The 144,179-nt window shown below is 42.5% G+C and overlaps 1 pseudogene; it reads left to right on the top strand.

Annotated features, from left to right (window-relative positions):
* The first annotated feature begins 26,239 nt into the window (after nucleotides 1-26,239).
* On the top strand, nucleotides 26,240-131,447 carry LOC147732702 (G2/M phase-specific E3 ubiquitin-protein ligase-like; annotated as a pseudogene).
* The last annotated feature ends 12,732 nt before the right edge of the window (nucleotides 131,448-144,179 follow it).

Raw genomic sequence — 144,179 nt, 5'->3', positions numbered from 1 at the left:
CGTCTCAAGAGAAACTGTTCGGTACCTGAGGATGCAGAGAAAGTAATACAAGAGAGTAAATGCAGATTCAGAGCAAGAGGCTATGAAGAAAGAGTGTTGACAAAATGCAAAAGAAAAATTGATCTGAAAACACGGACTCAAACATTAATGGAACAGTCTAAAAAAACGGAAACTCACACACCTTCTAGATTTATAACAACTTTCAGCAAAGAGAGTGGAAATATTGCCCGCATAATGAAAAAATATTGGCATCTACTGTCAGGGGACCCTGACATTGGAACAACCCTCGGTGAAGCACCATCAATAACATACAAAAAGAACACTTCTCTCAAAGATTTGTTGGTCAAAAGCTATTTTCAAGAAAAACCGAAACTAAATTGGCTGCAAAATCAACGAAAAGGGTTTCAATCATGTAATTCTTGCAAAGCTTGTAAGATTGGCAAAAGAATGAAAGTGATTGAAGAACCTGATGGGAAATCAATGAGAATCGAGCAACAAATCTCATGCACTTCAAAAAACGTTGTATACATTATCGAATGCAAATGTGGAATGAAGTATGTGGGATGTACAACTTGTATGTTAAAAAAACGAATTTTGGAACATATCCGGGCGGTGAAAAATTCCAATATGCAATATGCCACCGCAAAACACATGAGTACATGCCAAAATGGAGATTGGAGACAAATGCATTTCTATGGGGCAAAAGTACTGGACAAAATGGAGAGAGGTGGAGATGTGGTTCGAAGACTGCGACAAATGGAGTCACGCATGATAATCAAACTCAGAACAAAACACCCGAAAGGGATGAATTTTGGAGAGGATCTGCATATCCATCTGGAATGAAATGTTCTCGAAATGACATTGGGTACTACACGCTTAATTTGAAAACATTTTTGAACTAATGAGGAACAATACTGAAAGATTTGGGTACTATACCCAGAATTTGTCTTTAATTTATCAAAAAGCCACAGTGAACTACTAGTCACCAATGTGCAGTAACTTAAAAGCACGCAATGTCTTTCTTTTCTTTTAATTAATTTTGTTTTTCACTGAAAGCAATGTAACTACAAATCCCATAATGCTTCTTAAATGGCTAACTATGGGATAGTACAAATAACAACACAATAGAGGGACTAACCAACCGTGAGCAAGGCCAGTTGTGGCTGACACGCGTTGGTGGGGTGAAGTCTTGATTCAAAAGGCTTAAGAAAATCCTGATTGTGCCGCCTCTTTTGTTTGATAATATATATATATATATATATATATATATATATATATATATATATATATATATATATATATATATTGGACTGTGAAGCATATGGAGGAAGGAGTGGGAATGTTGTTTTAATTAAAATAGTTACACCACATAAAACATAAAAATGTTTAAAAAAAATATTATAACAGATATTATTTCTTTCCCCTTATGTTGTTGTGTTATGTGGGGTGTGGTTAAAGACGGCTTTTTATTCTAATTCATGTTTGTATAGTGCTGAATCACTCATGAGGTTATCTCGGCGCTGGGGACGGCGGAACATCAGAACAGGAGGGAAGAAATTTAGAAGAGGTGGGTTTTTAACATCTTTCTAAATTGAATCAGATTGTTTCCTGAGTGTAACTGAGGAGGCAGGTTATTCCAGAATCGGGGGGCAAGATAAGAAAATGCCTTGCCACCACTGCGAGCCTTTTTGATTCTGGGAATGGTGAGCAAATGTTCGGTGCTAGACCTGAGAGTTCATGACGGGATATAGGAGGAGAGCTTGTTGGTGAGATACATGGGGCCCTTGCCATTACGGGCTTTGTGAATAATACAACCTATTTTGAACTTTACCCTTTTCTTTATGGGGAGCCAGTGAAGTTGATTGAGTAGGGGTCCAGAGGGTGTTCTAGATGGGGCATTGTTGGTGAGTTGGGCAGCAGTATTCTGCACTACCTGCAGTTTATTAATGGCACTTTCGTTGGCCGAAAACATGAGGGCATTACAATAGTCAAGCCTGCTCAATATAAGGGCCTGCATGAGTGTTTTTTTGTAGAGGAGGGTAAAAGTGGAAAAATCCTACCCAGAAGGCCAAGAACATAGTAGCAGGAACCTGCGGTGGTATTGGCATGTGCGTTATGTGTGAGTTTGTGATCAATCTTGACACCTAGGTTCTTAACCACTTCTTTGGGAGAGGGGGCGGTTCCCAGCTCTTCTGGCCACCAAGTAGGTGACCAGAGAGTGGTAGCTCCTCCAAACTACATGATCTCTGATTTGCCCCCGTTGAGTTGTAAAAAGTTGTTATGCATCCAGGCAGCGATAGATTTCATGCCTTCGGAAAACAATAGGTCAGTGTTAGGTGTATTTTTATCAAATGTTAGAAGGAGCTGGGTGTCATCTGCGTAAGAGATTGGAGTGAACCCCAAGGATCTCATGAGTCTGGCCAGGGGGGTGACAAATATATTGAAAAGGGTAGGGCTTAGGCAGGATCCCTGTGGGACCCTCTTGCTCACTTTGGTAGTGGCAGATGTAAAAGATCCCATGGTAACTGTTTGAGTTCTATATGTAAGAAAGTTGGTGATCCACCCAGGTCTAGCCCCTGAATGCCTATGTCTTGGATCCTTTCCAGAAGGATGTGATGTGAAATGGTGTCAAATGCTGCTAACAGGTCAAGCAGCACTAAAAGTGCTGCTTGACCGTTGTCAGTAGCCATGCGTATATTATCGGTAACCTCAATAAGGGCGGACTCTGTACTATGTTTAGCCCGAAACCCAGACTGAGAAATATCCAGTTGTTGGTGAGTGTCCAGATAATTAGACAGGTGTCTATTGATGTACTTTTCAATGAGTTTGGACTGAAAAGGTAAATGAGATATGGGTCGATAATTAGTGATTTTGGTGGTTGGGGCCTTGGGGTCTTTACGTATGGGTTTAATTTGCACATCTTTCCAGGCCGATGGAAGGCGGCCCTCCCTAAGTGAGCAATTCAGAATAGAGCAGATCGGGAGAGCTAGTTGTTTCGCAAATTTAGCATAAATCCTGGCTGGGATGGTATCCAAGGGTGAGCCAGATTTAATTTCTTCTATAAGGGATATCACTTCCTTCATATGAAGCAGGGGAAAGGTGTGGAGTTGGGCAGATGTGGTGTAAGTGTCAGAGGGCAGACCATAGGGGGAAGGGAAGAAGTGTTAGCAGCAATGATTTTTTGGTGAATGGCATAAATTTTTAGGATAAAATGCTCCATGACATCATTGCATATGGACTGTGGGAGGGATTCCACAGTGTCACATGTTGATTGGCTAGAGTAGGCTTTTACTATTTTAAATAGTTCCCTGGAATTGGATCCAGCCTTTTCCAATAGATGAGTAATGTGCATTTTGCGCGCTGTTTTAAAGTTATTATGATAAACTGCTAATGTGCATTTGTATTTAGTTCTATCTTGTTCTCGGTGTGTGAGTCGCCAGGTGCGCTCCAGTTTTTTACATTCACTCTTTTCAATACGTAGGGCCGGGGAGTACCATTCTGTAGTAGCAGTAGAGCTTTTGGTGGGGTGAGTGGCCGGCTTTAAAGGTGCTGCTTCATCCAGTACGCTGGAGATAGTGTTGTTAAAATGGTTTAGTTGTTGTTCGACATTGAAATTGCGGGTGTCAATGTCCCATGTCGAAAAAGAAGAGGCAAGGTGATGATCTTTGATTTTATGCCAGGGTCTGTACCACCTACCTGTAAGGGGTAGGGAAGAAGGTGAGATAGGGGGGCTTGTCAGATGGAAATTAACTACAGAGTGATCTGACCAAGTAAGCGGTAGAGTTGAGAGTTGGAAAGAATTATATCAAGGGTGTGTCCTGCTAGATGAGTGGGATCACTGTTGAGCTTGAGAAGCCCCTGGGAGGCCCAGTCGTCTAGACAAGTTTTGGCGTCTAAGTTGTTTAAGTCCTCACTATGAATGTTAAAATCTCCTAGAAGTAGGACATTTCGGGTAGCAGCAATTTGGGAGGCGATAAATTCTAAAAGGCGACCATTAAAGTCGTTTATTGGTCCAGGGGGCCTATACACCAGTGCTCCATTCCAACTCTGTTGGGGATGTAGTTCAGTTTTAAAAATAAGACATTCGAATAATTTCGAACAGAACTGGTCAAGTATGGTAACTGGTATATGTTTATTTATTTATTTCAATTTATATAGCGCATTATCACCAATAGGTCTCTAAGCGCTTGTACGTGGAAACACCGGACACTACAGAAACAGGCAGCCAGCTTACAACACGCCCCATGCATCTTGGAAAAGCACAGTTTTTAGCATCCGATGGAACGGCAGTAGGTTAGACTCCTTCCGAAGATGCAATGGCAGTTTGTTCCAGACTGCTGGGAGAATGGTCGAAAAGGCACGTCCGCCCAAGGTGGACAGGCGAAAGCGAGGGCTGACCAAAAGAGCATCCTCTGATGAACGCAATGTCCTCCCGGGAGTGTAACGGGACAGTCGGGCTGATGTAATTGGGCGCGTTGCCATATACTGCCTTATGTGAAATGCATAGACCTTTGAACATTGCTCTCTGCCTAATGGGGAGCCAATGTAATTGGCGCAAGAGGGGCAAAGCATGCGTACTCCTAGGTTTTTTAAAAATTAGTCTAGCGGCATCGTTCATAACGATTTGCAGTCTTGAAAGTTGTTGCTGGGGAAGCCCGACATAAAGGGCGTTGCCATAATCCAACCGTCCTAAGATCATTGCGGACACCACGCTCCTTAAGGTAGAAAAAGACAACAGTTGGGAGATTTTACGAAGTTGCCTAAGGAGGCCGACGCATGTGCCCACCACAGAAGACACTTGCTTCTTCATAGACAAATTACCATCAATGTGGATGCCCAAACTTTTCACCACGACTGCCGGTACTGGAGTCCTGCCCAACTCCTTGTTCTTTATGAATTATGGCTATACCTCCGCCCGCTCGTTCTTGCCTATCAAGTCTTTGAATGCAAAAGCTGGGTGCTAGAGCTAGAGCTATCGCACAAACCGCAGATGGTTTAATCCAGGTTTCCGTGAGAAATCCCAGATCTGGGTTAGTATCCTCTAAGAGATCCCAGATGGCGGTGGCATGTCGGGGGAGCGATCTAACGTTTGCTAGGAGGCCTATCCATATAGTATGGTGAGGTGATTCGGCGGGGGGTTCGTGTAGGGCCATGTCTCGGCGATAGAAGGTTGTCTGGTAGTGAAAGAATTAGCTATTGTATTTATATTCTGCAGGGGGCTGGGCTGTTACTTACACTTATAGCAAGAAAAAGGTCCTTCGGGCCATCCTCCAAGGGGACATAATTGGGGGGCTGGTCTAAGCTTCAACAGGAATGCTCTAGTATAGGCGAGGCTCGAGAGGAGCTATCAGGATTGTCAGGTTTAAAATCAGCAGGGGTCCTGGCTCCTGGCGACAGACAGGCGCGGACGGGCGCAGGCATCAACATTTAAAAAATGGGTTAATGTGATGAATGTTTAAATATCGGTTTTAATGTTTTTAATTTTTAATATAAGTAGGTTTTTTACATTTTACTTTGCTTGTATGAAATATTTTTTAATATTAGTGTGTTATATTTGAACTCCTCAGTGTATGCTCTTTCAGTAATATTTGTTAGACTGGAGTTAGAATATTATATATGACCCTCCCAGTATATGCACATTTCCCAATGTTTGTTAGATTTGAGTTACAGCAGTAAATCTAAATCCCTCAATGTATGGAAATACCACAATATATGTTAGAAAGAAGTATAAATAGTAAATCTGCCCACCCCAATATATTTACTTTCTCCAGTGTTTGTTAGATTGGAGTTAGAGTAGTAAATGTGATCCTCCTAATATGTGCATTTTTCAAATTTTTTTTAGATTGGAGTTAGAATAGTATATATAATGAACCCTCATGAATGCACTTTCTACAATGTTTTTTAGATTGAGGTTAGAATAGAAAAGTCTCACCTCCCAACGTATGTTCTTATCTCAATGTTTTGTTATATTGAATTTAGAATAGCAAATATGACCCACCCATTGTATGCACTTTCCCCAATATTTGGTAGACGGGATAAGAATAGTAAATATAGCATCCTCCCACCTGCCCCTTCAATGTGTCCCCTTTCTTCAATGTATTTTAGACTGGAGTTACAATAATTAAACTGACCACCCGAATGGGTGTACTTTTCCTTGCTTTTCTTATTTGTTATAAATATTATATGTCACCCTCCCAAGGTATGCTCTTTCCCCAATGCTTATGATTGTGAATTTATAAGAGTAAATATTAACCTCTCAATGCATGCCCTTTCCCCAATGTTTGTTAGACTGGAGTTAGAATAGTAAATTTCATCATCAATGTATGCACTTTATCGTATGTTTTTAGACTGACTTTAGAATGGTAAATATTACCACCCCCCATGCCTCATATGCACTCTCCCCATAGTTTGCTATATTTAACATAGAGTAGTAAAAACCTGCCCAATGTACACACTTCCCAAATGTTTGTCAGACTGGAGAAGGAATATTTATTCTGGCCCCTCTAATGTATGCATGTCCCCTATTATTTGTTACATTGGAGTTCTAGCATTAAATGTGCCCTTAGCCCATGTATTCCTTCTTCCCAATGTTTTTTTTTTATTAGTATAGTAAATATAAACCTCTTTATTTATGCGCTGTCCCAAATGTTTGTTAGACAGGATATAAATTGTTTAAGCTGACCCCTTCAGTGTATGCATTTTTCCCAATGTTTGTTAAACTGTGGTTAAAAAAGAAAATCTGACCCCTCCCACCAATATATCTAGTTTATCCAATGTTTGTTAGATTGGAGTTAGAATAGTGCATTTTAGTCCCTAATTTAAGAACTGTTGTATTATTATAGTTAGAACGGTGTATTAGAATTGTTTTCTAAAATGTATTTATTTATTTGAGGAGTATTATATAGAGCGAACATGACCCATGAGGGTATCAAAGCACTATACAAAAAAGCAAATAAGTCATACATGAAATAGAAAAATGTGTGCTATAAATCAAGCAAATAATCAAACACAAAAGGGAACAATACAAAGAAGAATAAATGGCAAACAAAACAGAGAGACCTGTTGTGTGTTTCGTGGTCTTACCGCTGCAGTGGTCCCAAGTACTCCATTGAGTAGTCGGTCTTTTGTCCTCTGTTTTTAGATGCATGCAGCCTGAACTTCCAACCGAGTCAATGGAGTGTATCCTGCCTGCGATGCCGTGGTCTGCAATGCTGGCAAATAGCACTCCATTACCGAAAAGGCTGTGGCTTCCCACCGAGTATATTAGGAAATCACAGTTGCATTGGCAGTCTCCTTGCGGCGGTTCCCTGACAGAGGACTCCACTGTGGTAGGCGCTCAACAAAGCATCATAACAGTGGCTATTGGATGGATGCAAATACAACTCACCTCATGACCACTGGCCAAGTGGAAACACCTGCATATCACACTTTAAAAAACACCCCGTTTTAGACCATGATCCTTTGCCATTCCGCCTCACCACGACATAGAGAACCAGAACGTTTGGTCAGAGAAGGCAGGATTCTTTTGTACTTTTCCACTCAGCACTCACTTTTTTCTCTTTATTTTAAATTACTGGGTGGCATTTATTTTGTTGTACTGTACTTTGCTTAATTTGGGAATATAGTGGTACAAAAGGAAGTGGTGATGGACGGAGCATCTGAACCAATCAAACACTCACACCCAGTCAACAGATCTGGGTTTAATCCATCACTGTTCTTTAGCCCACTCTGCCACCCCAGTTCAGACATGGCCATATGCAAATCAGTCTGACCCTGTGCCTCATGGGAACAGTCCAGTCCAAACTACCAAGCCATGCCTTCCCTGGACTGGACTCAAGCTTCCTAGGACCGGTTTCTGGCATTACAGCCATCTTCAGCCAGGCTTGCTTGAATCCAGTGTCAAAGTGAGCAAGGGACTCACGTCTGAGCATACCCTGCCAACTTATGGCGAACAAAGCGGTACAAAAGGGGGTGGTGATGGACGGAGCATCTGAACCAATCAAACACTCACACCCAGTCAACAGATCTGGGTTTGATCCATCACCGTTCTTTAGCCCACTCTGCCACCCCAGTTCAGACATGGCCATATGCAAATCAGTCTGACCCTGTGCCTCATGGGAACAGTCCAGCCCAAACTGCCAAGCCATGCCTTCCCTGGACTGGAATCAAGCTTCCTAGGACCGGTTTCTGGCATCACACCCGTCTTCAGCCAGGCTTGCTTGAATCCAGTGGCAAAGTGAGCAAGGGACTCACGTCTGAGCATACCCTGCCAACTTATGGTGAACAAAGCGGTACAAAAGGGGGTGGTGATGGACGGAGCATCTGAACCAATCAAACACTCACACCCAGTCAACAGATCTGGGTTTGATCCATCACCGTTCTTTAGCCCACTCTGCCACCCCAGTTCAGACATGGCCATATGCAAATCAGTCTGACCCTGTGCCTCATGGGAACAGTCCAGCCCAAACTGCCAAGCCATGCCTTCCCTGGACTGGACTCAAGCTTCCTAGGACCGGTTTCTGGCATCACACCCGTCTTCAGCCAGGCTTGCTTGAATCCAGTGGCAAAGTGAGCAAGGGACTCACGTCTGAGCATACCCTGCCAACTTATGGTGAACAAAGCGGTACAAAAGGGGGTGGTGATGGACTGAGCATCTGAACCAATCAAACACTCACACCCAGTCAACAGATCTGGGTTTAATCCATCACCGTTCTTTAGCCCACTCTGCCACCCCAGTTCAGACATGGCCATATGCAAATCAGTCTGACCCTGTGCCTCATGGGAACAGTCCAGCCCGAACTGCCAAGCCATGCCTTCCCTGGACCGGACTCAAGCTTCCTAGGACCGGTTTCTGGCATTACAGCCGTCTTCAGCCAGGCTTGCTTGAATCCAGTGGCAAAGTGAGCAAGGGACTCACGTCTGAGCATACCCTGCCAACTTATGGCGAACAAAGCGGTACAAAAGTGGGTGGTGATGGACGGAGCATATGAACCAATCACCAATCACCAATGTCTGAACAGGGGTGGCAGAGAGGGCTAAAGAATGGTGATGGATTAAACCCAGATCTGTTGACTGGGTGTGAGTGTTTGATTGGTTCAGATGCTCCGTCCATCACCACCCCCTTTTGTACCGCTAATTTGGGAACATGGCAAGAATCTAAAATTCATATTTCACAGAGAGGTTTGTCAGTCATGGCGGATTAAATCATTAAAGTAGAGTCACAATTGTTTGAAGCCCAAATCCAAAACACAACTATCAATCAAATAAGGCAAATTTGGGCCAGAATAGTTGACAGGGTGAGTGCTATAGCTATCAACTTGCGCACACAGTAGAAAAATAAGAACAGGGATAACAACCTGTGGGGGAGGGTGCATTCCTTGGCCTCCAAACATTACCTTTAGGCCCAGAGGACTGGTGGTGGTTCTCCCAACCCCCCATTACTTCTATAGCCCTGGGAGGACAACGTTTTGCAGATCCTACATACTGAAGGCTTGACAGGAATACCTGGTGGAGTGTAGTCTGATATGTTACTTCTCAATAACTTTCACTTGACCACCATCCCCTCTCTGTGTACAACTCAGCTGTTGTCACTGTGTAATACACACATAGTTTCTAGCATAGAACGCTCAAATGATCAGTTTCTGAGATTTAAGATTGCCTGTGAGAATGTTTTGTGTTGCATATAAGATAACAGATGTCAATCTCCATTAAATGGCAAATGATGGTATGCTGCATGTAAGTGTTACAACAACAACTTACACAGTGCTCATATGTGTGTGATATTGTAAATGTACGGCCCCTTTCTAGTGCATATTGTCAACAGGTATCTTCCTCTAACCATTTTGATAGTGTTGGCATATTTACCTTCAAATGACTACAGCTACCATGATGCCCTGTTTCTGTTACTCAAAACAAATTTGCTATGTGATTTTGCTCATTGTCTCTTGTCTGACATATTCCAACGGAATGTCACTACTCATGTACTGAGCAATATCTATCCAGTACTCTCCTCTGAGAAATATCCTACTTATTTCCTGTATGTTGTCCTGTTCTCCTCAACTGATTGAAATGATGGCTTGAGAAGTACGATAACAAGTGTGTTGAGCCAAATATTGTACGGTATTCATTTTACTCTGCTGATTAGAACTGGCAGCTGAAATATTGACTCTGCACTGCTCATATGATGACTAACTGTAAACATACAATCAAGTTGTGTCATTTTCTGTTTTATATTCACCTAGGCCTTGTAATGGTCAAATACACGTCACCTCTCCACTGCGTTGGGTTAAATGTTTGGGAGATGTCAGGTATACTTCATAATCAAAACGTTACCTCTCTGGACACCTTATGACTTGCTCGTTAGAGGTATATCTGTTTGAAATGCCAAAATGTCTGGTTAATATGTTAAATGCAAGTGAAGCCTATCACCATATTAATCCCTGCCTTTCTATTTCTTCTAGGTTACTACTTTCTTTTTTCTTAAAGATTTGGATGCGTATTCAACACTTTCACTGATAACAATGAGCTCTAGTATTTAACAGGTATTTCTGTCAGAGCACGTGGCCAGAGCTCTGGCACTAAAGGGACTGCCACTCCACTCAAAGAGCAAGCCTTCAGTGAGGGCAACACGCCTGGTGATCTGGTTGAATACGACTGTGCTGGTCCATCTGGTCAGCCTGGGCAGATGGTCACAGTGAGTCTCACTCGGTTCGCAATGACATCTCCCACCCCAGGTGGAACACCTCACCCTACAGAAGTCCCATGACCCTGCTTACTTAGCACAGTACACCTATTTTGTGCCTCCCAGTTCAGGACAATGTTGAGAGAACCAACACCAACAGCTACAGAACAGGCAGTACCCAGAGGGAGAATGCACTCTTGGCCAAGATAACTGTCTTGTGGGGGTAGGGCTCATGGGAGGTATTCTGTTGGCCAGTAGAGTGAGACCACTGTAGTCACTGACACCGAGTTCACATTCCACAGAGTTTTGGGGAGTTTATCAGGATTCCCAAGATGTGATGGGTCAGTTACTCATTGAAATCTGTGAAATACAGAAGTTGCAGAGGGACCTAAACCATCAGATGGAGAGCTATAATTCCAACATGGGCTCCCTTATTGGGGTGCTGCAGTTAATTTACAACCACCTGTGCAGGGCTTTCCCAGCACAATCTACCTCTTCCTGTGGCCCAACAAAGTCAGGCCCTAAATCTGCAACAGCCACAGGAAGGAAGGCTCTGCCAGAGGAAGACCCACCTGCAGTCACCCCAGAGCATGAAACTGTGGATCCCCCGGCAGGAAGGGGTGTCCAAGCAGTTTATCAGGAGTTGATGAAAGCAAGACCTCAACTGCCACCAGTAATAAGCGCCGCACCTAATTTCCTCCAGTGTGTGCCTACCATTCACTCAGTGGACTATTTATGGGCACATTTCTCTTTTGAATGCTAGTTATATTTTGGACTTTGGACTTCAAACAATTTTGCCTCTACTACTATGGTTATATTCACCATGACTGACTTCTTCACTTTTTGTTTTGCGTTTTCTTTTTCAGCCTGTTCAATTACTTCTCGTTTTATTCAATAAATTCACAACTCAAAGACTGCTAAACTCATGTTATGTATATCCCAACTCTATAAATGCATTTGTTTCACTCCATCATAACTTTACCATGAGACAAATCATATGAGGGTGTAAACATAGATAATTTGCAAGTAGGTAATGTTTTCCTTAAGTTCCCAACCATGACTCTCAAAAGATTAGACCATTCAATCATCTACTACTATGTTTATTTCATTTGACCAATAATTAACTATCACTATTTTCACTGACATAACATTAAATACATTACACTAATACCCATTGCCAGTTTTCACATTTCCAGTTTCAGACCTTGCCAACATGGAATAACAGGATATATAAAAAATAATCATATTGAATAGACAACATTTCATTGACTAGTGCCATCAGCTGAAGACAGATCTTCTGCCTCACATAAGGAACCCCACATCAATATTACCAATAGTCAAAAACATGGCAGTACTACAATTTTGTAGACACAGGAGCATTCCAATACACTGTTCCAGTATCTGGTGGAATGTGACAACCAAGTTTCAGTGGTGTGCCACAAGAAGAATGTCTTACAATGACGAGACACATCAACAGCTAAATACACGCCACACACAATGATCATTTAGCCACTGTGAAGGGAGAGTAGCATGATTTGGCACCACTACCACATGAGGTTTGAAGTCATGAGGGCACACATATTGCCTTAGTGCCAACACATGACAGAGAATAAGTCCATCGTAATCTTCAAACCTTGCATTTAATCACAGTGCAAGTGCCTTGGTACACGATATGCGCACCCAAAGTCTGTGTCTCTATTTCCCAGGATCCACCTTTTTTGTTATTGTACTTTGAAACAGCACCATATACCTGCAAATGTGTCAACTCTGAAATGTCCAAATGAAGATGATATGGTGAGGGAACCAAAAACAGATCAAAACATGAAGATTGCCAAGCATAATAGAAACATTACAAAGTCAACTTTTGGAGGACTCAGTTTCACCAAACAATCAGAATTAAAGAATGTAACTGATCACAGTGAAACTTAGTACAGATCATACATGCCAACAAGCCATGCCTTCTCCTTTAGAAGTTGAGACATCAGCAGGGGTATAGTGCTGTTCCGCAGTACAAATGAATCATGGGCTGATCCAGGTTACTGGGCGCTGACGTTTGAGATATACAAATCAGTTAAGCAGACAACTTGCACGTTGATAGAATGGAAGTTCTTCCTATTCCGGTAAACTTGTTCCCTGGTGTGTGATGGTACTAAGGCAACATGGATGCCATCAATTGCTCCAACCACATGTGGTATGTGTCCAAAATCCATAGAGACCCCTCTTTACATTGGCTAAATCCACACTTCATGGTAACTGGATGAAGGTGTCTATGTGTCTCATCATTAAAGAAAGCACTTCCTATACCACACCCCTGACACTTGGCTGTGTTATACCACTAGAAACTGCAACAGTGTATTGGAAGGAACCCGTGGCTACAACATTAAGTACTGCCATTAGTTTGACAATTGGTGGTATACTTGTGGCCTTAACTCTTCAGACCAGAGATCAAACTCTTGAACTGTAAAGTACATTCACAGCATTGAGAGGGCCCTTAGAAAGGCAGCAGGCACGCAATCATCTCTGGACATAAACCAACTTACTTCCCCAGCAACCTGACGCTTAATCTTCCTCCACTCGAAAACAGATTCAACTGGGGCTAGAACTAGCAAACACTCCAAACGTATACAGCTCAACTTGCACATGAGAGATTAGGTAGTGATCTGACCAATCACAGGGTGATATGGAATGCATGTGTTTGACATTGTCCTTGGTGATGATTAGGTCGAGGGTGGAGGCTACAGTGTGTTTAGAGCCAGCACATGACTGGATCAGGTTGTGGTCTGAAACAAAAGCCTTGAACATGTTCAGTAAGAGATCCATTAAATCATTCTAGTGAATGATGAAATGTCCAATTAAAATCTGACTGGGATGTTGGTCACAGTCAGCAGAGATGGGCTCCATGTATTGTTCAATTAATGGTAGGTTGTTTCCTGGGGTGTGGTAGATCATGTTGAGTTTGCCCAATATCTTGTCATTGTTCAATATTTCAGTACCTAGGTATTCACAAGAGGGTACTGGATCAGTTTGTGCCTGCTTCAAGATGAGCAAGGATCGGTATATGAATGCAATCCTTCCCCAGATCCTTTCAGATCTATCCAATCTGATAATGTCATAGTTAGGAGGAACAACGGTGTACAGAATAGGTGAGGACGTGCCATTAAACCAAGTTTCAGTTAAGATTAGGAGGTCAAGGTTTTCTGCAAGGATAAAATCAGCAATGGCAGCTGCATGTTTTACTGCTGGCCTGCAATTAAGAAGCATTGACTTGAAATGAGATTTGGTTACAAGTGTCTCTTGGTGTGTAGTGGGGACGTGTAATAGATTGCGCTTACTCATGGTTCTATACTTATTGCTAGGTTCTCTGAGTGGGTTGGGAAGAATAGTCTGGATAGGGACTGGTGAGGATGATGAGATCTTAAGTGTAAACTAATGTCATAACAGGAGGGAGTGAATGTCAACATCAGATAAGTGATCTGTAACCCTCTGAGGTCTAGTGGAGGAATTGAGATGGGGTTGAACTCTTCAATGCAGGTTAGTTGAACCAACCTTGAATGATGTCACATGCTTTGAGACATTCCACCTACCCATAAAGGACGGAATATACATTTTAGTATGAGGGGGAACTTTTACTCTGAGCTGTCCAGTTTAAACAATGCTTCTGGAGGTTCAAGGGAATGGGTATACGGATTTGTATATTGGCTTTAACTAGCTATAGGTCAGGGAGTTTACCCTTGTGGTGAGGAGGGTTAATAGTACAGATGGGAGTGTAGTGTAACCTAGGGATGGATACCGTATTAGGTCCCTCATGGGTGGGTGTAGTGGTTCGCAGACCAGAAGGGTCGTAGGTGGTGGGGGAAGTGGTTGGAAGATGAGCATGTCAGCTAGAGGAGATGAAAGGAGGTAGGGGGTAGGATGAGGCCTTCTAGATGCACCAGCTATGGTCCTCATGTATTGTCTGTTCACTATGACCGAGATGGGGATCGATGTGGTTGAGAGGGTAGCCCCATGGATTGCAGATGTGGTAGGAGAGGGTGTACCATTTATTGAAAGAGGGTGATCAGTAAACTTGGAATCTCTGGGTTAAGGCTGTTGACAATTCTCAGACAGTGAGTATTAGTGTCCAACCCACTATGCACTAAACGAAGGAGCAGGTGAGAGGATAATGGATGAAGGGCAAGTATTATCACAAGGAATGGATGGAGTGGGGCCACCAACAATGGATCCATTCTTATGAGGAGGCAGGGGAGATGTGGTAGAGGTAGGACTGGATGATGCCTGAATTTCAGTTGAGAGGGGAATGGTGCTGCAATGGTTTGTAGAGGTAGATAGGACATTGTTCTACACCATACTTTTGATCCAAATGACAATATCATCAAACCGCTCTAGATTCCACTCAGAAAATTGGATGAGAATGTTCCTGTTCTTGTATATGGAGATTGTTGCTTTGGCCATGAAAACTGGTGATGATATATGCGTACACCATGTGGTATTTTCCTAAATGTGTTAATCCATAGCAAAGAGGCTATTGCTCTCCTTCATCTACTGGTAAAGATTATGGACCTTATTAGGATTTCGGGAGGAAGGCCATCTGACAACTCGTCGGTGGAGGTCCATGCGACATCTGAGGCATCAGTCCAACTGCTGTATTATGATAACCAGGTCTGGTGGCTCAGTGGATTAATGCGTCCATTGCTGGGGTCTGTGTTTGACCTCATGGTCACAGTTTCAAATCCCAGTGGGTCCACTCAGCCTGTCATCCATCTGAGGTCAATAAAATGAGTACCATTGAGTTGGGTAACTATAAACATCTGTTATTCAGTGCCAAGACACCTACGGGTAATTGTGCGCTTTACAAATACACCTGTTATGTTATAAAGGTGGTCTGATCAATGCCAGCAGGGGAATCCACTCCAACTATGACAGTCTCAAGGAGCCCATCGGGGCGGAGGGATGATTGTAATCTCCAAAATGGAAGCATTGCCTGCTCAGGCACCGCTGTAGGGATTACAATGCATGTTTCCGACATCCTTTTCATGTTGTTTCTTCAACCATGAAAAGGTTGGTGGAAAGGGTCTTTTGTCCCAAGTGTCTACAGCTATGGGCCCTAAACATCCATGCATTGTGTGGCAGGCATCACATGGTGGCTGCCACACGGTGCATGGATGTTTAAAAAGTGCATTTCTCCTTTTGCGGCTTGTTCTGCAGCCCGCAGCACAAGCTGCAATAGGAAAAATACACTTTGCAACCACCATGAAGGCGGTTGCATCGTAATTTGGGAAGCAGGGCCACTGACTCCTTGACGAGCAGTCCAGTTTACGACATGATGCTGGTCAGATGGTAATGGGGCCCTATGTCATTAACCACAGCTCCTTTTTTTAACAGAAAAGTAGGCATCAGATATGAGTGTTTCAGAGTGCTGTTTGAGTAGTTTGTGTTTGAAGTTCTTGGCTGTATTCTTAGATACGTTAGGGGGATATTTAATCATGAGCGCATTGAGACCCAACGGGGACTGATGGTACAGTAATAAAATGGTATAAATTTAGCTAGCTGTTCGTCCTACTAAGAGCATACCTTCCTGCAAATAAATGAATAATGCACAGGGAGTAGAAAACATATGCACAAGCATAGTCTGAGGAGGAGTGTCAGCAGGGGGGGAGAAATGTAACTCAGACTCTGAAAACGTCTACTAATATAGAAAGCACTTCACAAGCAGAAATGAGACTCAGAACAAGAAATTCTTCTGAGAGATGGGAACGGGAAGAGCATGTGGAAAGGCGAAGAGATGGACTGTCCTAAAGGTCAGTTAACCAGTCACCTGTGGCCAAACGTTTAGCGATGTGTCAAATTCAGAAAGCTAGGAGCGGGGTGGTGTCATAGTGCTATGGTTTGCTGGCAAATAAACCTGGGGCAACCTGCCCCCTTAACACTATTGTACTCCCTGGGTTAACAAACAAACTGCTGCCAGATTTATATGGAATAGTGTAACATCCAACTCAATATGTGGGCAAATTCTGAATGTAGCAGCAGCAGATAATAATTTTTGGATTAGGATTAAATATTTATGCCAATGTTGTGGATTCCTCTAGTTTATACCAATTTAATAGGACTAGCAGAGCCCAACAGTTCCAATGAGGATAGTCTCAGTACCATTACAAGATGACCACCACTTAGACTTACCGTCCTAATTGCGAGTGTCAAAGTCCTTCTTTGTTGAAATAAACTTCACATGTTAAGGCCACCATTTTAACAAATTAGGCCTTCACAAGGGGAGAGGGGGGACCCCCGCAATGGAGGTCTAGCTAAGTCCAAATAATTGTGCAACTAATTCTGCAACTAACCAATTTGGCAAAATCAGGTTGGATGGCAAAAGAAAAGGGCTTAGTCCTATAAAGCCACAGCAAGAATAGACGCTCAAAGTGTGACCAGACGGGCTCCAGGGAGAGGCAGCAGCCCTGACGGAGAGCCACAAATTTGAGCTGACCTCAGGATTCCCTCAGTGTAGGAGAAACCTTGTGGACATCTGAAATGGTATAATTGTAGTAACCACTCCGAGAACAGAGCCGCTATATGCCATAAAAATACAGACAGCTTGCAAGGGAAATATTATTTCAACACAGGACGCACGGCAGGCAGCATGCCGGAGTCAGGTCATAGGTGGAATGTATGATCACAAATGGTTTCCCCTTATTACAAGAAAGCTGCCACCACAAAGGCAACTCTGGATCATAGGACATCAAGCACCACACCGGGGGCAAGTTGTGGGATCACCAAGAAGTGCAGCATCGGAAACTCATCCACTCGAGGAAGCCTCCACAATGGGGGCAAGTCAAAAAGAGCGTACACGTGGTCTGCTAACCTGGCAAAAACACAGCAATCACCAGGCCTCCTCCTTCATGTTGGAGAAAGCCGGCAACTGCTACTCAGTACCCATATAGGCGGTTGAAGGGAAGTAGGTGGTCTACAGCTGATCACACTCACCATGCTCTTCCAACACTCCCCAGTGGGTTCCGGGCATCACCCAGTAGACAACAAAGTTGCAGCGTCACGTCGATCTCCATACATGTGAGGACAGCAAAGCATAAGCAGATCCCGTCTTAAAATCCAGGCAGCGAGGAGCAAGACGGGCTGTCCGCCACCAAATGAACACCAGATGAACATGAAAAACAGTCAAAACAAGCATGTGAGTAGAATGAAATTTGATTCAAAATGTTTTAAGTGCTATTCTTATTGCAATGATTCATGTCAGACTGGTGGATGACAGGTCCAAAATGGGGATATTGACAGATTAATGATTCCAAAACCTAGGAGCTTCACTAGGGATCTCCAGTAGGTTACTACTTGTTACATTATCCTATAATCTTTTAAATGCATTTTGAGCATATTCAGCTTAAAGTTATATAATTATTCTATATTTCATTTTTTAAAATAACATTTGTACTGTGTTATGTTTTGAATGTATTTACTTTTTTTGTGTTTTAGCATTTTTTAGTTTTTATTTAATTTTACAAATGTTTAATATGTATATTTTGATATAAATTACATTCGTACATTACATTTATTATCTATTTTATTTAAGAATTATGTTATTTGCATACTAAATTGATTTTAAATTACAATTTAATGCTATATATTGTTTAGCTATTTTAATTTTATAAAATATAATGTAGTTTTTATTTTAAATTATAGTGACATTCATTTCAGTTAAATATGAATTCTTACCTTTGTAGAGTCAATATTTAGACTGCAATATTTATTACCAAACTATTTTTGTTTACTTTACATTTTGAAGTCAATATTTTTGTGGTCAATGTTTTACAAAGATTTTTTTGTACCACAGTAATTTTGTGGTGAATACATTGTCATAGAACCAGTTGTATATCCCATAAATCTGGAATGGTTTGGGCAGGTTTGAAGAGAGGCTAGGTGTCAGGCTCCGTCTTCCGTTTTCCCCAGGATTGTACCGATGCTATAAGGGGTTCCACCTCTCAACGGCCCAGGAGCCTGAAGTGATACACACAGGCTGCCCAGATAGTCCAGAGAGGGAACTGTAATGGTAATACCAAACACCCCCTGGAAATACTCGGGGTGTTTTGTGGTCTCCCCGCATCGGGACGGCGGACTGCCCGACCCGGCCAACTGGAGAGAGAAGAACAAAACCAAAATAGGCTACAACGCCTCAGGATATCCGAGAATATACCAGGACTCTCTAGGCACAGAGTTCCGAACTGGTATACCTTCCGGAAATAGAGCGGGAAACAAAGTACACAGGCTGTGTCCAATCCAAAGCGGGACACGATTCCAAGGGACCTTACAACATAGAACGGTCTTACCGATTTCCTCTGCGCTCCAACAACGCTCCCCAGTCTCTGGAATAATCGGCAGCGTTAGCTTTCCCCGGAAGGCTTTTGTTTCCGGGTAATGCGTGAGCGCGGTGCGTGATGACGTCACACGCCGCCCAAGCATGCCGGGAACTGTAGTTTTTCATTATCTGCATAGTAGGTTCCGTGGTGCGCCGAGCAGATAGCGCCTTCCCGGATCGGCACACATACGTGAATCGTGACAGTACATCCCCCTTCACAAGGGGCGCTGACCTGCAGCAGGCCGGTCTGGGTACAACCGATGGAACTTAGCCACCAAACGAGGAGCGTATACAGCACCAGCAGGCTCCCACGAGTCCTCCTCCGGACCAAAGCCCTTCCATGCCAAAAGATACTGCAACCTCCCCCTCACAAACCGGGAATCCAGCACCTTCCTCACCTCATACTCACGGTCCTGCTGGACCCAGACAGGCTTGGGAGCCCTTCTCACGTGGCAAAAAGAGGGTTTCAGGAGGGACACTTGGAACACTGGGTGGATCCTGAAGTGCGCGGGCAGGCGCACTTTCACGGCCACGGGATTAACGTGTTTCACCACACGATAAGGGCCTATAAACCGTGGGTTAAACACACTGTACCTCCGAAACCTAATGTACTTTGTAGACACCCATACGCGATCTCCCGTTTTGTACAGAGGACCGGGTCTACGGTGTTTGTCGGCCTGTTTCTTATACCTGGCCTTGGCCCGTGTCAGATTGCTCCGTGTAGCAAGAAGAATCTTGCGAACACGCAATAACCTCTCCTTAACCTCAGGCACCTTGACATTGGAACTAGGGAGTAACAGTGGAGTAAAATGAGGGTGATGCCCGTAAGAACAGAAGAAAGGTGAATGCAGCGTGGATGAATGTTGTGTGCTGTTATAAGCGATTTCCCCCACCCACAGCCAGTCCACCCATGACCCTGTGTTATCCTGAACATAGCAACGTAAGTACTGCTTCAGTGTTTGATTTAACCTTTCGGTTTGCCCGTCAATCTGAGGGTGGAAGCTAGTGGACAGGGACGATGCTATCTTTAACTCAGTGCACCCTGTCTTCCAAAAACGGGCTGTGAACTGTGCACCTCGGTCTGAGACTATCACCCTAGGTAGGCCGTGTAAATGCACTACGTTTACCATTAACATGTGTGCTAATTGCCCAGCCGTGGGGACCTGGTTACAAGCGATGACGTGACTCATTTTTGTAAGGTAGTCCACGACTACTACTATGGCTGTTTTCCCTTGGCCTTTCAGAAGGCCTACGATAAAGTCAACAGAAAACCTTTCCCACAGGTTTTCAGGCGTAGGTAGGGGCTGTAACAGTCCTTGTGGTTGTTGGTGGTCAGATTTTATCCTTGCACAGATGGCACATTCCTTTACCCATCTGATCATATTCGGTCGGATAGAAGGCCACCAAAACTGTCTTAGCGCTTTCTCCAATGTATTTGAGTATCCTGTGTGACCAGCACTAGGCGCGTCGTGACACCAGGAAAAAACGGTTTTCTGTAAGGTTTTGGTGGGTACCAAAACCTGTGACCCTTTTATTGGTATTCCTTGTTTCACTTTCCATTCCCTATGGTGTCGAAGCCAAGTTCTCCACACGCATGTCCCTGCACCTGCTCTTACTCCCATCATGAAGTCCCTGGTTTGAGTGGCAAATACGACCTTGGCAGGTTCGATGATTGCTCGCTCTGGTGTTGTGGTGTGCAGAGTGGGGTTCTCCTGACGTGTCAGTGCATCTGCTTTCCTATTGTCGACCCCTGGACGATAGGTAACAATGAACCGATATTCTTCGAAAAATGACATCCAACGCAACCTTCTTGGGGTGAGATGCAGGCTGCTTTCATAAACTGTAAGTTACGGTAATCAGTGAACACCGTCACTTTGTGTTTTGCTCCCAAAAGCCAATGCCTCCACTCCAAAAAGGCGTCCCTGATGGCCAAGAGCTCCTATTCAGCGATTGTATAATTGGCTTCAGCCTAACTCAGCTTTCTGGACATAAAGGCAATCGGGTGTAGGTGGCCGGTTTGTTTGTTTCTCTGGGATAATACGAGCGACCTCAGACGCGTCGGCCTCCACCAGGAAAGGGATTTCTGGGTTGGCATGCGTGAGCACAGAAGCTGTAGAAAAGGCGATTTTCAGGCGATCGAACGCTGTTTGAGCCACTGAATCCCAGCTAAACGGAACGCTCTTCCGAGTGAGTCGGGTCAACGGTGTTACCATAGCCGAGAATCCCTGGATGAAACGCCTGTAGAAATTGGCAAAACCCAGCAGACTTTGGACATCCTTAACAGTACGTGGTTGTGGCCAGTCCCTCACCGCTTTTACTTTTCTTTCGGCCATCACTTGGCCGGAGGGCGTGAGCATCACGCCTAAAAACTCCACCGTAGTGACGTGGAATTCACATTTGGTGATTTTGCAATAGAGGTTATTGTCCTGTAGGGCTTGTAGCACCCGACTCACGTGTACGACATGTTCTTCGGTGGTGGTGGAATATATCAGGATGTCATCGATATAGACCACCACGTAGATGTCTAGATGGTCCCGTAGTACCTTATTCAGAAAAAACAGAAACGCTGCCGGGGCGTTACAAAGCCCGAAGGGCATGACGAGATACTCGAAGAGCCCATACCGTGTCTTGAAGGCAGTCTTCCACTCGTCGCCCTGTCTTATCCGCACCAAATGGTAGGCCCCCCGCAGATCGAGCTTGGTATACATTTTGGCTGCTCGGACTTGTTCCAACAATACCGGAATCAGTGGCAGGGGGTACTGATTTTTTATGGTGATGGTGTTCAGAGCGCGATAGTCTATGCAGCAATATTTCTCGCCATTGGCCTTTGGAATGAAGAAGAGCGGAGACGCTGCAGGGGATCTTGAAGGGCGAATGAATCCCGAGGCGAGGTACTTGTCCAGGTAGGCGCGTAGAACTTTGTTCTCAGGTAGTGTGAGGGCATAAATCCTCCCTCTAGGAATGGCTGCTCCTGACAATAGGTCAATCCGGCAGTCATACTCCTGTGAGGCGGGAGGTTCTCGGCTTGGGCATCGCTGAATACAGCTGTGTGGGCTTTGTACAAGGTAGGCAGTTCTACTTCTTTTTCAGCTGCAGTAGCGACACATTGTACCATGGCTAATACTCGGGAAGGGCCACAGATTTCTTGATTGCAGTGGTCCCTGCAATACGCAGAAGAGAACAGTACAGTCCCCGATGTCCAGTATATACAAGGTTCATGCTTTTGCAGCCATGGAAGACCCAGAATGACTCCGTAATGTGGTGCGTTGATTATACCAAAGGACAGGCGCTCATGGTGAGCGCCATCGTAACTCAACACGTACTCAGAGGTGTGGTACCGGATGGGACCTCCTTCCAGTTCTTTACAATCCACCGCATATACCGTTTCCGGCATCTTCTTGGCAATGAGGATTGCTCCCAGCTGCTTGGCTATTCCTTGATCCATAAAGCAACCGGTGGCTCCGGAGTCTATCATGGCGGTAACGGGTTTCTCATCGGTGTCTATAATGATAACAAAGTGCAGGAACAGGTGGCCTTTTACTGGGATACATCCGGGAGTAATAGAAGGAATGACATTTGTGCTTGAGGGTTCCCCTTCAATCACCTTCAAGCGTTGGAGTTTTCCGGTCTCCTATCGGCGAGGCCTGCCACAGATTGTCCACCCCTATATCTCCCCGGTTTGGGTTTTACAGGGCAGTCCCTTAAGTAATGTCCTTTCTTACCGCAATAGAGGCATAGACCTTGCTTCCGGTGATGATCTTTCTCGCTAAGGGTTAGTGAGGCCCTCACTGCCCCTATATCCATGGCTTCAACTGGAGCGGTGGCTTTCTCCCCTTGTCTTTCTTACGGCGTCACTGGGCGATCTTTCTTTTTGTGGTCACCATTTCTGTCTTTCATACGATGGTCCAAACGCAGCGTAAGTTCTATGAGAGCAGTACAGGTGCTAGGTTGGGGATCAATAGTTGCCAGCACGTCTTTTAATTCGTCCGTAAGCCCCTGGTAAAAGACAGCGGACTGTTTGAACTCAGGCCAGTCGGTTTCAGCCACCAAACGACGAAAACTATTGCGGTATGTAACCAGATCTGTGTTGCCTTGCCTTAGCTCCAACAAATCTTGGTCCGCAGAAAAGGTCTCTGCCCTCCTGTCAAAGGTTTTCTCGAATTCCAGGCGGAACTCGGGCCAGTCATATAAGAGAGGGGCATCTCGTCGAACCACAGGAACTGCCCATTGTGCTGCTTCACCTCAGAGATACGAAATCAGGAATGCCACTCTTGCCTGATTAGTAGCGAACATCTTGGGTTTACACATGAAGTGCATAAGCACTTGGGTCATGAAAACTTGGACCTTTTTATTATCCCCATAGAACCTCTCTGGGGGAGCCAAGGGTATCCGTGCAGGCATTTCTACTACCACAGAGATGGTGGGAACAGGAATACTACTGGGATTTATAGGAGCTCCCTGTAAGGCGCCCACTCTAGTCTGCAACTGGGCTGTGATGGCCCTCGAAGCCGCTGCCTCCTGCCTAGATGTGGTTAGCTCCGTCTGCACTAATGCCAAAGCCGCCATTACGTCCTATATGGTCGCCATGACGTTCGGCACAATCGGGGGGAGAAAGTATTCGTGGGCCGATTATTCTGTCAGGCTCCGTCTTCCGTTTTCCCCAGGATTGTACCGATGCTATAAGGGGTTCCACCTCTCGACGGCCCAGGAGCCTGAAGTGATATACACAGGCTGCCGGGATAGTCCAGAGAGGGAAGGAAAGGATGGGGACAGCAGGGAGGGAGACCTGTAAGAACAATAAGCAATATTCAAGACAATAACATATCATACAGTGTTCTATGCATTCTGTTTTCCTTCTCCCTCCTTTATTGGATCTCCTAGAATCTCTCTCCCCTACCTGTAAAGAAAAATACGGTTGTTCCAATGTGGAGAGAGCAAGGGTGGAATGAGGGCTTTGGCTGACTAGGATAGAGAAACAAGAAGAGCGTGTTGGAGCATCATGTACAATACCAGAATGCTATTGTGTTTTCTCAGAGCACACACACATACCTCAACCAAAACTTCGTCAAGCGTCACCAAACCCACTGACAGTAACCCCTTGCGTCCCTCTCGTAAGCAAATAGAATAAACAAAAGTGTATTTATAACCACGGAGTCACAGCAGACGGTTATTGCTCCTTAACTGCGTCTGTTTTAGACAGCTTATGAAACACCAAGTTATTATCCAACTCAGATCCGTGGGAACTGTAAAGTTAATACCAAACACCCCCTGGAAATACTCGGGGTGTTTTGTGGTCTCCCCGCATCGGGACGGCGGACTGCCCGACCCAGCCAACTGGAGAGAGAAGAACAAAACCAAAATAGGCTACAACGCCTCAGGATATCCGAGAATATACCAGGACTCTCTAGGCACAGAGTTCCGAACTGGTACACCTTCCGGAAATAGAGCGGGAAACAAAGTACACAGGCTGTGTCTAATCCATAGCGGGACACGATTCCAAGGGACCTTACAACATAGAACGATCTTACCGATTTCCTCTGCTCTCCAACAACGCTCCACAGTCTCTGGAATAATCGGCAGCGTTAGCTTTCCCCGGCCGCCTTTTGTTTCTGGGTAATGCGTGAGTGCGGTGCGTGATGACGTCACACGCCGCCCAAGCATGCCGGGAACTGTAGTTTTTCATTATCTGCATAGTAGGGTCCGTGGTGCGCCGAGCAGGTAGCGCCTTCCCAGATCGGCACTAGGTTCTTACCATGGGATCTTTGATACTACATGAGCTTTTTATGCAAACGCTGGTTTCTCCATTCTCATAGTCTCATATTTCTTGCTGTTAAGACTTACAATTTTTTTTCTACAATTTTAACCATAGATACAGCAAGCATTGGCATAGCCAATAAGTCTCGCCTTTGGGACATTATAAGTGTTTAGCCAAGCAACACTTGATGTTGTTGCACCAAGGAAAGCTGAAAACACTACTGTTCGCCAAACCCTCCTAGTCCTAATCTCCCCTGTTCCGTCACATTTCTGCTTCAACTCAGCGCTTGGACGCCTGTGGGCAGCAACTGCGCTTAATAAATTTATTTTCATTCATTCATTTCATTTCATTTCATTTCATATTGTGCTGGATAACTAAACACTTTTAAGGTCCCAAAGGCGATACCTATTGGCTATGCCAATGGTTGTTTTTATTGGTTAGGTGCAAACAAGGCTTTTCAATTGCTAAATGATTAATGACTTCCATGTATCCGTTTGCAGTCAAAAACTTAAGGGCAGTTCCTGCAATCACAGCGTCCGAAATACAGATTTTCAGAGAGGTCCAAAGAGAGAGCTCACCATCAATCTTGGCAGAATATTGAGATCTAGTTTCTAAAAACAACAATTTAACATATATATGAACAAAGCACATGAAGGGTTCCAGAGACGTTTTTTAAGGCATGGGAAAAGTGGGTTCTGGCCTAGGGCCTCAGTCTTTCAGGGGTCCCCTGCTAAAGCCAGCTCTGCTGTGCAGAGTCTTGCCCTGATGACCTTTAACAATACTTGAATAAATTAAATATAATTTTCTTTAATGTATTTTGTACGTGGGTGATTTGTGAGAGTCTCGTGCAACATCCATAGTAAAAATTATTTTAGATCAAAACAGGACCTCGCATATGACAAATGAGAGGGTAACAGAAAATATTTGCAGTGATATTAATGAGTTGGTGCTGTGTTACAATATTGAAAACACACATCACTATCCCTGAATATTAGATGTGAACACATTTAGATTTTGGACGAGTGTGCTTGTGCACTGTCAGTAACCTGGCCAAAGAGGGCATGAAAGAGCAGAAATAGAATCATAAATTCAAAGATGTTCTGAGCAGGGGCCCCCAAAATACGTTTGGCCCTGGGCCCCCAAAATTCATAAGACGTCCCTGAGGGTTCAACTCCTCAATGTGACTTTAGTAACTCAGCACACACGCAATGAATGCAGCACTCCAAATCACAACCCTTAGCAGAGGGCAGCTACATCCAACCTAAAAAATAGCATCAGTCTATATCACAATGCATGCCATTTGACGCGTAGAAGCAGGAATGACATTGCCTTATGAAAGAATGGGAGGTGAGAGGGTGCTGAGATAATATTCCCTCAAGAAAAGCTTCTGTGCAACACCAGACTCGCAAGTCAATATTTCTTAGTTCTACGAATTGTTGTCGAGATGGAAGACACCACAATCAATTGTGCAAAAGTCACTAACCAACCAACTCATAGTAATTTTATCAATGAAGTGCCAAAAGTAAGTGGTTCTTCAGAATTAATGTCAAATTACTGCAATTACAGAACAGAGCTTTTAAAGGCTTTAAAAAACTACCAACTGAAAAAAATCCACAGAGTGTGAAAACGGGGTTAGTCATTTATTATCAGGTAAGCAAATTAGGTTAAAAGACACTGCAATAGAAAATTCCCTAAAAAACAACAGCATGTTATCTCAGCAGCTGGGATCAGCAGTGAAGCTCATAATCCGAGGAGTGACTTCACTGCTACAGTAAAGTCAAAACTGGAAGGTTTTTTCTCAACGCGATATGTGTGCTGTGGTCGACAAGTATCAAGTGTCACTATCAAAAATTAGTGGGAAATCACATACACTGTGCTCTATGAGGACAAGCAAATTGTATGAGGTCACTGAGGGGAATAGCCGCCTACAATGCCTGCGTGCAGAAACCCCAGCTCTCAATTATGCTCAGTCTCTTGTTCACCCCATCCTCCCGAAACAATGTTCCAGAAGTTAACTGAAAACATGCTCCAGCCGGAAAACACTGAGATTCTATTACTTACAGATCTTTAGTGTATTGCAGTTGGATCAATGACACAACATCGACAGTCAAAATATCGAGAGGACAAAATATCAAATCAAAAATATCGACTGCAAAAATATCAACTTCCTATCTTCAAACAGGTAAGTACAATAATATCAACCCCAAAATATCGAGTGTAAAAAATATAGTCTGTCAAAATATCGATTTTTTTAAATGTCTTAAAAGTAAATTAAAAGTAATATAATATTAAATTAAATTAATTTAAACATATTTAAAATACTTAAATAAAATTGAGAAATAATTATTGTAACCAAAAAAAGATGTATATTTTAAATACACACTTATATATATATATATCTATATATCTATATATATATATATCTATACATATTATTTACAAAACATATACAATATTTTTATCGTAGGATAGCGAAAAGGTTACATTTACTGTAACGACTCCTGTGAGTGCAACAGTAGGGAAAGCATTGGATAGCCTAGGGGTAAAAATGTACTATTCCCACACCAGCGAGTGCAACAGTAGGGAATGTGTTGGATAGCGTAGGGGTAAAAATTACTATTCCCACTCTAGAGACGGCAACTGTAGGGAAAGCGTTGGATAGCGTAGGGGTAAAAATTACTATTCCCACATCAGAGAGTGCAACAGTAGGGAAAACGTTGGATAGCGTAGGGGTAAAAATTACTATTCCCACTCCAGTGAGTGCAACAGTAGGGAGAGCGTTGGATGGCGTAGGGGTTTAAATTACTATTCCAACTCCAGTGAGTGTAACAGTAGGGTAAGCGTTGGATAGCGTAGGGATAAAAATTACTATTCCAACTCCAGAGAGTGCAACAGTAGGGAAAACATTGGATAGCGTAGGGGTAAAAATTACTATTACCACTCCATAGAGTGCAACAGTAGGGAAAGCGTTGGATAGCGTAGGGGTAATAATTACTATTACCACTCCAGAGAGTGCAACAGTAGGGAAAGCGTTGGATAGCGTAGGGGTAAAAATTACTATTACCACTCCAGCGAGTGCAACAGTAGGGAAAGCGTTGGATAGCGTAAGGGTAAAAATTACTATTCCAACTCCAGTGAGTGCAACAGTAGGGAAAGCGTTAGATAGTGTAGGGGTAAAAATTACTATTCCCACTCCAGTGAGTGTAACTGTAGGGAAAGCGTTGGATAGTGTAGGGGTTTAAATTACTATTCCCACTCCAGTGAGTGCAACAGTAGTAAAAGCGTTGGATAGCGGTGGGGTAAAAATTACTATTCCCACTCCAGTGAGTGCAACAGTAGGGAAAGCGTTGGATAGCGTAGGGGTAAAAATTACTATTCCCACACCAGCGAGTGCAACAGTAGGGAAAACATTAGATAGCGTAGGGGTAAAAATTACTATTACCACTCCATAGAGTGCAACAGTAGGGAAAGCGTTGGATAGCGTAGGGGTAATAATTACTATTACCACTCCAGAGAGTGCAACAGTAGGGAAAGCGTTGGATAGCGTAGGGGTAAAAATTACTATTACCACTCCAGCGAGTGCAACAGTAGGGAAAGCGTTGGATAGCGTAAGGGTAAAAATTACTATTCCAACTCCAGTGAGTGCAACAGTAGGGAAAGCGTTGGATAGTGTAGGGGTAAAAATTACTATTCCCACTCCAGTGAGTGTAACTGTAGGGAAAGCGTTGGATAGTGTAGGGGTTTAAATTACTATTCCCACTCCAGTGAGTGCAACAGTAGTAAAAGCGTTGGATAGCGTAGGGGTAAAATTTACTATTACCACTCCAGAGAGTTCAACAGTAGGGAAAGCTTTGGATAGCGTAGGGGTAAAATTACTATTCCAACTCCAGTGAGTGTAACAGTAGGGTAAGCGTTGGATAGCGTAGGGATAAAAATTACTATTCCAACTCCATAGAGTGCAACAGTAGGGAAAACATTGGATAGCGTAGGGGTAAAAATGACTATTACCACTCCAGAGAGTGCAACAGTGGGGAAAGCGTTGGATAGCGTAGGGGTAAAAATTACTATTCCCACACCAGCGAGTGCAACAGTAGGGAAAACATTGGATAGCGTAGGGGTAAAAATTACTATTACCACTCCATAGAGTGCAACAGTAGGGAAAGCGTTGGATAGCGTAGGGGTAAAAATTACTATTACCACTCCAGAGAGTGCAACAGTAGGGAAAGCGTTGGATAGCGTAGGGGTAAAAATTACTATTCCAACTCCAGTGAGTGTAACAGTAGGGTAAGCTTTGGATAGCGTAGGGATAAAAATTACTATTCCAACTCCAGAGAGTGCAACAGTAGAAAAAACATTGGATAGCGTAGGGGTAAAAATTACTATTAGTACTCCAGAGAGTGCAACAGTAGGGAAAGCGTTGGATAGCGTAGGGGTAAAAATTACTATTCCCACACCAGCGAGTGCAACAGTAGGGAAAACATTGGATAGCGTAGGGGTAAAAATTACTATTACCACTCCAGAGAGTGCAACAGTAGGGAAAGCATTGGATAGCATAGGGGTAATAATTACTATTACCACTCCAGAGAGTGCAACGGTAGGGAAAGCGTTGGATAGCGTAGGGATAAAAATTACTATTACCACTCCAGCGAGTGCAACAGTAGGGAAAGCGTTGGATAGCGTAGCGGTAAAAATTACTATTCCAACTCCAGTGAGTGCAATAGTAGTGCAAGTAAATACTTCTTATTTAAATATAAATAATATAAATAGTAACACCAATTATAAATTAACTAAAATATACAGTAGGGAAAGCATTGGATAGTGTAGGGGTAAAAATTACTATTCCCACTCCAGTGAGTGCAACAGTAGGGAATGCGTTGGATAGTGTAGGGGTTTAAATTACTATTCCCACTCCAGTGAGTGCAACAGTAGGGAAAGCGTTGAATAGCGTAGGGGTAAAAATTACTATTACCACTCCAGAGAGTGCAACAGTAGGGAAAGCGTTGGATAGTGTAGGGGTAAAAATTTCTATTACCACTCCAGCGAGTGCAACAGTGGGGAAAGCTTTGGACAGCGTAGGGGTAAAAATTACTATTCCAACTCCAGTGAGTGCAACAGTAGGGAAAGCGTTGGATAGTGTAGGGGTAAAAATTATTATTCCCACTCCAGTGAGTGCAACAGTAGGGAAAGCGTTGGATAGTGTAGGGGTTTATATTACTATTCCAACTCCAGTGAGTGTAACAGTAGGGACAGCGTTGGATAGTGTAGGGGTAAAAATTACTATTCCCACTCCAGTGAGTGCAACAGTAGGGAATGCGTTGGATAGTGTAGGGGTAAAAATTACTATTCCAACTCCAGTGAGTGCAACAATAGGGAAAGCATTGGATAGCGTAGGGGTTTAAATTACTATTCCAACTCCAGTGAGTGTAACAGTAGGGTAAGCGTTGGATAGCGTAGGGATAAAAATTACTATTCCAACTCCAGAGAGTGCAACAGTAGGGAAAACATTGGATAGCGTAGGGGTAAAAATTACTATTACCACTCCATAGAGTGCAACAGTAGGGAAAGCGTTGGATAGCGTAGGGGTAATAATTACTATTACCACTCCAGAGAGTGCAACAGTAGGGAAAGCGTTGGATAGCGTAGGGGTAAAAATTACTATTACCACTCCAGCGAGTGCAACAGTAGGGAAAGCGTTGGATAGCGTAAGGGTAAAAATTACTATTCCAACTCCAGTGAGTGCAACAGTAGGGAAAGCGTTGGATAGTGTAGGGGTAAAAATTACTATTCCCACTCCAGTGAGTGTAACTGTAGGGAAAGCATTGGATAGTGTAGGGGTTTAAATTACTATTCCCACTCCAGTGAGTGCAACAGTAGTAAAAGCGTTGGATAGCGTAGGGGTAAAAATTACTATTCCCACTCCAGTGAGTGCAACAGTAGGGAAAGCGTTGGATAGCGTAGGGGTAAAAATGACTATTCCCACACCAGCGAGTGCAACAGTAGGGAAAACATTAGATAGCGTAGGGGTAAAAATTACTATTACCACTCCATAGAGTGCAACAGTAGGGAAAGCGTTGGATAGCGTAGGGGTAATAATTACTATTACCACTCCAGAGAGTGCAACAGTAGGGAAAGCGTTGGATAGCGTAGGGGTAAACATTACTATTACCACTCCAGCGAGTGCAACAGTAGGGAAAGCGTTGGATAGCGTAAGGGTAAAAATTACTATTCCAACTCCAGTGAGTGCAACAGTAGGGAAAGCGTTGGATAGTGTAGGGGTAAAAATTACTATTCCCACTCCAGTGAGTGTAACTGTAGGGAAAGCGTTGGATAGTGTAGGGGTTTAAATTACTATTCCCACTCCAGTGAGTGCAACAGTAGTAAAAGCGTTGGATAGCGTAGGGGTAAAAATTACTATTACCACTCCAGAGAGTTCAACAGTAGGGAAAGCTTTGGATAGCGTAGGGGTAAAATTACTATTCCAACTCCAGTGAGTGTAACAGTAGGGTAAGCGTTGGATAGCGTAGGGATAAAAATTACTATTCCAACTCCAGAGAGTGCAACAGTAGGGATAACATTGGATAGCGTAGGGGTAAAAATGACTATTACCACTCCAGAGAGTGCAACAGTGGGGAAAGCGTTGGATAGCGTAGGGGTAAAATTTACTATTCCCACACCAGCGAGTGCAACAGTAGGGAAAACATTGGATAGCGTAGGGGTAAAAATTACTATTACCACTCCATAGAGTGCAACAGTAGGGAAAGCGTTGGATAGCGTAGGGGTAATAATTACTATTACCACTCCAGAGAGTGCAACAGTAGGGAAAGCGTTGGATAGCGTAGGGGTAAAAATTACTATTACCACTCCAGCGAGTGCAACAGTAGGGAAAGCGTTGGATAGCGTAAGGGTAAAAATTACTATTCCAACTCCAGTGAGTGCAACAGTAGGGAAAGCGTTGGATAGTGTAGGGGTAAAAATTACTATTCCCACTCCAGTGAGTGTAACTGTAGGGAAAGCGTTGGATAGTGTAGGGGTTTAAATTACTATTCCCACTCCAGTGAGTGCAACAGTAGTAAAAGCGTTGGATAGCGTAGGGGTAAAAATTACTATTACCACTCCAGAGAGTGCAACAGTAGGGAAAGCTTTGGATAGCGTAGGGGTAAAAATTACTATTACCACTCCAGCGAGTGCAACAGTAGGGAAAGCATTGGATAGTGTAGGGCTAAAAATTACTATTCCAACTCCAGTGAGCGCAACAGTAGGGAAAGCGTTGGATAGTGTAGAGGTAAAAATTACTATTCCCACTCCAGTGAGTGCAACAGTAGGGAAAGCGTTGGATAGTGTAAGGGTTTAAATTACTATTCCAACTCCAGTGAGTGCAACAGTAGGGAAAGCGTTGGATAGCCTAGGGGTATAAATTACTATTCCCACTCCAGTGAGTGCAACAGTAGGGAAAGCGTTGGATAGTGTAGGGGTAAAAATTACTATTCCAACTCCAGCAAGTGCAACAGTAGGGAAAGCGTTGGATAGCGTAGGGGTAAAATTACTATTCCAACTACAGTGAGTGCAATAGTAGTGCAAGTAAATACTTCTTATTTAAATATAAATATTATAAATAGTAACACCAATTACAAATTAACTAAAATATTTTACAATTTTGTTAAATATATTAAATAATCAATTTAAAATACAAATAAAAATGATTTAATAATAAAAATTACCTACTAATACTAATTATTTACCTATTAATAATAAAATATTTAACAATTTAAAAGTATTTTGAAAAAATAACTCAATACATTTTTTATTCAAACACACAAACCACTACAGAAATTAATTTAATAAAAGTAACATAATTATCAATTAATCAATTACAGTAAAGTACAAAATATATTTTAATTAATTACAAATTAAAAATTAATTTACAATTAATTCTGAATAAATACCAATAATTAAAATAACATATTTAATTAATTATAATAAAATTACTTTCCACCCTATTCCCCTATAAACCCACAACCACCTGCAGAAAATAAATTACTAAAATTAACATATTTATCAATTATTCAATTACATTTAATTACCAATTATTTTTTAATTAATTGCCAATCAATTATTAATTATCAATTAAGTCTAAATAAATACCAACAAATAAAATTACATATTTAATTAATTATAATAAAATGACTTCCCACCCTATTCCCCTATAAACCCACAACCCGCTACAGAAAAAAAATTAACCACATTAACATTTTTATCAATTAATCAATTAAAATTAATTGCCAATTATATTTTAATTAATTGGAAATTTTTAATTAATATATAATAATAAATAAATACCAATAACTAAAATAACATATTTAATTCATTATAATTAAATGACTTCCCACCCTATTCCCCTATAAACCCACAACCCGCTACAAAAAAATAAATGACTAAAAACAAAATATTTTTCAATTAATCAATTAAAATTATTTAGCAATTATATTTTAATTAATTACCAATTAATAATAATTTACAAATTAATTGTAAATAAATACCAATAAATAAAATAACATATTTACTTAATTATAATTGAATTACTTCCCACCCTATTCCCCTATAAACCCACAACCTGCTACAAAAAATAAATTACTAAAAATTAAATATTTATTAATTAATCAATTAAAATTAATTAGCAATTATATTTTAATTCATTACCAATTAATAATAGTGTAACAATTAATTCTAAATAAATACCTATAAATAAAATAACATATTTAATTTATTATAATTAAATTACTTCCCACCCTATTTCCCTATAAACCCACAACCCGCTACAAAAAATAAATGACTAAAAACAAAATATTTATCAATTAATCAATTAAAATTAATTAGCAATTATATTTTAATTAATTACCAATTAATAATTTAACAATTAATTCTAAATAAATACCAATAAATAAAATAACATATTTAATTAATTATAATTAAATTACTTCATACCCTATTCCCCTATAAACCCAAAACCCGCCACAGAATTATATTACACAAAAATTAAATATTAATATTTACTTACCTTAAGTTCGATACTTTTGTTGTCCATATTCTGTCTAGTCGATATTATGTCCATTCTATATTTTTGAATCAATATTTTTTCTATTCTAGTAAATATAAATTTTTTCTAGTCGAAATTTTTGGAGTCTATATCATGTCTAGCCGATATTATGTCTATTCTATATTTTTGACCCAATATTATGTCTAGTCGAAATTAAAAACTCGATATTTTGTCTAGTTACCATTGCAGTTTGTGGTATGGCATAAAACATCGGTTCTTAAAAGTTATTTTGTAGCATTAATAGAAAACACATAATTATTAATGATAACCATCAGAAGAAATTCACGCCGTGTCATACAAGAAGCAGCTCAAGGTAAAAGACACTGCAGAGTGCCTGTGCTAAAACCTGCCTTGAAATTCTGGCACTGATGTGCTGCATGCTGTGGGTGACATGTGAAAGTCGCTGAACACATCTGCTTTCTTCAGAGGCAGGAAGCATCACGAACAAGCCCGTGACCCGTGTGCTCGAGCACCAGGCCATATGTTTTGAATTATCGTGCCCGTGTCTGGGCACGATAATTCAATACATATGGCGCCCATGCGGGTAACCGCAAACAATATGCCACACATGCACAAGCGTGTGGTGAGCATTTTAAAGCCCCTTACTAAATTCTCGCCAGAGCAGCGCATGCACTCTGCTACAGGCTCGACCTAAAAATGTTTCTCTCTATATGTTCCTGCTGATCTCTCAGCAGCTATTTTTCTTGTGAGTGTCAAACCCTTATTTATGCTCTATTGATCAGTTTCTTTGTAAATCCTCCTAAGTGGGGTTTGGTCTCTAATATCTATGCTTTTTCAAAAAAGTCTTCCATATATTTACAGTTTCAACAAATGATCTTATAGAAATAAGTAAGCCTGAACTTGACATTTCTAGTTATTGTGTTCAAAGTAGACCAAGTGCATACCAGAAAACAACTGAGCACTAGGCCTTGGCAGGGTTGCAGAGTTCGACTACGTGTTACCAAAAAAACTCTGCAGTGGTACATAATGTTCTGCAAGCAGCAGAGTGCTTAAGGTCATGCGGTTTGTGCTGCCTTTTACCACCAGGTGTTTATCCTGAGCTGGAAAATCAGTGCAAACAGCACCTTGCACAGTAAAAGAAGGCACTGCTTCTTTCTGCCGCTCGAGTAGATGTTCTACTCGAGTGGCAGGCTCCTCCACGTGAATGGAAGGTTTCTCAACGGGAGCAGTCGTGACCATTCTTAACCACCCACGTTGAAAAATCTCACTTGGAAGTGGATATATATATATATATATATATATATATATATATATATATATATATATATATATATATATATATATATATATATATATATATATATATATATATATATTACCTACTGGCGGTCGCCAGTAGGTAGTTATAGTTAGGATTTTTTTCAATGTTAAATCTCAAAATTCTATTTGGAATAACTTTGGCACCGGTTGACGAATCTGCCTGAAAATTTCCTGAAAATGGCCTCGTCGAGCTCCGGTCCTTCCTTGAAAGTTTGGGGGGGATACGTCAAGCGGGGGCCGAGATAAAAGGGGGGTCCCAAAACACATTTTCCCCATGTAAATTTCCATAGGGCGGTCGATTTCACTTTTAGCCCGAACGGCTGAATGGATTTCCAGCAAACTTGGCAAAATTGAAGGGACTGGTAGCCCGATGTGCCTTTGCTATGTCTCAAGATATGTGCTGCAGTGGATTTTGAGTAATTTAGGTTCAAAAAAATATATATATCTATAGGCGCTCTCCGGTGCGCGCACCGGGGTGCGCTCCAGGCGCGACACGCGACTTGCGCGCAGGAAGCTGATTGGCTCTTGGGTGTCTGTAAACATTCTAAACAGTCTGGAGCGGCCGCCATCTTGTGTCTCGGTAAAATCGAGACACAAGGGGTTTGAAAAAAAAAGGGGCAAATGACCATAAGGGGGAAGAGTAGACCCCCTCTGACCCCCTAGGTTTGATGTAGGGGCTAAAATAGGGTCCTGCGGGGCATTAAATTTTTTATTTTTTTTTTCGTTTTGCGCGGGGGAAGCGCATGGTACGCGCACCGGCGAAGCACGGAGAAAATCCAGGACCATATTTATGAAGGCCTTGCGCTGCCAGTTTTGCGCCTCCTGTGCGTCAATTTTTGTGACGCACCAGCGGTGTAAAAAAATGCGCATTGTTACGCAATATTTAAAAAGTGACGCATCTATCTAGATGCGTCACTTTTTAAATATAGTGCAACGAGGCACATTTTTTTACACTGCTGGTGCGATGCGTCACTTTTCTGTGCGCACTCCTTATGACATTCCAGATGTGTCATATTTAATGTATGACGAATCATGTTGCAAGGAGTTACAGATACATCAGTATTTCTGACATATCTGTAAACATAAAAGTGACGCGAGGCAGGCGCAAGATTTTGACGCAACAGCATCCTAAAAGTGACGCAGAGAAATCTCATAGATTTCAGTACGTCGTTATTACCAAGCTTTTTGCGGGGGAATGCCCCCTCTGCATACATTATACCTGACGCAGATATAATGTGGCGCAGAGTTTTAAAAAGTGACCCATGTACCTAGATGCGTCACTTTTTAAAAATAGCGTCAGGTATAATGCATGCAGAGGGGGTGTTCTTCCGCAAAAAGCTTTGTAATAGCGACGCAGTGAAATCTTTGAGATTTCACTGCGTCACTTTTAGGATGCTGTTGCGTCAAAATCTTGCGCCTGCTTTACAGCAGGTGTTAGACTGACGCAAGACCTTTCACATGGTGCTTTTTCCATGTGAAAGGACACATTACTGGAGTTGCGTCACTTTTGTGACGCACTCCAGCAATGCGTTACTTGGAATGTCATAAGGAGTGCGCACAGAAAAGTGACGCATCGCACCAGTGGTGTAAAAAAATGTGCCTCGTTGCGTTATATTTAAAAAGTGACGTATCTAGGTAGATGGGTCACTTTTTAAAATCAAGCGCCACATTATATCTGCGTGAGGTATAATGCATGCAGAGGGGGTGTTCCCCCGCAAAAAGCTTTGTAATAGCGACGTAGTGAAATGTTTGAGATTTCACTGCGTCACTTTTAGGATGCTGTTGCGTCCTTTAAATATAGTGCAACGAGGCACATTTTATTACACTGCTGGTGTGATGCGTCACTTTTCTGTGCGCACTCCTTATGACATTCCAGATGTGTCATATTTAATGTATGACGAATCATGTTGCAAGGAGTTACAGATACGTCAGTATTTCTGACATATCTGTAAACATGAAAGTGACGCGAGGCAGGCGCAAGATTTTGACGCAACAGCATCCTAAAAGTGACGCAGAGAAATCTCATAGATTTCAGTACGTTGTTATTACCAAGCTTTTTGCGAGGGATTGCCCCCTCTGCATACATTATACCTGATGCAGATATAATGTGGCGCAGAGTTTTAAAAAGTGACCCATGTACCTAGATGCGTCACTTTTTAAAAATAGCGTCAGGTATAATGCATGCAGAGGGGGTGTTCCCCTGCAAAAAGCTTGGTAATAATGACGCAGTGCGTCACTTTTAGGATGCTGTTGCGTCAAAATCTTGCGCCTGCTTCACAGCAAACCTTTCACATGGTGCTTTTTCCATGTGAAAGGACACATTACTGGAGTTGCGTCACTTTTGTGACGCACTCCAGCAATGCGTTACTTTTGTGTTTACAGATACGTCAGAAATACTGACATATCTGTAACTCCTTGCGAATTGATTAGTCATATATTAAATATGACATATCTGGAATGTCATAAGGAGTGCGTCCACAAAAGTGACGCATTGCTGTTTTCACGTAGCGATGCGTCACTTTTCAGAAATGAGGCCTCCAGTTTATTCACTGTGTCATAACTTTCTTTTCTAACACTCACCTTCTTTCATTCCTCCTACTTCACTTCCTTTCACCTCTCATACCTTTCTGTTCTTTCTTACTCATTCTCCTTTCAATTATCAATGTACTATATTTCACTTACTCTTCATTTTTTTAAGAATATAGCTCTTTGATGAGAATTGGAGGTAGTTCTGAAAAGAACTTTTGGTTTTCTTCTTTTAACTGAACAGGAACAAAAACAGGGAATGGAAACTGCTCAACAGGATCAAAAAGAAAACAAAAAAATTAGGGGTGGGAAGGGCAGCGATGGTTCTCCAATGCTCGAACCATGAGCAGGACACTTTGCTCCCCATAGGTGAGGAGTTGATTGCAGTATCTGCATTTGACGACCCCATGGTTAAATGCAGGTTGTATGTTTGCCACCTGCTCCTGCGATTGCTCTCTCCCAGAAGAAGTTGCTCCTCCGGTTGATGTAGAGGCCCCATCTCTGGGAACCTCTTGTGCCAGAGCCCTGACACTTTCCCGGGCAAAATTCTGGGGGTGCCTCCTCTCCACATGGCGAATCATGGTAAAGTTGCCAAAAGAGTACTTTTTTTGGGGGTTACCCCGTGACAGGACCTGTTTGCAGATCCTGCAATCCACTTTTGGTGCATTCACCTTTTTCTGGTCTGCTGGAAACTTAAAAAATTTCCAGATGAAATGCTCTTTGACCTTCGGCTGAGGAGGCTCTTCATCAATGAATTCAGGCTCATCTTCACTGCTGGATGGTCTGGCAGCCATGATTATCCAAGAAATATGCAAGAGCAAAAAAGCAGGTCTTTCAGTCACAAAAGTGAAAGAAGAAGTGAAGGAAATGGGTGGGGATTTCATTCATTGTAAAAAAAAACTGTTAGCAACCAATGAAAAGTGTTATTTTAGGGTCACATGACCCGACGCGTTTACGCTGCGCGCTCCGGAGCACTTCCGGTGCGTTTACGCAGCGCGATCGTAGGCGCTTCCGGGGCGCAAACGTGGCGCGATCGTAGGCGCTTTTGCGTGCGTTTACGCGCCGCGAACGTAGGCGCTTCCGAGGGCACTTACGTTGCGCGCCGAAGTGACGTCATCAAACTTTTACAGAAATGCATAATCATTTTCCTTATTAAAAAAAACTAATTTTATTTGTATGGTACGAAATGTTTTGCATTATTATTAACTTTTCATTCATATTTTTTTTCACGAACGACAGTTGCGCTCTGGGTGCGCTTTCAGATGAGCTCACGGAAAAGCTTACTGGAGAGCTTAGCTGAAAGCTTCCCGGAGCGCGCACCCAGAGCGCAAAAGAAAAAAATTATATAAAAAAAATGAATACTTTAAAAAAAACAGCAAATTAAAAAAAAAAATAAAGGTTAGAAACTCGATATACAAAGGAATTAGCATTTAAAAAACCTATGAAATTCACTGAAAAAACCATAGGTTTCACACCAGTTATAGTTAGGAATTAGCATTTAAAAAACCTATTAAATTCACTGAAAAAACCATAGGTTTCACACCAGTTATAGTTAGCTGGAAATTTTACTGATATAAAACCATTGAAATTCCCACGTTATAGTTAGTTGGACTCACTATAACTTGCACGTGTAATGCACTGCTGATGATATCACATATTACATCACTCATGACATGGTCAGTGACATCACTCATGACATCACTGATGACAGAGAGACTGACCTACTTTCACTCGCTAATATATGTATTCACTAAGATACACTTAATAAGGCAGATATCCAATTATTTTTTTTAAAAAAACATCCATTAAGACAATAATTTAAACAAATATTCTTCCATCGACCTTAACATACATATATAAAACATATTTATTTATCTGAAAGACACACCTTCACTGGATGGTGTCATCAGTGCATTACACGTGCAAGTAATAGTGAGTCCAACTAACTATAACGTGGGAATTTCAATGGTTTTATATCAGTAAAATTTCCAGCTAACTATAACTGGTGTGAAACCTATGGTTTTTTCAGTGAATTTAATAGGTTTTTTAAATGCTAATTCCTAACTATAACTGGTGTGAAACCTATGGTTTTTTCAGTGAATATATATATATATATATATATATATATATATATATATATATATATTCACTGAAAAAACCATAGGTTATAGACCATATATAGTTAGGAATTCGCATTTACAAAACCTTATTTTACTCACACAAAACCATTGAAATTCCATATATAGTTAGTTGCACTAACTATATATCGCGCACCCGCAATCCACTGCTGATGATGTCACATATTACATCATTCATGACATGGTCAGTGACATCACTGATGACATCACTGATGACATCTCAAATGACATCACTGATGACATCTCATTTGACATTACTGATCACATCACTGATGATATCATTCATGTGATAATACGATGAACCTCTTCAGACTCTAATATAACCTTAGATACAATCAGTGTAAACAGACACTCACAGACTGTCACTCATCCATGGAGTTACTCACACACCTAGTCAGTCATGCAAAGAATCAATCACACCTCCATTTCCTCAACTATACAGTTATACAAACTTTACTTATTCAAACATATACTAACACATATTTACTCTCTTATACAATCCCTGATACAAGTTCACAATGATCCATACAGCCACTCACACATTCACTGGCTCTTATGCACAGTTATTTATATATGTCAACTCTCACATGTACTGTGTTTTACATATGTACTTACTTTGACATGTAGCACTGAGATATCCATTCACTCACCAATACACTCATGCACACAGTCAACCGCCCATACAGCTGTTTCCACATGCACTTTTGAAACCATACATCTAGTGAATCAACTGCTCACACATCTATGCACAGAGTCATACACCTCCCAGCCACCCACACACACACTCAGTCTCCCATACAAATACTTGGGCAACCAATCAATAACCCATATAGTTACTCATATAGCTACTTATCAACACATGCAACAGTTTACAGAACAACAGACATAATGATGCACAAATTAAGACAGTTTAGTCACTAACCCATGCACTCAGTGAGACACATTTAATCACTCACTCATACAGTCAGTCATGCACCTACTAAATCCTTCATCCAGACACTTATACATCCACTCATTCTTCAATATGTAAGACATATTTTAACTTTACAGAAACATACAGTCACTGGATGTTGTCATCAGTGATGTCATTTGAGATGTCATCAGTGATGTCATCAGTGATGTCACTGACCATGTCATGAATGATGTAATATGTGACATCATCAGCAGTGGATTGCGGGTGCGCGATATATAGTTAGTGCAACTAACTATATATGGAATTTCAATGGTTTTGTGTGAGTAAAATAAGGTTTTGTAAATGCGAATTCCTAACTATATATGGTCTATAACCTATGGTTTTTTCAGTGAATTTTCAAGGTTTTGTAAATGCTAATTCCTAACTATATATGGTCTATAACCTATAGTTTTTTCAGTGAATTTTCAAGGTTTTGTAAATGCTAATTCCTAACTATATATGGTCTATAACCTATGGTTTTTTCAGTGAATATATATATATATACATACATATATAAAGATATATCATCTGTATATCTATATAAATACAAACATAAATGCATGCATACATATACTTATATGCATACAGATGCATGTTATTTTCATGAAAGTTGAAAAAACACTAATAAAAGCAAAGCTAAAAAGCCACCTCATTACAAACAGAATGGCTTTAACTTAAACGAGGGCGAGATCTATTGCATTTTCAATGCTTGTTTACTTTGGTTCCATCAAGAAGGCATTCAGATGTGTCACACATTTGCCATAAATTCTGAATGTTAGCACTCTAGTTGCACATTAGATCACTGTAGTAAAGCTACTGCTCACCAGGGACGTCTGCTGCTGGTATTCAAAGTGCATGTTTCAGTCTGCATGTCAGAATTTTTTTAATGAAATAGAAGAGGATTTGAGAAGTCACTCAAAATGATCCCTAATTTTTCTTTCTGAAGCACTAATCATACTTTCTATGGCAAAATTAACCCCCTCATGTTGTTCCTTTTTAAATTGAGTGTTTTCAGACTTACCACTTCATTCCAATCAAGATGGCTTCTGGTGTGCCATACTTTTGTCATAAGTAAGACTGTTAGCGCTCTAGTTGTTCTTTAGAACACTCTGGGACATTCTGTCATTGGGCTATACTTGGGGTACATCTGGGTGATATTTGGGCTACATTTAGGCTCTTTTGTCTCTGGTGGCCATCTTGGGAGACTGTATGTCAGAATTTTTTAATGAAATTGAAGAGGGTTTGAGAAGTCACTCAAAATGTGCCCTAATTTTTCTTTCTGCAGCACTAATCATAATTCATATGGCAAAATATACCCCCTCATTTTGTTCCTTTTTAAATTAAATGTTTTAAGAGTTACCACTTTATTCCAATCAAGATGGCTTCAGGTGTGCCATACCTTTGTAATAAGTAGGACTGTTAGCGCTCTAGTTGTTCTTTAGAACACTCTGGGACATTCTGTCATTGGGCTATACTTGGGCTACATCTGGGTGATATTTGGGCTACATTTGGGCTCTTTTGTCTCTGGTGGCCATTTTGGGAGACTGCATGTCAGAATTTTTTAATGAAATAGAAGAGGATTTGAAAAGTCACTCAAAATGTGCCCTAATTTTTCTTTCTGCAGCACTAATAATACCTTCTATTGCATAATATACCCCCTCATTTTGTTCCTTTTTAAATTAAATGTTTTAAGAGTTACCACTTTATTCCCATCACGATGGCTCCAGGTGTGCTATACCTTTGTAATAAGTAGGACTGTTAGCGCTCTAGTTGTTCTTTAGAACACTCTGGGACATTCTGTCATTGGGCTATACTTGGGCTACATCTGGGTGATAATTGGGCTACATTTGGGCTCTTTTATCTCTGGTGGCCATTTTGGGAGACTGCATGTCAGAATGTTTTAATGAAATAGAAAAGGATTTGAGAAGTCACTCAAAATGTGCCCTAATTTTTCATTCTGCAGCACTAATCATACTTTCTATGGCAAAATATACCCCCTCATGTTGTTTCTTTTTAAATTAAATGTTTTAAGAGTTACCACTTTATTCCAATCAAGATGGCTTCAGGTGTGCCATACCTTTGTAATAAGTAGGACTGTTAGCGCTCTAGTTGTTCTTGAGAACACTCTGGGACATTCTGTCATTGGGCTATACTTGGGCTACACCTGGGTGATATTTGGGCTACATTTGGGCTCTTTTGTCTCTGGTGGCCATTTTGGGAGACTGCATGTCAGAATGTTTTAATGAAATAGAAAAGGATTTGAGAAGTCACTCAAAATGTGCCCTAATTTTTCATTCTGCAGCACTAATCATACTTTCTATGGCAAAATATACCCCCTCATGTTGTTTCTTTTTAAATTAAATGTTTTAAGAGTTACCACTTTATTCCAATCAAGATGGCTTCAGGTGTGCCATACCTTTGTAATAAGTAGGACTGTTAGCGCTCTAGTTGTTCTTTAGAACACTCTAGGAGGCTGCAGTAGAACACAAAGGAATCAACTGACAGTCTCTGTCCTTGTTGGATGTACATATTTTACTGAGAATGTCAGACTTCATTTTCACATGACTGAGAAAGATAATGTGAATTTACAGAAAATATGCTTTCAGTTTAGCTTATAGATACCCTTCCAAACCACTGTGGGAAAATCATGAGATATTAGTTTTCTTTCAAACAATATTCATGATATCACAGCAGAAGGTTTTTTCACATGGTAAAATCACCTTAGAACCCACCACAATTCCTAAAACGAGTATGGTACCATCAACAAATGATTTATAATGTAACTAAAGTCCTAAAACCCTCTATTAACTACAATGCTTTTTAATGAGATGCTATCATGTATATTGGTCCCAGGATGGCTGCCAACACTTCTTGGATGAAGTGCTGACAGCCAATCAGATCAGATGTGTGGTTAGGCTCCGCCCAGATATATATCTTTTTTTTAACCTAAATTACTCAAAATCCACTGGAGCACATATATTGAGACCTAGCAAAGGCACATCGGGCTAACAGTCCCTACAATTTTGCCAAGTTTCGTGCAAATCCATTCAGCCGTTCGAGCTAAAAGTGAGGCCAACCGCCCTATGGAAATTAACATGGGAAAAACGCGTTTTGGGACCCCCCTTTTTTCTCGGCCCCCCCTTGATGAAACCCCCCCAAATTGTCAGGGGCTGCTCAGAAACAAAATGTTCCATTTTCCTGAAAATTTCAGCCAATTCCGTCCACAAACGCCAAAGTTATTAGACATAGAATTTTCAAAAATCCCATAGAGAAAAAATCCTAACTATATATACCTACTGGCGACCGCCAGTAGGTAATATATATATATATATATATATATATATATATATATATATATATATATATATATATATATATATATATATATATATATATATATATATATATATATATATATATATATATTACCTACTGGCTATCGCCAGTAGGTATATATAGTTAGAATTTTTTCTCTATGGGACTTTTGAAAATTCTATGTCTAATAACTTTGGCGTTTGTGGACGGAATCGGCTGAAATTTTCAGGAAAATGGCACATTTTGTTTCTGAGCAGCCCCTGAAAATTTGGTGGGGTTTCGTCAAGGGGGGGCTGAGAAAAAAGGGGGGTCCCAAAACGCGTTTTTTGCATTGAGTTTTCCATAGGGCGGTTGGACTCACTTTTAGCTCGAACGGCTGAATGGATTTGCACGAAACTTGGCAAAATTGTAGGGACTGTTAGCCCGATGTGCCTTTGCTAGGTCTCAATATATGTGCTCCAGTAGTTTTTGAGAAATTAACGTTCAAACCAAGATATATATCTGTAACAGCGCTCTGGGCAGCGATCCGGTCCGCTTACTTTTCGCTTATCGGAACTTTGCGCGCAGAAAGCTGATTGGCTCTCCGGTGTCTGTCAACATTCTAAACAGTCCGGAGCGGACGCCATCTTGTCTCTCGGTAGGATCGAGAGAGAAGAAGAGGTGGAAAACGAAAGGGGAATTTAATGAAAGGGGGCAAGGTATCCCCCTCTTGACCCCCTAGGAATGTTGTTGGGGTTATTAAAGGGTCCCGTGGGGAAAATAAAAAAAAAATGATTTTTCACGGTAGAAGCGCGGCCGCGAACTGGTAGCGAAACGGGAATTCGCCATTTTGTGCTTCGTTAATTAAATTACTAGTTATAAGTGGGTGCGGGAGACGTATCCTAATCCCCTATGTTTCCTGAGGGTGGCTGAGGAGGCTGATATATGTTGATACATCTCTTCCAGCGGCTGTGCGTGAGCTTTTTTTTTTTTTTTGCTGCGTGACAGTCCGGAGCGGCCGCCATCTTGTCTCTCGGTAGGATCGAGAGAGAAGAAAAGGTGAAAAACTAAGGGGGAATTTAATGAAAGGGGGCAAGGTATCCCCCTCTTGACCCCCTAGGAATGTTGTTGGGGTTATTAAAGGGTCCCGTGGGGAAAATAAAAAAAAAAAGATTTTTCACGGTAGAAGCGCTTCACGGGCCGCGAACTGGGCCGCAAACTGGTAGCGAAACGGGAATTCGCCATTTTGTGCTTCGTTAATTAAAGTACTAGGTATAAGGGGGTGCGGGAGACGTATCCTAATCCCCTATGTTTCCTGAGGGTGGCTGAGGAGGCTGATATATGTTGATACATCTCTTCCAGCGGCTGCGCCATCTTGCCTTTTTTCGAATGCCACAATTTTGTCGTGCACGGCAGCCATTTTAGATGCCAGGCTGGTCCCAGGCTATCACCTAACCCTGCGGATGTAGTTTATGGCCCCAGCTGTAGAGAATTCAGACATGCCAATCCTCCTGATTCAGGCGTGTGAGTACTGATTTCAGTGCTAGTCTCCCGCCTCCCGATTTCTGCAAGCAAAAACCCGGGGGCATATTACGAACAACTAGCGATAATTTTTGTGTCTAACTTCTTTAGAGACAAAAATTATCGCCGCACATCGGCGATTTTTATCGCAGATAAACCTTGCTATTATCGCTGAAAAGTCAGCGATATTCATGTATTATTGACCTAATGCTCTTAGCCATGTTATCCACCTCCCATTGGATAACATGGCTAAGAACTGCTCAGGGCAGGTGTTAGATTTTGGAGATATTCGCGCTTAGCGCGAATATCTCCAAAAGTTGGTAATAGAAGGTAGCGATGTTAGGGACTGTTTCCAGTCGCTAACATCTTGGCACGCCACTTTGCATGTCATTAGTGATAAGTATCACTGACATGCAAAGCGGGGCCCAAGATGGTCGCTATCTCCTTTTAGCTGTCACTAACTGGTGTTAGCGACAGCTTGGTAATAGGGAAATAATTTTATCTCCGCTTTCATGGCTTTTAAAGCCAAAAAAGCGGAGATAAACCCCCTTGATAATATGCCCCACGATTCCTTGGGGTTTCAGCTGACAGGGCTTGGTATTGTGTTACATGGTAATTTTTCCATGAAACGTCAGAGGGTCGATGCAGGGGTTCTAGAAGAGGTGATAAACCATTTAAGCCTCATGAACAAGCGCATGGTCTTTTAAAGATTTGTGAAGTACTCGGGGCGGCGGTGTGTGTGTGCCCTCTTTCAGGAGCGGGCGGGGGGGCACTGCCAGCAACTTGCCAGGTCAGGTACTGTTCAACACGTGCATCACCCTTTCTCTGCCTGCTATTGCGCTCCATGCTTCGGAAAGGTAAGAAAAAGAACGTGCATTTGAGTTTGAAATGTCCGATCCTGCAGCAGCACACTTCCAAAGCCCACACATGACAATAACCCGATTCAAGGCCCCATTCACCCGTTTTTAAAAAAATAGATAACACTCCAACAAAGTAAGGTTATAAAACTTTATTAACTACTAACTTTAACGAACGGAACAAAAACTAAAAACATTTAAACATTTCTCAACACAAAAAGCAACAATGGTTAGAAGCTGTCTTTTGTGCGAATAGTCCCAAGGCAGCACAACGTGCAGAGTTCTGGACGGCACCCAGATGATGTCGCCTGGGTGCCGCACTGGTTTACGGATCCTACAATGCTGCTCCGAAAATTGGCGTGGGGCGTCCCGGGTGGGGCGGGGGGAGGCCTCGTCAGTAGCGGTCTGTTGTGCGAATAGTCCCAAGGCAGCACAACGTGCAGAGTTCTGGACGGCACCCAGGTGATGTCGCCTGGGTGCCGCACTGGTTTAGGGATCCTACAATGCAGCACAGAAAAACAGCGTGGGGCGTCCCGGGTGGTGCGGGGGGAGGCCTCGTCAGTAGCGGTCTGTGTCCAGTGTCACATGGCTGACACAACATGTACGACAGGCACCCAGGTGATGTCCAGTAAACTGCCGCACTGGTTTTGGTATCCTACAATGCTGCTCCGAAAATTGGCGTGCGGCGGCCCGGGGGGGGGGCGTGGGGGAGCCGGCGTGAACGGGCCTCCCCAGGTGGCGGCCATCTAGCTGAGTTGCGCTCGCTCTTGCGGCCACAGCGTCTCGCTCACCATGTTGTTGAGTTGCTCCCACTCTTGCAGTGCAGCGATAGGCGGCTGCCACATGGCTCTTAAAATGGCGGACAGCTCCTCGGTTTTAGGCCTGGTCCACTGAAATAGCCCTGGGACACTTTGGAACTCGGACGCTTGCCTGCTAGGGCTTGGGCTCCATTCTCGAAAAGCGTCCCCTCAGCCGTGAAGATTGTATAAAAGTCTTGGGGGCCCCCGACTCCCGCAGGCTTCCGGTGGGGAGCGGCTGCCATGATTGCTCGCGGAATGACCACGACGGAGCCACGAGATGGTGGTGCTCTCATGCTGACGCCAGCTTCAGTCTGAATGATCCAGAAACAAGGTGGGGCTTTCATCGTTTGGGAAAAAAAAATGTTCTAAACCAATGAAAAGTGTTATTTTTAGGTCATATGACCAAGCCTTCCATCTTTAGGAAACCAAAAGTAAAATGAACCAATGAAAAGTTTTATAAACAAGTCACATGACCTGTTATGCGGCATAGGGCTACAAAAAGCGTAGAAAATCCGTTGGCACGTGAGGCGGCGTCAGTAGCGGACCGATGTGCGAATAGGCCGAAGGCAGCACAACGGGCCGAGATCCGGATGGTACCGAGGTGGTGTCCAGCAAATTGCCGCACTGGTGTGGCCATCCTACAATGCTGCGCCGAAAGACGGCGTGTCCAGCTGAATTGCGGTCACTGTTGCGGTACAGTGACTCGAACGCGCCGAGATCCGGATGGCACCGAGGTGGTGTCCAGCAAATTGCCGCACTGGTGTGGCCATCCTACAATGCTGCGCCGAAAGACGGCGTGTCCAGCTGAATTGCGGTCACTGTTGCGGTACAGTGACTCGAACGCGCCGAGATCCGGATGGCGCCGAGGTGGTGTCCAGCAAATTGCCGTACTGGTGTGGCCATCCTACAATGCTGCGCCGAAAGACGGCGTGTTCAGCTGAGTTCCGGTCACTCTTCCGGCACAGTGACTCGAACGCGCCGAGATCCGGATGGCACCGAGGTGGTGTCCAGCAAGTGGCTGCACTGGTGTGGCCATCCTACAATGCTGCGCCGAAAGTCGGCGTGGGGTGCCCCGTTGGCTTATGAGGTGATGTCAGTAGTGGACTGATGTGTGAATAGGTCGGAACCAGCACAAGGCGCCAAGATCCGAATGGCAAGTCCTGGATGTTGAGTGCCTCAGTTGAGATTTCTGAGCAGTGCTTGTAGGACTGTCTGAAGCTTATTTGCACCTGCTGCAGCTTCACTATTGCCCTGGTGTGGCCAAAGGTGGCACATGACATAGGCGGCCGGCTCCCGAGGTCCGGCGGAACTTTTTTCCTTTTCCTTTCTGCTTCTTTTCCTACAATGCGTTTCATCTGAAGACACGACCAGGTCCCTGAATGTGTGCAGGGGGACGCTATTGATTGAATGAAAATGGCGGCTTGACACAAAGCTGACTCAAGCGTTACTGTTGGTGCTATATAGACAAAAATTGGTTTTCAGTTTGTACATTCTTCAGGTTTTTTTTTTCCATCCAAGTCTGATTGAGAGTTTGTAGAAAAATGGCTTCAGATTTTTCACATACTACTCTTCAACATTCTTCCTAAATGTAACAATGTGAAACTCACTAGGAGAATGGCTGTTTCTGTTTCTTTTCAAAATGCTGCCACCAATATTTTCTGAATGGAAGACACCATCTTGTAGCATAAAGGGCCGAAAGGGGTTCTGGTCTGGCCGATGGTTGGTGGAGACATTTTGACTATATCTTGGACCTGCCCGGCCTCGCCCAAAATGGCGCCGGTATAAATGGGACTCGTAACTCCTTGCCCGCAAATGTATATCTAGAAAATGTTATTGTAAGTGGCCCTGTCGTATTTTAATTACAAAATGTACGTCCACCGATTCCGCAACTGTTAGACACCTTTGTTCTTGCAACCTAATGGCCCGCTCGTTACGTTCTTCTACAGTGTAAATGTCTCCTCATCATATACGATTTCAGTTTGCTCCGTGGCCGGCCCACGTGGTTATAGGCCCGTATTTGTATACTGACATTTTCACAATAAAGGTTTTTAAAACAAAACACGGTAGTAGTATTTACATTTGTAAAGTTTTTACTTTTAGTGACTGTTTTCGAATCAGTAAAAGGCAAGTGAAATAAAGCAGTCCAATTACATGACGGATAAAAGGTATAATATGTAGGAACGCAGTAAAGATAAATGGTCAAGGGCAGTTGTGTTTTTCATGTCTGCAACATAAAGTGATCGATAAGAATCTGATAATCAGGCGTATCGGCGACTAAGACAGCAGGCCGAATCTCTTTTACTCAACGGCTCCGTCATGGAAGGAAGAAACGCCCTTTTTCTCGAAAAAGGAATATATTTTACTTGCAAGACAGTTGTAAATTTTCCGGGAAAGTACATTAGCCTGGAATATTATAACATATGTTTGAAAAAAAAATATTGTTCGAAAATAATAAAAAGCGTAATTTTTAGGTCATATGACCAAGCTTTTCATCATTAAATTAACAAAAGTAAAATGAACCAATGAAAAGTTTTATTAACAAGTCACATGACCTGTTATGCTTACGTTACGCGCTGCGCGCCGCGCCTCGGATCACTTCTGGGTGCGCTAACGCGGCGTGTCATAAAACGCATTACGCGACAACGTAGGTCAAGAATATAGTCTAAATGTCTCCACCAACCAGCGTTCAGAACACAACCCCTTTCAGCAGTCCAAAAAGTTCTGTTAAATGACAACAGAGGGGACAGGCAACAAGAACCATCAGTCAAAGAGGGGAGGGCAAGTTCTTCTCTTCCGGTTCATGTTGGGGCGCTACCGGAACTGATCGAATTGGTAGTCTATAGTGTTTCTGGATGTTTCAGACTAAAGCTGGCGTCAGCATGAGACCACTACCATCTCGTAGCTCCGTCGTGGCCATTCCACGAGCAATCATGGCAGCCGCTCCCCACCAGAAGCCTGCGGGAGTCGGAGGCCCCCAAGACTTTTGTAGAATCTTCACGGCTGAGGGGACGCTTTTCGAGAATGGGACCCAAGCCCTAGCAGACAAGCGTCCGAGTTCCAAGGTGTCCCAGGGCCATTTTAGTGGACCAGGCCCAAAACCGAAGAGCCGGCCGCCATTTTGAGAGTCCTGTGGCAGCCGCCTATCGCTGCACCGCAAGAGCGGGAGCAACTCAACTACATGGTGAGCGAGACGCTGTAGTCGCAAGAGCGGGCGGTAAACAGCTGAATGGCGGAAGAGGCACAGTGTAGCAAAAGCGGGCGGAATGGCAACTACAACGATAAAGGGGCGCCCCACTACAGCTTGTCTTCAGGTCAAACGGATTGTGGGACAAGGTCCAGAATTGAAGAGTCATCAAAAGGCAAAAAGTTCCGCCGGACCCCGGTAGCCGGCCGCCTATGTTGGGGGCGATCTCAGGCTACACCAGTGCTATAAGACTTGGGGAGGGTGTCGGAGCCAAGCGTCTTCTCCGAGTCCATGGCCATCACACCGCCCCTCAGGGGCCTCCGTCAAGCTGTTTAGGAAGGTAACATATCACATTGTTTTCTAATGCAGTCAGGTCCACAAACGACACTCACTTACTTTGAGAATAGTGAAGCTGCAGTAGGTGGAAATAAGCTTCAGACAGTGTTACAAGCACTGCTCAGAACTCTTAACTATGGCACCCAACATCCAGAACTTATGCTATTTGAGAATGGTAGTGACATCGAAGCATCTCAGGGACCTAAACCATTAACGTACTTTCACGTATGAAAATCTTACTTGGGGAGGGGGCAGGAGCGAAGCGCCCCCTCCCAGTCAGCGCCACCACACCGTATGTTGAAAATCTGAAGCCATCGTTCTACAAAGTCAACCAAACTTGGATTGAAAAATCTAGAAAAATGTACAAACTGAAAACCAGTTTTGGTCTGCATAGCATCAGTAGCAACGCTTGAGTCAGCTTTGTGTCAAGCCGCCATTTTGATTCAACAAAGCACAGGCATTGAAAAAGGCTGAAATTCAGAACTCTAAACTATGGCACCCAACATCCAGGAGCTTGCCATCCGGATCTTGGAGCCTTGTGCTGTTTTCGTTCTATTCACACATCGGTCCACTACTGACATCATCTTATAAACCAACGTTATGTAAATAGTTTTTTAATAAAATGTTTTACCCTGTTTCTTTGCTGGTGTGTTGTCTATATTTTTAATATTTGCATAGGGTTTGTCGTTATTTTGGGCGGGATGGGTGACGGAGCCGAGCTGTCTTGCAGCCCTCATGAAATCAATCAAATGGAGAGACAAGCAGGCAGGACGGATTACAACGGGGGTAAAGGCCTGTGTTAACTACTCTTCACTATCTGCAAAGAGAGAGTACTACTAAGAGAAAAGAGGGGAGGGGGGCAGCGTTCAAAGCACATCAGCGTGCATAAATACGAAAATGTTTTTATCTATCACGTACTTGACATTTTAAAGCTTTTCATATTTGCTATTAAAAAACCAATGAAATTCACAGAAAAAACCATAGGTTATAGTGGATATATAGTTAGGAATTTGCATTTACAAAACCTTGAAAATTCAATGAAAAAACCATAGGTTATAGTCCATATATAGTTAGGAATTACCATTTACAAAACCTTATTTTACTCGCATAAAACCATTGAAATTTCATATATAGTTAGAAGCGCTAACTATATATCGCGCACCCGCAATCCACTGCTGATGATGTCACATATTACATCATTCATGACATGGTCAGTGACATCACTGATGACATCACTGATGACATCTCAAATGACATCACTGATGACAACTCAAATGACATCACTGATGACATCTCAAATGACATCACTGATGACATCACTGATGACAACTCAAATGACATCACTGATGACATCTCATTTGTCATCACTGATCACATCACTCATGTGATAATACAATGAACCTCTTCAGACTCTAATATAACCTTACATACACTCAGTATAAACAGACACTCACAGACTGTCACTCATCCATGGAGTTACTCACACACCTAGTCAGTCATGCAAAGAATCAATCACACCTCCATTTCCTCAACTATAAAGTTATACACATCTTACTTATTCAAACATATAATAACACATATTTATTCTCTTATATAATCCCTGATACAAGCTCACAGTGATCGATACAGCCACTCACACATTCACTGGCTCTTATGTTCAGTTATTTATATATCTCAACTCTCACATGTATTGTGTTTTACATACGTACTTACTTGCACATGTAGCAATGAGAAATCCATTCACTCACCAACACACCCATGCACAGTCAACCGCCCATATAGCTGTTTCCACATGCACTCTTGAACTCATACTCCTAGTGAATCAACTGCTTACACATCTATGCAAAGAGTCACGCACCTCCCAGCCACCCACACACACACTCAGCCTCCCATTCAAATACTTGGACAACTAATGAATAACCCATACAGTTACTCATATAGCTACTGATCAACACATGCAGCAGCTTACACAACAACAAACATACTGATGCACAAATTAAGACAGTTTAGTCACTAACCCATGCACTCAGTGAGACACATTTAATCACTCACTCATACAGTCAGTCATGCACCTACTAAATTCTTCATCCAGACACTTATACATCCACTCATTCTTCAATATGTGAAACATATTTAAACTTTACAGACACATACAATCACTGGATGTTGTGATCAGTGATGTCATCAGTGATGTCATTTGAGATGTCATCAGTGATGTCATCAGTGATGTCACTGACCATGTCATGAATGATGTAATATGTGACATCATCAGCAGTGGATTGCGGGTGCGCGATATATAGTTAGCGCTTCTAACTATATATGGAATTTCAATGGTTTTATGCGAGTAAAATAAGGTTTTGTAAATGCTAATTCCTAACTATATATGGACTATAACCTATGGTTTTTTCATTGAATATATATATAGTTAGGATTTTTTCTCTATGGAACTTTTGAAAATTCTATGCCTAATAACTTTGGCGTTTGTGGATGGAATTGGCTGAAATTTTCAGGAAAATGGCACATTTTGTTTCTGAGCAGCTCCTGGAAATTTGGGGGGGGGTTCGTCAAGGGGGGCCGAGAAAAAAGGGGGGTCCCAAAACGCGTTTTTCCCATGTTAATTTCCATAGGGCGGTTGGCCTCACTTTTAGCCCGAACAGCTGAATGGATTTCCACGAAACTTGGCAAAATTGTAGGGACTGTTAGCCCGATGTGCCTTTGCTAGGTCTCAATATATGTGCTTCAGTGGATTTTGAGAAATTAACGTTTAAAACAAGATATATATCTGTAACAGCGCTCCGGGTAGCGCTCCGGTTAGCGAACTTTTCGCGTATCGGAACTTTGCGAAGCGAAGCTGATTGGCTCTCCGGTGTCTGTCAACATTCTAAACAGTCTGGAGCGGCCGCCATCTTGTCTCTCGGTAGGATCGAGAGACAAGAGGAGGCCAAAACAAAGGGGGAAATGAAGGAAAGGGGGCAAGGTAGACCCCTTCTGACCCCCTAGGATTGATGAGGGGGATATTATAGAGCCACGCGGGGCCCCAAAAAAAAAAAAAAATCCGATTTTTTCACCGTAGAGACGCGTCTTGGTAAGCGAACCGGGCAGCTAACCGGGCAGCTAACCGGGAAGCTAACCGGCAGTGTAACGGGAGTCTGAGGAGTAGCTGATTGGCTGTCAACATTGTAAACAGTCCGGAGCGGCCGCCATCTTGTCTCTCGGTAGGATCGAGAGACAAGAGGTGGAAAAAAAAAAGGTGTAAATGAATGAAAGGGGTAAGGCAGACCCCTCCTGAACCCCTAGGATTGATGAGGGGGCTATTAAAGTTCCCTGCGGGGCAAAAGAAAAAAAAAATTGCGATTTTTCGCGGTAAAGGTGCTTCCTGGTACGTTAACCGGGCAGCTAACCGGCAGCGTAACGGGAGTCCGACATATTGTGTTTTTTGAACGTTTGTGATATGTGCACGTGTGGATTTTGTCTAATTAAGGTTAAAAAAATATATATATATCTTTAAGCGTGTTCTGGCGCGCTTACGTTTTGGGTTTGGTTTGCGCTGCAGAGACGATACGTCACGGTTATGCGATGCATCATGAGGCGTTTCACGGGCTACGTGATACGTCACTTAATAAAGAATATATTTTACAGCTATAGATATTAGCTTTTAAAAAACCAATGAAATTCACAGAAAAACCATAGGTTATAGACCATATATAGTTAGGAATTTGCATTTACAAAACCTTGACAATTCACTGAAAAAACCATAGGTTATAGACCATATATAGTTAGGGATTAGCATTTAAAAAACCTTATTTTATTTGCACAAAACCATTGAAATTCCATATATAGTTAGTTGCACTAACTATATATCGCGGACCCGCAATCCACTGCTAATGATGTCACATATTACATCATTCATGACATGGTCAGTGACATCACTGATGACATCACTGATGACATCTCAAATGACATCACTGATGACATCACTGATGACATCTCAAATTACATCACTGATGACATCACTGACATCTCATTTGACATTACTGATTACATCACTGATGATATCATTTATGTGATAATACATCTTCAGACTCTAATATAACCTTAGATACACTCAGTGTAAACAGGCACTCACAGACTGTCACACATCCATGGAGTTACTCACACACCTAGTCAGTCATGCAAAGAATCAATCACATCTCCATTTCCTCAACTATACAGTTATACACACCTTACTTATTCAAACATATAGTAACACATATTTACTCTCTTATACAATCCTTGATACAAGTTCACAATGATTCATACAGCCACTCACACATTCACTGGCTCTTATGTTCAGTTATTTATATATGTCAACTCTCACATGGAGTGTGTTTTACATATGTACTTACTTTGACATGTAGCACTGAGATATCCATTCACTCACCAATATACTCATGCACACAGTCAACTGTCCATACAGCTGTTTCTACATGCACTTTTGAACCCATACACCTAGGGAATCAACTGCTCACACATCTATGCACAGAGTTATACACCTCCCAGCCACCCACACACATACTCAGTCTCCCATACAAATACTTGGGCAACCATTCAATAACCCATATAGTTACTGATATAGCTACTGATTTAAACATGCAGGAGTTTACAGAACAACATAAATAATGATTGCCAAATTAAGACACTTTAATCACTAACCCATACACTCAGTGAGACACATTTAATCATTCTCTCATACAGTCAGTCATGCACCTACTAAATCCTTCATCCAGACACTTATACATCCACTCATTTTTCAATATGTAAGACATATTTTAACTTTACAGAAACATACAGTCACTGGGTGTTGTCATCAGTGATGTCATCAGTGATGTCATCAGTGATGTCATTTGAGATGTCATCAGTGATGTCATCAGTGATGTCACTGACCATGCCATGAATGATGTAATATGTGACATCATTAGCAGTGGATTGCGGGTCCGCGATATATAGTTAGTGCAACTAACTATATATGGAATTTCAATGGTTTTGTGCAAATAAAATAAGGTTTTTTAAATGCTAATCCCTAACTATATATGGTCTATAACCTATGGTTTTTTCAGTGAATATATATATATATATATATATATATATATATATATATATATTCCCACGTTATAGTTAGTTGGACTCACTATAACTTGCGCGTGCAATGCCCTGCTGATGACGTCACATATTACATCGATCATGACATGGTCAGTGACATCACTGATGACACCATCCAGTGAATGTGTGTCTTTATGAAAAATAAATATTAGTGAGTAATGTTTAAATATTTAAATATATGTATTAGTGTTTTACTTTGTGTATAAGTGGCTGCATGGGTTGGTGAGTAGCTACATGTGTATGTATATGGGTTATTAGATGTTTTTCTTAGTATCAGTATGAGTGTCTATATGGTTTGGTGGGGGTATTACTTAGCACATAGATGCATGATTGACTGACTCTCTGTTTGTATGTGTTTTGAATACAGCATATGTGCAGGACTGTATGGGTGGATGAGTGTGTATATGTGTATGTTAGTGAGTGAATGACTGTCTCACTAGTGTCTTTATCAGTAACTACATATGTTTTAATCTAGTATATGTGAATATTGATGTATATAAGTGAGTATATGTGAGAGTAAGAGATTGTAAGAGTTCCTGTTTAAATAAGTATGTGTTTCTATAAGTGATTGTTTAAGAGAATAAATATGTTTAAATGTCAATAGAAGTAAGGTGGTAGTGTGTGTTTAGCTCTATATGCAAATAAATGGATGTTCAATTGTTTATTTGCATGTGTGAATATGTGTGTGAGTAACTTTTGGATGACTGTCGGTGTGTAACAGGATGTATAGGTGTTTCACTACATATGATGAGTGAGTATATGTATGAGTGACTATATTGAACTGTTTGTGAATGAGTAGATGTGTATATAGATGGTGGAATTACTGAATTGGTTGTTGTAACTGATATGGGTGTCTCCATTTTTAAAAAAATTTTAGTTTCTATTTTTGAATATGTGTTTCAAGGGTTACATTACACTGAAAGGAGGTCTGTCACTCTGTCACAAGGATGGTGTCATCAGTGATGTCATGAGTGATGTCACTGATGTAATATGTGACGTCATCAGCAGTGCATTGCACGCGCGCAAGTTATAGTGAGTCCAACTAACTATAACGTGGGAATTTCAATGGTTTTATGCAAGTAAAATTTCCAGATAACTATAACTGGTGTAAAACCTATGGTTTTTCAGTGAATTTAATAGGTTTTTTAAATGCTAATTCCTAACTATAACTGGTGTGAAACCTATGGTTTTTTCAGTGGATTTCAATGTTTTTTTAATAGCAAATCTCTATAGGTATGAAAAGTAATATTTTTTATAACGAATTTTATATTGTATAATTATGTAATAATATTTTGTATATTTTTACTTTTTTTTTTTTTTGCCCCGGAGCGCTCCCTGTGTACCGGGGAGCGTCCCGTTAGCGCTATTGCCGCAAACGAAAACAACATTGTGACGTTTCGCGCAGTCGCGTGATGCGTCATATGACGAACTGCGTAAGCGCACCTGGAAGCACGCGATCGCATACGATCACGCAACATCTCGACGGGCTTACGCCGCGCGCCCCGGGACGCGTAGCGTAAACGCGTCAGGTCATGTGATCTGAAAATAACACTTTTCATTGCTGCAGATCAGTTTTGGTTTCCAAATGATGAAAGCCTGGGTCATGTGACTTGAAAATAACACTTTTCATTAGTCCAGAACAGTTTTATTTTCCAAATGATGAAAGCCCCCCCTTTTTTCCTTATTCTGACTTTGTCATTTGACTAAGGAAGACCTTTTTGAAGTTCTATCTCTACTCTTTACTAGTTTCAAATGGCTACATTAGCAGCAGCAGCTGGAGGATCTGCCCCACCACCACCACCACCACCATCTAAAAGACCACCAGAAGATTACATTGGTGGTCAAGAGGATGAGGAGGAGAATGATGAAGAGGAGGAACAGAGAAGGGAATTCCTGCCTGAAAATAAACAGCCAAAAGAGCACTTTATTTGGGAGTTCTACAAAATCCCAAAGGGTTTTAAAAAAGTCAACACTGCAAAGGTGACTTGTTTAATTTGTGGTGTTGTGTTGTCCAGGGGGAACCCTAACAAAAAGTATTCCTTCGGGAATCATACAATGATTCGCCACATGATGCGTTTGCATCCAAACAATTATTCTAAGGCAGAGTTAAGGGACCTCTGCAGTAAGCTACCCCCATCTTCGTCTAGACCCGCAACATCAAAACAACCCACTCCATCAGGTCCGGGGGCAAGAGACACATTGGCAACTATTCAACCTAAGTTTGCCGATTACAAAATCGTGTGCAAATATTGTAACAAGACACTTTGGTATGGTGAGCAAAGTATCGAACTTATCATGGTTGCCGGTGATAACCATAAGTGTCCAAGAAAACCCTAAATGTTCCTTATTTTTTTTTTTGCTCCAGTTGAGCCATTTACAATTCCCTGTTGTTTGTTTCACCCCATGAAAAATACAAAAAAAATAAAAAAGTGTTCAGAAAAGCCAAAAAAAGTAAAAAAATCAAAAAAACAATAGAAAAAATATAAAACAACAAAAAGAAAAGAAAAACAGTTGTTTTCAGAACTACCTCCAATTTATAAAAAAATGCTACATTTTTTGAAAACTCTATCATTCTTTTTTTCCCATGGAACGCTCCCCGGTCTACTCCCCGGTGCGCGTACCGGGGGCTCCCCCGCGCAAATCGGAAAAAAAAAAATGTCTTGCCCCGCTGGGCCCTTTTATGGCCCCCACATCAAACCTAGGGGGTCAGGGGGGTCTACTCTGCCCCCTTATGGTCATTTTCCCCTTTGTTTTTGCCACCTGTTGTGTCTCGATTTTACCAAGACACAAGATGGCGGCTGCTCCGGACTGTTTGGAATGTTTACAGACACCCGAGAGCCAATCAGCTTTCCGTGCGCAAGTCGCGTGGCGCGCCCAGTGCGCTCCCCGGGGCGCGTACCGGGGCGCGCTTATAGATATATATATTTTTTTGAACCTAAATTACTCAAAATCCACTGGAGCACATATCTTGAGACATAGCAAAGGCACATCGGGCTACCAGTCCCTACAATTTTGCCAAGTTTGGTGAAAATTCATTCAGCCGTTCGGGCTAAAAGTGAGGCCAACCGCCCTATGGAAATTAACATGGGGAAAACACGTTTTGGGACCTCCCTTTAATCTCGGCCCCCGCTTGACGAATCCCCCCCACATTTTCAGGTAAGGAGCGGAGCGGAGCGGGCCACGAACTTTGAGAAATTCGCAAATATTCGTCCACCGGCGCCAAAGTTATTCCCAATAGAATGTTGCGGATTTCCTATGGAAAGTAGATCCTAACTATAACTACCTACTGGCGACCGCCAGTAGGTAATATAAATAAATATATATATATATATATATGTATATATATATATATATATATATATATATTCACTGAAAAAACCATAGGTTATAGACCATATATAGTTAGGGATTAGCATTTACAAAACCTTATTTTACTTGCACAAAACCATTGAAATGTCATTTGAGATGTCATCAGTGATGTCATCAGTGATGTCACTGACCATGTCATGAATGATGTAATATGTGACATCATTAGCAGTGGATTGCGGGTGCGCGATATATAGTTAGTGCAACTAACTATATATGGAATTTCAATGGTTTTGTGCAAGTAAAATAAGGTTTTGTAAATGCTAATCCCTAACTATATATGGTCTATAACCTATGTTTTTTTCAGTGAATGTTCAAGGTTTTGTAAATGCAAATTCCTAACTATATATGGTCTATAACCTATGGTCTTTTCAGTGAATTTCATTGGTTTTTTAAAAGCTAATATCTATAGCTGTAAAATATATTCTTTATTACGTGACGTATCACATAGCCCGTGAGACGCCTCATGACGCATCGCATAACCGTGACGTATCGTCTCTGCAGCGCAAACAAAACCCGTAACGTAAGCGCGCCGGAGCACGCTTACAGATATATATATATTTTTTCAACCTTAATTAGACAAAATCCACACGTGCACATATCTTGAGGCCTTGCAAAGGCACATCAAACAAACAGTCCCTACAATTTTGCCAAGTTTGGTGGAAATCTACTCCTTTAAATTTTATTTTACTGTTTCTCTTGATTTTCCCCTTGTTACGCTTACCGGAACGCTACCCGGTATGCAAACAAACGCTCCAAAAACACAATATGTCGGACTCCCGTTACGCTGCCGGTTAGCTGCCCGGTTAACGTACCGGGAAGCGCCTCTACCGCGAAAAATCGCAATTTCTTTTTTCTTTTGCCCCGCGGGGAACTTCAATAGCCCCCTCATCAATCCTAGGGGTTCAGGAGGGGTCTACCTTACCCCTTTCCTTCATTTACACCTTTTTTTTTCCACCTCTTGTCTCTCGATCCCACCGAGAGACAAGATGGCGGCCGCTCTGGACTGTTTACAATGTTAACAGCCAATCAGCTTCTCCTCAGACTCCCGTTATGCTGCCGGTTAGCTGCCCAGTTAGCTGCCCAGTTCTCGTACCGGGGCGGGCCTCTACAGCGAAAAATCGCATTTTTTTTTTTTTTTTTTTTTGCCCTTGCCCCGCGGGGCACTTTAATATCCCCTCATCAATCCTAGGGGGTCAGGAGGGGTCTACCTTGCCCCCTTTCCTTCATTTCCCCCTTCGTTTTTCACCACCTCTTGTCTCTCGATCCTACAGAGAGACAAGATGGCAGCCGCTCCGGACTGTTTACAATGTTGACAGCCAATCAGCTACTCCTCAGACTCCCGTTACGCTGCCGGTTAGCTGCCCGGTTAGCTGCCCGGTTAGCTGCCCGGTTCGCGTACCAAGACGCGTCTCTACGGCGAAAAAATCGGATTTTTTTTTTTTTTTTGCCCCGCGTGGCTCTATAATATCCCCCTCATCAATCCTAGGGGGTCAGAAGGGGTCTACCTTGCCCCCTTTCCTTCATTTCCCCCTTTGTTTTGGCCTCCTCTTGTCTCTCGATCCTACTGAGAGACAAGATGGCGGCCGCTCCGGACTGTTTAGAATGTTGACAGACACCGGAGAGCCAATCAGCTTTGCTTCGCAAAGTTCCGTTACGCGTCAAGTACGCGAACCGGAGCGCTGCCCGGAGCGCTGTCACAGATATATATCTTTTTTTGAACGTTAATTTCTCAAAATCCACTGGAACACATATATTGAGACCTATCAAAGGCACATCGGGCTAACAGTCCCTACAATTTTGCCAAGTTTCGTGCAAATCCATTCAGCCGTTCGAGCTAAAAGTGAGGCCAACCGCCCTATGGAAATTAACATGGGAAAAACGCGTTTGGGACCCCCCTTTTTTCTCGGCCCCCCCTTGACGAACCCCCCCCCAAATTTTCAGGGGCTGCTCAGAAACAAAATGTGCCATTTTCCTGAAAATTTCAGCCAATTCCGTCCACAAACGCCAAAGTTATTAGACATAGAATTTTCAAAAATCCCATAGAGAAAAAATCCTAACTATATATACCTACTGGCTATCGCCAGTAGGTAATATATATATATTTTTTTGTATACAAAGGAGGCGGCACCGTGAGCAAGGCCAGTTGTGGCTGAAACGCGTTGGTGGGGTGAAGTGGAATAAATAAGGCTTGAAAAGTATCCTGGTTGCGCCGCCTCCTTTGTATACAAAAAATTTCCTTGGGTCAGGATCCGACCCCTGGGCAGAGCACACGACTGGCTTAAGGATCACTTTGTGTAGCGATATATATATATATATATATATATATATATATATATATATATATATATATATATATATATATATATATATATATATATATATATATATATATATATATAGTTAGGACCTAGTTTCCATAAAAAATCTGCAACATTCTATTGGGAATAACTTTTGCGCCGGTGGATGAATCTTTGTGAATTTCTCAAAGAAGATGGCCCGTTACGCTCCGCTCCTTCCCTGAAAGTGTCGGGGGGATTCGTCAAGCAGGGGCCGAGAAAAAAGGGGGGTCTCAAAACGTATTTTCCCCATATTAATTTCCATAGGACGATTAGACACGGCTACAGTCCGAACCTTTGAATGGAATTACACCAAACTTGGCAAAATGGTAGGGACTGGTACGCAGTAGGGCCTTTTGCTTAAATGGTGTAAATCCCTCCAGTAGTTCCTGATAAAATCAAAAGAGAAAAAATATATATATCTACAGCAGCTTACTGTAAGATTACTGTAAGCTTACTGTACTCTGTACCTTTCCGAGCACGAGCTGAATGCTAATTGACTGTCAACCGTCTGTCAACACTCCAAACCAGAAAGTGTTGGCAGCCATCTTGTGCCTCAGTAGACTGAGGCACATGAAAGCAGAAAAACAAACGTGTAGAACTCAAAAAGGGGGCAGGGTAGAAGCACCCTGACCCCATAGGCCTGCTCAGGGGGTCCCACAAGGACCTCCCCAGGCCCAAAAAAATCTTTTTTTTTAGATCCCGGGGTACGCGCACCGTACGCGTACGGTACAGAGTACAGTAAGCTTACAGTAAGCTTACTGTACTCGATTTAAAATAAATAAATTTGGGGCCTGGGGGGTCCTTGTGGGACCCCCTGAGCAGGCCTAGGGGGTCAGAGTGCTTCTACCCTGCTCCCTTTGCACCTTTGTTTCACTGCTTTCTTGTGTCTTGGTTCTACCTAGGCACAATATGGCTGCCAACACTTCCTCGTTTGGAGTGTTGACAGACAGTGGCAGCCAATTAGCATGCCTCCCGAGAAAGCTGCATGCTCATTGGCTGTCAACACTTCTAACCAGGGATTGTTGGCATTCATCTTGTGCGCGATAGACAAAGGCAAAAGAAAGCAAAAAAACAAACGCGAAGAACACAAAAAGGGGGCAGGGTAGGTACACCCTGACACCCTAGGCCTGCCCAGGTGGTCCCACAAGGACAAAAAAGGACCAATTTTTTTTTTTAAAACACCTGGTCTGTTTTTTAAAAAATTACACCCCGGGGGGACCAAATAGCGGGGGCATAGTGATAAAGAAGTGTGGGGTCCACAATCCCCCCACACTTCCCCAGGGACTGCCGCCCCCGGGGCAAAGCAACGCAGCCCCATGCCGCATACTGGAGGCTCCTGGTGGGCTAGTTGGCCCCCAGGGACCCCCAGTATGCAAGGGGAATTAGTTCCTACTCTGCAAACACGCCAGGGGTTGCGCTGCAGAGAGGTGTAAAAAAGGGTGTGGCCTCATTACACCTCTCAGCAATGCAGTCCCCTGGCGCATACTGCAGGGTCCAGGTGGGCTAGTTGGCCCCCAGGGACCCCCAGTATGTAAGGGGAATTAGTTCCTCCTCTGCAAACGCGCCAGGGGTTGCGCTGCAGAGCATTGTAAAAAGGGGGCATGCCCTCTGAACACCTGCCTGCAAAAATGTAGTAAATCAGTATAAAAAAAGATGTATTCATTTAAAAATTGTCATTTAAAAAAACGTCAAAATTCAATGAAAAAACCATAGGTTTCAGGCCTTATATAATTAGGAATTAGCATTTAAAAAACCTTGCAAATTCAATTAAAGAACCATAGGTTTCAGGCCTTATATAGTTAGGAATTAGCATTTAAAAAACCTTGCAAATTCACTGAAAAAACCATAGGTTTCAGGCCTTATATAGTTAGGAATTAGCATTTAAAAAACCTTGCAAATTTACTGAAAAAACCATAGGTTGCAGGCCTTATATAGTTAGGAATTAGCATTTAAAAAACCTTGCAAATTCACTGAAAAAAGCATAGGTTTCAGGCCGTATATAGTTAGGAATTAGCTTTTAAAAAACCTTTGAAATTCACTCAAAAAACTATAAGTTTTAGGGGTGTTATAGTTAGCTGGACATTTCACTCATACAAATCCATTGAAAATGCTCCTATATAGTTAGTTGTACTAACTATATTTCGCGCACACGCAATCCACTGCTGATGATGTCACATATTACATCATTCATGACATGGTCAGTGACATCACTGATGACATCTCAAATGACATCAATGATGACATCACTGATGACATCATCCACGTGACAATCACATACACCTTTTCATACACTAGTAAATCTTTCATCACTCTTGGTAAAATACAGACTATCATATTTGAATCCACTTACACAGCAATACAAGTATTAAAAAACCCACTCATTGATTCCTAGATGTATACACACATCTAATCATTTACCTGTAGATTCACTCATACATGCTGTCAATGAACAATAGAACACTATCAAAAATACTTATACACCTATATCGACATTACACACAGCACACAACCTATTCACATATGAAGTTATCCTACTCACTTATGCAAACAATGGATCATACTTACATACTTACTTAGCTACACACTTATACAAACACCACTTCATCTATTCCTTTAGATAGTAAGTCATATTTAGTATATTATGAAATCATTATTACAAGTATACAGTTATCCATACAGTCACTCACACAATCATTGAGTCTTATGCATACTTATTTATATACAGCAACTGACACATACACTGCCTTTTATTTTTCTAGTTTGTTGGACATGTACCATTGAGAAATATATTTGCTCATCACCATACCCATAAAGATATTCACTCACCCAAATAACTGTTAGAACATGTAGTTTTAACTTCATATATCTACTGAATCAACTATTCACACATCTTTGGGCAGTCACACACCCTCCACCGAACCACACACACATTCACTCTCCCATACAAATACTCAATTAACTAATCAATAACTAATATAGACTTTCACATAGCTAGTAACCAACTGGAGAACCAGTTTACACAACAACTGACAAAGTGATACAGATATTCACACAGTTTAGTCACTATCCACTATATTTAGTGAGACACTATACATTGTTAACCGCATCGCTGCTGCGGTTATTTTTGCGCTGTGCGGCTGTTTTCTAATTACCGCGTTACATGACAAGCGCAGCTCGTCATCCGCACACGTCACCCGTGGCTGATGACGAGCTGAGCTCGTCATCAGCATCGAAGGGGTTAAAGTCCTCCATCCAAATATTTATTTTTATATATCCACTCATACTTCAATGCAGATTGCTATATATAATGCATATTTAAATAACGAAGCAAACCACATTCACTGGATGATGTCATCAGTGATGTCATCATTGATGTCATTAGTGATGTCACTGACCATGTCATGAATGATGTAATATGTGACATCATCAGCAGTGGATTGCCGGTGCGCAAAATATAGTTAGTACAACCAACTACATAGGAGCAATTTCAATGGTTTTGTATGAGTAAAATGTCCAGCTAACTATAACACCCCTAAAACGTATCGCTTTTTGAATGAATTTCAAAGGTTTTTTAAAAGCTAATTTCTAACTATATAAGGCCTGAAACCTATGTTTTTTTCAGTGAATATATATACATATATATATATATAGTCAGCGAAAAAAACAAAGGTTACAGGGACATTAAAGTTAGGAAATAGAATTTTTTTTAAACTTAAAAATTTACTGAAAAAAACAAAGGCTACAGGGATGTATGTTAGGCTCACATTTCACTTTCAAAAAATCAGAGAAATGAAGCAGTTATAGTTACCTGAGCAAATTATAACTTACCCCTCCGTAATGCTCTGCTTATGACCTCACATAATACATCACTCATGACATGGCTAGTGACATCACTAATGACATCACTGATGACATCTCAAATGACATCACTGATGACATCATTTGCAGAACCACTCACACACTTGCTTACACACCCATATATCTCATATACCAAATCCCACACAACCACTCACATATACATTTAAAGACCAATACAAACACTCACACACGTCTCTAACCTTTTTTCAGTGAATTTCAACGCTTTTTAAAATTTTATTTTCTAACTGTATTCTCTAACCTTTGAGAGTGGGTGTGTGAGTGGCTGTATATATCAGTGAGTGGATGTGTGAGTGGGTGTGTCAGTGGTTTTGTGGGTGTGAGAGTGGGTGTGTGTGAATATGAGTGAGTCTTTGACTAGCTGTATAAGTACCTGAGTTAGTCTTTAAGTGGGGTATGAGGATCTGTGAGTGGGGCATGAGCCTCTGAGTGAGCTTCTGAGTGGGTACGTAAGTCATTGTGGGTCTGTAAGGGGATGCATTAGTCTCTCACTGGGTCTGTGAGTAGCTGCATGAGCCTCTGACTGGGTCTGTAACTTGGTGCATGAGTCTCTGAGTGGATTTGTGAGTCTCTGAGTTGGTCTGTGAGTGTGTATGTGAATATGAGTGAGTCTGTGAGTGGGTGCATGAGTGTCCAAGTGGATCTGTAAGTGGGGCATAACGGTCTGTGAATGGGCATGAGTCTCTGAGTAGAATTCTGAGTAGGTGTGTAAGTCTGTCTGGATCTGTGAGGGGATGCATGATTCTCTCAGTGGGTCTGGGAGTGGGTGCATGAGTCTCTGAGTGTGTCTCTGAGTAGGTACATAAGTCTCTAAATGGGTCTGTGAGAAGGTATATGTGAATATGAGTGAGTCTGAGTAGATGCATGAGGGTCTAATTGGGCTATCCCTCTAATGACTGTGACTGCACCTGTCATGGCCAAGGCACTGATGGGGATCTTTACCTGTGTGGGCTTCCCCGAGGAGGTGGGGTAACCTACAGGTGCTCCACTCCTTACCATCCACAAACCCTAGCTGATGAGCTTATAGACCTGCAAGGAGCAGCCAAGTTCAGTAGCACGTTTGGCTTAGTGTCTGGGTACTGGCAGATTGCCTTGATGGAGAGGGTCAAAGAGAGGTCTGCATTCTCTACCCTAGAGGGTCACCTCAAGTTCAGGTTAATGCCCTTTAGGTTGAGGAATACCCCTTCCAGCTTTCAGAGGTTGGTCAATTAGGTCCTGGCTGGACAGGAAAACTTCAGTGCCGCCTACTTAGACAGCATTGCGATCTCCGGTTCCAGCAGGGATGGCTGTCTCTGCCACCTCAAGGAAGTGCCTCAAGCTCCGCAGAGGGCAGGCCCGGCTATCAAGGTCAGTAAGTGTCAGATAGGCAAGGGTCCAATGGTCCACTTGGGTTAACAAGTGGGAGGAAGAAAGCTGCAGCCCCTCCAGGCCAACATTGAAACAATTCTGGCTTGGGTACCCCTCAAGACCGAGACAGATGTGAGGGCCTTCTTTTGCAATGGATATGCCACCACTGTTGCCCCCTGGACAGAGCTGACTTCCAAGAAGCAGCCACATTAGGTGATCTGGACTGAGGCATGTCAAAATAATTTTGACACTCAGAAGGAGGCCCCTCCCGGCCTTCTTCCAAAAATTCATTGCGCGTGGCATGAGGGCGGTGCTCTCACATCTGAAAGAAGAGAGGGAGGATCAGCCTGTAGCCTTCATCAGTGGGCGGTTACTTTCCAGGGAGTAGAAGAGGAGTGCAACAGAGAGGTAAGCCTTTGCTGTGGTCTGGGCACTGAAGAAGCTGAGACCATACCTGTTTGGCACTCACTTATGGGGTGCCACAGAACCTTCAGCTGGTTGATTCAGATGAGGCGTTAGACTCACAAACTGTTGAAATGTACAATCTCCCTACAGGGAATGTGCTTTATGGTGGAACACCGTCCTGGAACAGACCACAACGTTACTGATGGTCTTGCCAGGTTCTTCCGCCTTAGTGAGAACTCCCAAGGGGTTGGGTGGCTCTCATCACTTTTAGATGGGGTGTACCCATCCTTGTATCCTTGGAGTGGTTTTCCCTAATGTTTTGCCTTCAGACCTCCTGTTTTTGCTGACTTTGATTTAGATGGCCTTACGAATCTTCATACTGTACCAGTGCTAACCAGTGCAAAAGTGTTTGTGTTCTTTCCTTAAACTGCGGTAACATTGGCTTATTCACAATTGGCACATTTAACTTACTAATAAGTCATATCTCAGGCCTGCCATTACATAGCCAGTGTGCAGTATTAATCTGTTTTAAACTGCCACGTCAACATGGCAAGTTAAACCTCTTGCCAGGCCCAAACTTTCCTTTTTAATAGATGTGCCATCCCTGAGGTAGGCATTGGGCAGCCCAAGGGCAGGGTGCAGTGTTTTTAAAAAGTTGGACATTAACTTGTTCCGATAGTGAAAACCTCTCCAATTTGTTTTTCACTACTGAAAGGCTGATATCTCCCATAGCATAACATTAGGATTACCTTCTTGCATGTTATAAGTGTAATTTCCAAATGGAAATTTATGACTGGATCAAGTTTGGTGGCCCTGGAATCCTAATTTAAAATCCTAACTTTTGATGAAGTCAGATTTTAAATTACAATTCTGAAAATGCCTCTTCTAGGAAGTGCAAAAGAAATCTGCAGTTGGAATGCATTCTTTTAGACTTGTTCAAACAAAATAATAATGTCATCCAAAAATTCATACTAGTGAAGTGTGCACCTAGTAAGGGGCTCTGCCAGCCCCCTAATTCAAAAATAAAACCTAAGAAACCCAGATAAGTATCTGAGAATACTAAGTGCACTACATGTAAGTCACTTAACCTTAAGTGGACATAAACTTAACGTGCCACATAAACAAATAGTTACAAATTAAACAGTTCTTAAACTGTGTAAACCACAGATGAATCAGTGTATTCAATCTTTCTGAAATTGATCAGGCGTGAAGAGTTGTTCAATTTGCTTTTATTTCTGTATGTTGCAGATGAAATCAAGTCCACGAAGGAAACTTAGAAAATGCTTAAATGTCAGCAAGATGTTCAACAGAGTGATTTCTCCCAATGTATTTCAGGCTTTTTCTCTAGACCTTCGGGAATCTAAAAAGATTAACATCTAAATCAATGACAGTAACTGCTGATGAGTCATACAGTATCAAAGATGAGTAAAGAATGAGAAAGTTTATTGGAAGGCAGGGCAAATGTACTAGACGTAGACAGGCTAAAAACAGAAACAGAACCAAAGATACCCAAAGTGCACAACAAAAAAAGGGAAGATAAATGCATGAGAGAGGAATTGATATGAATATAGTATCAAGGTTGTAGGCAAAAGAACCCTGCGTGTCATCACATGCTTAAACAAAAAGTGCTACCAAAGTGCATCAGGACCAACTGACGAACATTCAATGGTGTAATGAATAGTGAAATGCTAGTGAGCATGATAAATCAGCATACCTCTAACCATAAGAGTCAAGCCAACCGACACAGTATAAAAACCCTCAACTGTAATACAAAAATATATCATCAAGTTCAGGGACAACTCGGGTCATTGTGCCAAGAAATAATTTACAAAGAGTTGCTTGTGCCTTACCGGGTCGCCAATTTTGTTTTTTTGTTTTTGAGGTCATCTCCTTGAACCAGGAAGCATATGTCCACGTTTGCAACACAATTGCTAATTGCAACTACATTTGCAACTTTGTTAATCGCTACTTGTGATTTCCAAAATAAAGAAGCAACTCTTTTGGGATGTGCAGATTTCATGAAGCCACCAAGCATACATGTCAAATTGTGTTTAACAAATAGTGATTCACCTAAATTATTTGGTAATCACAATTTGGAGGTTTAGTAATCTGGCTCTTTGTGCCTGCAGCCTGCCTCTGATCACATGCCTGGGTGTATTTGGGCTTTGTGTATTCCAGCTAGACACACACATGCAATGGGAGCTTAGGTGTGACTTGATGATCCATCCTGACAGGATGGGAGGGAGGAGCTGGGCACATCCTCACTTACACCTGCCACACCTGCCACAAAGAAGGACGGCTGAGCTGCTGAAAGAACTGCCAATCGGCTGAACTGCTACTCTGCTGAACTCCTGCTTTACTGTGCTGGCCAGCTCCCTGCCACCCTCTTACCTGGGTAAGAAGGATTGGACCTGCATCTCTTAAACCTAGAACCTAGAGTGTCTCTAGGGCTAATTTGCTGGCCTCCTGATCTGAAGACTTATAGACATAACAGGCTTCCACCAATCTTGCATCTGCATGTGGTCTCTGGCATCTGTGGGTCTACCCTGCCAAGTGGTGCCATGTCATTTCCGAACCTTTGGAAGTCTACCCAAGGTGCTTACCAGCAGAACCAACACATCTTCTCTGATGAACGGGTCATCCTTGAGCCAAGCTGACGCATCCTTGAGCAGAAAGTGTGCATCACCACTGCAACGTGGATAGGACCAGGAGCAGAAGGTCTGCATTGCCTCTGCAGTCTTCGGAACAGACTCGCCACCAAGGGTGCAGCGCTTCTCTGACCCACGACCTTGCATCCCTTTTCGATGGCAGTTCGAAACAGATGCTGGCCTCTGCATTGCAGCCTCACAGCTCCTCAAAACTCAGACTGTGTGTCGCATCCTCGATGTCCAGACTTCACACCGCACGTCCAGTAGATGGGATCCTCCGCAATGATGCACCAGGACCTCACACGCTGCCTCTAGATGCTTCTTTTCCTCGGATCAATGCAGCGATCTACACCACGATTTAAGGTACTTTTTTTAATAGACCTAACCTGGTCCCTGTAGCTGGCCCGCTCTCCATCACGGTTGGCCTGAACTTGTGACATTGGCCCGGTCCGGCATGATCAGATATCTCTTGTTGGCGCTTTGTGCTTTTTCTGCATTTTTTTAACCTAAACCTTTGAAACTCAATAATTTCGCTTTCCCTGATTGGATGTTTGGTATTTCCGTCTTGTTGTATTTATTAACATATACACTATTGTTCTAAAACTGTTGTAGGATCTTTTTGTGTGATGTTTTCTCTCTTTTTAATGTTTGAAATGTTGCACAAATACTTTACACTTTGCCTTCAAGTTAAGCCTGACTGCTCGGTGCCAAGCTGCCAGAGGGTGAGCACAGGTTAATTTAGGGTTTGTTGGTGCCTTACCCTGACTAGAATTGTATTTACTGCTTGACAAGAGTTCACACCCTAGTCAATCAGACACCCAATTTCTAACAATAAGCACATTGAACACAGAATTGATTCATATGTTCTAATATTTAATTGTGCCCTTAATCATTCCTGTGAGAAGCAAACATTTACAAATTTCTAATGTGGTACAATTATGCAGCTCTTCAACTACTTAAGACATCATTAGCCCAAAACGGTGGCAGAAGTTGAGTCTTAACTCCAGTGCTTAATTTGAGTTGGTGGTTACAGGTTGGCCCCTGCAGCACTTATTTTTGGGCACCAACACTCATTTTAACTCATCACACTTTGACACAAAACAAAAGCGAGAAAAACACAAAAGGCGGAATGAAGGAGGAAGAGAAAGACAGAAAAACAGTAACAAATGGAGATAGAGGGGCAGGGTAGTGATGGTTTAAAGAGGTATGAGATGGAATCAAGACTACATAGCCTGGCTAATTGGCACCAGGGCCGGCTTTAGCATTGGTGGCTAACTGGCACTGGGTACCACCAATGCTAAAACCGGCCCTGGTGCCCAGTGCAACAATATTTTTTGGCGCCCCCCAATGACCACCTCCACAACGAATCCCCTCCCTATCATCCTTTAACAGTCTCCATAACCACTCTCTCTCACATGCCTTTAATACATTTTGTAGTGTCACTCATAAAAGTGAAGGATGTCAGAGCACTTTACATGACACACATATTACACAGAGACTATCAATCATAGGTGTGTAAATTTGTGTATAGGAAATGTTACTTAAGACAGAGGAGAACAAGGGGTGGATTTACATGTCATCCATATAGGTAGGCAGTATAGTTGAAGAGCACTTGCTCTGGAGAAGCACAAACTCTGAATTTCAAATGTAACACACTGGATTGGGGCTCTCTTTAGTAACAAGAACTGATTTGTACCCAAATGAACCCTTTTTGCATCATTAGAATAAGGAAAGTTTGGGGAAAATCCATAAACTCTAATCTATACCTTGAAGTCTGCACGCAGTTCTTTGAAGACAGTTAATAACTCACTGTAAACTGCAACTAACAAAAGGAAGTCTGACAAAAGCAGTAACACACTGACCTGTTTACATTACATTCACGTTATGATATATATGGTACATGTTCTTTGCAGCAGGCATATTAACCCTCTGCGCTACCGTACATGAATCAAAACTTCATCTTCGTCAGGAAGAACATTAATCACTGGATTTTTCTTGACATATTAATTCTTGTCTGAAAATTGCTGGAGGCTAGAAGCATGGCACAAGGTACTTTTAAGCATAATATAAATAGCAAACTGGCGCGCCCATGCGAAGTCAGCACCCGGTGCGGTGGCACCGGTCGCACCACCCTAGAGCCAGCCCTGATTGGCACCACAATCTTCTGCAGTCCTGCTGGCAGCTTCTGAGCAATAGTTTGGGGCCCGACCCTTATCATTTTACAAATTAAGCATTACTTTCAGTACTCAATTTATTTGCTATGACTCAAAACGTAAAAAAAATATACTGGTGAAGGTGCAGTGTTGCAATCACATGTATAGCTTAATTGTTGCATCAGATTTACGCACTGGTTTCCACAGGAAAGTCTCGGGAACTTCTAATTACAAATATTTTGCTCAGTAGCGTAGCTTAGACAGTGAGGATCGGGGTGTTAATCTCAAATTTCCCAAATAAAAAAGCAGTGGGCTGCACGGTGAAGGGGTGAGTTGACCAAGATTCTGACTGGACTCTTTCCTTGAGGAAGAGAGTCAGTACTGATTTGCATTAGGTTGGTCTTTGTCTAGAGTGGCACAGTGGGAGAAAAAAAGATGGGTTGAAATGTTACACCAAGCGATTACCACTGGTTAGACAAATTGCAAGCATTCGTCCCATCACCTTTTGGGTTTTTGATTACCGGTAGTATGCCTGGAAACCTGAGACTGGCACAGGCTTCCAAACCTACTACTGCCAATCTTTGTGAATTCCAAAAAGTAGTGAATTTGTACCCATTCATGGAGTACTTCTATGGGTGTAGTTTAACTATTTTTTGTAAACCAGTCGCTATTTACATTTAAGTTTCTGCTCCATAAAAAACTTAACAGGTTCAAAGGCCTTAGCAAAATGTGAATGATGAGAAAAACAGACACAGACATAGCAAACCTGACTCAGGGCCCCTAGAACAAACTACCAAGCCAAGAATGCATTTGGGGGTGTCACATCCCAAACACACCCCTGAAGCTATGCCCTTGCCCTTCCCACCTGTGCCTGGTTGTGCCCCCTGGAAAATCATGAGTATGGTCACGTACAACACAATAGCCTGGAGTCCCTGCAATGGGATCATCTACTTTAAATGTATATTCACTGCACACACTCTTCTTCTACTCTGCTAGGGGAAATCTTAATGGTAGAATTGTTGAATCTGTGCATGTAGGCCGGGTTGCATGTTTCCAGCCATTACATTTTACAAATCATTTTATCAAGTGACTGATGGCCCTATGTACTAAGCTCGAGTTGCAAACGGAGGTTGTCATGCCAGCAAATACATAGCCAAGTAAAGGATCAGGCTTGGCTATAAGGGGCTCATTTAAAAGCCCATTGCGCCGCAGGTGCATCACTTTTTTTGATGCACTGGCGGCGCAATGGGCTTACCCATATTTACAAACCACGTAAAGACACCATGCATGACTTTTCATGGCCATGTAAATATGGATCCCTTTCATGCATTACTCTGTGTGAAAGGGGTGTTTAATGGGTGTTGCTGTGAGTGTTCCCACACAACATTCATGGAACTCAACACATTCTCAGATTTACAACATTTTGCAATACTGGAAGCTTGTCAGAATCCATGGCGCAATAAAGAGAAATACTTTTATTTCTCTTTGTGTTTTCTCTTTCTATTAGTGCTGCATTCTGCAACACACATAGAAATAGGAAAATACCATTAATGATTGTTTTTATGCAGGAATGTGTCCCTTCCTGTACAAAAACATTCATTCCAGCAGCACAGGCACCCTTGAAAAAGTTTGCATGCGTCCCTGCGCTGGCACATGGCACGCAATTATGCACCAGCACAGGGAAAGCACAGGAATGCATTGTATTGCTGTTAATACAATGCATCCCAGTGCTTTGAAAATGTTGCAGCATGACAAAGCTAAATGGCTTGCAGTGCTGTGCTAGGTTGGTTTTTTTTGTAGAGAAGGCCCTTCGAGTCCTGCATGAGCCAAGCCATGAAACGTTTGGCACGTATATCATGTAACAAACATAATGTAAAAATATGATGCCGCCTCTTCAAAACTAAAAAAAAGTGTATGTCTTTAACATGCTGAAGCATTTCACATTTGCACATCAGAATATATCTGCACAGACAGATATTTATTAAAAGTGATAGTTTTTAAGCATGTACTTGGAAACCTGAATGGCTAGTCCTGCAATGACAATGCCGTTAGTGAACTAAGAGTCAATTCATATGGCCAGGGACTGCCGGAGGACCCCCCCTCTGTTAACCAACATTTAATAACAGGACATGAGAGGGATTTCTTTGGAAGGCAGGGGATGCTTCGACCCCCCCCGGCCATATTTATTAAAAGATACAAAATAAATAAAATTGAAATAAACAATATTTACACAGTTACGCAGAAAACGTTTACAATTGATATATACAGATATCAGATGACTAACCTTAACATACTTCTAGTACAAGGTATTTCCTATCCGAGACTAACATATCAATCACATACATTATTTATTTTCTGCGTACCTATTTGGGCCTACGGCAAAGTCAATAACTGGTGTCAGATCCTTACTAAATCACGCCCTCCTGAACGAGTGCGCATGCGCAGAGGGCCCGTTTACCATGAGGGTACTTCTCCCCCTGCTTACCCCCGTACGCCCGACTAACCACGCCCTTCTGTTGAAGTGCGCATGCGCAGGGGGCCCGTTTACCATGAGGGTACTTCTCCCCCCGGTTACCCCTGTATGCCCGATTAACCACACCCTTCTTTCGAAGTGCGCATGCGCAGAGGGCCCCCTTACCGTGAGGGTACTTCCACCCTCCGGTTACCCCCGTACGCCCTATTAACTCCATTAAAAGGGGGCCCTTGCATCTCTGCGCCGTTTACTGGTGTCATTATGCACGTGCGGGGTGGCCAAGCAGCCTAGTGAAAGCGTGACTCTCCCCTTCTCCGCACCCATGTACTCAACAGGCTGTAACTGTCCCTGGAGTTCTAGGAGAGACCACTTGTCCTCCCTTTGGGCGACCCCATTCGAGAATGGCGGCGCCCCCCTAAGGACCTTAAATTAACTGCTCACCAATCATGACCTTACCGCCTGACCAAGGAATAGCAATAAATATGACGATTGATGACCTGAAAACGGGAGAAAGTTCTAAGGAACAAAACGTATTATTCATACACGTTTTGTCATCCATAAACACTTGTAACAAAATTGTAAAAACCTTCTTAACACACAATAACAATCATCTGCCTCAGGGGATGGTGGGTGGGAAAATTAATGACAGCCTCCTAGAGGCTGGAAGTGGCAGGCCGTGGCGCGCAGGAGTCAAAGAGGCCAACTCCCACTCCACAGCCTTTTAACCCTTCGTAGGCCAGGCCGGATCTAACCGGCCTGGCCTTTGTTCCCTTCGTGACCCGGAAGTGATTCAATCACTTCCGAGTAACCAAGGGGACCCTGGGGCCGGGTGGGGGCCCGTGCGCCCCGCTATAACTGCGGCAGAGCTGATGTGGGCCCCACCTTTCCTTATGGCCAAGGACTGCCGGAGGACCCCCCCCCTCTGTTAACCAACATTTAATACCAGAACATGAGAGGGATTTCTTTGGAAGGCGGGGGATCCTTCGACCCCCCGGCCGTATTTATTAAAAGATACAAAATAAATAAAATTGAAATAAACTATATTTACACAATTACGCAGAAAGCGTTTACAATTGATATATACAGATATCAGATGGCTAACCTTAACATACTTCTAGTACAAGGTATTTCCTATCCAAGACTAACATATCAATCACATACATTATTTATTTTCTGCGTACCTATTTGGGCCTACGGCAAGGTCAATAACTGGTGTCAGATCCTTACTAAATCACGCCCTCCTGAAGGAGTGCGCATGCGCAGAGGGCCCGTTTACCGGGAGGGTACTTCACCCCCGGTTACTCCGATATGCCTGACTAACCATGCCCTTTCGTTGAAGTGCGAATACTCAGGGGGCCCATTTACCGTGAGGGTACTTCTCCCCCCACTTACCCCCGTACGCCCGATTAACCACGCCTTTCTGTCGAAGTGCGCATGCGCAGAGGGCCTGCTTACTGTGAGGGTACTTCCACCCCTGGTTACCCCTGTACGCTCTATTAACTCCATTTAAAGGGGGCCCTTGCATCTCTGCTCCGTTTACTGGCATCATTGTGCATGTGCGGGTGGCCAAGTAGCCTAGAGAAAGCGTGACTTTCCCCTCCCCCGCACCCATGTACCCAACAGGCTGTACCTGCCCCTGGAGTTCTAGGAGAGACCACTTGTCTCACCCTTTGGGTGACCCCATTCGAGAATGGCGCTGCCCCCTAAGGACCTTAAATTAACTGCTCACCAATCATGACCTTACAGCCAAAGGCCAGCATAATTGACCGACTATCTGGCCTCCCCATACCATCCTACACTGAAAGGTCATGCCCTAACCTTAAATTCTCAAACATAGCCATTATATTATCGGGCCCTACCAACTGCTTGCAAGATCATACCTTGTCCCTGTACTCCCTTTCTAGGCAAGAAAAATTCTCTGCAATGGTTTCAACCCCAGCTGTGGACAACTGGACGCCTTCTTACAAGAAGCATGACTCCCCCCAGATGCACCCCTGGGCTATGGTATGTAATTAGCAAGCCTCACTATTGTTGTTACTAGGTATTTGTTTCCATGGGCACAATGGCCTCACAGACTCGCTTCCCAATTTTGGGAAATCTGGAATGCCTGCGCCAGGGTGTATCCCGAGTACGGGCATGTCGACCTCATGTCTACCCAGGCATACCGGTGTACCTGTTCTTTCATGCCCCCCCCAAAATGCGTGCTACATATGCTAGGGCTGTCTGATCCAGGGGACTTAGACCTGCCGCCATAGGGCCACCAGATGGGCCTAATTGATGGCATTAATGCTGTGCCCGATAAGACATGGCACTCCTGACGCTGATAACCACTGTTGGTGCCACTGTAAAAAGGCCACCCAGGGGAACCACGGGACCCGCCAAAATGTCCCACTGCGTATCGTGAAGTCCGTGATTCACCCACACCGGACCACTATGCTCTGGAAATGTTCAGTGTATGCCTACCTCCTTACTATGGAATATCCCCACGCCCTGTGTCTGCTACGATGGCAACTGGGATCCTGGGCACCGTAAAGGCAGAGTACTGCTTCCCGACAAGGGGTGCTGAGGTGTTGCATACGCCTATTACTCCTGGGTTTGGCCAAGCAGGCAAGGCACACCCCTGTGTACTGCCACCTTACTGCGACTGGCACGACCAATTGGTAACCTACCAATATATACTACCATGACCACGGTGGCACCTGCGAGCACAGGCGCCGTAACAGTAGAAATACTATTTCCCGATTTGTAGACAAGCACCCGCCCGGCCTGCAAAGCATCAGCACCAAAGGAGCCGCCGGGAGCACCGCAAGTGCCCACAGTGACCCGCCAGCAATAGGAACACAGTCATTGCAATAATAAAGCGTGGCTAAGCAAGTGCTGTGATTTTGCAAGAAAAGACGGCCATTATGATGTTAGGCCTTTTCGACGCGTCTAGATAAAATGCACTTAAGCTGTCCTCAAGAGGTCAGAAAAATGAAAGACAAACTTGGTATATACGTGTTTTGTTTAGGGGTTCACTACAGCACGCACTTATCTCAAAGGGCAAACGGCGAACTCGAATGCCAGATATTAGACATTTTTAATTTGCCCAGAATCACCGAACGCTGTGCAGAAGCTGGAATTCGAGCCTTGTTTTTCCACTTCATAGACGGCAGCTCTATCCGTTAGGCCACATCGCTTACACCTTTTGGCCCCCGCTCAAGTCTGGATCTAAACATTCACCAAAGCAAACCGCACCACCTGTCCCCAGCATGCGCACAACACCCGCGCTCGGGAGAACACGCTACCTGCGGCCCATAGCTCACCTTAAGATGCGCACAGGCAGCAAATCATGAGCACCGATTACGTTTCAAAGTAAACAGTTATCCCCAAATTTCATGCAATTAAACACACAAATTCACATTAAATCATTTGCTAAATCACCAATTGTGAATGTGACCATGAGGCTGGAACTTTGATCTCTAGCGCCAATGTTGGAAAACTCGCAAACATACCTGCTCGCTTTGCACCGCAAAAGCTGCACGTCTACCGCACACAAATCATCTTACTGCTACCAACCACACATGCACCCAAACGCCACATATACTCAACTTTGGCGCTGCCTCTCTTTGTTGCTCCTCCAACCGCGCACATCACTGCTGCCCGGAATCCATCACCATGATTCAACTTTGAAAAACAATTGCACAGGTCGCACAGCTGCCAACCCTTCTCCACCCAGACGATCATTGGCGCGGCTTCCTCTTCATTGCTTCTCCGAGCGTGCACACCACTGGCTGTCGGAAACCTCCACTCTGGAACTTGAAAAGGTAGCACAGCTTGCTCCGTCTCGATGACCTAAAAGGATGGAAAAAAAATAAATTAATTACAGCCTCCTAGAGGCTGGAAGGGGCAAGCCGTGGCGCGCAGGAGTCAATTCAATTCGACTTTATTCGGTGAAAATCAGATAACCATAAAAGTACACATAAAAAATCATCATTCAAATACATAGAAAGTACATTACAGGTAAAAACATCAAGACAACTAAAATTAATTTATATGCAGTGTAGTTAGATGCGAATTGAATTACGTAATCTAAAATTAATTTTAAGAAGTTCAGTAATAGAAGCCACAATTAAAATTACATCTAGTTTCTGCAATGCTAGAAAAGCAGGGAGACATCGGTTAACTCCCATTTCCTTTAAAATAGGTACAATCAATCTTTTATGTGCTGCTTTGTAAAACTTACAGAAAAATAGGATTTGGATGTCAGATTGGACAGATAGATCATCGCAGGGACATTTAATTAAGTCATGTGACCAGCAGTTCATAACGGGGAAGCTTAAAACTCTAAAAAAGATATTCAGCCTAAAACGAGTTAAAATGAACCGCTCTTGTTCTTTCATCGTTAGGGTTAGGTAGGTTGGATTTTCCCCTGCACCAATACTAGTTGGTGAGCAGCAACAGACTTTTTCTTTACTTCCTCGCTAGCTCTAGTGTTTTCCAAATATTTCATGCATTGCACTTTCAGTATTTTCCTAGAAATATTACACATTGAGGGGGGATCATCATAGTAATTCTGGCAGCCCATTTTCAGAAGAAAATCTTTTACATACGAGAACCACCTGATCCTACATACATGATCTAGACTTAATACGTCTTTTATAATAGAGCGGTTCAATACACATTCATTATTGGTCCAGACCCTGTGCCATAGTAAAATTGGCTGGACCCTAATTGTGTCTTCGATGTAAGGTTGACCAAGTTCCATGTGACAGATATAGCTTGAGGCGCTCTCAGGTAGAGCTAAGATGTACCTCAAGAACATATTTTCTGCGACCTGGATTGGTCTTAAGTTTTCATATCCCCATATCCCAGCGCCGTAGACAGCAATTGAAATACATGTTGCATTAAAAATATTTAAAAGTTCAACAGTTGGTTTTTTTCCCCATTTTATTCCCAAAGTTTTTTAGGGTAATAATTGATTTACAAAAAAGCAGTTTCCTAGCTTTTATTGCACTTGCCCATGTGCCTGCTTCATGAAATAGAATCCCTAAATATGAAAAAGTTGGGGTGAATTCTAAGGGACTAGCATTAATGTAAATAACCTTTTTTTTCTTATTAGCGCTAGAACCGCAATTCATAGAGAAGGTTTTTGTACAATTAGTGTGGAGGTCTAGATCTGACATAAAAGTGTTAAAAGATGTTATAAGACCTTGTAATGCTATAGACGTCCGGGCCATAATAACCGCATCATCTGCGTAAAGAAGCACAGGGATCGGTCTTATAGCTACCATAGGCATATCCATTGAAGATTTTAGTAAGGCTTCCTCCAGGACGTTATTATACACTAAAAATAAGAAGGGTGCGAGGATGCACCCCTGGCGTACCCCGCGCGGCCATTTCCAAATAATCTAGTACATTCCCCACTTTTCCCATAACGCACTGTTGGTGGCACCTGAGTATAATTTCATAAGAAAGTGAATTATATTTTCTTCGACACCCAGATTTCCCAGAATGGCCCATAGCTGGCTATGTGACACGCAGTCAAATGCTGACGTCAATTCAACAAAGGCAAAGTAAATACGCTCCCGCCTTACCCTGATGTATTTTTGCTGTAGGATAAATAGGTTTAAACCTTGCTCAATCATTCCTACCCCTTTTTGGAACCCAAACTGGAGATCGCTAATAATACAGTTATTTTCTGCCCAAGTTTGTAGTCTACTTAAGATAACTCTCCCTAAAATTTTCACAGAACAATCCAATAGGGAGATTGGTCGATAACACATGGGGTTTTCTCTGTCTCCTTTTTTAAATATGGGGACAATGGCAGATGTAAACCAAAAGGGTAGAATGCCCTTCTACGCTGTCGCATTGAATAATTCCACTAATAGAGGCCCCCAAAGGTCAACGTTGTTTTTAAACAAATCTGGTGGAATTCCATCTGGTCCCGGGGCTTTCCCTCCCCGGGTTGCCTTTAGGCTCACTGTTACTTCTTCTAGTGTAACATCCAATTTTAAAACCTTTGCACCTCCCTCCCTCGAAAATTGGTTTGGGGATTGTTGGCCACCTTCAAGGGTACTATAAAGTTTGGAATAGTGATTTACCCACACATCTTCGGAGATGGCGGTTTCAATGCGTGCTTTGCTGTTGTCACCAAAGAAGGGAACATTCACAGCTTTTCAAAACACAGTGACATCCCTTTCTGTAAAGCCTCGCATAACGCCTCCCAGGCCTCCCTTTTAATTGTTATTTTCCTATTATTCAGTGCCTGATTGTACCTTCTCCGGAGATCCCTAACCAATATAGGATCACGGGGAACGGCATGTAGCGCATGTTTAAGATTTGTGTGGGCCTTTGTGCATGCAGAATCAAACCAGCTACTAGGCTTGCCTTTGCGTTTTTTATGGTCCACCCATAGGTTCTCTTAATTTTACGAACAATATTATTAAATTGATCTATAATATCCTGGCTATTGGAATTCTCATCAAGTATAGCCAGGAAACTAGGTAGGCACTTAGATATTAAATTAACCAAATAATCACCAAGGACCACCTGTTCCACTTAAGAGAGTAGCCATTTTGTCTTGTCATGCTTACATCAGAGACGTTCTGTCTGGGTAATTGTCCACAGCTCATTTGCCGAAGAGGGATTAGAATCTCCAGGACTAGGGGATAATGGTCACTTAATGCACTGCCCAAGGTTTGACAGGTTTTGATTAAGTGTCCAAGGCTAGCAGAGACTAGGATAAAATCTATTGTGGAGGATGCGCCCCTGCCTATGAATTATGGCTCAAAGGGGAACTCAGAATGGCCAACTTCATTTGCATACTCCAGGTCCCCTGAGAACATGATATCGTTTAACAAATCTCTGCATGTAGAGTGCTCAAAATGTGTTAAATCGCAATCAAGGTCAAGCATAATACCACAGACTCCCTGTCTACCCTTTTTGCAAATAGTACAATTAAAATCACCTCCCCAGATGACTGATATGTCCATACGGTTATTATCTATTTCTTTATTTAACTCATTGCCCAGTTTTTTTAATGTGACTTCCATATCCATAGGGGAAATATTATTATAAAAGTTAATGATTAAAATGCAGGCCTGTTTAGTTATATATATCTTCACCAGCTGATAATAAGGACTACCAGAAAGTAATTGTACTTTCTGGTATTGGAGCTGGTTTGATAAAAATGTGCACAGGCCACCTTTACCCCTACCATGTGCAACCTCCACTGCTGGTGTAAACATGGTTTTGTAGCCGGGAAGATGGAGTGGCCCTATTAACCATGTCTCCTTAATACACAGGATATCAAACTCATTTATGGTATCTACCCAGATTGGGTTTGCTATTTTAGCTCTGAGTCCTGCCACATTCCAAAACATTATGTGGCTCAAATCCCCATTGTCTACGGGGGTAGAGGTACCACCCGATTCATTCATTACCAGAGTATCCCTCAGTTTTTCTATCGTAGTATGCGGGTTCCCAATGATACTACTTGTATTAGTGGCCGCCATTACGGCAGGTAGGTTAAGGGGGTTATTTATCAGCGTGTTGGCACTGCATCCACAAGTGGACGTTGCACCTTTCTCTACGAGTAGTTTCTGAACATACTTGTTTCCCCCCATCCCCTCCTTAAGAACACTGGTTCCCGCCCGGACACTGATAGGTAAGCTTTCCAGTGTCTTTTGCCTTATGGAAAATCTAAGTGATTTTTTATGGAGTCAGTCAACGGATTCTAGACAAGATAGCAATGAAAATTGGTTTGATGTCGTAATATTGAAATCGTTATAAAAAGAGTCTACTGGATGATCATCTGGATGGTATGCATTTGCTGGTCTTACTATATAAGTGTCTCCTGGGTGGCATCTTGTCCAAGGCATAGCTTGCATTCTCGGGTAAAAGTATGACAGGTCCCGCAAGACTACGCCACCTTCTCTTACCTGGCCGGGCCAGCTTTGGAAGAAAGAGGTTACCCGCCTGTCCCTAAAGTTCAAGTTAATCAGGTCCCCTGCAAAGTTTTTTGTCCGATGTCCCAGCCAGCCCACTCTCCTTACATGAAGAATTTCCTCGTTTATGTTTGTTGGAAGCGGTCTATTATTGCTTAGCCAAAGCATTACTTTATTTTTCAACTCATAGTATCCCTCTTTTTTCCCTGTAGGTAGTTCGGGGACCCCTAGTAGTACAGCTACATATAGAGCCGCCTCCGGTGGCAAGTCTATGTGAGGTACCCGTATATTTATTCCACCATTTTTAATTTCCCTGTTGCAGTTAGGAGATGTATTTGCCTGCCTTACCCTGAATGCTCAGTCTGCTTTAGGGGTTCATAGTGTTGTTCTGCAATTGGGTAGTATTTTTCGGAAGAGGCACCAATTTCTGAACTGCCTCATTCTCAGGATTTATATTTGCCAGGCTAGATGTAGTTATTTGGTTACCTTGATTTAGGGCCATAGTTTGAGTCCGATTTTGAGGGATGGGGGCCAGGTTATTGATAAGTATAGTGTTCAATCTTATCACTTCCTTCAATGTCTCCAATTTCTCCCCTACTCTTTTTAACCTTTCAACTAGTGGGATGATTAGTGATGTAAGCATTTGCTCAGTTTTATCCAGTATAGTTTGTGACTGGGAGGTCAATAGGGATAAGAGGGTTACAGCTGGATTTCTGGATGGACATATCTTTTCCTTCGGTGATGAACCATGTAGTCTTGGGGTTTATGCCGCTCTTCCCCTATGATTTATTCCCCTGCGCTTTCTTTTAGAAGGTGGCCCATGAGCATTGGGAATCGCTTGAGGAATATGTATAGTAGATATAGTTGGGAGAGAGGAGGAATCACTCTCCTCTGATATGATTTCCAGAATAGGGTCTGCCCTTAAATCCTCTTCAGTGTAATCCCGAGTTGAAACTCAGGAGGCATCTGGTGAAAAGATATTAGGAGAAGTATTGCCCATAGTAGATTGAATCTTATCATTGCCAGATGTTGTGAGCAATCTTGGGGGAGTAATCGCATGCTTGATAGGCCCCAGGGAGGACCGCTTATTATATACAGGTTCCAGGGATAGGCGACGCTCCGTAATTACGATCTCTTTCTCTAATACAGATGCCGCCCTTGTAATAAATTGATCTAAGGTACCTGTGATGGACCCTTCCACCAAGGACTTTCTAGGCTTGCTCACTTTTGCTGTCATATCAGTTAACATAGAGGACGTACCACAAGTAACAAACCTTAAGCGCACACAATATTTCTCAAAAATAAAGTAAGCTAAATATAGATTACAAGGCCCGTGAACACAATACTGGTGATGAGCAAAGTCTTACTTCATAAGTCTTTATGATGGAAATAAGAGGGGTGGCCCAGCCCAGCCTTTGACAGCCCCGGACGGCCACAGACGGCCCGCCCTCTGCCCGGGCTTAGCCCGGCAAGCCTCGCAAGTCCCGTGCGCGTCCTGCGACGCGGGAGGAGCGCCGATGTTTTAAGGGCCTTCCGGGCGCGGAGATGTACGGAGGTGGGCGGGGTAATGGTGCGAGGTTGCCTGGGGGCTGTAGTCTGTAGTCCCCCCGCTCGGCGGCCGCGAGATCTTTCTGGGTGGCAGTGGGGGGGACCAGCGAGCACCAACGGCCACAAAGGACACTGGCGCTAAACAGCGCAAAATGCGGCAAGTTCTGATCCCCAGAGCAAGTAGGGCTAATGTCTGCTGCGCAGGAGTCAAAAAGGCCGACTCCCGCGCTGCACGGCCTTTTCATCCTTCGTAGGCCAGGCCGGATCTAACCGGCCTGGCCTTTGTTCCCTTCGTGACCTGGAAGTGATTCAATCACTTCCGGGTGACCAAGGGGACCCTGGGCCCGGGTGGGGGCCGGTGCGCCCCGCCATAACTGCGGCAGGGCCGATGTCAGCCCCGCCTTTCCCATAATCATGTAAACCCTAAACATGGCCTAGATTCTTATTATAGATGAAGCAACATTATAGTCTATTACACAAGCATAAGAGGTGCTTCTACAGCATGCAGCATGCAACCGGATCTCTTGTATTCAAAAGTGCTCTCATATGTGATAATAAAGAAAAAGGAGACTCTGTGAAATAAAATGTTTGTTTAGTGTTAGGGTAGCCAGTATTGATTCCAGGATATCTGTTTCCACATTTTGGAATTCAGCCACCAGATGTACCTGACTCAGACATAGCAGACCCAACTCAGTGATTCCAGACCCAACAAAAAAGCCAAGAATGCATTTATTTGGGGGGAGTCACAGCCTAAACAACCCTTAATCGCCCCCCGACCGCTTTGGAAGCTATGCCTGCTGGTTTTGTTTCCTGCACTTCACTTAACACGTATTTTGCTTTGATTACCGGTCGTGGTGTTGATGTTCTGTGTGCAGAGCCACACAGCAGTATTCAAAGCATTATATTGCTTGTGTTCTTGCTCTGTAGGCCAGAAGCAGCTCTGCTGAGAATTGTGGGCATCATCTTAAAGAAGCTCCTTCTGAGAGCTCTCATCTAATTGGTTAGCTCCCTGATTCCAGTTTCAGTAGTAATATAATCACACCATATTGTGAGCCATATGTATATTTCGGCATTCATGTTATCCACTTTCATTATTTAATGTGTCAATCAAATGAATAGCGTGCTGCAAAGTCACTAGCGTCAAAATCAAATGTTCAATTTGACTTTGTGATTAAATTTACCAGTCAACCCGAAGAAAGCGATTTAAAAGCCTGAGTAATTTTAAGCAGAAAGTCGCCCGGTGTGAGTAACCTGTGTTCCTGAGTGACCTCTAGCAAGGTTTCCTTCCAGATAGAAAGAGTATGACACATAAATGTAGCACTCCTAAAGAATGCTTTGACTGGCGGCATTTATGACCATCTGCTGGCATGGCACCGTGCCAGCCTCAAGCGATCTGTCCTAGGACTGGGTATATCTGTCAAATAGGGATGCATTTCTCCTGGGATTTACGAGGCCTTCTGGAGAGCTGGCATGTCGCTTCCTCTGAAGTCAGCGATTTTCTACTGGCAAGCACTGTGTGAATATTTGTATTTCCAAAGAACATTGTTAAAAATAAATGTGCAGCTATTGCACTGTTTGTGTAATGCGGTAAGCCTACCCTCACTCCTGCAGGTCGGGGAAGCGGTCTCCCACTTTGCGAAGACTTGTTGGTTAGAATTGTAAAAGTGCTGGCAGTCAGGAAGGAGAGAGAGTTGTCATGAAAGAAATTTTTTAGCAGATATTATGAGCCACCAGAAGGATCCAGCCAGAGTTATTGCATTTGTTTGTTAAATTGTTAAGACAATAGTCACATGAGCAACAGAAAAGGGCACATCTATGGGAAGCCGTTCATGTCAAAATTACAGATCCCCATATAAGACACCTTCTGAAATCCATAGCCTGCTGCAAAATGAACATGGCACACATCAGAATGAATGTAATATGTGTCAACATTAGTATGATCCCTGGCAGAGTGAATCTGACTTGAATCGAAAATAAATATGAAACCTGGCAAATTGAATATGCTACTTAGTGATTGATAAGAATAAAACGCAGTCCAAACTGAATAAGAGCAGTACTGAAATATATATCAATCATGCTAAAATAAATATGGCCCTCACCGTAAATTACATAGCTATCCCTGAAACGTATACAATATGCATTAGACAGAATGGGACATTTCTTGAAATGACTGCATATGCCAAGAGGTATACGACATGCATTGAAATGAATATGACAGATTGAAATGAATGTAAGTTACTGAAATGAATATATTGTATCCTGAAATTAATATAATACACATTGAAAATATTATAACATAAACTGAAATAAGCATTGCACAAGTTGCAATGAATATGAATTGTGGTGAAATGAATGTTACCCAGATTGCAATGAATATGAGATATACAGAAATAAATAGAAGATGATTTAAAATTAATATGGATTGTGTTGTAATGAGTATAAGCTCCATTGAATTGAAGTTGACATGCCTTAAAAAGAGTATGAACAAAGCTGAAATTCTCATGGCATTTGTCACAATGAATATGGCATGCATTGAAATGAATATATCTCATAGTCAAGTGAACATGATATGTGCTAAAATGGAAAAGTTGCATCTTAAAATAATATAACAAGCGTTAATATGCATATGGTATCCATTGACATAAATATAACATTGATTGAAAGGAATATAACACATGTTGAAATGAATACGAAATGTGTTGAAATGAATATGAACTTCATTGAAATTAATTTGACATGTTTTAAAATTAATACAAGTAACGTTAAAATGAACATGATATATATCAAAATGAATACGGTTTACATTAAAAGTAATATGATACACATTACCATGATTATGGTACGTGTTGAAATGGATATGTTTCATGTTAGAATTAATATAAGATGTGTTAATGTGAATGAGACATCCATTGAAAGAAGTATGACACATGCTAAGATGACTATGACATGCAGTGAAATTAATATGAGCACCATTGAAATATATTCAACATGTCTTAAAATGAGTATGACCAATGCTGAAATTAAATTGGAACTTGTCAAAATGAATGTATTATGCTGTGAAAATAATCTGATACACATCAAAATATATATATTGCATGTACTAACATGAATATGACCTATGTTGAAATGGATATAACCCATGTTAAAATTATTATGGTGAGTGTTAAGGTGAATGTGACATCCATTGAAATAAATATGACATTCATTGAAAAGAATAGGACACATGTTAAGATGAATATGGACCACTTTGAAATGAATATGAAGCCTTTTGAAATTAATATGGCCCACATCAAAATTAACATGACATTTCTTAAAATTAGTATGACACGTTTTGAAATAAATATGAAACTATGTGAGATAAATGTAGCATGCTTTGAAATGAATAAACCACATATCAAAATGAACACACCCCATGTTTAAATGAATATGACCCCTGTTTAAGTGAATATGGCTTGCATTGAACGTATGTTGATCAGCTTTAAAATTAATATTACATGTTGGAATTAATATTACATATTCTGAAAGGATATGATAAGGACTAAAACTAAGTAACTAAAATTATTAAAACACAGAGGGACCAGCCTTTAGCATACATCTATTACATGCATCCATTTGCCACACAGTTAAGTATTTCTACACTTGTCACACAGTACTTTATCAGGCAGGTAAGTATTTTTGTAAATAAGATAATGTTTTATGTGCGCATAGAGATAAAGGGAGGTAAGGATGATTTTAGTGTTTAAAGGTGGTTAGAGGTAAAGGTAGGTGAGGATAATTTTTGGTTGTAGAAAGTGGGTAGAGGTAAAGGGAGGTAAGGAATGAAAAAAGGGGGTTCTCCATTAAAAAATTGTTAGACCTGTCTGCCCTTTGGGTAGTCCCTCCTATTTATTATTTATTTTGTCCCCTCTTTGCCCCTCAAACCTTTTTTATCCTTTTGTGTCCACTGGATGTTTATGGTGCTGACTAGGGGTTAGATGCTCTTTGGCCCTCGTGGTCCTTTTCCCTGAGGTAGGTGCCTCTCCTGACTAGAAATCTAGGAGATACCTAAAATGGTGGCCATAAACTGCCATAACTGCCACCCTAGGAGAAAGACCCATAGGTTAGAATAGGGACCTTCCAGAACCTTCATGACCCTGCTGGACCCTTGGTGGTCAGCCTATAAAAGGCCAGGGTCAGGGCAGCCATTTTGTGCAGTGTTGTGAGGCGGAGTGAAGAGAGGTCAGTTGGAGTACAGGCTGGGAGAAGAGGATGTTGGCGCAGTGTGAAGGACTTGACAGCCTAGTGGGGCTGCTTCCTGCTTGCTGACGCTACCCCTCCCTTGTTGACCGGACCCAACAGGATTATCTTTTCTTCCGAACCCTCAGGAAAGGAAGGATTGTTGCCCTTGGTCGTGGACTGAGCTATTAACTGGGATCAGTGAGAAAAGGGGGCCTGTGGAACTGTCCTTTTCCTACCAGAAATCGTACCCCTTCTCCCGTGGGAACGAGCATTAATGAAACTCTGATTCCACTGTCGTCATCCGGTTACCTGAAGCCCCGTGGCCTGCTTGTAGCGGGTTCTTCTCCCCTCGTGAGCCAGGAACCCCTCTGTGAGGTGTGGTGATCTGCCGATCGGGGTGTTCCCTGGTTTGGGCTTCCCTCTGCGGCAAGCGAGTGAGAGGGGATCCGCGGCGCTTGGTCTCCGACGGACAGTGTCTGTGTCAGAGGTTACGGAGGCGTGTCAGACACGCCAGAGGAGGAGCGCGAAGCCGACACCCAGGAAGTGCAGCGCGGCATCTCCAAACAGAGGAGGAGCTAGAAGCGTGGTCGAGCGGAGGCGTTCTCTCCCCGTAGGAAGGAGAGGAGGAACTCGGAGGTGCCGGCTTAGTGAATCGGAGCGGACTCTGTCAAAGGAAACAGACGGAGCGCTTTCAGCGCTCACCGAAAAGTCACCTCAGCTGGAGGGTCGGGGACATCTTCAGAGAGAAGGAAGTACGCGGGGGCTTAAGCCAGGAGGGGAGGGGTAGTTGACCGGAATCCCTACTTCTGGCGTCGCCATTTCCAACTCCGGCTGGGGGTTAGTACTTCAAGCCAGGAGGGGAGGGGAAGAGTGACTGAATTAAGCCCCTGACAGGTTCTCCGGTTCCTGAACTGTTGGCGGAGACGAATTCAATTGAATTATTCAACACCGGTCCAGGATCAACAACAAAATACTCATTGCCCCGCTGGTGGCACATTTCTTACAAAAAAATCACAAAGTGGAGGAATTGAAGTGGACTGTGCTTTCAGCAATCAAAGTAGGAGGTGGCGGCGACCCTGAAATACGCCTTTCTTTATCTTATACTAAAATTCGACACAGCTAATACAGGACTGAATGATCTGTCCGAAATAAACAACTTGTGAATCACCCCTGCTGCTGAACAATAGCGCCATGCTGCTCAACAGAACGTTCCACAACATGTTATCGAATGTACAAGATGTTTGACTATGGTCCTGGCAATCCCTACAACGTAACATCGTATGTCCTAAATACGTGGTTCTGGTTCTGGCATGTTTCTAAAGGTTTCTAAATGTCTCTGCAACTATGTTGCTGAACGCCCCCCCCCCCACAGGGTTTCTATAGATCTATACAGCAGAGGACCCCCGTAGAACCCCCATGCGGGTTGGAATTATCACCGCATACTGAGTAAGTCAGCCCCCCTAAAATTCTTCAAAAAGTTATACAAAAACAATCCAGTGTGATAGAAAAACAAAAAATAAAATAATGGAAAGCACTTATACTGTTTTTTACTTACTATCCTTACAGTGGAAAAAGAACAGATCTGGAAATAGGTATTCACTAATATGCGTCAACCATCTATTTCATCACTAGTCATGCATGAATTAGCCTTTTAATGAATACGAATATGAGCACTCAAAAAAACACTATAACCTTCAGAAACCTTGACACGTGGTGTTTGGTTTAGGGTTCTTATAAAGAATAGAATGTGCACACTGATGATGATAGTACACTATATTGAATCACGCCTTAATAAGACCATCCAAGTATGAGATCTCTCCACTTCATACAGGCTCATAGACCTTCTGTAAAAAACAGAGATACATTCTGTGTTACACGAAAATGGATTTATCATATATTAGGTTGTGACTCCCAATTGGGAACAATGTTGATTTTGTACTATGAACTATGACAACTTATCAAGGTGTGAAATACTTCTTCCAAATAGGAAGGGATGACATGCATTATGTTTTCTATTGTGCTCACTAATAGACAAAGTTTGGCACCTAATCATGGTGTGGGCCACGGTCATAAACTTGTATGATAAAATAAGTAATGGGTTTAATCAAATTTGAAATAGTGATCTAAAGTACACATACATATGGCAATATGTCTATGTTCCTTTTGTTTTTACACTCTGCAGCCTTGAAAAAGTTGTGGGTTACATTCCCAAATACGACGAAACACGTGTCGGCTGTGTTGAAAACTTCCAGTGAACAAGAATAAAACATGAATTGAGGAACCAATAACAACTACTCTTCATGATTGTATCAGAATGTGGAAACACTTATATATATAACATCACTGTAACTTACGTGTGCTAAGGAGTGTTACAACCTTACAAATGTAATAAAGAGAGCGCACGCACTTTATTATTATTATTATGTTTCTTATATAGCGCCTGAATCGACCCCCGAAGGGGTATCTCCGCGCTTGCTTTGGGAACCCGTCCTGGCTTTTCCCTGTGAGATAGCCCCTACAGGGAATCCCCAAGGTGAAAGCCAGGTATCCCGCTGCGGGGGGGCGTTGTGGAGATTAAGCAAGCTTAATGCCCAGAGTTGCAGAGTGTGAACCCATGATTAGGTCAGGCACCGAAGCGAGAATTATCGAGTCCATGGACATTTGAGCTCAAGACCCTGCCGCGTCGGGAATTGAACCCTGGTCCCAGGTCTGACCTCTGCTTCAGGGTCTGCCTGCTCTAACCAGTGAGCCACACTTCTCCACTGGACCACAGTGATAAAGTGCCTAGAGGCCTAAAACCACCAACACTACACAGGGAAAAGGCTAGGAGACAGGCAAAAGTTTATGGGTGAACCTGCCAAAAGGGCCAAGTCTAACACCGCCCATCAACTCTAACTGGCTGTACAGATAAGCCTTAAACTCTTACTAAACAGAGGAAGAGAGAGGACTGTGTACTGCAGTAAGGCACTTCGGAACATGGTTCCACTAAAACCTTAATCTGAACAGCTGTGCAAGCTCTGGGAGGAGTAACACTTTTGGGTGACAAACTCAGGCATTGCGATAATGAGGGGACATTACTGAAAATGGGTTATTCTAATGTGAGATGTGTGGCACTTGGCAGGGCTGATCAATAGCATTGCAACCGATTACAAATTTGGCCAAACTTGAAAAATGGAAGAGGAATAGGCATGATGGGCATGTCTATACACACTTATGTCTGGTCAAAAGCGCTAAATGTAATAGAACCCAAATGCCACCTCGGCCACATTTCATCTTTTATTAATGCCACTGTGCTTTGTAGGTCCTCTCCTGAGGTGTGAAAAAGACGTTGTGGGAAAAAAGGGTTACTGCCGGACTGGTAATGTATTAAATGATATACAGCTTGATGTGTTAAGGTGCTGTCATTTACTGCAGGCAAGTCTACTGTTTTGCAAACAAATTAAAAAAATTACCATTACAGATTGGTTTAAATATGACACATATGAATAATAGTGACACAAATAATTCTGCTTTTGAAATGAATATGGGCATCACTGAAATTGGAAACAAATCACATTGGGTTGCATTGCATGCTTCATGAAATGGATAAGAGTGTGAGTGAATTGGATACGGTGAATTGTGTGTATAACATGCACTGAAAAGCACATGCCACTAACAGCCAATTACGAAGGACTTCAAGGCAAGCTCCGCAAGAGGAGAGGTTGTGGACAGGAGCACATTGAAAAACACGTGCAGAAACAAGGAGAACACAGTCAGGTCACACCCACTTGTGCTGTACTATTTGGATCACAGGGCTGTCAATCTTCTAGAGGCAAAGCCCTACCAATGAGGCTCCTGCATGTGGTCCTGCCCCCACGCTCCAACCCTTAATTCTATTCAGGCCTTCTTCGTTCTTTGGAAGTAGCAAGCACGAGCCCCCTTGCTGAATCTTCCATCCGTAGGTCTCAGCTAGGAGGAGCCGAAGCCTTTGCTGGCAGTAGCACTGGCACTGATCAACTGCCTGCCTGTGCCCAACAGCCGCACCCAGCCCCAGCCTAGCTGAGCCCTGCAGCCCCGGTGCTGTGTCGCAGCAGCAAGGACAGAAAGTAGAACTGGAAGCCACGGTACGTAGACGGGATTCAGCCCTTTCCCAGAGGCTGCAGTGTTACGTGTGTGAGGGAGGAGGTGTTACATGGCATGGTGGTGTGGGCTCCGACAATCTTATTTAGTGGGAGCACCGAGGAGAACAGGTTCTCCCCGTCACAGGCAGCGCGCCCTTGTACCCTTCTGGGGACAACAGCTCAGTGAGCAGGTCTGCGGACGGAAAGGATGGACAAGCCACTCGGATCCGCCTGGAACAGTGCTGAGTATCGGTGTAAATGCACCCAAGTCCTCCCGAGGGCGGAGCGAGAGTGAGCAGAGAGTATCACGAGATGCACGAAGCATAATGTGCCCAAAGGAGATGCCGGACTAGGCAACGGTGTGTGTGGCCGTTACACTTGACACAAACACATTTTAGAATAATAAGCAAACAGAATCCGTTGCCCTACTTTTTTCATTTTCAAAATTTGTTCTAGGACGGCAGAATTAGCGAAGGCCTTTAGGTCAGGCTCGGCCTTTCGGAGATGGGCGGGTGCGCAGAAAATGAAAATAACTCTCTTTCCCTTCTTGCCCAGAGAAGAAAAAGACTGTCCACTTCTGGCCACTACCACCAGCGTTTTCTCTTTTTTTTTTATTCTCTCCATGTCTAACTCCTCCTCATTTCCTGAAGACCGTGACTACAAGAAACTATTATCACCCTTTCTTTTCTCTCCTTTATGTGTTCGCTTGAGAAGGAATCTGCAAAGAAGAAACGCTTTTGCCGCAAATGTAGTATTTTCCGACGTTTTTCTGTACCAAATGGCAGCCTCGGGACGGAGAGGCGATAAAGATTTAACATACGGGAAAAAAATGAAAGAAAGGAAGATAGAGTGGTTTTAAATTCGACAGCTTTGTTTTAAACTCACCCAAACACCCTAGTGCCACTTGACAGATTTTGCCAGTAAAGCTCTACTTTTCTCCTCTTTCTTTGAACAGCTCTGTTTTCCCTAGATGTGGAATTGCATTGTTATCGGAGGGATTGCAATATCTGGTTAATGCATGGAGTGGAAAGCTAAACGTTTAAATGTGATCCTTATCAGCTGTTTTTCTTATTTTGGTTTATGAAATGTGTAAGGCAGCTGTGTGTTCAGGGATGGGGTCTTTTTAAACTATAGTGCTTCCATTTTGTAAGTACATAAGCAATTAACATTGAAACCTGTTCCTTCCAGGCCCTGTACTTGTGTCCTTAACTTTTCAGGCAAAAACACTAATTGATTTCTGGATGAGTACCTGCTTACATTTCACATGCTTTACTTAATCGTGCATTCCCTTTAAGTGTTTGTTTTTTCCAGGATGTTATTACTCAATTGTTTCAGGCAGCATAATATTCATGTCTAGTGCATCATTTTGAGTCACAGCCGGGTGTTTATATCAGGTCCCAATTGGGTTGTAGCTGAAGGCAGTCCTAATTTCTCTCAGTGGAGCAGTATGGTGTTCAGTGGGGGAGAAATGTGGCACTATGGCCAGAGCTGCAAAATTTGGACCTGGGGAACCAGGTTCAGCCTTTATGACCAGTCCACCCGACCACTCTCCTGAGGGAGCATATTCCAATGCAAGACCTCAAAAGCCCTCTTTTCTTGGCCCTAGCAGTGGCAAGTGTGAGTTAACCTTGAAGGCCTGGTTACCACAATCCATACTGCAGTTCACCTCTAGTCTTGCGGGCAGGCCTATGAAACCACACACCCTAGAGCAACAGCGACTCTTGTCAATGAGGTCTCATGACCTTTTAGACCAGTATGTCTCACCAATTGTTACCTCTATTGGCCTTGTTCCAGCAGTAGCACACCAAACTAAGGGGCATATTTACAATCCTCAGGTTATTCCCACTATCTGATTCTCCTCCCACTGTTCCCCTACTTTTTTCCCCCACTTCGACAACTGCTTATTGCTCTCAGAATGTTGGCAAGAGTTAACTTGAATGCACGAGAAGCCTGTGTCTAGGATGCATTGTGTATGAATGAGAGGCTGTGGTCTAGGCATCAGTGTGTGTTAAACACAAGGTGTCGTCTGTGCATCAGTGTGTGAATATGAGGCTGTGGACTGGGTATCAGTGCTCACCTTTCGACCGGCCCAGACCGCATGTTTGAATGAGAACCTGTTGAGTGCACATCAGTGTGTATGAATGAGTGACTGTAGAATGGGCATCAGTGTGTATGAATGAGAGAAGGTAGAGTGGGCATCAGTGTGTATGAATGAGAGAAGGTAGAGTGGGCATCAGTGTGAATGAATGAGAGACTGTAGAGTGGGCATCAGTGTGTATGAATGAGAGAAGGTAGAGTGGGCATCAGTGTGTATGAATGGGAGACTGTAGAGAGGGCATCAGTGTGTATGAATGAGAGAAGGTAGAGTGGGCATCAGTGTGTATGAATGGGAGACTGTAGAGAGGGCATCAGTGTGTATGAATGAGAGAAGGTAGAGTGGGCATCAGTGTGTATGAATGGGAGACTGTAGAGAGGGCATCAGTGTGTATGAATGAGAGAAGGTAGAGTGGGCATCAGTGTGTATGAATGGGAGACTGTAGAGAGGGCATCAGTGTGTATGAATGAGAGAAGGTAGAGTGGGCATCAGTGTGTATGAATGGGAGACTGTAGAGTGGGCATCAGTGTGTATGAATGAGAGAAGGTAGAGTGGGCATCAGTGTGTATGAATGGGAGACTGTAGAGAGGGCATCAGTGTGTATGAATGAGAGAAGGTAGAGTGGGCATCAGTGTGAATGAATGAGAGACTGTAGAGTGGGCATCAGTGTGTATGAATGAGAGAAGGTAGAGTGGGCATCAGTGTGTATGAATGGGAGACTGTAGAGAGGGCATCAGTGTGTATGAATGAGAGAAGGTAGAGTGGGCATCAGTGTGAATGAATGAGAGACTGTAGAGTGGGCATCAGTGTGTATGAATGAGAGAAGGTAGAGTGAGCATCAGTGGGTATGAATGGGAGACTGTAGAGAGGGCATCAGTGTGTATGAATGAGAGAAGGTAGAGTGGGCATCAGTGTGAATGAATGAGAGACTGTAGAGTGGGCATCAGTGTGTATGAATGAGAGAAGGTAGAGTGAGCATCAGTGTGCATGAATGAGGGACTGTATAGTGGGCATCAGTGTGTATGAATGAGAGAAGGTAGAGTGGGCATCAGTGTGAATGAATGAGAGACTGTAGAGTGGGCATCAGTGTGTATGAATGAGAGAAGGTAGAGTGGGCATCAGTGTGAATGAATGAGAGACTGTAGAGTGAGCATCAGTGTGTATGAATGGGAGACTGTAGAGAGGGCATCAGTGTGTATGAATGAGAGAAGGTAGAGTGGGCATCAGTGTGAATGAATGGGAGACTGTAGAGAGGGCATCAGTGTGTATGAATGAGAGAAGGTAGAGTGGGCATCAGTGTGAATGAATGGGAGACTGTAGAGAGGGCATCAGTGTGTATGAATGAGAGAAGGTAGAGTGGGCATCAGTGTGTATGAATGGGAGACTGTAGAGAGGGCATCAGTGTGTATGAATGAGAGACTGTAGAGTGAGCATCAGTGTGTATGAATGGGAGACTGTAGAGAGGGCATCAGTGTGAATGAATGAGAGACTGTAGAGTGGGCATCAGTGTGTATGAATGAGAGGGTAGAGTGAGCATCAGTGTGTATGAATGGGAGACTGTAGAGTGGGCATCAGTGTGTATGGATGAGAGACTGTAGAGTGGGCATCAGTGTGAATGAATGAGAGACTGTAGAGTGAGCATCAGTGTGTATGAATGGGAGACTGTAGAGAGGGCATCAGTGTGAATGAATGAGAGACTGTAGAGTGGGCATCAGTGTGTATGAATGAGAGGGTAGAGTGAGCATCAGTGTGTATGAATGGGAGACTGTAGAGTGGGCATCAGTGTGAATGAATGAGAGACTGTAGAGTGGGCATCAGTGGGTATGAATGAGAGAAGGTAGAGTGGGCATCAGTGTGAATGAATGAGAGACTGTAGAGTGAGCATCAGTGTGTATGAATGGGAGACTGTAGAGAGGGCATCAGTGTGAATTAATGAGAGACTGTAGAGTGGGCATCAGTGTGTATGAATGAGAGGGTAGAGTGAGCATCAGTGTGTATGAATGGGAGACTGTAGAGTGGGCATCAGTGTGAATGAATGAGAGACTGTAGAGTGAGCATCAGTGTGTATGAATGGGAGACTGTAGAGAGGGCATCAGTGTGAATGAATGAGAGACTGTAGAGTGGGCATCAGTGTGAATGAATGAGAGACTGTAGAGTGGGCATCAGTGTGTATGAATGAGAGAAGGTAGAGTGGGCATCAGTGTGAATGAATGAGAGACTGTAGAGTGAGCATCAGTGTGTATGAATGGGAGACTGTAGAGAGGGCATCAGTGTGAATGAATGAGAGACTGTAGAGTGGGCATCAGTGTGTATGAATGAGAGGGTAGAGTGAGCATCAGTGTGTATGAATGGGAGACTGTAGAGTGGGCATCAGTGTGTATGGATGAGAGACTGTAGAGTGGGCATCAGTGTGTATGAATGAGAGAAGGTAGAGTGGGCATCAGTGTGTATGAATGAGAGACTGTAGAATGGGCATCAGTGTGTATGAATGAGAGAAGGTAGAGTGGGCATCAGTGTGTATGAATGAGAGAAGGTAGAGTGGGCATCATTGGGTATGAATGAGAGATTGTAGAGTGGGCATCAGTGTGTATGAATGAGAGAAGGTAGAGTGGGCATCAGTGTGAATGAATGAGAGACTGTAGAGTGGGCATCAGTGTGTATGAATGAGAGAAGGTAGAGTGGGCATCAGTGTGTATGAATGGGAGACTGTAGAGAGGGCATCAGTGTGTATGAATGAGAGACTATAGAATGGGCATCAGTGTGCATGAATGAGAGACTGTAGAGTGGGCATCAGTGTGTATGAATGAGAGACTGTAGCGTGGGCATCAGTGTGAATGAATGAGAGACTGTAGAGTGGGCATCAGTGTGTATGAATGAGAGAAGGTAGAGTGGGCATCAGTGTGAATGAATGAGAGACTGTAGAGTGGGCATCAGTGTGTATGAATGAGAGAAGGTAGAGTGGGCATCAGTGTGAATGAATGAGAGACTGTAGAGTGAGCGTCAGTGTGTATGAATGGGAGACTGTAGAGAGGGCATCAGTGTGTATGAATGAGAGAAGGTAGAGTGGGCATCAGTGTGAATGAATGGGAGACTGTAGAGAGGGCATCAGTGTGTATGAATGAGAGAAGGTAGAGTGGGCATCAGTGTGAATGAATGAGAGACTGTAGAGTGGGCATCAGTGTGTATGAATGAGAGGGTAGAGTGAGCATCAGTGTGTATGAATGGGAGACTGTAGAGTGGGCATCAGTGTGTATGGATGAGAGACTGTAGAGTGGGCATCAGTGTGTATGAATGAGAGAAGGTAGAGTGGGCATCAGTGTGTATGGATGAGAGACTGTAGAGTGGGCATCAGTGTGTATGGATGAGAGACTGTAGAGTGGGCATCAGTGTGTATGAATGAGAGAAGGTAGAGTGGGCATCAGTGTGTATGAATGAGAGACTGTAGAATGGGCATCAGTGTGTATGAATGAGAGAAGGTAGAGTGGGCATCAGTGTGTATGAATGAGAGAAGGTAGAGTGGGCATCAGTGTGTATGAATGAGAGAAGGTAGAGTGGGCATCAGTGTGTATGAATGAGAGAAGGTAGAGTGGGCATCAGTGGGTATGAATGAGAGATTGTAGAGTGGGCATCAGTGTGTATGAACGAGAGACTGTAGAGTGGGCATCAGTGTGCATGAATGAGACACTGTAGAGTGGGCATCAGTGCATGAATGAGACACTGTAGAGTGGGCATCAGTGTGTATGGATGAGAGACTGTAGAGAGGGCATCAGTGTGTATGAATGAGAGACTGTAGAGTGGGCATCAGTGTCCATGAATGAGAGACTGTAGAGAGGGCATCAGTGTGTATGAATGAGAGACTGTAGAGTGGGCATCAGTGTCCATGAATGAGAGACAGTAGAGTGGACATCAGTGTGAATGAATGAGAGACTGTAGAGTGGGCATCAGTGTGTATGGATGAGAGACTGTAGAGTGGGCATCAGTGTGCATGAATGAGAGACAGTAGAGTGGGCATCAGTGTGAATGAATGAGAGACTGTAGAGTGGGCATCAGTGTGTATGAATGAGAGACTGTATAGTGGGCATCAGTGTGTATGAATGAGAGGGTAGAGTGAGCATCAGTGTGTATGAATGGGAGACTGTAGAGTGGGCATCAGTGTGTATGAATGAGAGACTGTAGAGTGGGCATCGGTGTATATGAATGAGAGAAGGTAGAGTGGGCATCAGTGTGCATGAATGAGAGACTGTAGAGTGGGCATCGGTGTATATGAATGAGAGAAGGTAGAGTGGGCATCAGTGTGCATGAATGAGAGACTGTAGAGTGGGCATCAGTGTGAATGAATGAGAGACTGTAGAGTGAGCATCAGTGTGTATGAATGGGAGACTGTAGAGAGGGCATCAGTGTGTATGAATGAGAGAAGGTAGAGTGGGCATCAGTGTGTATGAATGGGAGACTGTAGAGTAGGCATCAGTGTGCATGAATGAGAGACTGTAGAGTGGGCATCAGTGTGTATGAATGAGAGACTGTAGAGTGGGCATCAGTGTGCATGAATGAGAGACTGTAGAGTGGGCATCAGTGTGTATGGATGAGAGACTGTAGAGTGGGCATCAGTGTGTATGAATGAGAGACTGTAGAGTGGGCATCAGTGTGTATGAATGAGAGGGTAGAGTGGGCATCAGTGTGTATGAATGAGAGACTGTAGAGTAGGCATCAGTGTGCATGAATGAGAGACTGTAGAGTGGGCATCAGTGTGTATGAATGAGAGAAGGTAGAGTGGGCATCAGTGTGTATGAATGAGAGACTGTAGAGTGGGCATCAGTGTGTATGAATGAGAGAAGGTAGAGTGGGCATCAGTGTGTATGAATGAGAGAAGGTAGAGTGGGCATCAGTGTGTATGAATGAGAGAAGGTAGAGTGGGCATCAGTGTGTATGAATGAGAGAAGGTAGAGTGGGCATCAGTGTGTATGAATGAGAGAAGGTAGAGTGGGCATCAGTGTGTATGAATGAGAGAAGGTAGAGTGAGCATCAGTGTGTATGAATGGGAGACTGTAGAGAGGGCATCAGTGTGTATGAATGAGAGAAGGTAGAGTGGGCATCAGTGTGTATGAATGAGAGAAGGTAGAGTGGGCATCAGTGTGTATGAATGAGAGAAGGTAGAGTGGGCATCAGTGTGTATGAATGAGAGAAGGTAGAGTGGGCATCAGTGTGTATGAATGAGAGAAGGTAGAGTGAGCATCAGTGTGTATGAATGGGAGACTGTAGAGAGGGCATCAGTGTGTATGAATGAGAGAAGGTAGAGTGGGCATCAGTGTGTATGGATGAGAGACTGTAGAGTGGGCATCAGTGTGCATGAATGAGAGACTAGAGTAGGCATAAGTGTGTATGAATAAAAGGGTAGAGTGAGCATCAGTGTGTATGAATGGGAGACTGTAGAGTGGGCATCAGTGTGTATGGATGAGAGACTGTATAGTGGGCATCAGTGTGTATGGATGAGAGACTGTAGAGTGGGCATCAGTGTGCATGAATGAGAGACTAGAGTAGGCATAAGTGTGTATGAATGAGAGACTGTAGAATGGGCATCAGTGTGTATGAATGAGAGAAGGTAGAGTGGGCATCAGTGTGGATGATTGAGAGGGTAGAGTGAGCATCAGTGTGTATGAATGAGAGACTATAGAATGGGCATCAGTGTGCATGAATGAGAGACTGTAGAGTGGGCATCAGTGTGTATGAATGAGAGACTGTAGCGTGGGCATCAGTGTGCATGAATGAGAGACTGTAGAGTGGGCATCAGTGTGTATGGATGAGAGACTGTACAGTGGGCATCAGTGTGTATGAATTAGAGACTGTAGAGTGGGCATCAGTGTGTATGAATGAGAGACTGTATAGTGGGCATCAATGTGTATGAATGAGAGACTGTAGAGTAGGCATCAGTGTGCATGAATGAGGGACTGTATAGTGGGCATCAGTGTGTATGAATGAGAACCTGTTGAGTGGACATCAGTGTGCATGAATGAGAGACTGTAGAGTGGACATCAGTGTGCATGAATGAGAGACTGTAGAGTGGGCATCAGTGTGTATGAATGAGAGAAGGTAGAGTGGGCATCAGTGTGTATGAATGAGAGACTGTAGAGTGGGCATCAGTGTGTATGAATGAGAACCTGTTGAGTGGGCATCAGTGTGTATGAATGAGAGACTGTAGAGTGGTCATCAGTGTGCATGAATGAGAGATTGTAAAGCGGATATCAGTGTGAATGAATGAGTGACAGACATCAGTGTGCATGAATGAGAGACAGAAGAGTGGACATCAGTGTGCATGAATGAGAGACAGAAGAGTGGTCATCAGTGTGCATGAATGAGAGACTGTAAAGCGGACATCAGTGTGAATGAATGAGTGACAGACATCAGTGTGCATGAATGAGAGACAGAAGAGTGGACATCAGTGTGCATGAATGAGAGAGAGTAGAGTGGGCACCAGTGTGCATGAATGAGAGACTGTAAAGTGTACATCAGTTTGCATGAAGGAGAGACAGTAGAGTTGACATCTGTGTGCATGAATGAGAGCCAGTAGTGACAGGACTGCAGTGTGCATGAATGAGAAACTGTGGACTCTACATCATTGTACATGAATGCACATTTCAACTCACCTTCACTGACGGGTTCCACCCCCTTTTGACTTGTATTCAGCCTCCTCATGTTCATCGACTAATGGGAAGGTAGGTCTTTGTCCTTTCAAACATATGTCTCCCTCCCAGAACTGTATATTTTCCATTCACTATAATGTGCTCAAACTGTTAAACATCAGACTTCACGCTCATTTATATTGTTGTCAGGTTGAGCCTAGTACACAGCGCATTCACTGTCTATTGCAAGGCATGTTGTAACTTAACAAGTACATAACGGGCTTAGAGCCTCACTTGATAATCATCAGGTTTGCTGGTATGTGGATAAGACGCTGTGCACTGGGCAGTAGGGTACATCAATGAGAGGCTGTAGAATGTGCAGCAGTGTAAATGATTAAGAAACTGGGCTTGGAGACAGTGTTTCAGTGAGAAGGTGTGACTGGGCTGCAGTGTGCATGAATGAGAGGCACAGCATGCATGAATGAGAGGCTATAGTCTGAGCAGTACGTCCATGCTGGGCTGCAGTGTGCATCACTGACAAGGCGTGCATTAAGTGGTAGTGTGTGTGAAAGAGAAGCTGTGGTCTAGGTGTCAGTGTGTGGGAAAGACAAACTGTGATCGCGGAGCCAGTGTGCGTGTAAGTGAGGCTGCAGTCTGGGTGCCAGTGTGCATGAGTGAGAGGCTATGTAATGAAAGTGAAATACTGTATTTGCTGCTAGGGAGATCATTTTACTGTCCAGAAAAATTTACCTTCTGCCTGATTTGTTTATGTTTTCCTTCTTCAGTTGTCTCCTTCTTCCTGCTGGTGGTGCCTATCCATCTGACCGTCTCCTGATCACAGACTTAACATAACACCTCTTCCAACAGTGCCGGGCTAGGGTGTCCAGGTTAAGGGTAAATGTTTTAAGGCCCTTCCTGTTTCATCTATCCGTTTTAGGCTTGGAAAGGCCAGTTATGGTCTAGGGTGAAACTTCAGTCCTTAACTGCCTGACGACTCGACCACAGTCCTTTTACCATTTCCCCCGTTCTCTCACGTTCCATCCATTTTTACTTAACCTAATTCATTTTACCAATGGGGGCCTTGACCCAGCCATTGTTGTGGTATGCTTGCTGTTAAGGCAGTCATTATTCGATTTTACGCAAAGGATTGATCTGTGGTCTGTACTTAAAGCCCTTTGGAGGATTATAGAGGTTGGGCATATTCCACACCAGGGTGGATTCTGTACAACACTTACATTTCTTTAGATTGCCTTGAGAGATTGGAAACCTGCCACTCCTGGGTGGACTCTGTGAAGTACTTACTGGTGGCTTGATTGTGCTTCAAGAAGCTCGGCTTATACCTGATATGGGTGCATTCCCTATGGTATGTAGTCGTGACCACTTTAACAGTGACATCAGTGGTTGGGTTAATGTCACTTCAAGATGCCTCCACATCATAATCTCCTCTGGTGAAACTCTTCCTCTTTAATGACATGCAAGGCTTGGAGCACACTTCCAAAAAGATTAGGGATCAGCAAGATCCCTTTAAAAATGATAAAAAAACTCCAATGTGCGGCTGCAACAAGTCTAAAGCACATATACTCACAGCTGACACCTCAACCGACATCCTTCTCTGACCATGTGAATGAAACTGACGTGCCACATACTGGACCATTCTGATAGTGCTTTGGCAATTCGTCAAGGTTTAAAAAAGCGCTACAGAAATACTATGCTACAATACGATACTTGGCAGCAGTTTGCATGAATGTGAGGCTATGAACTCACAACATTGTGCATAAACGCGGGTAAATGGACTATTTATTGAAAGTCTGTGGATTGGGCTGCAGTATCTATGTGTATGAATGACAGGCTGTAGATTTGTAGCTTGTGCATAAATGAAAGGTTGTGGACTTGGCGTTAAGTATGTATAAATGAAAGGCTGTGTAGATTGCAGCTTATGCATAAGTGAGAGGATGTGGACTGTGCTTCCCACGCAAAATTTAATGAGGGGGCCTCAACAATGGCAATTAAAAATGTAATCTTGTAGATATAGAAAAAGTTGTGCTGAGCATGGGTCCCTTGTGTGATGGGATTCACAGCACTGCTAGTGAGTGTGTGTGTATAATATATGCAGAAATGAGAAGCAAGGAACTCTGGATATTTCCCAAGCAACCCCACTACAGGCCTAAATGTAATAGGTGATAACCTGATATGTTACTTTGTCATTATGTAAGCACATTTAAATCTGTGTAGATTGCATTTTAGACCAAATGTAAACAAAATCATTACCAAAGGCAATTCTTTCTTTCTGCCAGGGCCAAACCAATAAAAAAATCTGATGTCAGTTAAAGAATATGGCGGAGAGAGTAAATATCCTCTATTTCTGAACCATGCCACATATGACAGCAAATTAAAAATCCAGCAGTTACAATTCTTCACATTGTAACCCCTCTTTCTTATTTTTCAAGGCAACTGATTGTGTACTACCTACAGTCCCAGTAATACTCAGTGCATCTAAATCACAACAATATAACAGAAAAAAGTAAATGGAAGCAACTGCTTATTCAGAATTTTTCAAATAACATTAAAAGTTGATTGGTAATTTAAAATGTGCAGTACAGCATAGTTCTCTAGAGAGTATTATTAGCAGGCATCAGAGGTTCAATATGTATTTCAGGTTAATTTACAGCCATTCGGAATTGCTTTGCTAGTAAACAAGATGTAAACAAAAGGGATTCCTTAAAGGTGCCCCTGCAGTATATTTTGACAAATGGAGGCCATAATTTAATTCTTGAATTAAATGTATACATTTCGACTACACATGGAATTCTGGACAATGTGTTGTTTTATGAAGGGTGCAGTATAACTGCATCTTTTGAAGTCCCGCACCTCTGAATGGTGAATCAAGGAGGGCACTACCATTTGTTTTCCCACATTACTTGCTCAAACCTCAGAATAATTGTACTTACACAAAATTATTATGCTTTGCGAAAATCGTGCAGAGAAAATCCTTTTGGGTGGGGTAATTTCCATACCTTATCTAGCTTGCTATTTGTCGGATGATATGAGTTTTTTACAGTGTTATTACATACTGATATATTCTTTTTTCCAGATCAAACTAAAAAGATGGCTGCAGAGTCAAAGGTAGTGTGTGACCTTGTTGATAGCCTTTTAGCTCAGCCATCAATTTTGGAGGCAATAAGCCACACTCTAGATGTACCTAGGAATCCTCAAACCCATGTTAGGTCCGATCAAACCTTTTTTGAGAAGTAGTAATGCCAATACTAACAGTCTAAGCATATCTAGTTCAAACTACAATACACGATACAGAAACAGAGGACAAGAGGTGGACGAAGAAGTAAGACACGTTTCTTCGAGAGGAAGGTGTTCTTCAAACCCAATGGAATATTCTAATTCAGCCCAAGAACAGTCAGAAACACGTGTGCAAAGTTCTATGACACAATCGCCAATATTTCACTTTACATTCAACTTTGGAAGACAGAATGGTGAAAGGATGCAACAGTCAACATATACTCGGAGGTTAGATTACATATGATATACTATTTCATTGCTTTCATTGTCTTCAAAATAATTTTGTTCTAATAAATATCACTATGAGTTTCATTTTAAATTGGGTGTGTGGCATACAAACTACTGGGGTGGGGGATGCTGTCCTTCCTCAGACCCAGAATGTCTCACTTGCCAAATGTAGAGTTTCTTGTTGTGTCAGTGATGATTTACCAAAAGAGCTTACTGGAGAGGAGCACATGTGCCAAAAATGCAATCGAGTGCTATTCAATAGTTAATGTACAACAATAGTTAATGTACAGCATTTGTTTGCTTTATTTGCTTTATTTTATTTGCTTTATTTGAAATAAACACTTTAATCTGCGGTTTGTTGTTTCCTATTTTTGTGATACATATATGTTTAATACATACAAATATGTATATGTACACACAGATATAGTGTATATTACCTACTGGCGGTCGCCAGTAGGTAGTTATAGTTAGGATTTTTTTCAATGTTAAATCTCAAAATTCTATTTGGAATAACTTTGGCACCGGTTGACGAATCTGCCTGAAAATTTCATGAAAATGGCCTCGTCGAGCTCCGGTCCTTCCCTGAAAGTTTGGGGGGGATACAATAAGCGGGGGCCGAGATAAAAGGGGGGTCCCAAAACGCGTTTTCCCCATGTTAATTTCCATAGGGCGGTCGATTTCACTTTTAGCCCGAACGGCTGAATGGATTTACACCAAACTTGGCAAAATTGTAGGGACTGGTAGCCCGATGTGCCTTTGCTATGTCTCAAGATATGTGCTCCAGTGGATTTTGAGTAATTTAGGTTCAAAAAAATATATATATCTATAGCAGCGCACCGGTGCGCGCACCAGGGAGCGCTCCGGGCGCGTGACGCGAGGTGCGCATGGAAAGCTGATTGGCTCTCGGGTGTCTGTAAACATTCCAAACAGTCCAGAGCGGTCGCCATCTTGTGTCTCGGTAAAATCGAGACATAAGAGGTGGCTAAAACAAAGTGGGAACTGACCATAAGGCGTCAGGGATAGACCCCTTTGACCCCCTAGGTTTGATGTGGGGGCTATAAAAGGGCCCCGCGGGGCATTTAAAATATTTTTTTTTTTTTCGTTTTGCGCGGGGGAAGCGCACGGTGCGCGCACCAGGTAGCGCACCGGGGAGCGTAAAATGAGGGAAAAAGATGACAGAGTTTTTAAAAAAATGAAGTTTTTATTTAGAAATTGGAGGTAGTTCTAAAAAGAACTTTTTTTTTTCTTCTTTTTGTTGTTTTATATTTTTTTTGTGTTTTTGGAACTTTTTGAACTTTTTTTGGCTTTTCAAAACAGTTTTATATTTTTTTTTGTATTTTTTAGGGGGAGAAACAAAAAAAGGGAATTGAAACTGGCTCAACTGGAGCAAAAAAACAAAAAACCCAAAAAATTATTTCTTTTTGGGGCACTTGTGATTATCACCTGCAAGGACGATGAGCTTAACACTTTGTTCCCCATAGGAGATAAGCTTGCCACAAGCAGTACAAGTAATTTTAAAATCAGCAAATCTCGGCTGAATGCAAGGCATCACCTCAGATGTTTCTGGTTGCGAGGAAGTGGGTTGGTTTCTTTGGGAGGGGGTCCTTGATGACTGGAGGGAGGTTACTGGCCAGTTCCCGGAACTCTGCACGAGAGTAGTTGTTTGGATGCTTTCTTGTCATGTGCCGAATCATGGTATAGTTACCAAAAGAATATTTCTTGTTTGGGTTGCCCCGTGAAAGTTCATCATTGCAGATGAGGCAAGTCACCTTGGGAGCATTCACCTTTTTTTTCCCCTCTGGAATTGAAAAAAACTGCCAAACAATGTGTGGTTTGGGTTTGTAAGGTGTATTTTCTTCTGGCAGCCATCTTCTTCTCCCCTCCTCCTCTTCCTCTTCCTCCTCCTCCTGTTCTTGACCACCAATATAATTTGGAGCTGGTCCTCTTGGTGGTGGTGGTGGTGGGGCAGATGCACCAGCTGATGCTACTACTGAAGCCATTATTTGGAGCAAAAAAGTAGAGAGAGCAATAAACAGGTCTTCCTCAGTCAAAGGACAAAGTCAGAATAAGGAAAAAAGGTGGGGTCTTTCATCATTTAGAAAAAAAAACTGTCCTGAACCAATGAGAAGTGTTATTTTCAGGTCACAAGACCAGGGGCTTCATCATTATGAAACTAAAACTGTTATGAACCAATGAAAAGTGTTATTTTCTGTTCACATGACCCGACGCGCTTACGCTACGCGCACGGGGGCGCGCAGCGTAAGCGCGTCGGAAGTTTACGTTGTGCGATCGTATTCGCTCGAGTACTTCCGGGTGCGCTTACGCCGTGCGTATCACGCGGTCGCGGCTACGCGATACGTCACGATCATGTTTTCGTTTGCGATATTGGCGCTCACGAGACGCTCCCCGGAGCGCGCCCGGGGGCGCTTTTCACAAATACGCTTTTCGGGGCGCACTCCGGGGCGCGCTCTGGGAGCGCTCCCCCCAAAAATTAAAAAAAAAAAAATGGGATAATTGTAGAGACAGGTAGCCCTATTCTGAAGTGGTTTGTAAAAAAATTAACTTTATAAAAATATGTATTGTGCTACATTGGGCTTAATATATGTTAGAGCCAAAATGTAGCCCAAATGTAGCCCAAAGTAGCCCAATGTAGCCCAAAGATGGCCACCAGAGATCAAAAATTGTAAATGTAGCCCAAAATTCAACTAGATGTAGCCCAACTGTAGCCCAATGACAGAATGTACCAGAGTGTTAAAAAGAACAACTAGAGTGCTAACAGTCTTATTTATAAAGTGAAACTTATAGTTAGGAATTAGCATTAAAAAAACCTTTGAAATTCACTGAAAAAAACCATAGGTTTCACACCAGTTATAGTTAGGAATTAGCATTTAAAAAACCTATTACATTCACTGAAAAAACCATAGGTTTCACACCAGTTATAGTTAGCTGGAAATTTTACTGATATAAAACCATTGAAATTCCCACGTTATAGTTAGTCGGACTCACTATAACTTGCGCGTGCAATGCACTGCTGATGACATCACATATTACATCACTCATGACATGGTCAGTGACATCACTCATGACATCACTGATGACACCATCCAGTGAATATGTGTCTTTCTGAAAAATAAATATTAGTGAGTTATGTTTAAATATTTAAATACATATATTAGTATAGATATAGGTATGTCCATTTTTTAAAAATTTCAGTTTCTATTTTTGAATATGTGTCTCAAGGGTTACTTTACACTGAGAGGAGGTCTGTGACTGTGTCACAAGGATGGTGTCATCAGTGATGTCATGAGTGATGTCACTGACCATGTCATGAGTGATGTAATATGTGATGTCATCAGCAGTGCATTGCACGCGCAAGTTATAGTGAGTCCGACTAGCTATAACGTGGGAATTTCAATGGTTTTATATCAGTAAAATTTCCAGCTAACTATAACTGGTGTGAAACCTATGGTTTTTTCAGTGAATATAATATATATATATATATTTCAATTCAAAATTCCTCGCATCGGAGAGATAAAAACGGGACAAACTCTTGTGTCTCTTACTTTTTACACTTTTTATTCCTTCAGCATGTGGCTAGTAGGCAAAGTACAATCAACGTGTTTTCGGAATACCCAGATTCCTTGCTCATGATCCTGTAAAAAGTAGGAGACACAAGAGTTTGTCCCCTTTTTATCTCTCCGGTGCGAGGGATTTTGAATTGACATATGGAGCGGCTTGGTTTCCGCCACAGGGAAACGAACCCACAAAGAGCGCTGCATGACCCAGTAACTGAGAACCAAGGGAAAGGATATATATATATATATATATATAATATATATATATATATATATATATATATATATATATATATATATATATATATATATATATTACCTACTGGCAGTCGCCAGTAGGTATATATAGTTAGGATTTTTTCTCTATGGGATTTTTGAAAATTCTATGTCTAATAACTTTGGCATTTGTGGACGGAATTGGCTGAAATTTTCAGGAAAATGGAACATTTTGTTTCTGAGCAGCCCCTGACAATTTGGGGGGGTTTCATCAAGGGGGGCCCGAGAAAAAAGGGGGGTCCCAAAACGCGTTTTTCCCATGTTAATTTCCATAGGGCGGTTGGCCTCACTTTTAGCTCGAACAGCTGAATGGATTTGCACGAAACTTGGCAAAACTGTAGGGACTGTTAGCCCGATGTGCCTTTGCTAGGTCTCAATATATGTGCTCCAGTGGATTTTGAGTAATTTAGGTTCAAAAAAAGATATATATCTGGGCGGAGCCTAACCACACATCTGATCTGATTGGCTGTCAGCACTTCATCCAAGAAGTGTTGGCAGCCATCTTGGGACCAATATACATGATAGCACCTCATTAAAAAGCATTGTAGTTAATAGAGGGTTTTAGGACTTTAGTTACATTATAAATCATTTGTTGATGGTACCATACTCGTTTTAGGAATTGTGGTGGGTTCTAAGGTGATTTTACCATGTGAAAAAACCTTCTGCTGTGATATCATGAATATTATTTGAAAGAAAACTAATATCTCATGATTTTCCCACAGTGGTTTGGAAGGGGATCTATAAGTTAAACTGAAAGCATATTTTCTGTAAATTCACATTATCTTTCTCAGTCATGTGAAAATGAAGTCTGACATTCTCAGTAAAACATGTACATCCAACAAGGACAGAGACTGTCAGTTGATTCCTTTGTGTTCTACTGCAGCCTCCTAGAGTGTTCTAAAGAACAACTAGAGCGCTAACAGTCCTACTTATTACAAAGGTATGGCACACCTGAAGCCATCTTGATTGGAATAAAGTGGTAACTCTTAAAACATTTAATTTAAAAAGAAACAACATGAGGGGGTATATTTTGCCATAGAAAGTATGATTAGTGCTGCAGAATGAAAAATTAGGGCACATTTTGAGTGACTTCTCAAATCCTTTTCTATTTCATTAAAACATTCTGACATGCAGTCTCCCAAAATGGCCACCAGAGACAAAAGAGCCCAAATGTAGCCCAAATATCACCCAGATGTAGCCCAAGTATAGCCCAATGACACAATGTCCCAGAGTGTTCTAAAGAACAACTAGTGCGCTAACAGTCCTACTTATTACAAAGGTATGGCACAGCTGAAGCCATCTTGATTGGAATAAAGTGGTAACTCTTAAAACATTTAATTTAAAAAGAAACAAAATGAGGGGGTATTTTTTGCCATAGAAAGTATGATTAGTGCTGCAGAATGAAAAATTAGGGCACATTTTGAGTGACTTCTCAAATCCTTTTCTATTTCATTAAAACATTCTGACATGCAGTCTCCCAAAATGGCCACCAGAGACAAATGAGCCCAAATGTAGCCCAAATATCACCCAGATGTAGCCCAAGTATAGCCCAATGACAGAATGTCCCAGAGTGTTCTAAAGAACAACTAGAGCGCTAACAGTCCTACTTATTACAAAGGTATAGCACACCTGGAGCCATCGTGATGGGAATAAAGTGGTAACTCTTAAAACATTTAATTTAAAAAGGAACAAAATGAGGGGGTATATTATGCAATAGAAGGTATTATTAGTGCTGCAGAAAGAAAAATTAGGGCACATTTTGAGTGACTTTTCAAATCCTCTTCTATTTCATTAAAAAATTCTGACATGCAGTCTCCCAAAATGGCCACCAGAGACAAAAGAGCCCAAATGTAGCCCAAATATCACCCAGATGTAGCCCAAGTATAGCCCAATGACAGAATGTCCCAGAGTGTTCTAAAGAACAACTAGAGCGCTAACAGTCCGACTTATTACAAAGGTATGGCACACCTGAAGCCATCTTGATTGGAATAAAGTGGTAACTCTTAAAACATTTAATTTAAAAAGGAACAAAATGAGGGGGTATATTTTGCCATATGAATTATGATTAGTGCTGCAGAAAGAAAAATTAGGGCACATTTTGAGTGACTTCTCAAACCCTCTTCAATTTCATTAAAAAATTCTGACATACAGTCTCCCAAGATGGCCACCAGAGACAAAAGAGCCTAAATGTAGCCCAAATATCACCCAGATGTACCCCAAGTATAGCCCAATGACAGAATGTCCCAGAGTGTTCTAAAGAACAACTAGAGCGCTAACAGTCTTACTTATGACAAAAGTATGGCACACCAGAAGCCATCTTGATTGGAATGAAGTGGTAAGTCTGAAAACACTCAATTTAAAAAGGAACAACATGAGGGGGTTAATTTTGCCATAGAAAGTATGATTAGTGCTTCAGAAAGAAAAATTAGGGATCATTTTGAGTGACTTCTCAAATCCTCTTCTATTTCATTAAAAAAATTCTGACATGCAGACTGAAACATGCACTTTGAATACCAGCAGCAGACGTCCCTGGTGAGCAGTAGCTTTACTACAGTGATCTAATGTGCAACTAGAGTGCTAACATTCAGTATTTATGGCAAATGTGTGACACATCTGAATGCCTTCTTGATGGAACCAAAGTAAACAAGCATTGAAAATGCAATAGATCTCGCCCTCGTTTAAGTTAAAGCCATTCTGTTTGTAATGAGGTGGCTTTTTAGCTTTGCTTTTATTAGTGTTTTTTTAACTTTCATGTAAATAACATGCGTCTGTATGCATATAAGTATATGTATGCATGCATTTATGTTTGTATTTATATAGATATACAGATGATATATGTTTATATATGTATGTATATATATATATTCACTGAAAAAAACATAGGCTATAGACCATATATAGTTAGGAATTAGCATTTACAAAACCTTGAAAATTCACTGAAAAAACCATAGGTTATAGACCATATATAGTTAGGAATTAGCATTTACAAAACCTTGAAAATTCACTGAAAAAACCATAGGTTATAGACCATATATAGTTAGGAATTCGCATTCACAAAACCTTATTTTACTCACACAAAACCATTGAAATTCCATATATAGTTAGTTGCACTAACTATATATCGCACACCCGCAATCCACTGCTGATGATGTCACATATTACATCATTCATGACATGGTCAGTGACATCACTGATGACATCTCAAATGACATCACTGATGACATCACTGATGACAACATCCAGTGACTGTATGTTTCTGTAAAGTTAAAATATGTCTTACATATTGAAGAATGAGTGGATGTATAAGTGTCTGGATGAAGGATTTAGTAGGTGCATGACTGACTGTATGAGTGAGTGATTAAATGTGTCTCACTGAGTGCATGGGTTAGTGACTAAACTGTCTTAATTTGTGCATCATTATGTCTGTTGTTCTGTAAACTGTTGCATGTGTTGATAAGTAGCTATATGAGTAACTATATGGGTTATTGATTGGTTGCCCAAGTATTTGTATGGGAGACTGAGTGTGTGTGTGGGTGGCTGGGAGGTATATGACTCTGTGCATAGATGTGTGAGCAGTTGATTCACTAGATGTATGGTTTCAAAAGTGCATGTGGAAACAGCTGTATGGGCGGTTGACTGTGTGCATGAGTGTATTGGTGAGTGAATGGATATCTCAGTGCTACATGTCAAAGTAAGTACATATGTAAAACACAGTACATGTGAGAGTTGACATATATAAATAACTGTGCATAAGAGCCAGTGAATGTGTGAGTGACTGTATGGATCATTGTGAACTTGTATCAGGGATTGTATAAGAGAGTAAATATGTGTTAGTATATGTTTGAATAAGTAAAGTTTGTATAACTGTATAGTTGAGGAAATGGAGGTGTGATTGATTCTTTGCATGACTGACTAGGTGTGTGAGTAACTCCATGGATGAGTGACAGTCTGTGAGTGTCTGTTTACACTGATTGTATCTAAGGTTATATTAGAGTCTGAAGAGGTTCATCGTATTATCACATGAATGATATCATCAGTGATGTGATCAGTAATGTCAAATGAGATGTCATCAGTGATGTCATCAGTGATGTCATTTGAGATGTCATCAGTGATGTCATTTGAGATGTCATCAGTGATGTCATCAGTGATGTCACTGACCATGTCATGAATGATGTAATATGTGACATCATCAGCAGTGGATTGCGGGTGCGCGATATATAGTTAGTGCAACTAACTATATATGGAATTTCAATGGTTTTGTGTGAGTAAAATAAGGTTTTGTAAATGTGAATTCCTAACTATATATGGTCTATAACCTATGGTTTTTTCAGTGAATATATATATATATATATATATATATATATATATATATATATATATATATCCAAGCACAGTATTCCACTTTGCTAGGAGCCCCCGTACCTGCAGGGTGGCCTCGTATGAACAGGCAGAGTCTCCTGACCTTTAAAACCACAACACAGGAAGAGATATCCTTTCCAAGGAAATGCTGCCTCTGTGTATTTGAATAAAGCTGATGTTTTACGGACTTGAAGCCTCGATATCTCTTCCTGTGTTGTGATATATATATATATTTTTTTGGGACATTGACAAAGGCGTGTAGCCGAAACGCGTCTGTCGGGCTTTTTTGTTGCGGAAATAATTTAAGAAAATATTCCCTCTGGTGTGCGCCTCGTTTATGGTCTGGAAAAAGGGAGCATCGTACAGCAAAAAAAATAATAATAATAAAATATATATATATATATATATATATATATATATATATATATATATATATATATATAACTGAGAAAACCAAAGGTTACAGGGACGCTGTAGTTACAAAGTAGACAAAAAGTAGAAATTCACTAAAAAGTGAAAGGTTACAGGGGTGTTACTGTTCAGTTCACAATTTTACCCACTCTAAACCATACATATTCAGCAGTTATAGTTCAAGTTATCTCTAGTTACTATAACTCATGCCCTAAAGAAACTATAGCTTTGTCCCCACCATGCACACTTTTGTCATCAATACTTTTTTTACAGCAAATGTTTCACTGCTATTACCAATGATTTAATAGAAGATGCCATTATTGATGTAATATGTGGGGTAATTAGGAAACCATTGCAAAGGCGCATGTCATAATCCAGGGCCCTAAAATGGCTGTCACTACTTCCTGGTTGAAGTAGTGGCAGCCAATCAAATCTTACCATGAGATCTGCTGGATACGTAGAACCTCCATGTCCCTACATATACAGAATAAAAAAGAATAAGGATTTACTTTAAAACTACAGAACAGATTTCCACCAAATAACAAAAAAGAGATCTTTCTGGACCAAGATCCAGCTTTCTGCAAAATTTGCTGTAATTCTGTTCAGCAGTTCAGGCTGTAGTCGTGTTCAAAATCACTATGGGAAATTGCATGTGAAAACACGTTTTGGGACCCTCTCTTTTTCTTGCGCTACAGAGGACGAATTTCTCTGAATCTTTCCAAACAGCTGCTGAAGTGAGTGGTCAACTAGTTTTAGAAATGTTGTGATGATTTGTCAAACAGGGTCAAAGTTATTAGTAAAAAAAAAAAACTTTTCCTATGGAAACTAGGTTCCACAAGTTGCCCAAGGCGTAGCTCAGTCGTACAAGAACCAACATGTATATATATATTGCAAAAGTCAGGGAAGGGCACTCTCAGGATGTAGCACAATGGTTCATGCATGCCAGTTCCCATGGGTCCCACCGTTCCAGAAGGGGCAATGAGAAGATTATATATAGAGAGAGAGAGAGAGAAAGAAATGATGAGCACAGTCCAAGAACTCCCTAAAAATGGTTTACTCACAAACACGCACCATGATTGGGCTAACGGTGGTGTAACAGTTCTAAAAATAAGATCTTAAACTTGTTATTTTATGCTTTACGAATGCTTTGCTCTTTCAAGATCATTGTGCCAATCAAATGTTCTTTTTTTCTGATCTAAGGAGAGTTTTTTCTTGGTACTTCACATCAACTGGTTCTTGAATTGTGACATAGTACAAAGTGTAGAATTATATTCAATTTCTAAATATATAATTGACATCTGGACATGACTTTGCATTTCAGGCATTTTCGTGGGCCTCCTACATTCACTAAGGAAGTAATTCTTTTATCTGGTCCTCACGATGAGATTGTTGTGAAGCAAGGAACAAAGCAATTTCTTTATGAGAGTGGACATATCATCACAACTTTTGAATTTAACAAATTATGGACTAACCATGAGGTGCAGGACCAACTCCATGTGACAATATTGAGTAAGACAATTTTCATTTCGTATATTTTTATGCAATACTATTTTAAAAATATCAGCAAGTTGTATATGGAATTGTCATCTATTTCCACTTAATTAGGTAACAGTCTTGCATTAAATCTATTTTGTAAATTAAAACCATATACTTTCTATGTATTAAGATACTTTTTGGTTATGTATATGGAAAATGAATACAGAAAAATGTAAGAAATAATGAGTGTCAATGGTCAGATAGACAGGGCAAGGAAACTAACTGCAGGTGTCAATAAAAAACCTTTTTTTTACACATATCACAATAGTTAATGGAGTGATATTCTTAAAAGGAGGAGTACAAATAATTCAATAATTGTGCTAGTAGTCTAACATATAGATGCGTATATTCACTACATTCAGTTCCGGAAGAATCAGGACCACTGACGTGAAGGAAAAGCATAGCACATTGTACAATCAATATAGTGACAATTATAATGCTGTAAGATAAGAAGTTCCATCTGTTCAATTCTTATCCACAGCGCTACCTCCCATCCACTATATAGATGGTGTTGGAAACTGTGGGGCATATTTGTAAAGATTTGGAGTTGGGCAGTGCCGCAAGTCATTTTTCTGCACTGCCCTACGCTAATTCGAAAGGGCAGGAAATGCCCTGTATATACAAGAAGCAGTACATTTACTGTCCTTTCAGACCACGCCGGCACACAATATCCACCCATAAACCAACGCAGGCACCCTCACATCATGTTGCAAGGGTGTCTGCGTTGTTGGCGTGATTGGTTTTGTGCTAAAAGGGGCACTTTCCTGGATAAAAACGATCATTAGAGGCATTTTTCTTGTTCTATGTTTGCTGCAGAATGCAGCACAGATGCAAAGTGCAAAGCATGAGAAATGTTAACATTTCTCCTCATTACGCATGCTCTAGAGAATAGACTGCCTCTTTGACACAGAATAAGGCAAGGCCAGAACTTGCACTTCTTTGCTTTACTCCATATCTACAAAGCCATGAAAAGCCATGTAAAGTGGCTTCTAATGGCCTCGTAGATTTACATCTGCACATGGCGCCTCTGGAAGGTCACAAAAGTGATGCTTCGGCAGCGCAGTTGTGCCACAAGGGACTTGTAAATAAGACCCTGGGTTTCTGGTTGGCAAAGGCATGCACCATGTCTAAACAGGAACCCTCAATCCTATTAAGGGTATCTCAGATACACACTAAAAGATTACCTGTGCTCAACCTCTTGTAGGTTGGCACAGAACAGTCAGGCAAATCAAAATAGTCAATGTGTACAGTATTTGTGCTACACAACACACAATAACACTATGAAAACACAACAAAAATACCACACGCAGGTTTCGAAAAACAGGCAATAATATTATAAATGAATCTAGAACAAACCAACATAAATTGAAAGAGTAGAAGTGGAGTTATGAATTTATAAAGAATAAAAAGAGGACTTGCCTTTACGAGCAATATGCACCGATCAGAGACCAGGGACAAGAGTCATGCAGGTCCAGTGAACATAGTACATTGATCCTAGGCGCAACAGCAAGATGCGGAGCGCAGGGGAGCACCATGTCGATCCCCCTTTAGTGGCGATGCGTCGGTTACGAAGACGAAGTGCCGAGAACGAGATGCTTTGTTTTTTAGTGCGATGTTCCGAACATCAGTGTGCACAGGCGTTGCATTGGTTCTGATGTAATCTGCCGATTCTACTCCTGTCACAAGTACGATGCATTGGGTTCTGCTTCATACAAGCTAAGGATGGTTCATTTCTCTGGAGCAAGTATCTGGGTCCACTTCCAATGGACCAGGCAGAGGTACAAGTTTATATACTTTGATATCGCTGAGTCGCAAGCAACAGGAGGAAATCAAATAAGCCCTTGGAGAACACTTTGGTCGCAAGGCAGAGTCCAGCTGTCACTCAGCAGGGCCAGTGAGCAACAGGCAGAAGGGCAGCACAGCAGAAAAGCAGGTTTTCCGGATCAGCGCTCCAGAACAGTGACAGTCCTTGAAGCCTCACGGCAGTCCTTCTGACAGAGTTTTGTTACAGGTCTATGGGCTACCTAGGGTCTATCGTAGGGGTGACATATTTGTAGTAAAAAGGATATTTGAGGCTTGAATTTTAAATGCCAAGTTGGAGTGGCAGTAAACTGCACACGCAAGCCCTGCAGTGTCAGCCTAAGACAGGTCTGATAGGCTACTTGAGTGAGTTGTACAATCAGTGCTATAGGCCCTCTAGTAGCATTAAATTTACAGGCCTTGGGCATATAGAATACCATTTTAATGCACCTACAAGTCAATTAAATATACCAATTGTGGATAAACCAGGTTTATGGCAGAAGCACAGGCACACTTTAGCACTGGTAAGCAGTGGTCAGAGTCCTAAGTCCTACACAAACAATCATTAAAAAGTGGATGTAAAGAAGCAAAAAGTATGGGGAAAGACCACTCAAAGGCTGACAAGTATAACAGAGTGTCAGCATTGCTAAAAGCTGGTCAGCTTGTTGACAAACAGGCTTACTTCTCCCTTCTTGGATGATATTCTGAGTGATACAGATTTAGCATTTCTGATATTTTGAGATATGTTTAAATGTATAATTTTAAATGTTCATGTGTAGTTAAACTAACACTCTACTTTTTGTTTTTATAGCATAAAACTTCTGATGCCATGCCATAACAAATTAGTGCAGCCATTGCTAATGGACAAACAGAGTCTGTCAGGTCTTATAATCTCAAAACTCTTCAAACGGAAATCAGTCTATTTACAGCCATCAAGGCACATTCTTCAACTTCCTGATTCACAGGTGCCTGTAAGTAATACTTGCATAAATTACTGTGGTTTCTTTTGAATGGAATTGGGAACGAACATCTATTAATAAATATGCATGCATTTCCATATTCCCATAACATTTTGCATGTTCTTTCTAGTGTAGTTTGATATAAAATTATGTTTTATAGTGTAGCAATATCTATCTAAAGCAGGAAGTAAAACACTGTACTATGTTACCGAAAATAAAAAGGAGGAACATTACTTATTTAGATCAGAGTATACAACTATACTTTATATTATAATTCAATTGGATCCACTTTGTTTTAATTTGGGCGTTAAACAGCACAGTGCAATATTTAACTATATTCATATAGCTATGTATCAACATCCTATGCGGTTCTCTCTTACTCTATACTAGCAGCCCGTCCCGACCTTGTCCGGGAGCAATCAGGCTTCCCCGACCTCCGCCCGCACCGACATTGTCCAGAAGCCCGGGCCACCGCCCGGCCCGTCCCCTGCCTGCCCCGACCCCCGCCTGCCCCGACATTGTCCGTGGGTCCCCTTACCTCAGCCGATGCTCCTCCCCGCGCTCCTCAGATTACCGCCCCGCGGCTCCTCGCTCCTCACCGCTGCTGGTCACCGCTCATCCCGCCTGTCCGCTGCTCGTCACCTCACCGCCGCTGGTCACCGCTCCTCCTGCATGTCCGCTGCTCGTCACCTCACCGCCGCTAGTCACCGCTCCTCCGGCCTGTCCGCTGCTCCTCACGTCACCGCTCCTCCCCCCCGCCATGTCCGCCGCTTTTTGTCACACTCCTGGATGCTCCTTTTTTTTAATGTACATTTTTTAAATAACGTTTTTTAAAAACATTTATATAGCCTATAACCATCTGCACACCCTGACGATTACAACGGTGTATCGGGTGTGTGGATTGGCGCTGTGGTTCCCGAGTTTACCCGCCTCAAAGCCTAAAAGTTCTTCCTTTATTATAGTAGTATAGATGGAGAGACTGCCAACAAATGTGAACAATTGATTGCTTATACAGAGTGTGTGATTGAGTTAATTTCTGTGTGTGTATAAGATGCAGAGGGGAATTTGACCAAAGTCATGGAGTTAGGGTTGAATGAAAAACAAATGCGCATCGACACAAGTATGGTTATTTAGTAAAATACAGAAATCTACAAAAGTTGGTAGCCTGTATGACAAGAGCTTTGGAATAGTGGGTGATGACCAGAGAAGTATTCTTACCATCTTGTGCTGATTCTTAACTTGCTCCTTCAGGGAGATCAGAAAAGAATAATGAGAAATACATTTGCCTGTGTTCATGCCTAATGTCTTGTGAGTGGGTCAGATTCTACTTGGAATGCAGGTGTGCTGGCTTTACTTTAAATGAAAGGATGGGATCTGTTTCAGAATAGTCTGGTTATTTTTGCCTTCCTCAAATACATTTGACTATGTTTCATATATTAAGTGTGAAGAAAAGAAGTGGTCCCATGTTTTCAAGTCTCCAGTAAGTACAAGATAGTCAGTAAATGGTAAGTGCCTTGAGCTGAGAGTTCTATTACATATGTAATGTCGGAATTTACATTTGAAAAATATGGAGTTGTGCTATGGATGATCTGGTAGGCAGTTTAAACCACCTTATAGGAGTAGGACTTGTGTATGGTCAGCTGCCAGTGGAAATGCTTGTGTGATGCTGTCCTGAAGGAGTAGTTTTTGCCTGGCTACTACACACTGGCTATTTGTAAATTGTTTGATTACTAACATTTCTTGTATATCTTCAAGATTCATGTGATGTGCCATTGATGTTTTTATAGGATAAAGGCATAGATGAAAAAACGGACATGGTGATGTGGCTGGAAAGCGAAGAACCTTTCAGCAATAATTCTGCTGAAACAGAATACCTGAGTAGTTCAAATCCATTGAAAGTCTGCAACATTACAGCAAATCCAATTTCTGCTAACACAACAGAAGAACATACATTTCAGATATCGCCCTCTCCCACTCTCATTAGAGAAGGATTTGATGACCATTATCGGTACTGCTTTTCTCAACCCAGATACTCAATTTGAGATTTGCTTGTTTTTTCAATATTGTTATATCAGTTCGAAAGTATTTGGCTTTCATAAAAAAAGCAATTCTCTTGAAAGTTTTGTCAGGAGCAGCCCAGTAATGCAGGACCATGAAGAACTGTTTTCCCAGCTCTTTCCCGTGATGTAAGGCTATTGGATCATGCAGTTAATGTACAATACATCTGAAGTGGTCAAATACTTTTAAAGAAAAAATAGTATATCAAGGCAGGTAATTGGTATGTCAGCAGTCACTTAAATGATGCAGGAATACAACAATGTAAAATGTACAATTCCAAGCAGTAGTTGTGTGGCATAATGTAGTATGGTGGCCATGGCATCTTAGCATGCAGACAGAATGACAACATTCCTAATTTAAAAGATGTAAAACCAAATGTCTAGGTGCCTAGTAGTCAATATGGAGTACCACAGGTATGTACTTCCGAACTATAACATGGCATGGCGCTAGTAGTTTGTTCTTGTTTTACATTTTGTATGGATCTTAACTATATGCTACCACTAACCCATCTTCTGTCTATTAAAATGCATTGATGGTGAAATTGTAACCTGCACTACTATGCTAAATAAATGTGTAGGGCAAAAACAAGACTGGCGATTTCTACAAGTCTAAAGTAATTGGCTTACACAATTAAGCATAATTAATCATTAAACATACTCAGGTTGGTTACATGATCATACCTTGTGTGCACAAATTAAATGAGTTCTCTAGTGATGATTATTGCTTAATTTGGTAAAACGTTAGTAATCCAAACCTAGGAACATGTACATGTAGTCACAAATGTCCCTATTCACAGCATCAGGCAATTTGCGTCAGCAAAAACGCTTTTATGGAATCTCAATTTGGGTTCTGTGATTCTGTATTAGGAAGGGGCATGAGGAGGGCATCCCTTCTTACCACAAAATTGGAATGGTATGTACAAATGTTTTGCGACACGGTGGCAAAAACATTATCAATTTACCACCAATTGGTAACCCATTCACAAATGTGAAGAGTTCCCCAAGATACCACTTCCCCTCTGAGAATGGTCGAAAAATATTCAAGGGGCCACTGGCCTGCTCTTAAAAACTGAAACTTCCAAGTTTCATTTATTTCTTTTTTAAACTCGTCATGGTTTCCTTTAAGGAAAATGGGCTGCATTTAGAAAAAAACAATAGTTTCTTTATTTAAATGCAATCACAGACATGGTTGTCTGCTGACCCCAACAGGCCACCATCCCTGTGATGACTACGATTCCTAATGGGTTGCAAATTGTGACCTACCTCAACCCACTCAAATCAGTAATTAAACTCAGCAGACGTCCATACATTAGGAATAGCGATTTCCAAATTGTGATTCACAGGGAATCGCAATTGACAAATGGCTATTTCTAACTTTCATACATGTTGCCCTATAAGTCATGTATAATGGTGACTTGTAACAGGAAGGCATAGGATGATACTTTGATTGTTTTTTTAACATAGTAATAGTTGACAATATTCTTACTGTTTTAGATGTTACACTGAACTGTTGGTTGATAATGTGCACATTCCTGATGAAGAGTTTGATACCTCAAATATCAATATTGCTGAACAAAATGAGGCGCACGAAAGGTAATTTTATAAGTTTTAATTCTGATTTATACGTTTAATTTTTAACTAATACATTTGATAGCTTAGCTTTATTTATTTCCTGTATTTCAGTGAGAGCGATGATATAACGTTGAAGGATCTACTATCAAACCTTGCTTTACAAATTGACTCTGAAAAGACATGCAAGTTCAACATAAATCGGCGAAACATTTGGGATGGAGCACGTCGTGCGTTCCTTCGCAAAACCTATAAAGCAACCAACCGTATATCTGTTATGTTTACTGATTCCTCTTGTAACTCTGAAGGAGCTGTTGATTTTGGCGGCCCAACACGGGAATTTTTGCGATTGTTAATGCATCATTTACAGCACAGCAAACTCTTTGAGGGGCCCGAAAACAGGAAGACACTCAGTTGTGATGCCCAAGGTACCTTACATTTATTATATTCCAACCTTTCTAAACTGCTCAAATTTTAGAGGAGCAAAAGAATAATTATTAAAAGTGTAAATAATGTTTATAATATATTACTTACTGACTTCTTCAAAGTTTGTTTGATTCCACTGATCAGGCATTCTCAAAGAATTTTTACTAAAAGGGGAATAGCGAAAGGAATACTGAACTATACTATTCATTTATGCAGCAAGAGCAGACTGATTTAAATTCCACCCACTGAATATATCCCTTGCAACCTGTAAAACAAACTTGCTAGCATGTACTCCATTATATATTTTATGTTTGCTTTGTATTAAGTGAGGGGCTAAGGTTTTCCTGCAGTAGTTACTGTTATCAATTGAGAGAAAAGTTCTCTGACAAGTACTTCAAATAATGGCTAACTTTAGAGATTCTGCATTAGGTAATCTTAGTTGATGCTCAGGGGCAGCAGTGTGTATGAATTAAACACCCAAACAGTACAGATGCATCCTGCATATTTGGAAACATAGGCCCATATATCAAAGGCAATAACCCACTGCGTGAATTCGTTTGATACATGAGACTTGAGACACTGGCCGGGTCATAAAGGTAGGAGTTTTTGTTGTGCATAGAAATTCCAGTCCATTGTAGATGCAGATCTTAAAAAACAAGTTCTCAGGATAGACTCTTTCCTCCACTGGAGCCCATCAAGACATCTTCTAGGAGGTTTGAGAAAGCAGAACTTTTGGTAAAGTTTGGAATATGTTGCAGCTAAAAGAAAGAAACATCTGGAAGGTCCCAAAATTGTATGTAATATTCTAATCCTGGTTAACACCTTGGCTGCTGTGACTTTTCCCCTCCTGTGCTGACATTTTATGAATCCTCATTGTTCATGACGAGCTCAGCTCGTCATAAGCACAGCTCAACCGTGCCTCATGACGAGCTGAGCTCGTCATGAGCATCAAAGGGGTTAAACACCATGTTGTGAATCTCTTTGGGCAGGAATGAGTTGTAGCTTTTAATCAGGTACTACATATATAAGCATGAGGTAGAGACATTTAATCTGGGTTATTAATTCATGTCCCCAACAATCATCCTCCAAGGAATTTAACTTTGCCAGCTTTCATCCCTTATTGGAAGTTGTGCCTGGTGATGTCGGGTTCCTTGGTGAGGGAGAGAATGGGTTGGGTGTCGAATGCGTAGAGGGACGATGTTGAACCCATGGTTTCTGATGATGCCTGCAAGGGGCGCCATGTAGACTTTGAAGATGGTGGGGCTGAGGCCGGATCCTTGGGGTACTCCGCATCTGGTCTCTGTTGGTTGTGATAGGAAATAAAGAAGTCTTATTCTCTGTGTTCTGTCCATGAGGAATGAGCGGATCCAGTCTAAGGCTTTTCCTTGGATGCTGGCGTCGTGGAGTCTGGTGGTTAGTGTGCGGTGGGAGACAGAGTCGAAGGCTGCTGATAGGTCCAGGAGGATGAGGGCTTCCGTTTGGTCCTGGTCAAGGAGTGCGCGGATGTCATCTGTGGCGGCGAGGAGGGTGGTCTTGGTGCTGTGGTTGCTGCAGAATCCGGAATGGGAGATGTCTAAGATGTTATTGGCTTCAATGAAGTATGTTAGCTGGGTGCTGGTGGCCTTTCCGATGACCTTGGCTGCGAAAGGAAGCAGCAAGATGGGCATGAAGTTCTTGCGGTCCGCCGGGTCTGCGAGGATTTAATTTGGAGGGGGTTGACTTAGGTGCGCTTCCAGTTGTCGGGGAATGTGACGGTCACAATGGAGCAGTTGATGGTTCAATGTAGCTCGGATGCGATGGCTGTGGCAGCCCTGAGTAAGATGTGTGGCGGGCAGGGGTCTGTTGGGTGACATTGCTGGGGGTGGGGGTTGAGGCAGTGCAGAGGTCTTGGTCGTCCAAGTTGTAATAGAGCGTCTTGATCTTGAGATGAAAGAAGGAGCTGAGTCTATTGCAGAGGTCTTGGGAGTGAGGGGCGTCTGTTTCGCTGTTGGGTTTGTCAAATTACTGTATGATGGAGAAGAGGTCCTTGGAGTTGTGGGTGTTGGAGAGTATTCTGTCTTTGAGAAAATTCTTCTTTGTGGATTTGATGAGTTTGTGGTATGCCGTGGTGGCTGTTTTGTAGGGGATGCGTGTTTCCGGAGTTTTGCTGTTTCTCCATGTCTTTTCCAGTCGACAGCAGGCATGCTTGGATTCTTGGAGTGCTGTGGTGAACCAGTTTGCTTTCTTGTTGTGTCGTCTTGTAGTCTTCTGGAGGGGGGCGAGTGTGTAGGTTCAGTTGACGATCAATTGGTGGAGGTTGCAGATTGTGCATGGGAGGCGACGCGTGTGCTTGTGTATGGTGCGTTTTCTAAAGGAGAAGTGGATGCAATGGTGGTCAGCCCAGAGCAGTTCCATGATGTTACAGAGGAAGATGCTATTTCCTCCTGCGAAGACAGGGTCAAGTGTGTGTCCTGTTGTGTGAGTGGGGGCAGAGATAAGTTGCTGCACTCCTATGTTGCTGAGGTTCTCTAGGAGCACGGTGGTGTTGGGGTTGTGGTGGTTATTCAGTTAGAAGTTTAGTTCTCCAAGTAGAATGTAGTCTGTGGAGGCGAGTGCGTGGGATGTGATGGGGTCAGCAATGACATTGGTGAATGGAACATGGGGCCAGGCAGTCTGTAGGCGACGGTTCCGCTGAGGTTCGTTTTGGGGTTGGTCTGGAAGTGGATGTGTTCTATGTGGGCGAGGCGTCGTCCGAGTCAGTGGTTGTCATGCAGAGGGAGCTTTTGTGGATGCTGGCAAGTGGAGAGGTCTTTCTTCAGGATCTTGCATTTGATCATTACTGGATATAAAAAATAACCTCAACTGTTGTTAAATTTTATCATGCAAAACCTGTCGAAAGGGTATTTACTATATCATGCAGATTTTGGTGTTTTAAACACCAAGATCTGCATGCTATTCTCCTCAAACTAGTAATAAGTGTTATTTATCACAACCAATATTTAATGTACGCTATGGTAAAATTATTTATCAGGTGCCTAAAGTAACAGGTAAACTTGTAATCAGGCCATCCGTCTAAAACTCTTGTTCTCTCAAAAATATATTGGGGTCCTGATTTATAAAGTTACTGTTGTGAGTTGGGTGTCTTGAACCTCAGTGTGGAGATTCTGCACTGAGTACAGAGACTATGTCCCAAGTACAATGATTAAGCGCCTCGTGTGTAAAGGCTCCGCCACAAATGCCGAAACTCTGCATGCTTGACTTTACTGCACGTGTACCTTCGTGAATCAGGCTGTGGATTCTTGGATAATGTTTTCTAGATTTTATGCAATACATTTAGTTTCAGAGATATATAATAAATGTTTTATAGATAAGCAGAACGCAATACATTTAATTCATTTTTTCTTGTTTAAGGTATGCGAAATGATGACTATTACCTTGCTGGGCAAGCCCTGGCCGTTTCCCTAGTTCACGGGGGGACTGCTCCAAATTTTATGTCGCCTGTTTTGTATCAATGTTTAGTTTCTGATGCAAAAAATGTGAATTGCAGTTTGGTAGATGTGGTAGATCCGGATACACGAGACATGTTGCAAGAGGTAAGCAATATATAGTAAACATTTGTGCTGATGAATGTTTATCAATATTTATTATTTTGTTTTCACATAGTTGTGGGTCTACTAGTCAAAAACATGCAAATCATTTGCGTTTAATTTTGTGGTTAATAGTTATTCATGTACCTTAGATTTATGTATAATTGCCATATGTACTATAAACGAATATGAAAAGCAATGCCACTCATCTATTTGGAGTTGGGTCAATCCTGAATGCCTATTCCCGGTCCTCCACACTTTTTTAAAGTTTCCAGAGCAACCTCTACGTATTTGCTACTCTCTCAACTGCCATACACAAATCCACATTCTTGCATCAGTGATCAATCAAGAACATCCTACTGTTAACCCGATCTATATTTCTTGGTGATACTACCAAATCAAAAGTATGTGATATGTTCTTGATATGTCAGAGTCTTCACATTACAAGAAGACAAGGTTTCAGGCACATAACTAGAGTCATACCATCTACCACTTGCATGAGACTTCCCTGGAATTGCTACAGTTTTCAACACTGACTAATAACATAATAGAAGGGGCCATCCTGACCATGTTTCTGCAAACAATGTGATATAGGAGAGTACCTATATATCTGTATTCTGAATTAATACACTCAGTGTGCAATTTTGCAATTGAACTAAAAAAAAACCTACTGCCAAACATATTCAGGTACATTAGGCCATTGTGCTAGTCATCTTTGTCTAATTCTCTTGCACTCTTTCCCAGTTGGTGTTCCATTCAGCGAGAGAGTGTAGCTAGTGTAAAACTACAGTAGCATTAACTACAGTAGCAGTTGATACTATTTTAGTCCATTGACTGTTAAACTTTTGTAAACATTCAACTTACTGAACAAATATGTTTATTTAGCAGATGGCCATATTTTTTGTTACTATTTAATCAAAATATAACAATCTTAATTTTTCCATAGATTGAGGATGCTTCATCTCTTGAAACTCTTCAAGGATTGATTCAAAAACACAGCACAATTCTAAGTGTGGCAGGTTGCTTCCGTCCATTAAAATCTCTGAATGACAAAAAAGAACTATTGGAAGATATCATCAATTAGTACATTGTGGGGAGGACTGTTCCTTCTCTAGTTAGGTACAGTGATATTTATATGCATATGCATTATAAAACAATATCATTTTGACTTTGCAATACATGCATGTCCATTTTTAAAAAGTAATTATTATAAATCACTGTCCATCCTAATGGCATCATACATATTCACACTGTCAGAAATGTCCCAAACACAGATTGTGAAATCAAGCACATCATGGGTTTCAAATATATTTTACATTTACTTTGTTTCAGTTTTTTATTGGCATTTTACAATACAACTTGTGCAGTCCTTCCTCCAGAGAGCACAAATAGAAGGCTAACCAAAATTACAGGAATCCCAACAATCCCATATGTTCAGCCCACGCAGCACAAATCAAAATAAAGAAAACAAACAGTAAGAAATTAAAAAAAGAAAGGCCTTCCCACCTCCCCAACTCCCCAAATAGAAATTGCAAAAGAAATTATGCAACAACTACCTTATTTTCATAGTCACAATGGGCAACAGCATACAAGGCAGAGCATCAGAGGTATTGGACTTCTCATATTCAAGTCTTGGCATCCCAAAAAGAGTTCTAAAAATGTAACCGATTAAGGGCTTGCATGTGTATGGGATAGAAAAGTAATGGCAGCCCCGTGAATAAAAACTTGATTAGCAGGCCACACATTTCCTCAACGTTTCTAAATGTATCCACCAGGACATTGAACAGTCTCACAGTTGTCCGAATAGTCTGAGATATCACATTAACACGGGTGGAGGGTCAACTTCATTCCGATCCGCCGCCTTGTTTTAACTGACCCCAAACTATTCCGCATATTCAATTGTTCAGCAATTGTTTGATATTTTAACAAGTTACAGCATAGTCCCAACAAAGCAAAACCTGGTATATCCAAGTATCACTTTAAATTCTGTAATGATTTCCAGAAAAGGGTGACATGGGGACTTTAACACCATATGTGTTTAAAGCCTCATAATAATCCACAAAATGCCAACAAAGACTGTTGGCCTATTTTTCAAACTGAGTAGGATATAGATCTCAATCAAATATCACCTGATAATGAGCTTCCCTTCCTGCTAGCGTGTGCAAGATTTTTTGGGAATTAAACCATTGCGTAGACCGGAGCTGTACCATCTAACTAAGGCCCTCAATGTTATCTTAAAATTCTTGCAGAGTATGAGTTGGGACCGAGGTGAGTAGCATATTATTTAGAAAGGTGATCCTAACCCTAGTCCCTCCTGCACAAACATCTCAACTGAAAGGAGATCTTTAAATCTCTGGAAGCTGCTAATTTGTTCAGGGTTGGAGAGACCAATTATATCATTGAGTGAATCTTATACATTTACAAGAAATTTACTATTGCAGGCTCCAACAGTAAAAGTATCTCTTTTCCCTGAAACCTAACAGATAGTATGGTAGCCCTCCCTCCTACAGGTTAATAAAGGGACTTGGATCTATTGCCCGTTTAAATGATGTATTCAAATCAATGGCGTGGGTGGAGAGGGGAATGATGTCAATGCAGATTTCTTAATAACCATGTCTAGACTATGAAAGTTGCCTTTGTGGGGGGGTTGCTTAAATATGCATTCAGATTTTGACTTCCAGAACAGGTTCCAAATGTAGCATCCTATCACCACCCTTTCCATATGTGACCAATGCTTCTCGGCATCTGTGTTTGTTAGAGCAACCACTTTACTATCGCCCTCATTTTGGCTACTCTGTGGTATAAGGGCAAGTCCGGGTAGGGCAAGTCGCCCCCCCATGGTTTGGTAGTCATGTATATTTATGCCTGTTTATGCAGAGAGGACCACCTCCGACAGTCCTCTCATATAACCTGAAGAAGTGCTGGAAAGTTAGCTTTGTAAAGGTCCTCAATCTTAGGAGTTAATATAACACCCAGGTATGTGCCTGCCTTATTTGTCCATTGGTACTGGGTGTTTAGTGCTAGTTACTCAACCTTGCCCCCAAGATAGTGTAAGCCTGAAAATTCTTGACTTTGCTGTGTTTACAATGAAGCCTTATACTCACTCAAAGCGAGTAAGAAGGTGTTGAATTCAAGGGAAAAATCTTGAGGGATCAGTAAATGATTAGAGGACATCATCAGCGAACAAGAATGCTTTATGAATCTCCTGCCCAAAGGTTATGCTTCCAACCTCGTGGTCGGCCCTAATGTGCTTCACAGGGTTGTATGCTTAGAGCATAAAGAAGCAGTGAGAGTGGGTAGCCCTTCCTTGTCTCGACCCATTGGTACCCTCTCTTTCTTCTGCAATTCACTAGGATTTGGGACATAGGATTATTGCAATTCAGCCAAACCAATGCTATAAATCTGTGATCAAACCTCTCTATAGTCCTCGTGAGGAAGACCCAGTCCACCCAGTCGAAAGCTTTCTCGTATCCAAGGCCACTATATGACCAGGATCGTATTTATGTTGACCTTTTCCACCAGCTGTTATCATATGTCTCTTAATTAGACAAATTCTGACTGTGCTGTGAAACAGAGCTATTCAGCTTTACTGCTGTAATTCCAGAGCAAAATTTAACATCAAGATTTAACAAGGGTGTCAGTCTGTAGGAAGCAGATCTGGTGAGATTTCTTTGGTTTAGGTGTTACTGTAAGTAGGGCTTCACTCATTGTTATTGAAAGTTTGCTATTTTGTGGGATACTATTAAATAAGGTTGTGAAGTCTGGTACCAACACCGGTGGGTGTGTCTTAAAGAAATCACTTGTAATGCAGTTGGCCCCAGGAGCCTTGTGCATTTTAAGCTCCTTATTTGCAAGAGGTTCTATATTGGAATACCGCTGTGTTAACTCTCCACTGATTAGCTATCCCCTGTCGGTCCGGCAATCTCAGGGAGTTCAGTGTACAAAACGGACCCCAGTCTGCACTTGTGTTTACGGGGAAACCCTTGCTCCAGCACCAGAAGCTGATATCCTCATTAAAATGTGTACGCTCTCTTTACAGGGGAGCATCAGCCAGGCACAAATTTGTAGATTTAATTCAGGGCAATCACTGCGCCATGCTGCCTTGCCTCATCACAATATCTTTGCTCAGCCAATTCGGGTCACTGCTGATTCCAGCCATGCTAAATATCTGTCCCCTCAATCCACCAAGCGCCTTTAATGATCAACAGGCTCTCCCCTGCAGACTGCCTCAGAGAGCCCTCTACATTACTCAGCCACAGGGCGCCATCTTACCAGGGTCGGACAAAGGCAGCCTGCATCGGAGGTATTTTCTACTTGTCCCCCTTCCAGCAGTAGACAGGGTGACTAACTATCACTTGTCAGCAGAACGAAGGCCAGGGATTAAAACAGTCTGTAAAAATTCCTAAAATGGGTTTCTGACTCCATACAAATTTGATATTTGGAAGGAGTGTATTGTAGGCGTCACTTCAAAAATACTGAATCAATATAAGATGATTCAACATTTTACGACTGAAAACCAGGTGGTCTTTTCATCTAATGCAAAAAATAACAATGTATTATGCAGGGTTGGCCAGGCCTTGCTAAAAGTCCAAGCACAGTTTCTAAGGTCCTATTCACACACTCCAAAGGGTCCCCAGTTTGAAGTAGAAAATTGGCTGCCAAAAAGATCTGAAAATCAACAGTTTGTCCTCTACTAATGTGCATTCTGGGTTTGGTTACTTTTTAAAAAAAATAAAGCTGCAGGTCATGTGCTACCTTGCTGCTATGAAATCCTCACAAGACCACAGGAGAAAGAGAATTTGCCTTTGTCAGTGGTCTCCAACAGCTAGCTTCAAATATTTCTATTTAGACTGAAGTTCGAACATAGGGCACTGAAGGATTTTTACATGTGTCATAGACATACCTTAATTTTATAATACCTTTTACATTATAATTTGACCAATAGTTTCACTATTTATGATTAGGTATTCTTTATTCTTTATTGCAGATTAAAGGAGGGGTTAAAAACTCTGGGAGTACTTCAGGCCATGGAAATTCATAAACAACTTTTTGAAGAGGCATTCATTTGGGTGGAACACGAAATCACCACTAATATCATAAATGGAATGTTTAACATTCAATTCAGTTCATCTGGCAGTAACCACCGGTTACAGGAAGAACATATCATTGGTTACTGGAGAGATTACCTCCAAGATTGTGAAGGCAAGTGAAATTCTTTCAATATGTTACAGCTCAACTATTGATGAGACACATCTGTTGAAACTATAATTTAAACCAGCCTATTGTGGCAAACATGGTGTCAAAGACTTCCGAAAGATATTGTAGAGAAAGACAGTTAAGGAGGAACAGACCAACCCATTTTATTTGTGCAGAGTAAAATCTATAATAAGAACAAAAGGATAATGTATCCAAAATTGTAAAGTCTATACCTGCTTTATTTCAATCTTTATTTTGTAAGATATGTCTATTATTAATGTTGTTCAGGCTTAATTGTAGTGTCCTGGCAGTAAAATGTTAGCTACCCCATTAGAATGATGCTTCATGTACTGCATCAAGGAAAAGTAATACAAATCAATATAGAGCATGGTTGGGTCTGTTGTGTGGGTCTCTGACAGAGTAAAGCCTTTTCACAGGGGAGATTGCAGCTACCTCCAGCCCAAAGCCTTTAAGATAAGGTTATTGGCTTGTCGCAGTTGTTTATATAAACAGTGGTTTGTGTGTGTGAAGACTCAGATTGTGTCAGATTCAGGTCTAGCAGCATAGAATACCTATGCTTACTCCATGTTGAACAATGGGAAGACTTCTATTAAAGGGAGAGTAAGGCGAGCAGGATTGTGGAAATGGTAACAGACTCTCACACCAGATCTCAAAGTGTTATCTGTTGTTAACAACAGATCATCTTGATTTGAGGTGTTTTTTGTGAAATGAAGCACAGCAAATCAGCAGGGGTAATATTATTCACATATCAACCATTACTGAAGTATTCATTTAGCAGATGAAATAAAAAAATCACAATTGTTGCAGTAATCACAATTTTACTAGTTTGACTCCTATTTCTTTTGTCTTTTAGAGCTTGCATGTGAAGCCAAATTAAAGGACATTCTGTGTTTTGTGACTGGCGCTAACACAGTTCCACCACTTGGCTTTAATCCTCAGCCATCAATAGACTTTATGCATGCATGCGATGGCCAAGTCGAAATGTCTATGTTTCCAGAGGCAAACACCTGTGGAAATGTGTTGCACCTCCCCCTTTCAAAATCCTATGAAGAATTTAAAAAAAACATGGACTTTGGGATACTGAATTCTCCAGGATTTGGACGAGCCTAATGATCACATTGAAATGAGGGGTATAAGGTATACATATATGACAAAGTAGTTATGGATACAAAGGATTGATCATGCTGTTGTCGGGGAAGGTGAGAGTCTTGGGGCAGCATACGAAATGCAAGGGCATTGGACTTCTGTGAAATCACCTCATAGGCACAGGGCAGGTCTCTGTGCCTTGATAATAGCACATTTCTTTCCCTTCCTGTCTTCATCATGGCAATTTAGAAAATGTATTGAAAAAAATATTTTTCCTGAAACTTTGACAATGTTTGTTTTTGCAATGATTAATAAAGTTTCTTTCTATACTATCTTCACCAATAAAACTACATTGGTTGTCAATAAATAGAAGTTCCTCAGAATGACAGAGTTCTTAGTTTTATCTTTTTAGTGTGTCTTGTGTTAGACCCTGTTTGGGTGGCCACTGGGCAAGCAGGGGCTACTGGGCCTGAGGCCTGTGGTAATTTACCTCTGATTTAAAAGGCTACAGTGAACCTTTGGCTGTGCAAACTAGGCTATGTACAATATCTTTAACACTTCACTCTTAGTTGTAGCAATGGCAAGCAGTTCCAGGCTTCTCAGTGAGGTAGTGTGAGAGTATGTAAACTCGAAAGTCATCTATTGGCCTTCAAAGCAGGAACTGATCATCTAGCCCATAGCTTTACTTTGCTTATGTAAAATAACTTTATACAAATGTAAAATGTAATGTTTCACAGAACAGGTTATAGCTACAATTACTTTATTGAGCTACTGTGCCTTGTGCGCTAGTCCTCCTCCCAGGTGTTTCCATCCTTCTGGGTTCGAGCTCTCTAGTGTCAGTAACAAGGGTCAGGTGCTGATTATCATTATGAACTGTCTCAAGCAGACCCGTGTGACAATTCCCACCCGAGTGAAATTGGTTCAGCCCACCATGAGTGGGCAGACGCAAAAAGAACAATTGATGGACAGAATGCAGAACAATGTCATCCATTCACCTCAGAACAGAGCTCTGGGCCTAACTCCATCATTTTTTGTGCTCACCATGCCATTCCAGTTTGGACATAGCCATATGCAAATCAGTCTTGACCCTGCGCCCAATGGGAAGAGTCCAGCCCAAACTGCCAGGCCAGGTGCTCCCTGGACTGGAAACAAGCATCCTAGGACTGATTTCGGTCTTTCAACCCTCATCAGTCAGGATAGCTTGACTCCGGTGGCATGGAGAGCACTGGACCCATGTAACCCCGAAACGGGTCCTAGGATGCTTGTTTCCGGTCCAGGGAGGACCTGGCTTGGGAGTTCGGGATGGACTGTTCCCATGAGGCACAGGGTTAAGACTGATTTGCATACGGCCAGGTCTAAACTGGGGTGGCATGGTGAGCAAAGGGATGATGGATTTAACCTAGATCCCCTGACTGGGGGTGAATGTTTTGATTTGTTCTGCATTCCGTCCATCAATTGTGTGTCTTTTGGACCACGAGTGGTCAGCAGGGACCGACTGCACTGTGTTGTGAACCCCCAAATTGCAGGGCACATCCGCAAAGATTCACATAACTCCAAGGGGAACTTGGTTCCTACACTACCTTCAGAGAATAGGAAAAAAGGCAGGTTTATCTCACTCTTCTCTGCAATTAGTTATGCTCATCTTGATCCTGACTTTTATGAGTCTGAGAGTCCTTTCAGAGAAGCTCTTATCTGAAAGTAGTCTTTGTAAATGTGTGGAGCCTCTACCTGGAACCTGAAAGCAGTCAACATCACATCTATTGCTGTTTTTTTTTATAAAAGAATAGACAATATGGACAATCTGCACATAAAAACCTTGTGCATCAGAATATGGCAAATATATAATATTAATCCCAGCACTCATACTATCAAATAAAAAGAACATTAGAAAAACTAAAAACATATTTTTTATTGTACTTCCATAATATTTGTAATGAATTTGCTTAAACCATACCTACAGCCTTTATGGAAAATATTAGCAGCTTTACAATTATTATATTGGTGTGTGAGTAGTAGTGTCCCTAAATATTTTACGCCAATTCATATCGTACCACTGAATACATTTGAAGCTTGCACTTGTAGGTCTGTTTACAACTTTCTCATCAATAATTCTCTTTGGAAATGTTTGTGGAAGTTGTTAAGTCTGACGTATCTGTATCACAGAACAAACAGTGCCTCAGTTAGAAGCATATATGAACGGTAAGGAAATGTATCGAAAAATGCCTCTTAAGATGCTCTTTCATGGGTTGAATGACCTTGTAATGCTGCTTCTAACTCATTGCTGTTTGAACAGCTGAATGGAAGTTTCATATGCTGCGTTGCTGTTTGTTGGTCTACGTAAAGCCTAACTGCCTGAAATATAATATAACCATCTTGCACACTCTGTTGAGTATTATCACCATTCAAAGCATTAGTTTTTCTAGACCCTAAGCCGAGCAGGTACACACTCTACTGAGTAACATGCATGCATCATCAGAAAAGAAAGCCCTGCCACACATGTCAGTTCCTATGACATGATGCTCTCTCTTCCGAGAGCTGACCTGCAGATAGGGGGTTCCAACATTTGGGCTGAGGACACAGCAGGTAGCAGCCGAGGCCTCCGCCACTGTACTTGGAGGAGTACGGACTCCAGTGAAGACACAGGCCTTCGGCTTTCTATGAACCTGCTTCTGGACTTGAATTATCGGTCCCCCGATCAGGCTGCATCATCGCGAAAATCTTCTGTTGCAGCAACGGGAGGGTCCTATACTCGAACCTGCACACCCTTCACCTTTAGCTTTGAAGATTGAGCTTTAACAGCTGACAGTTTTCAAATTTCCTCACAAAGTATGGGATGTTATTCTGGCAGCCAGGCGTACCTCCACCAAGTGGGTATACGCCAGCCCGCTGAGATAAATTTGTTGCATGGTGTTTATCTAGGAACATTAGTCCTCTAACGGATCCCCTTTCTCAGGTTCTCCTGTTTGGTCTATTCTTGGCCCTGCCGGTCTCTGCTCTTGGCACAGGTACTTTCAGGCCATCTAGCCATTTTGTGGTTGGCAGACAATCTTCTTTTTTCAAGACACCTTTTGTAGCTAGGTTCCTCAAAGGTTTGCAACATATATTTCCTCCCAGGCCATTCAGCATGCTTCATTGTGTCTTTTTGCGTGCACACTTTGAGCCTTTGCATAATGGCTCCAGCCATTGATGAACCACCGAGACTGTTTTTTTAGTGCCCATTACATCGGCCAGAATGGTCAGCGAAGTGCAGCCACTCTATGTAAACTCTCCCTACACCATCTTTTATCTGGACAATCTCGTACTCCGGACACATGCCTCCTTACTCCCGAAGGTTGTGACTCCTTTCCATTTAGGCCAGAGCGTCACACTGCCTAACTTTTTTTCTCCGCCTCACACTTCAAGGGAGGATGAGCGACTCCATTGTCTGGACCCAAAAAGAGAGTTGTTGTTTCTAACTTTATCGCACAAAAGATTTCCAGGTGGACGATAAACTCTTTGTGGGGTACAAAGGTGCTAAGAAAGGGAAGGTTGTGCAGAAATTGACCATCTCAAGAGGGATAGTGCTCTGCACAAATAACAGCTATGTATTGGGCAAGAAGCAAACCCCTGTGGGGTTGCTTGCTCATTCCACTAAAGCCAAGGCTGCAACCACTGCATTAGCCTAAGTAGTCCCTGTCCTGGTCATCTGTGAGGCAGCAACATGGGCATCTCTGCAGATGCCTACCAAGCCCTACTGCCTGAACAGTCAGGTCCTTTGTGAAGGGCACTTTGTCTGCTTAGTCCTGTAGGTCTTCCTGGTTTAAATTAGCTTTGTATGCCCACCTCCCAGGAGAAATGCTTCAGTTTTGTATTCTAAGGTAAGTAATCTGTGGCTAGAAGTCTCTATCAGATGAACAAGTTACTTATCTTTGGTAATGCCTTATCTGGTAGAGTATCTATGTAGACACAGATTGCTTACTGGTCATCCCATCCTCCAGGATCGCAGACCTGATTACAGTGTGAGGGTCACCCTTCTAAGGGCCTTAGAATTTCAGTTCAGTTGTCAGTCTTCATCATAGCTCTGCATTCATGGAGTGGAAAGTCGCAAAAGGAACTGACATCAGTGCTCCAGGGTGGTATTTATATAGGCACCACACATTTACATTGCCGGTGCAGACACCACAAACACAGAGCCGAATGAAGCCACCTACCAGTGTGCAAGGGTACTGCTTGAAATATTCTGGATCTAGTCTGACTCCTAGGTAATATTCTATGGTTAGGAATCTTCAGCTAAGTAGAGTCTCTACCAGATAAGGCATTACCAAATGTAAGTAACTTCTTGTGAGAAATAGACTGCAATGGTTAGAGGGACCAGGTAGACAAATTGTACAGGAAGAGGAGTGTGGCACGGGGGAGATAGATATGGAGGTAAGATCTCAATGGGACCAAGTGAGGAAAAATGCATTATTGTGCAAAAGAAAGGTAGGAAGCATGAGTGTGTCTAGGAGCCCAGTCACAAAAACAAAGCAAAGTAAGAACAAAGCACGAAGAGATACAGGGCAGAAAATGGCACCACCAAAGAATAAAGATGGAAAGGAATACAACTGATTGCATGGGATACTCCGAGTATGTACAGGGTAGTGGAAGAAAGAAATTACACAATATGAAGAGTAAGCCAGAAAGAGAAGTACACTAAAGTTCATACCCTGTTGAGGTGGGATGAGGCGACAACACCAGGAAGGAGTACACATGGGAAGCTAAAGGACTAAATGCAGGGAATAGATCCAGGTTGGAATGGGATCTAAGGAGAAATGGTACATGGAAGTACGCAAGAAGGGCGGGAAGTAGACAAATCAAAGGGGTCAAGGCTCTGTAAGGCACAGGACTGAATGGAGGAGGTAGCCCAAGCATACAGAATACAAACTACACCACCATGGAAGCTGGCACAAAGATACTACATGTTAAATTCAGTGCTGGATGCTAAAGGAACAGGATTCTCCTAAGGGCTCCCCTCAAAATTGTCTGAAAAACCTAACCAATAAATTGCCTTCAGCTAAGCTGTAGGCTGTGTGCCTGTTGGAAAGTGGATTATTGGTAGGAAAAATGTAGGTCTTCCTGTTGCAATAAGACCACTAGCACATGGTAGGACTCAGCATAGGTCATACAAAATTATTCCAATGCACAACCCTGGGTAACGTGGCAGCGAGCAGACAGGCTTAACTTTAAAGACAGGTATGTAAAGCATTTAAAACACAATTTCAAAACAACACATAATAAAAATCTAACACCAATTTATAAAAATAGTAAATACTTGTATCTTTAAAATGACACAAAAAACACAAAAATGAAATGTAGGGAACCGGAGATATGAATTTTCAAAGATTTAATAAAATATAGCACTTAGAAGTTTATAGCATCATATTGTGATACCTGCTGGCGATAGATCGCAGCAAAATCAAAGTTTCAGGCTGACCACGATGGAGCCCTGGGCGGCTACAGCTTGCGCCAGGTCCCGGTTTCAGTTTCTACCTTCGGAGTTGGAAACTTTTAGGGAGCTTTTTCTCGCGAGGTCCCTCGAAGCTCCCAGCCAGTCCGGATAAAGTGAGGGTTCGCCAGATTGACTTGTGATGAGGTCCCGGTCAACTTCTCTGGAGCGGACGTAGAACATTTTTCAAGATCGCTTTAGCGGGACAACCCAGGAATCCAGATGACTGCGATGGAGCCCTGGGCGGCTTGCCGTTCTCGTTTGCTCCGGGTCACCTTTTCTACAAGTGGACTTAAAAACTTTTCTGGAGCTTTTTCTCGTGGGGTCTCTCGATGCTCCTCATGCAGCCAGATCCGGTGAGGGTTTGCCGGCTTCATATTTCTAGTTCCAGTCAATCTCTGGAAGTTGGTGCGATGGAGCTTTTAGCGGGACGAACCTGGTTGTCTTGGCCGGCTCGCGGTTGTAGGCAGGCGGCCTGGCTGGCCAGGTTGAGTCGGTCCCTCTATGGAGCTTTTTTTCAAAGTTGCTCCAAAGTTCTCCAAACTTTTGAACTTCTTCCTGAAGTTCCTTGAGGGGTCCCAAAGTGTCTCAAAATCACTCCAAGAGTCTGGAAGCTCCAAGATTTAAAACAAATCTTTTTATTGATAGTTTCAGTAAAAGAACAAATTCAAGTAAACAAACATACAGATCATCATGTTACTGCATCCCACATCCCGGAATAGTATCAATCATCTTATAGCATATACAGAAAAAAAGGAAACCTATACTTGTCCAAATAATCATCATCCTCAGGTACAAACAGTGATACTTATACTGACTCTACATCTGTAATATTTTGCAAATAGGCAACCAGGTAGGACTAGTAGTCTCTTGGGCGTGAACCTAATGGCAGTTCTTCCTCATAGGTGAGCAACGTTTCATGGCAATATGACAGGTCACGGATCCACTGGGCAGTCGTTGGAGTGTGCCATTGAAATTCGCCGTTTAGCCAACAATAATGCAGTCAAACAGAACTTTCGTCTCGCCGCTCTGACATTAGGTAAAAGGCCAAACAGACAGGTACGAACTGAGCAATTAATGGGGACCCCGACCATACCGCCCAACATTTCGGTGACTTTCCCCCAGTATTCCATCACAGATGGGCATTCCCATGCCAGATGTATAAAGTCTGCAGTTTCCTGTCTACACCTTTTGCAATGTGCATCTGGTCGCAAGCCATATTTATGAAGATGTGCTGGTGTATGGTAGGTTTGATGCAGATATTTATAGTGTAGTATTCTCAAGTTGCCGTTAGGGGTTAATCTTTCGGTTACCGAGCAAGCTTCTTGCCACTCTTCCTCTGTCAGTTGAGTGTCTAATATTCTATCCCATCTTGCACATGCTGTGTGTGTAGTGTCTGCCATCTCCTCTTGCACCACCGTATATAGCCATGAGATAAGCTTTTTATCATTGGGAGATGTGAGGATTAATTGTAATGCGTTCAATTGTGGGAGTTCTGTTGGGTATGTGGGATAGTGTTGCTTGATTGCATCTTGCAGTCTATGAATTGTGAAGCGGAATAGTAAAGTTTGATTACTAACATAATCAAAATCTTACATTTGTTTAAAAGTACCTTCATTATATAAATCCCCCAGCGTATCAATTCCTATCTGTTTCAACAGTCTCAGACCCACCTCCTCCTGAGTGACTGACAAGTTAGGATGATGTGGCAATGGGAGAGCGGGAGCGTATATAGGAGATTTGTGCGTTAGCTTCCCTATTTGATGTCAGGCAGCATTTGTTTTTCCACCGTGTTAATGTCTTTACTGTGCAGGGGCGGCCATTTATGCGTTAGGATTGCAGTTAATGGAATAGGGTGTGCATCACTCTCCTCTATGGCTGTGTGAGTGAGATAAGGAGTCCTATGATATCAGTGATAGGCGTATTGGGCCTGTGCACATAGATAATATAGCTTAAAATCAGGCACTTTAAAACCCCATTTTGAGTATGGTAATGTTAGAGCTCTCAACTCAATCCTAGCCTGCTTACCTGCCCATATTAATTTAATAAGCAAAGATTGAATCTGCCGGAACACTTCAGGCGGTGGAGTAATGGGAACATTATTGAACAGGTATAAAAATTTAGGAAGTATAACCATTTTGACTATTGCTAGTCTGTCAGCCATTGTTAAAGGTAGCTGGATCCATCGTTCAATTTTGGTCGCAATAGTGCTAACAGCTTTACCATAGTTGTCTCGTATTACAATTTCTGGCTCCCTATTAAACCACACTCCTAAGTACTGCACTGAGTCTTTCTGCCACTCCAGTGGGAACTCCGTAGTATATGGAGTTGTATTATTCGTGAGGGGAATTATAATCAATTTATCACAGTTTATTTGGAGCCCAGACTGCCGGCTATATTTAATGTATTCTCTTAGCAGTGGGGCCAAATTACTTTCTGGATCTCGTACTTAGAGCAGCATTACTGCGGCTGCCTTAGTATCGGGTGTTAAGTAGTGTGCCAGGGCAAACAGTGTTCTAGTATTATGAGCTGTGGGCCGGGTCGGAATAAATCCAGTTTGGTCCGGCAACACCAACGCGGTCATAAGGGGCTGTAAGCGCACTGCAAGTAGTTTGAGCAAAATTTTAGAGTCTACGTTTATTAGTGACAGTGGCCTGTAGGATTCACAGTTCGTGGGGTCTTTCGCAGGTTTTAATAGTGTCACTAAGACCGCTTCTCGGAGAGTGGGCGGGAGAACAAATTTCTCAAATGCATCCCCATACATAGCGACAATGCGTGGAGCTAACAGATCCACAAATGCCTTAAAGAATTCCCCTGTGAATCCGTCAGGGCCCAGGGCTTTCCCATTGGGTAATGATTTAATAATTTCTGTAACCTCTTCTGCAGTCTTTGGGAGGGAAAGGTATTGCCTGTGGGCGTCCGATAGCCACGCAATGGCCACATCCTCCATGTATGCCATTATCTCCTCTGTAGTGGCAGAGTGACGTGATTTATAAATTTAGCTGTATGTAGCCTTAAATTCCTGCAGCATACCCTTAGGAGTGGTTTGCAGCTCCCCAGCTGAGCTTCTGACCTGCAATACTGTTGGCGGATGCCGGCCCTGACATATTTTTGATGCTAGTACCTTCCCTGGTCTACCCCCCTCGCCATAAGTTCTAGCTCTGGCATGTTTCGTCCTAAATTTGAGTTCGTCCTCGGCTAAAGATTGATGTTCCGTTAGCACCTCCCTTATCTCTCCCAGCAGTTTCGGGTTCTGTGATCTTTCATATTCGTGCTCTAATTCTTTTAGTCTACTCTCACTTTTGGTTAACTGCTGACGAATATCTTTCAATATCCCTGCATTAGTGCTTAGGCACACTCCCCGCAGAGTCGCATTAAAAGCTTCCCAGAGCAGACAGGGATCATCTGTAGAAGGCTCATTAATGAGGAAGAATTCCGATATGGCGTTTGAAATCGTGTCTCTATATAGCGAGTCTGTCAGTGCCTTAGAGTTAAACCATCAGCTATATGGTGGCGGAATATAATGTGGTAGCTGAAGAGATAAGTAAACAGGGTTATGATCAGATAGCGTCTTTGGAAGATGTTTGACATCATGGGTCCAGAGCGACGCATTATGTGATCCCACCGAGTAGTCTATGCGGGACCAACTATTGTGTATAGCCGAAGTGTGCGTGGCCTCTCTCCCTACCGGATGTTTTATGCGCCACAGATCAAACAAGGCTAGTTCCGACATAATATCATTCAATTTCCGCATGGCTTTCCTGTGGGGCTCCACTGTAGCATCTGACCTGTCCAATCGTTCATTTAGGACCAAGTTGAACTCTCCTCCCCATATAAGTGTCCTATCAGCTACATCATATATTATTTGCCAAACTTCATGAAAAAAGTCAGGCGCATCTGTATTGGGGCCATATGTAGTAATGACACTACTTTCTGTCCCCTTAGCACCCCCTTAAGAATGACATATCTACCCATGGAGTCAATCTCAGATGTTTCAAGGGAGAAATGTGTGCCCTTTTTGATCAATATGGTCACCCCCCTTGCATATGTGGAATACGTAGAATGATGACAAGACTCCGCCCATCTATGCCCTAGTTTGCAATTGGAATAGGGGGCTAAGTGCGTTTTTTGGAGCATAGCAATATCAACATGCAGTCTATCCAGGTAAGCAAACATGTGTCTTATCTTTTTCGGATTGTTTAATCCTCGCTCATTCCAAGTTAATAGAGTTAAATTGGCTGGTCTTTACCGAATGTCAGCCAAATCTCAAGTTAATGTCCAATCCCCATGTAAATGCATCACTTACAGTACCAACATTAGGATGACAGGTAATTCCCCAAGGTTTACGATCCATACATCCCTGGATATTGGCGCATCTCAAACACTGTGATCTGTAGAACATACCCTCAACCCCCAACCCCACTCCCACTTTAGCACCCCAAATATGCCAAAGACATACCCCTACAACACCCACAACAAACCATTACCCAGTTGAAGAATCAATTAATCAATCAATCAATCAAAGACATTTATAGAGCGCACTACTTACCCGGAGGGTCTCAAGGCGCTAGCGGGGGGGGGGGCCTGCTACTCCTCGAACAGCCAGGTCTTGAGCGTCTTCCTGAAGGAGTGGTGGTCTTGGGTCAGGCGCAGGTCGGGAGGGAGGGAGTTCCAGGTCTTGGCGGCCAGGTAGGAGAAGGACCTTCCTCCTGTTGTCGTTCTTCGGATGCGGGGGACGGCGGCGAGGGCGTGACTGGCTGATCGGAGGTGGCGTTTGGGAGCATAGAAGTTGATGCGGTTGTTGAGGTAGCTCGGGCCTTGATCGTGTAGGGCTTTGTGTGCGTGGGTGAGGAGACGGAAGGTGATTCTTTTGTTGACGGGGAGCCAATGCAGGTCTCTCAGATGTCCGGAGATGTGGCTGTGTCGTGGGATGTCGAGGATGAGTCTGGCTGAGGTGTTCTGGATCCGCTGGAGTCTCTTCTGGAGCTTGGCGGTGTTTCCGGCGTAGAGGGCGTTGCCGTAGTCCAGTCGGCTGGTGACGAGGGCCTGGGTGACCGTCTTCCTGGTCTCGGTGGGGATCCAACAGAAGATCTTATGTAGCATGCGCAGGATGTTGAAGCACAACGAGGAGACGGCGTTGACTTGTCTGGTCATGGAGAGGGAGGAGTCCAGGATGAAGCCCAGGTTGCGTGCGGGTCTGTCGGTTTGGGTGCGGTGCCCAGGGCGGGGGGCCACCAGGAGTCGTCCAAGGCGGAGGGCGAGGAGCCCAGGATGAGGACTTCCGTCTTGTCTGAGTTTAGTTTCAGGCGGCTGGTCGTCATCCACTCGGCTACATCTTTCATCCCTTCGTGAAGGTTGGCTCTGGCGGCGGCGGGGTCGTTGGTCAGGGAGAGGATCAGCTGGGTGTCGTCGGCGTAGGAGATGATGTTGAGGTTGTGTTGAACACCCATTGGAGGGTCTACCATGGGCACACAACACCATCCACCATGGTGGATGTGGCCAAGCAACAATAACAATGCAGCGTAAAAATTTAGAAATTAGTAACCTAGAAACAGAACCTCTCGAGTCTTTTGGTAAATTCTGTTGCTTCATTTAGGCATGCAGCAGAAATCAAAAGAATCTCAGTCGGATCAGTCATTAGGCATTGGCCGCTGCAGACCTGTCAGTGATATAAGGCAGTGACTGACAGGCATTGGATGCAGTCCGCCAGCAAAGCACGTTCCCTGCACATTACCTTTATTAGCACGACAGTAGTGCATTGTGTGTATCCACATCCACGGAGGCCTCATTGGCCTGCAAGTTCGTACCTCTGCACAGCTTAGATCCTCAATCCGCAATCCTTGTTTGAGATCTGTTACGTACGCAGACATGACCCAGTCTTTCCATGCCACATATAACTCAAATGCACTGACCCTTGTGATGGGCACTGATTGTGAAAGCGTTTTCTCCTGGGAATAATCCCCATCAGCAGTTCACATTAATTTTTCGGCAGATCATCGCTCTCAGTCCGATTCTTGATTTTGCTCCTCTCGCCGACGTTCTATGCGTTTCAAGTGGATTTTCTTGACGAAGTCCAGTGCCGCTTTCGGGGTTTGTAACAGAGTCACTTTCCCTTCTCATGTCACCTTCAGCTTTGCAGGGTAAAGCATAGCATAGTCCACCTTCAACTCATGCAGTTTGGCCTGGGCTGGTGTGAATTCCTTCCTTGCTTGCTGGATTGCCATTGTGAAATCGGGATATAATTCCAACTTGTTTCCCTGGTACGTTATATGCAGCTTCTCTCTTGCCATCCGGAGTGTTGCATCTCTATCCCTGTAATTTAAAATTCACGCGTTGATTAGGCGTGGGCTGGCACCTGGGGGCGGACGTGGGGCTAGGGCTCTATGCACACGTTCCAAATTGGAACATTAGAGAAACTGTCCTCCCCGAACACTGACCTGAGCATGTCCTCCACATATTTTTCCTTCCTGCCAGTATCTGTGGATTCCGGCACACCCGCTATTCGTATATTATTTTGACGTGATCTTGCCTCCAAATCCTCAGCTTTAGTCTTAATTACTTCCAGGACTTTTTCTATTTCTTTGCATTTGCCAGGAGTAGCGGTTGTTTCTTCTTCCACCGCTGTGATGCGGCCCTCAGCGTTATCCAGCCGTTCTCCCTGCTTGTCTAGTTTCGCAGCCATGCAGTCCACTCGCTGGGTCAGATTATCTAGTTTCCCGTTAATGTCCTGCAGACTGGATTGCATCGCTTTAAGTACCGCTTCCATGGTGCTGTTAGAAGTCTCTCCCTGTTCCATTTCTGTATCAGAATGTGAAGGTGCACCCTTAGTTGGCTTCTTCGACTCAAAAGTGAGTTTGGGTTGTTGTCTGTCAGGTTTCCCCATGATGACGGGGTGCCTTTATCTGTGGGCTGCAAAGATACTTCACTTTCTCACGGAGTCGATGAGTAGTTCCCCCACCCCCCACCACCCCCTTTTCTAAATCACTAGTAGAGGACGCCGCACTAATTTGAAAATTCAAGTGCACGCTAGGATATACGGTACACTGGTATGTATCAGTACTGGGGCGTGTGTGACACTTCAGCCATCTACTTTGGGGGGCCTCCGAGCTGCTGTTGTGAGGGCGGCAGGTAACCGTTGTGCATAGACCGGACCAGGGCCAGGCTGTGATGGCAGATGATACGCCCTGGCGCAATCAAGGCACTGCTCCAGTGCGCACGTTAAGTGTGGAATGAGGCTGTGATGTAACCGGTTTGCGGTGGTTTAGGTATAGAGCAGGATGAATTGGGTATACTGATAGTGCGTCCGCCACCCAACCTATCATTGCA

This window comes from Lissotriton vulgaris, chromosome 2_1, assembly GCF_964263255.1.
Source record: "Lissotriton vulgaris chromosome 2_1, aLisVul1.2, whole genome shotgun sequence".
NCBI classification, from domain to species: Eukaryota; Metazoa; Chordata; class Amphibia; order Caudata; family Salamandridae; genus Lissotriton; species Lissotriton vulgaris.
This window is presented reverse-complemented; position numbering and strand designations above follow the sequence as displayed.